This window comes from Punica granatum, chromosome 2 (assembly GCF_007655135.1).
Source record: "Punica granatum isolate Tunisia-2019 chromosome 2, ASM765513v2, whole genome shotgun sequence".
NCBI lineage: Eukaryota > Viridiplantae > Streptophyta > Magnoliopsida > Myrtales > Lythraceae > Punica > Punica granatum.
This window is the reverse complement of record NC_045128.1, coordinates 29920768-30033196: the sequence shown is the minus strand read 5'-3', so window position 1 is coordinate 30033196 and position 112429 is coordinate 29920768. Positions and strand designations below refer to the sequence as shown.

Below are 112429 nucleotides of genomic sequence, written 5' to 3'. Positions count from 1 at the left end.
TGGGTAAAAATCGCTAAATGAATAGTTGAAGGACTATTCATTTAGCGTAATGAGTACTACGAGTGTAAATATCACCGTTATTATGTTTTACACCGTTATTATGAGCGCACATTGGGGATCGACTAAAAGTATATAACGGTCAATGATTTTATAAAGCAGATTAATCTATCATAGATTAAAGGATAATTTGGTATAAACTATCATAGATTGTTGAATGTTCTAATCATTCAACATTCGGTTTACATGCCTATAAAATCATTGTAGTCAACTATAAAATCAGCTGTTTCCTCTCATTTACACAACTGTAACCGAATAGGTCTTGTAAATGGAACATTTCCCAGCGCATGGAATTCTTCTTTTGCCTCGGCGAATATATATAAATTTGAGTCCAAAAAATGGTTAGGCAGAGCCTTAAGATGCAGGTTTAAGCCAAAACACAACACTTTCATAAGCTGTTAAAGTCGAATTGTCACAATACAGAACGACTTAAAACCCACACATTTAAGGCTTTAGAATAATCATCATGTCTGTCAAGTCTTCCTCTAAAAATTGTCCTATGCAATATAACCTCACGGGGATGGTCCATGACCAATCACATCGAAATACGCCACTATCAAATGATAATTTGATGTAAACCGAATGTTGAACAAACTTTTGCATTACTCTCAAGAAATATGTGAATCAAATCTGTTTTAGTTTTAATCCAATATATGAACAGCCTACGACCTTAGATTGGGTTAAAACTAAAACAGATTGGAAAACACGAGTCAATAACCGATCTTCAAAAGGATTAGAAGAATGTACAATCCATTTTCATGTAACCCAGACGAGACACAAAATTAGCCCGCCGATGCATCTATTTACAATATCTGTATAATCAAACAGTACCAGTCTCTTGAGTTATCAAGTTCGTTGTTTTAAGTGCCAAAAAGAAGAGAATTACATGAGACATTCGAATGCGCTGCTAAAAGACTCGCTCTTCTACATATGGCTCCTGTGGAATTTGAAGCAACTGTCGTATCCCTTCATGAATCTGCAACGATGAAGAACATTAAGTTGAAGATAAAAAGATGCTTAGCTCGAAGTCTTCAATCCTACTTGATAAGATCGAACATATCAATAAACCATCTTTTCTAAATATCTTTCAATAGAAATGAAATTGACAAAATTCGAAGTTATTTAGTCATCCCGTCTGTTTTGCAAAGAAGCCATGGACCTAGAAAATTTTGACAAAAGATGTACCCGCTTGATATCGGCCTTAATCCGGACAATCCTACAAGTGCACTCTTCTATCTGTCTGCACAACAAATTTCAGTGAGGTAAGATAGATCGACCACTTGATCAAGGTAAAGTTAAGGGGAAGTGAACTTTGACCTTGCTAATAACTCTTCCCTTAGTGGTATGTAGTTCAGAGCTTCATCCCATGTGAATTCCACGTGAAACCCATAGCCGATATCGACGAAGATCCTTTGGGTGTCAGATCTGCAGATGCAGCATCAATTTCATTAAATTCTATCTAATGAGCTAAACACTATTTGTCTCCATATAACCATCAACACAACTTCGTCTCCATATAACCATCAACAAAACTGCATTATGATTAGGTCCCGTGACAGAACAGTAAATCTCATAATAAGAAACAGTTAATTTCTACTATAATTTTAAAATCATTGCCGCAACTACGCATCATGAGTAAAGGCGGTGTTATGTAATCTCATGTATCTTTATCAACCGCAGTCAAAATACATGTATTGAGAGGTCTGAAATAGGTGAAAATCAAACTAATGTTGTATACAAGATTCAACAAGATAGCCTTCAATAGTTAACGAAAATGTCCCATCGATATTATTGATGCATAAACGAGTAACATGATTAAGCAATAGGCAGGGAGAGAGGGAGAAAGAGAGGACTTACACCTCAGCCTGCATGTACACTTCAGACCCAATGTTGACCATTGTCCTTAGATTAGTTATGCTGTTCTTTTGTAGATTTTCTATGTTCTTTCGCAGATCTGAGCTATAAGTAGATGTAGTCAAGTAAACATCGAGAATTTAAAGAGTTTAAAAAGAAAACTACAATACAGAGACAGACTCATTCCTAAAGAAAATTAATCACGCTCAAATATCATCATCAGCCAATTTTCATATAGGGAAAATCATATTGTCAAAAAAGAGAAACATAAGTGTTTGGTTTCAGTAGAGTAACGGAGAGACGCATAACTCCAAAGAATGCTTGCAAAAGACAGGATACAAAATCTTCTGCTGTTCAAAGAGCTTGTTCCTGCAAAACATAGATCAAAAAAATATTATTGAACAATTATTTAATATGAAATTCTGTCTACAATTCATGTTTCAATTCAATAAGTTCATCGAAGTGCTCCGGGAAATAAATAAGGTGCTATGTCTTGAACCATAACCAAGACAAATCTATAACTAATTGACTTGAAGGAAAGCAAAGTGGAAATCAGCCACCATCTAAGTAATTCATACTGAGTGAGCTTCCAGAAAATCCAAACTTCTACAAAGACAAAAGTTCATGACTTATCATAGAGAAAATGCTAAATCCCAAAGCCAGTCACCGGAAAATATCAGAATATGTAAAGCAAACAAAAGGACTCTATACCGCATCCGAGACATTTGCATGAGATATACAATCCATCATGCCCTTGAGACGAGAAGCACATATTATCAGCAAGAGCTAAGACAATCAATGCCCACCAAGAATCTTTTAAGTTGTATAAACTAGTAAACAACTCAACTTAGACGACAAGGGACCTTAAAACCTACCCTAAAACCAATAATAATAAGCAACAGGACCGAGCAGTCACGAGCTACAACAGAAGACATACCGCTCGACAGTGGCACGAACCAGAGAAGGTTTCATCTTACAATCGATAAACTCCTCACACTTCCGTACTTCTTCCGACGGATACCTGTCCATGGACACCCCTGCAACACGGTGATAGTTACTTCACAGTCAGAACCTCCCACAAAAATAAGAGACATTTGATCGACAGAGAGTGAGTCCAATCTTACCCTTTATCAGCAACTAGTAGAAGAACCAACCGGCAAGCCCGTAACAGGACGAATCCACGTGGTAGTGACGACAATGGAGAAGAGAAATTGGAGCTCGAATATGAAGCAGCAGAAATGTGAGTATGTTTCTGGAGAGACAGTGAGAGATGGAAACTTGACTGACCACGTCATATTTAATGGACTGGGCTTTCTAATGGGCTGGGCTTTTGGAAATGTTTGAGAGAGGCCAAGCAGGAAGAAAACTGACCGGTTCACAAATCCCATCCGGTTTAGGTCCGGATTTCGAAGAATTTTTGGTCCGGAAACATTCGTGTGTTGGGATACCTCAGCTCGGCCAAAGATAAACTATTTGCAAGTGGTCAAAGTAGATCAGTGCAAAGAACACGCCGATCACCCGAACTCAACTGATTGGGCATTAGAGAATAAAATCAAGGATTAATTATTCAAAAAAAGGTTAATTATCCAGAAAAGCACGATTTGCATTTTCTTCTAAATCTAGTACAACCTTTAGAAAATAGCACGAAAATGCACTACTTTTACATTTTTTCCTAAATATAACACTACCTTTTTGAGAGTAACACAAAATGCATATTTGCTATTCAAACATGTTTGATACGCATAGTACATTCAAAAAACTACGATATTTCTTGTAGGTTAGGTTGGCAACTTGCTCATCAATATGCACATTTCCTGTAGTTTTTAAACCCCCTATTCTTTGCAACATTTGACACAATTTGAAAAGGGCTCTCCCATCCATTCGAAGTTGTTACGTGCAATTGACATCGTCAACATGCACTAACCTCCTAATATAATCTCTACTGAAAAAGAAGTTGAATTGATATGATGCAATAGACGACCTGGAGCTATGATAATTAGCAATTTCTAGGATAAGGCTAATCAAACATTTATAACTATTGCACACAAGTGTCCACCAGCTTCACACATGAATAGATGATGATTAGTTGAAGCACAACATAAATAGAAGTAGAAACAACTCCATTGACTGCCTAAAACGAATATTCAGAACTGACCCAAAAGTGAAATCCAATAAAAAAAAAATTTTGGATGAAATCCAGCAAGCTCATCATATATACCAAATCGAAATACCAAGCCACATGAAGCTCAAATCAGTACAAGAAAAACCATTCATCCAAAATCCAAACAACATATACTACCAAGGCATACAAGCCAAACCACATAACAACGGACTCCTTATAAAAGAAACAGAAGCAACCAGCAAACAGGACAATTAACTAATGCCTTCATAGATCTCTTCACCAACTCCCAGACATTTTCAAGTAAAATTTTTGACTGCCACATGCTAGTTCAGAGTGTCCGATCAGAATAACAGTTCTTATAAGAACATCCACAGCACAAATCTGCAAAATCCAACCTCAGACTGACTTCAACAGTTCAAAAGCAACTGACTGAACTCAATTGAAACAGTCCAAACCCGACTTACGCCACAAAATCCCGACTACAGAGATGCCAAATACAGAACATGGACAAAGATTATCAACCAATCAACCGGTATTAGACATCAGACATGGCAAATACAACTGAAGAGGCGCAAATTGAAAAAAACCCCAGAACACAACAGATGCATAAACAAACAGCAGGGAAGCGGCAAAGATGGGATATAGGGCAAAGCGACGATAAAGAAAAAACCTACTAGAAAATGACATTATTCACCTGATCAGAGTTCCAAGAAGAGCTTTGAGCAACGACTCCAGGAGCTTCGAGCAAGGGATCGACTCCAGGAGCTTCGAGCAAGGCTTCGACCAAGATTAGGGTTTCTCTCCGACAGCCCGCAGAGAAAAAAAAAAAAAAAAAAAAAAGAAGACGACGTCTTGCTATGTGAGGGCGTTTTTTATTTTCTGTCTTTAATTCCAATTCTTGCATTTATCGGAATTGGAAAACTGAGCTCGAAGAGGGGATTTGTGATTCAGGGCCGTACCCGGAATAGAGGCCCGCTCCGAATGGCCATTCTTACTCAAATGGACAACCAAACGTAGCATTGAGGGTTCTGATAGAATTGGGCCGGAGTAGAATCCCGAATCAGCCCAACCAAACGGGCCTTTAGAGTCGGGGATTTAAACCAATTAAAGTCCTCGTTTGGTTTTAAAATGGAATTAGATTGAATAAATATCTATTTTGTGTGATAATGGATTAATTATGATTAGATTTGGATAATCACTTGTATTTGACCCTAATTCATGGGAAAAGGATAATGAACTCGCTAAGGGAGTTCTAGGAATTAAATATGAAGGTCGTCTTGATCTTGAGGGCTGTAGGATCATTTTTCTAGAAGTTTTGAATAATTACACGGATATTCATGTGCACTTGACCTAATAAAATTGGAAAAAATTGTAAAAAGATAAAAGTTGCAACTAAAATGAGTAGACTTGTGATAATTGACATACATTTTCTTAAGTCAGGGCCCAAGGCCCATTTTCACCTCTTAAACTTAAACCCGCTTTATAGGTTCACTCGACCCATTTATATGTGTTTGTCCCAAAAAGGCCCATTGAGGGCCCATGTTGAATGGATGGATGATGGATCATGTATGTATGAGATGGATGTGCGGGCACTCGTGCGGTGTACGTGTTTTAATTTGTAACTTCATACTTGTATATACATATATGCACTTGAATACAACCCTAATACTAGGGTTGATAAAAAAAAAAAACCGATTGCCCTGAAAGCTTGATATGACCCGACCCGAACCACCTTTAATTTTTTGTTCTTCTAGAGCACAGTTCGACCACGGGTTCAAGTTTGGAAATTACATATCTGAATACTACAATCCGAACCGAGTTTGCAAAATAATATAAAAAAAATTTACAATCTGTTATGTTTAATATTTAATATATGAGTTCAGGCCAAGTCTAGCCTAATAGCTCAGCCCAACCACGCCAATCAAACCATACCTTTGATCGTTTGTCATTCTCAGTTCTACTACAAACCCTACCTTTATTTATCTCTTCCTACCTCTGCTATGCGGTGGCGCCTCATAATCACGAAGGCCGAAGGAGACAACTGTCGATTCTTAAAGATCTTTTTCATTTCTCCACTCTCTGCACTGTTGCCTTTTAGTTTTATTCTTATGTTATTTTTTTGAGGTAACCCGAGAACCGGCCCGTGAAAAATCGTACTCATAAAGGTTGATTATTTTTTTCTAATTTCGATTTCGATTATCGGGGATGGGTTTTCTGCAATGCCCAAAATTTTACCTTGAAACCGACCCAACCTGAGTCGTGATCACCCCCACCTAAGACTCATAAGATAAACAATTTGACCATAAATAAAACAAGTGCTAAGTAGCAAAACCTAGGAGGATACCGATCTAGGGCAGTGTCCTTTCTTGTGGGCATTGACATTGTAACAAGAGTTCAGATTTCCAGTTCAAGACCGAATCAAATAAAATTCCATAGGTGGTTTGTATCTTTACATTGATAGAGACTTAGGTGACTCACTGGTCAATTCAAAACGGTGTAGTGGCAACTCCTCGAAGTCTCAAATCACAAACTAATCTAACTTCTTTTTCCCAAGTGGCTTAGCGGGCGTAAAAACCCCTATAATAAGTACTGCCTCATCTCTCTTATTATATCCTATCTCTCCTATTCGAGAAGTATACATATATACAAAGACAAAGGGACGATGCAATTATTAGCAGTTACATTTTTTAACAGAATATCGTAACTGCTCCCGCCTCTGTCATGGACGACATATATCAAGGCGGAGGGCTTGGATCTCGTAGATGGGCGTGGCCCAAGTGAGCCTAGCTTTCTGGGACCTCCCATTACCGCCTTTGGTCGTCGCAGGAGGATTGCTTAGAAGAAAGATGAAGAGAGTGATGATCGTGAGACTGAGGGTAAGAGATGATAGTCTGAGATGGAGAGATCAAACTTACTCGAGACGAGGATAGAGAGGGACCAAACAGTCAATCACGGGAGAGTGTGGAGTATGTGAATAGAGAGGGAGAGGGTCGTTGCCATAGCCACACATAAGAGGCACTAGACGTACAGGCAGAGATGGAAGAGGTAGAGATGCAGTCGTCATGGGAGAATCAGAAGAAAGAAAAATTTTAATTTCGTGATTAAAGCCGAGGAGTTTTGTTGGAATTGAAATGTAGGAACTAAAACCTTTTTCCCCTATTTCAAAATTCTCAAATCGAATAGAGTAGAAATTTTCAAGAAATCTCCGTAATCGAATTGAATCGAACCATACACAAAAGAACCAAAACTAGATTTATCGTTCGGTTCAATTTACTTGAATAATGGACACCGATATAAATAAAATTAATTAAAAATAAAGAAAATTCTCCTCTCTATTTCTTTTTTAGGGAAAATGCTACCGTTTATTGCATGGATGGTTCAAAAGATATCAATTTCCATTACATTATCATCTGACAATGTACACTAGATCGATCTAGTGGTGATAGGGTCCTCACGAACTATTCATATTTATTGGACAATGATAGAATTTTTCAAGTGACTTATGACAAGGAATAGAAAAATGATTATATCGAAAGAAAATTATTAACTTACTAACCCTGCGATGCAAGGACTTTTGATATATTTACACTAATCAAATTTGTATTAAAATATTTAATAGATGAATATTATAGTTGAAGTGTCTATTTTTTGATAAATTCATATTCCAGTAAAATTAATAAAAAATTAAAAATTGTGTGAACTTCATAAAATTAATGTATGAAAAACACAATTATGAAAAAAAATTATTTTTAATTGAGATCGAATCAATTGAAGAAGAGTCGATCAACCGACCTCTCACAGCGCTGCTCGGGAGTCAACCCGTCGTCCTTTGTATTGCCCTTCTTGCCGCTCCTTGCCTGTGCCCGCTCTCGACGCGCTCTCTCTGGTTCTCGCGTGAGATCGACCCTCAGCAACAGTCAAGGAAAAAAACCAGAGCCCCACCGCAAAAAATCCATACTTTTCCACACAAAGATGTATGCAATTCATCAATTCAATCGAATCGACAAAAAACTGAGACGTAATCCCGAGCAGGGCAACAATAAAAACTCATGGATAAGGAAGAACAAACATTCGACCCAATAGATGAGAAGGAGAAGATCAACCATAATAACACGAAATTGAAGGAAATCAAAGAGCAGAGGAATTGGATTCAAAGTTGTCACAATCGCGATTTTACCTAGAATTGGTCGAGGGTCGTAGAATCGTGAATCGTATAATCGAATCGTGAATCGTAAGATTCTACCTATAATTAAAAAAACAACATATATATATATATGTATACACCAAATCTCATGTCAGAAATAGTAGAAGTAAACATCAAATAATAAATCTTGATATTTCATACTTCGTTCATCAAAATCAGATGGTGCTTAATCTTCATAAGAGAGCGCTCCGACTATAACAGCCTCAAATGAAAATTGATATAGTATTGATATAGTACCGTGGTCACAGATCCTATAGGCGAAGGTGCTTTTCATCCCTAATTTCTTCTTGGTCTATCCTTTCTTAGAATCATCTTGGCACCTAAAAAAGTCGAAAAAATTCCAGCCTAAATCATTTTAAACCAGATGGTAATCAGAAATCGACCGAAACCCAATTCGAAACAGTTTCAGAAACTTTTCAAGTCCCTATCACTTACAGCCAGGAGACAAGTTTCAAACTTTTCATAAAATAAGAGAACCGATGAGCAATACCGTTGCACAATGAGAGAGATGAGGAAGGAGAGAGAGGGGCATATGACTTTGGGTTGAAACTAGAATCGTAGAATCGGTCCGATTTTACAATCCTGCGATTCGAATCGCGATTCAGTCACGGTTATACCTTCTTGATTCATGCCATGGAATCGGAATCGGTAGTCACCCCTTGAGTCGTAGAATCGTAAGATTCTACGATTCGAATCACGATTCTAACAACCATAATTGGATTTGACAGGAGGAGGATATGAGTCATGTCTGGAGATGCAGAAGGAAGTCCACAAGTTGTTGAAGGAAAATCCTGTTTTTCTATTTCAAAGATGAAAGAGATCAGGGCGAGTCTTTGCTTCTTCGGGCAGGCAGGTGGGTGGGATTTGGGAATATATATATATTTGGAAATTGGGAGGGCGAAGTAGTTCGATTCATTCAAGTATTTTTCCAATGTCAATGTCACTTGCAGTAAGGCCTTTTATTAATGGAAAATTCTAGCATGGGACAATAAATAATGTCCTATGGTGAGACATATATTTTTTGCATCCTTTAAGTACTAAAACTTACATTTTAACTCATAATTTTTTCAATCTTATTACAATATCATTGGGTCACATTTCAAATCAATCAAATATGTTGAATTGATGATGTGTCGCATGTAGACGCCGACATATGTCTCAATTACTACCCGACCCTTTAACTGTTCATATCACGACAAACTGGAACGGTTTTTCAAGAAAATCGGTTTAGCACAAAGTTTTTCATAATTAAATCGGCTTAGATTTAGCGGTTTGATTCGTAAACTCGATTTAAATATTTAGTTATTCTTCTAAAACAGCATCGTCGACCATGACATCCACATTGTCAGAGAATAGAAAGACGGACTTAGGTTTTCATTTGAAGAATTACAACAAAATGAAACAATACATAATCAAGTAAATCAAACGAAAGAATTTAGTCAACTTATGATTAAGTTTCATGAACGATTTATGTCCGACCATGCTCCTACGTGCTAATGATGACCATTGGTAGTTTTCTTGTTGTGCAGTCGGAGTTGGACGAACACAGCATGGTGGAACACAAACTTATGAAGCGACAACGAGATTGTAGAAAGGAAATGAGATTCTTGCAATAAGGCTCAATGTATTTTAAAGATGATGAACGCCGTCGTCGATGGCGGCTTCCCGTGAATGAACGGTTATTTATTTATTTTCCTTCAATTGTCCAAAATCAAATCTGGTAAAAAAATAACTTCCCTAATTTAACTTCTTAAAAATATGGAATGTTAGTTTTTTTTTTATGGGTATCTCTATCCAAAAATTATGGAATTAAAAAAGTAAATTAAATTTAGGAAAATAGGTAAAAAAATGAAAAACACGATTCTTTTAAATGCTATTTACCTGTAACCGTACAAAAACTCGTCGTTATCCTTTTAGTTGGATTTGTTTAAGCGAATTATAGAATTAGCCAAAGCTAATATATAAATATACGAACTTATTAATTTTTCATTAGGGTCATCTTCACTGATGCTTTTGTTTTCCTTCCTACAGAAATTTATTTTCGTAAGACTATTTATAGAACAAATGGGCTCTGAAGGACATGACAATTCGCTTGAGCCAATATAAAGAAACAAAATAAAAGTTAGTTTGGTTCCAAATTTTTTTTTATGAGATAGCCTCTTCATTGCCATATTCATCAACATTTGAGACTATAAACAGGAATAGAATATGAAGGCCACCATTAGCAAGTCTCAATCAACCAAAATCAATATTGCTCGAAGTCTTTAACAAATGAGCTTTAGCAGATATTACAATTAGCTTGTGCTAATATAAATAAACAAAATAAAAGTTAGCTATATTCCAAGTATTTGTTTCTATCAATTAGTCATCATCATTGTTGCATTCATCAACAACCGAGACTATAAATAAGAATACAATATAAAGGTCAGCCTCGGCAAGTCATTCAATTGACCAAAATCATTATTGCTTGGAGTTTTTAACAATTACTTGTCGTTATTCTTTTAGTTAGATTTGCTTAAGCGAATTATCGAATTGACTTAAGCTAATATATTAATATATGAACTTATTAGTTTTTTATCGGGGTCCTCTTTACTGATACTTTCGTTTTCCCTCCTAAAGAAATTTATATTCCTAAGACTATTTATATCACAAATGAGCTCTAGCAGACAAGACAATTAGCTTAAACCAATAATACAAAACAATTTTAGAAAGAAAAATTAGCTCAATTAATGAATAAAATATCCTTGAAAAATATCAACTTACCAGAAAAAAAAGTCAAAATATCTCTCTATATCAAGGAATAACATAAGGAAATTATCCTTGCCAAAGAGAAAAACTGATCGGAGACCGGGAAAAAAATGAGAAAGATCAACATGGCCGGCCTCTGACGAACTCTTCGAGAATACTACGGGAAGCCTTGAGCCATGCGCCATTTGACAAAGTGAAGCAAAACTTGTCAATAGAAATTGGCCATCGTAATCAAAACTAATTTCTCGTCGCAACGGTGGGAAGTTCGATAGGGGACTCCTTTCATGTTGAAATCATTGCAAAATTGATGAGGGAGTTGAAGTTTCAATTCCAATGAACAAAATTTTCAACTAGGTACTTGGAAATACAAAAACCAGTTGTTTGTGGAAACAATTTGATGATCGAAAAAGTCGAAACCTCAGTATCAATTGCTAGATGATGATCGAACGCGGTGATCGAAATTGAAAACGATTGAATGAACCAATGAAAATAGAAGAAACTAGTTAAAAAAGATAGAATGAACAAATGAAAAATTGAACAAACTGGTTGAATAAATAAGATTAAATCGAATTTACAAAAAATTAGACTATCGGTTCGGTATTAGTCCGATTAATTAGGATCGGATTTCACCCATTGCCCGATTACATTTTGTCTCGTGTGTGGACACGTGCGATGGTGTGGTTGGGTTATGTGTTGAATGAGTGAGGGACGAGTACAAATTATTGTTGGCAAAAATCGCTAAATGGATAGTTGGAGGACTACAATTTGAGGGGTAAAATATGTAAATTATGAATAGCCAATATTTCATGTTGAAATATCTAATGGATACGATTAGTGCCTGTGCACACCCGAATTTCGTCTCGTCGGGGCACGCATGCGCGCGCCTAAATGCAACGCGGCTTGGGAGTGTCCACCTTCCCGGGGACGCACGACAGACGCACGTGAGAAGGAGTTTCCACTTGCCATTTTACGACCCAAAGGTCGAGGGCCGGCAAGTTACCCAGGTCTAGGGGTACGGGGTACACCTAAGATGCTAAGGCAATGGTCTGTACGGAACCGAAAATTCCGAATTCGGGGGTTCTATTAAGTGTGGGCCTATATCCCACACGCCCTTTCGGTACTCTAGTTTGTCTAGGCTTGCCATTTTAATTTAATTACCGCTTTATTAAGTTTCGCTCATCTTATGCGTTTTGACACAGTAAATTCGAAGAAACACTCTGACCGTTCACTCTTCGACCGGGATTTTACATGAATAAATGTATAATGTAAAACCTTACATTGTTCTCTCAAATAAATAAAAGATAAACTACAATGACTAAATCCCGGTCGGTTCGCATTCGGCCATGATTTCACTCATGCTCACCGTATAGTTTGGAAAAGACCGAAAATTAAATTAAATGCGCACTCGGTGTATGGGGGTATTGGATCCCGTGATCGACGGTTATGGGCGTTGGACCTAGTGTGAATCGAGTCCTAAGGGATCAGGCTCGATCCGCATAACAATCAAGTGCAAAAGATGTAACAAGCAAGCTCAAATAAACAATCAATGGGGTTTTGTTATCGCCGAATTTACATGAATTAACTGATTATTACCCGAGGTATCTTGGCATACAAATCCTACCTTAAAACAAGCAAAAAGGGATGATGGATAGGGTATGTAGCATTCGGCATTATTTTAACGGACCCGACAGACATTATGTCGGTAGTCAAGTCCTGAATGCGTATGTTATTTTTAAATTATTCTGTATCGTGACAATATAACTTTTACAGATTAAAAGTATTTTCACCTAAAACCCAAAAAACCTAACCCTCTATTTGACTATTGCCCATGTTTGATTTAAGCCGAGTTTGTGATTAATTTGTTTTTCCATGTTTTGACCAATTCTATGCACAAACCTACGCTTTGATTACGGCAAGACAAGAACCGGTAATCATGCCCTTGAATCGGTAAATATGTGTGTGCATGAAAATCAAGATTACGCTGTACGTACCTCGGTGCTTTTGAAATTGTGAATTTTGAAAAGGGCATGACTAACAGTTCTTGAACTGTTGACGCGATTACAAATTATTAATCAATTCGTGCAATCCATTTAAAGAAATCAAGTGATTTAATTTAGCCAAATTTAACGCTCCGATTATTCCGTATGTAGAATTTTAGGTTAATTAAAAACTTGCCGAATGCTTTAGTCTACGGATTTCGAGCCGTCGAGATAGCCATTAGTTGACCGCCCGATAAACTCTAATTTCCGACATGGTCACATTGTATATAATTACAAAAATGAAATATTTAAATGGGGCACATACATTGTCGGAGGGTGATCCAAGTAGAAAAGGGCCGGATATTTTTAGAAAATGTCCAGGGGACTGAATTGAACGATTTTAAAAGAGCAGGGACTGATTTGAACATTTTGAAAAAATTGGGGACTAATTTGAAAATTCTAAAAAGTTGGGGGACTGATCTGAAAATTCTAAAAAATTGGGACTGTGTAAGAATTTACTGAAAATGTCCCAGGACTTATTTGAAATGAATTTGAAAATCGGGACTGATCTGGAAACAAAAAAAAAATGACCCCATGACTAAACTGAAACAGCTTGAAAAGTACCTTGGGAGGCTTGAAAAATTCTGGGAATTCCAGGACTGATTGGAAAATAGTAAAATGACTGGGATTGATTGAAAATAAATTTTGAAATTCGGGGCAGATCTGAAAAAGGTGAAAAAGGCCCCGGGACTAAACTGAAACAACTTGGAAAGTTATTTGGGATGCTTAAAAAAATTCTGAAAAATCCAAGGACTGATTGGAAAATAGTAAAATGACCGGGACTTGATTGAAAATAATTTTTAGAGTTCGGGGCAGATCTGAAAAAAATAAAATGCGTCCTCTGGACTGAAATGTGACAAAATGGAAAGATCGTAAAGTCGAGTTCGGGACAAATCCAATCACCCACACGACCCAAGAACACTCATTTCACATTATATCCTTCAAACAAGCAATAATATTCAGGAAAGGAGCTCTAATCATGCCACTAAGTCGAGAATTTACCTAGTTCGGGAAGTTGATGGGTGATTCTATAAATAATAAAAATAAATAAAATCGCCGGGTGGATTGGGCCGCTAGGCCGAGCTGGCTATCGGGCCTAACTGGGCTGCTGCTGGGCCGTTGCTGGGAGTGAATGTTGGGCCGCAAAGATCTGGGCCGGGCCGCTAAAGAGAACGGTTGGGCCGAACTGGGCCTGCGTCTGGATCCGCCTGTTCCGGGCCGATTTCCGGGTGAGACTGAACGGGTCAGGAGACAAATCGGGTCGGGTCGTCTCAGATAGACTGAACTGGGCCGAACGGGCTGGACCTGCGCAAACCGAAAGGGAAATGGGCCGAGCCCGTGAGAGAGGGGATGAACGGAGAAGATGAAGATGGGCGGAGGGAAGGATTCCGGCCGCCGCGGACGGCGGTTCCCGCTTCTGGGTGTCGCGGAGACGGCGAGAGAAGACGCGGGAGACGGCAGCAAGCACCGCCCGGGCTACGCCGTGCTCGGGATGGGCGTCACAGGAGTCGACACGGCCGGAATCGAGGGGAAAAGTCGCGTTTTCCGGCGAGGTTTTTCGAAATCTCCGATCTCCAAATCCGCCAAATCGAGAGCCAATTTTCTGATTTCGTTTTCTGGGTCCTGTTCCTCCCCATCCGAATTGTATTTCTGTCCATTTAATTGCAATTTCATCCCCTTTTCCGTTAAGATTTCGGCCGATTTGGCCGAAAATCGCGGAAATCGCGATATTGGGGTTCTGGGCCGGCCGGGGATCGCGGGCAGCCGGCGAGCGCTACTCGGCCCCTGCCCGAATCTCTCTTTTTTTTAAAAAAAAAAAATTAAATTAAATGCCGGTAGTCCCGGGTAGCCGGTCAACGCTGCCCGGCCTTGCCCGAGTCTTTCCTTTTTTTTCTTTTTTTTTAAAATACATATATAATTTAATTTAATTAAAATTATTTTAATTTTTAATTTTTTTTAAGAAAATGTGATAAATTGGGAAATGACAATTTTGCCCTCCCTTGGAGCCGATGGACTGAAATTAGGTGCTGACAGTGTCCCACCATAATACATTATTTAGTGTCCCATGCTAGAAGCACTCTTTATCAAAATACGAGTAGATCGAAACTTATCGAAAGCATCTCATAGCCAGATTAAGCCGACAGTTGAAGGAGGATGGATCCTATCTATGAAGTATACCTCTTGATATTATAAAAAATATGAAAAAGAAAAGGCATGCGAATGAGATTATATTCTAATTATTCCCGGATACATTAAACAAATTAAGGGCGAAAGAAGAAGAAAACGTGACAAAGAGAGCCAGGAAAATGCAAGAATATATGAGCTGCCAAATTGTCTTCTACGGGGGACAAAGATCAGGATTACCTTGAAAAAAGAAAGGAAAGGGGGGAGGGATGAAAGAAGTTCGACATAAGAAGTTTCAAGAAGATATACAGTGCCTCTTTTGAATCTAATTTCCACTATGATCACTGGGTTATTCGAAATATTACAGGCCAAATATTAATTCCAATTAATTATAAAATTTTGTGTGATCACTTTTCAAAAACGTGATGCGGAAGAAACTGATCAAATTATTTTTCTTATTGTACAAATTCATGATCACGATAAAAAAAAAAAAACCTATATCTCGATTTGCTGTGACTCTATTAGTACTCTCTAAAACTATATGGTATGATAGAATCTCGGATAAATCTCGTCGATTGAATATATTTATTTGCCCAGACAAAAACTTAGACCAAAGGAAATTTAATGATGTATTTTAAATTTACGGCTTTATTATTCCATTAATTTTCAGTCCAGCAGGTGATTTTGCTGTCCCTGCTCCTCTGATCCAGAAAGGTTCCTTCAGAGGGCACGCACACCACTAAATAAACGAAGTGCACACGATATGCAATTTCAGAGAACAAAGCCTTTATATAACCTTTAAAAGATGAAGTCCAAATTAGGGAAAGATACTTTAGTAGCGAGTATTATCTACTTTACGCTTATTTTGGCCTACGAAATAGTGGAACGAGAGGCGTCGACCTGGAATCCAAGAGTTTTGAGTTCGATTCCTCTATAACAGTGTGTGGCTAATTTTCATGTGCCTTTACTTTTTCTTTCATCATCATCTCCCTTTGGATACATGGACCTGCCCTGTAGTGGAGGAGAATTATGCACCGATCACGTTGAAGATGACATAACATCTTTGCTTGCGTAAAAGTCCCTTAGTAGGCCGCAAGATGTAATTAAAGATCAAAAGAAATATCGTGATCCACATTGTGCGAACATTCTCGGCAAATTCACGTTTATTAAACAAAAGGAAGAATTAATAATGACAATGCCATGAACAGAGTTAACAGTGACAATTGTGCAAGTTTTTCTTACACCTATCAGAACTTTTAATTTCTTTGAAACCTAGAGGTCGCTTTCATGCATGGTGAATTTGATCTTTTGCATCTGCTGAGCAGAAAAAGGAAAAGGTTAGGCTGATTATTCAGCCTTCGACGTACTTTTGCATGTTATATATGCCACCTATGATGGTGAAATATTGTTTATAAATACACTATAACTTTGTCCAGTACCTATGCCCACAGTTAAATGAATTAAGTCTCCGATTAATAATCCTTGTGGAAATTCAAGGTATCAAAGGGAGTTATGTGTCTGTACAGGCTTAGATCAGGCCGGGTTCAATTTTGAGAAAACCAAAGTGCGTCTCATGTTAGTCTGGACAAAGATAATTAAAGTACTTGCTGAATATTGCGAAATTGAATTTCATATATAATCGCAAGTTTTACTTAGCGAATCATTGAAGTCAAACGTAAAAATTGCCCCAACATAATGCGTGCCAATTTTATATATCAACACAGAGCTGAAGTAAAAAAGCAAATTCAGGAGTAACATATTGTAGTTTTAACCTCTAATTTTTTTTTCTTTTTAAGGTTATTAAACACTTGCATGCTTCATCGAAAAAAAAAAAGAAAGAAAAAAACGAACGACTGCAGAAAAGTTCAAAGAAAAAGAGTGACGGAAAAAATATTGCAAGTGTTATATGTCCATCAGTCAATTATAATACATAAAAGTCGGTATGTGCAATAAAAAACTGCCACATGAGTATTTTCTTGATGCCCTCAGTTTGTGGCTATATAATTTTTCGACTGCTTGATCATAATGATTATAATTAAATATTATTTTGAAAAATAAAACATATGCTTCTCAAGCCATGGATAAATATTAAATATTTCTTTAAAAATTTATAAAATTTTCCTGATCTCAAATAAAGCAATCTTGGAATAAAAAGGTTTTCTAAACAAGTTAAAAAGTTTACTTACAAAAGTTGAACAAATTAAATTTTACCAATTTTTTTATTTTTATTTTTTATACTTGCATGTCTACAAGAGTTTCTAGATTGATAATTTTATAGACAATCTATATATAATATATAATTGCAAAATAAAGAGGGAGGATTGATATCTTGGCTCCAATCTTCAAACTCTTATCTCCGTATAATCTGACCCCTTCACATACTCCGTGACATTAATTAAGCACTTTCATTTATTACATGACATTAATTATAATTCCCAAAAAGAAAAAAAGTAACATAACATTAATTGATCCTTAATATTAATTTATTCCATATACAATATAATTGAATTATTATCTAATGAACTATATAAACTAATATAAAATAATTAGTCAGCCTATCAAAAAATATAAAATAACTAGTCAAATAATAATCCCGCGACAACGCGCAAGTGAAGCGGTTAGTTGATGATAGTACCAATACATAAGAAAACTTAGCTATTGCCTACCCAAAAAGAAAGAAACAAAAACTTCGTTATATTCCATTATGAATGATCAACAGTGCATAGTTTCATGCACATATTTAGAAGAAAAAGATAACCTGGTCAAATCTAGTATGTAATTTGAAAGATAATAATAAGTTCTAATAAGTCTGAAGAAAGTTTAAGCACAAGACAACAGAAATGATAAATGAAGGGTATGGGACGATATCGTATCCGATAGACAGACAATAATTAGGGACCGTTCCATCAATAAGAGCTCCAGAATCGGAATCAGAATCAGAATGCTCCATTCCGATTAATTTTGTTTGGTATATGGGAATCGGTTTCCAATGCCCTTTTACAGGGGAGTTAACTTCGTTATATTAGGGAATTATCCATTCCCTGGGGAACACAAGAAATTATAGGGAGAAATGAAAACACTTTTTCGTTTAATTTTTTTTTAACAACCAAAAGTTTTTCACCACAATATTTTGCTTTTGTCGATCAATTTTCCCCCAATATTTCTTTTGCTGTGTCTTTTGGTATCTTATTTCTTTTACGATAGCATTTTCTTTACTTATCTTGTTTGGCCATATTTTCTCAACTTATTTGAATTGTCCTACAAATATCTTCAACTTATGAATAATTTAAAGTAATATTTGCTTATAATAAGTATTGATAAGTCTGGATTACTTGTTAAGAAAAGAGTATTTAATTCTTATCAAATATAGATATTTTAATAATTTCTTGAAGTATTGTATCTAATTTCCGTCCTTCTCTTACCCCATAATTCGAAATTATATAATAAATTTCCCCAATTCATAAATTATTTTCAAAATTGTGTGTACGCTATTTGGAGGTATCATTTTTCCTACTGATATTGCATCAAATATTGAAAAATAATAAGCAAGTTCTAAAAATTGATTCCCACTCTATGAGTAATAAAACAAAATTTCCGTTTTCCATTCCGTCTCATTCCAATTTTTGATTCCATTTCCATTTTCGAACCCCAAACCAGACGGGCTCTCAGTGCAGATAAGTTTGAAGACGCGTGAAGAGAAAGGGGAGAGGAAGGACAATGAAAAGGGGAAGACAAATGAAACGAACTCGAAAAATACGAGAAATATGGGAGAAAATACGATAAATGAAGGAGAATTATGGAGAGTAGAGCAAACTTCTCCATGGCAAGATATAATTTCTATGGTAATATTCATTAAAAGTTCTCTGATTCATATAATATGAAAACGTGTCAAATATGATATTGAACTTTGGAGCATTCATTCCTTGTACGAATCCAACTACCGAAAGAGTGGCTTAGCTGCAGGCAAGAGGACGACGACGGAGTTACGAGTATGTAGCTGGACCATTTTCAATTATTTGTACCACCGTGTCCGTGCGTTTGAATGCATGCGATCAATAATTGTATAAGGACCGAAAACGAGACGTGTTTGTATATATATGACTATGGATGCACATAATTTCTTGGCATCGGTCGGAACATAATCAACAAAGTATATGATATACCATTAGCAGCTGTAGGGTATTAAAGGGCACCCTAGATGGGTACTTCTGGATATTAAAATTAGGTATTAATAATTAAACGAGGGTGTAGTACAGCGGCGCATGCTTTCGCCTGTTGACCTAGAAGTCGCAGGTTCGATACTTAGTGCGACTATTTGTCCCCTTTTATTAGTTATTTAGGATTTTTCTTTCATTGTACTAGGTTTTAGGCCTCATTTATAATCGAAAAAAAGTAAATACTAATAAAAGTTTAAACCGATTTTGGTTTTAATCTTCATATAACATGAATCAGAACTCCAACTGAACTTTAATTCTATATAAAAAAAAAGTTACTTTTTAACACACTAGTAAATCTACACGTGCATTACACGTGAAAGGTTTCTGGATTAAGCCGTAAGACGTATAAATTATAAAATACTAGAAAATATATAAAAAAAAGTTAAATTTCATCCAAATATATATATATATATTTACTTTTATAATGTCATTAATAATCTTATTGGTTGGTTAAAGATACCAAATGAATAAATATGAACTACTTAATATCATTAATGTATATTGATAATTTTTACATTTAAATATAACATAATTGATAATATCAAAAATTATAAATAATTAATTCAAATTTTTTGCCAAAAATAAGTTGATTTTCCTTTAAAAAAGTTAAGGTTAATATTAAAAGTGAAGGTATAATATTTTAATAGGGCAAATTACACAAAAAAATCTAAATTTTATAAAACGTCTCAGTTTTGTGTTAAATTTTGTTTTGTAACAAAACAAATAATAAGTTATCCAAATTGTCTAAAAAATGACATCCGTTATAAATTCCGTCAATTTTGCATACGTGGACCATTAACTTCAGACATAAATCAATAAACAAATAAGATAAGTCAAATAAAAAAATTCAAATTTTCAAAAAAGTCTCAATTTCATTATAAATTTGGTTTGTAATGAAAAAAACATATGTTTTTGCTCCTAAAGTCGACCCCGGTTAGCATCTTCTATCATGGACCATTTCTGAGAAATTTTTAAAATGTGTAATTTTTAAATTACAAATTAAAATTTAAAAGAAACTGATACTTTTTTGAAATTTTAGATTATTTTTGTAAAGAAAAGAGAAGATGATAAGATGATGTGTAAATTTTGTGGGTCCCGTGAAGTCCACGTAGGCAAATAGACGGTAAATTTAACAGAATGGTAACGTGAGGTTAAATCTGAGACGATTATCAAAACATGTGGTTTTTTTGTTACAAAACAAAATTTAGGACAAAATTGAGACGTTTTACAAAACTTAGGTTTTTTTGTGTAATTTGCCCTATTTTAATATTGCACATTTCGAAACTATTATATATTTGTTGAAATTTTGAAGTAATTAATTTAAACAAAAGAAGAAAAAAATCTAAAAGAAATTGTAATAAATATTTATTTTAAGTACATTAGTAATTTAATATTCTTATTGTATTACACATATAATAAATTTTAAAATACGCAAAAATGAAACTTGAGCAATAATCAATTCATATTAAAAGCCTTAGTTGGATGCAAGATTAAAATCATGATAATCAAGAGTAAAAAGACTGAACAATTTTAAAGGAAAATGAGAGAAAAGCAAAATAACTAAAAAATATATATTCTCTAATCGCTTATAATTCTAATTCTTTGTAAAAAAAATACCTCAAAAGTAATGAATAATTATTGCTAATATTCTTTTATATATAAATCACATATAATTTTAATTTCTTCTTAATTTTCATTTGGAATAAGTACCAAAAAGATAAAAATATTTGAAACATTTTTTTTAGAAAACGTTTACTTCTCTATAAACGAGACATAATATTTGTTAATATTTAATAAGGCCTTTCCAATATTTTGAATTTTTTTTTCAAAAGTTATTAAATAATTTAAATTCTAAAAAATTAGAACAATTATATATGTGCACATAGAGAGCAAATTTATGTGATTGAAAAATGAAAGAGAAAGGCAGATTGGGCAGGTGGTAGTTCATCAAAGGGCATAACCGCCCCTGGCGAGGTTGTCGGGAGGTGGTGGTTGTCAACCAAAGGCTCCTACTACTCAATTTCATGCTTCTTATGAAAAAAATGACCAAGAGCACGAAGAAAAAAAATTAGAAACACAACGATACAAGACAGTCAAATAATATCTTCAAATATAGAGGTAAACCAATGATATCATGAACAAGAGAGTAAAATCTATGAAGAATAACAGATAAATAATTACTCAGGAATCAAACATAACGATAAAAGACAATCAAATAATATCTTTAAATATAGAGGAAAACCAATGATATCATGAACAAGAGAGTAAAATCTATGAAGAATAACAGATTAATAATTACTCGGGAATCATATGTAGATATTTTCTATTAAAGACCCATAAAATATTTATAAATTATGAGCGAATAGATATTTTATAAGAGATGACATCCTTTTGAAATATAAAAACACAACCATTGAGATATTCAAGCAACAACATCTAGAATCCTTTGAGACTTCATAATGAAACAATCAAAGTTAAAAGTTTTACAGGAAAATGGAGTTCAAATGATTTTTTATATGTTTATTTGAAAACTGAAATGTATATATAGCAGAAATAAATACAACTCTTTGAATAATCACATTCTTTTAGCAATTATATCATTTCACTAGAAAATTGTCTCAACAAATATGAAATAGGATTTGATGATTAAATTTATCTAGACTAATTTAACTATTAAATTTATCTTCTTATTAAATTATAACTTTATCTTTATTTTTCCGATCGAATCTTTATAGTTTTTATTATTATACTAAAGAAGATATAATTTTCTAATAAAGATAAAAAATTAAGTGACGTATGAATTTTATTTAGTCCTAGGGGATGCAAGAGTCTCTTGAAATGTTGTCTGAAAAGTTGTTTCTCTTGTATTTTTTGAATGTAAGGACATTTACCAAAAGATACAACGATTTCAAGAATTAATTCAGTTTAGTTAATTATGTAAAAGAGAAAATCTGTGCAATCATTATTTAATTAGGGAAAAATAGGAAGAATTGTTGAAGAAATGCCGAATTACTTTTGCCATTGAAAGTGTGAAAAGGTCCAGGAGACAGGCTATGTGAAATCGTTGGGCAATAAACATATGATACAACAAAATTTTGAAATTATAAATCGATATGAAAAAAATAAAACGTACCTGCATTAAGGATTAACTCTATTGAAATGGATGTGGAAGGAAAAAAATATCAAAAATCAGTGATACAGAAAAATAATATGAATAAAAGCTTTATGCAAGTATGCGGCGAAAAGTAACGAATCTAGAAGGGTGCAACTAAAAGTCACGAGGGTACATGAGTATTTTTGGAATAATAAAAATTGGAGAAACACGTCATACTTTTATATATAATAATATAAATATAGATTAATCTATGTAACTTACTTTATAATCATAATATCATTTTATTACAACCAAACCCAAGCTATTCAGTTTATCTCGTCTCCTCAATTTCCAATCTGTCAGTGGCAAGTGCTAAAAGTTTCTTATCATCTAGAATATTGAAGTTCGAGATAGACAAGGACCACTGAAAGTTTCTCATATGAATGATCTATTAACATATCAAGACTAACGAGAAAAACAAAGATTATCATGCAAATTCAGGCCTAATTAACCATGATAGCAAAAGAATGTTGCATTTGGTTTTAAAGTTGAGTAGAATTTTGATTTTAATTTGTTTGTAATGATTGTGTTGTTGAATTATGAGAAAAAGTATTAAAAAGTAATGAATAGTTGAGAGAATTTAACATTAAAAATTGAATTGAATGGTTAAAAAAATTAAGGAAAATAGGAAAAAAATAATAATTGTGTTGTTAAATTGGAGTTAAGTGAAGTAAAGTTAATTTTTTTTTTGTAAATGATATTTTACAGTAAATAATTGGAATATAATTTACGTTACACACAACCGTGATTCCCATGCATGAGCTAATAGAGCATATCAAATTGATTGCCACTTCGTTTGTCAAGTCAACTTATGTGAATAATGGCGCAATGTGTTTCGATCTATACTAGCCTGTAATGTCCGCGCGATGCCGCGTATCAGAAATTTCTTTTTTTACGAATTTTTGCTTTATTAAAATAGTTTGTGTAATAATTAATATAGAGTATAAATAAAAATAAGGGTAAATTACAAAAAAAAACCCAAATTTTGTAAAATGTCTCAATTTTGTCCTAAATTTTGTTTTGTAACAAAAAAAACCATAAGTTTTCTAAAATGTCTCAAAAATGACTTCCGTTATAACTTCCGTCAATTTTTGCTGTTGATGGTGGGTCCCTTTAACAGTCCACGTAGGTCACACGTAGGCTAGTGGGTCCCTTTAACAGTCCACGTAGGTCACACGTAGGCAAAAATTGACGGAATTTATAACGGATGTCATTTTTGAGACATTTTAGAAAACTTATGGTTTTTTTTGTTACAAAACAAAATTTAGGACAAAACTGAGACATTTTACAAAATTTGGGTTTTTTTTGTAATTTGCCCTAAAAATAATGATGAAACTACTTATTCGTAAAACTTACAAACTCTCGATTGATAGTAAATGATCCAAAATTTTCAAAAGAGGATATTAATTAATATTCATATGGTATGAAAACTAACATTTCTATGTGCTAATGTTAATTTAAATTCTCTACGTTTCTATTTAGAAAACCATGATCGTAATATAACAGATCTTAAGTAACCTGCTAATTGTAACTGTATGAACTTTACTTTCAGTTGGGGTTTGATATTCACTAAAAGTACCTCGTAATCAACATAACCTTTGCATTTCACGGAATTTAAAGACATTTCTAACAAGCCAAATTAAAAGAGACTATTTAAATTAGTGATAAATTAAAATAGGTTTTTTTACCAACATAGTTAGTTTTAGGTAATTTGGTATTTTGTACCCCTAAAGCGAGTTCTCAGGTGCAGGTATTTTGATTGATTTAAATCAAAAGACCAACTCGAAGACATTTCTTTCGATTGGAGAAGATTCACGATCATGAGAGTGTTCCCTTAGTGGGACAATTTCGCTAAAACCTATATTAATGAAATCTGTTAAACTTTCGAATAAGAAAAAAAGCTTGTATATATAATTTAAATAAAAAATTATAAAATTATAAAAATAACTATATTTCTACCGTAACAAATAAAAAAGGACTACTTAAACTGTTAATAATAAATTGAAATAGGCTTTTTGCCAAGATGACTTGGTTTTAGGCGATTTGGTATTAGTTATCTTGAAGAAAGTCTCGGATGAGGATAAAAAATCCACGATCGTGAGAGATTTATTCATAGTACACCGATATCGCTTAAATCTATATTAATCTAATCCGTTAACCTTTCAAATATCAAGCGATGCTCGCAAGGGTGAAAGAAAAAAAAGGCTTATCTTGATTCGGTAAATCATTAAATCTAAAAAGTAAAAATAATTAATTTTTATTTTAAAGAAAAGATAGCAGGGTGGGTCCCGCGAGTCGGTAAACCCTTCCTGCCTATAGTGGGTATGGACCCGTAATAAATTCTTTGTTAAATGGTTCACCAATCAATCAACTAGTAAATATTTTTATGGCGTCTTCCATCTGGTCGTTTTCATACCCTAACTTACGTGCTCAAGCTTGCTTCTAGGATATCTCCCTTAGAGTATGAGGGTATAGTTCATTTTAATCTACAGGAGTGTATTATATATGCAAACCAAGTTCGATGATATAAATTGTTTAGTAGGCAGATTTCGGGAAGTTCTAATTGGGTAGGAATAATAATATCTTGAATTCTCCTGTCTAGTCTAAAACTTGGAGCCTCAACCAACATTGATTAGTTTAGGTGATTCGACGTCTACTTACCTTAAATAAGATCTCAGTTTCGAGTCCTGTAAATGAAGAAAATTCACATGTGAAAAGTTTTATCCATTAGTAAGCCAACCTAGCTCGAACCGATCATCATAATTTTATTAAACAAGAAAAAGAATGAAGCACAGTGCACTGACATAATAATTCTAAGAATTACGTGGCGAAAAGGTCAAGAAGAATTTCGAGTTCATGAATTCTATATAGCGATCATGAACTATTCTTTTTTTGTATTTAAGAGGGTTTGATACGTAAAGAAAATCGACTCTTCATTGTAGCTTTTTGGGTTGCCTTGGATCCCTCTTTCAGGTTGAAATTACTCACCACCTACCTCTTCTTTCTTCCGAGGCATTCCAAGCATCTCCATTTGCAGGAGTCCCAATTCACGATTTAATGGCCTATTGCCATCATCAATGGCTCCAATTTTTTTTCTCTTTTTACTTACAGGAGAAGTCTATAAGTCTAACACAATAAAATAAAAATTCTAATAGTTAATAAAGGATATATATATAGTCTCACCTCACAAAAATCGAACCTACAATTTTTTGATTAATAAGTGAAAAAATATGCCGCTGTATCATATTATCTTTTTATCAGTGGCTCAATTGTTAGATTTGGACTGAACGTACAAAGTTATCGCAGTCAACTACTCCAATAAAGAATCGCGATGATATATAAACTCTTTAAGAGGTATATACAATCAGAATATATATATATATATATATATATACTGTTAAGTAATTTGTCATAAATATCGGAGAAAAAGTTAGATCTTCAATTTTGTAATATGGGGTCTTCTTTTTTTACCAAAAATCTGAATTAAATAAAAAATAAAAGTTATTTTTATTCTTGAAATCATTGCTACGGTATCACATAGATATATAGCCAAAAGAATTTGGAACATACATATATAGACCCAGTCACCTAGAATTAAACTACAAGCACTTTTAACAATGTAGATTTTACGTACAGTATATCAGTATAAGATATATGTTTTTTCTAGAAAAATTAAATTATTCTAAATATTTTGGAATTGCTTTATATAGCTAACAAAGTAAATTTAACACCCTTAATTATTTTAAGATATTAATCCACTTTACGATATATTTGTTCAGAAAATCCTCTATATGAACGTGCATTTGATATATTCAACTCTGTATAATACGTATATATGTGAAATATTTAAGGATTTTGAATCTTTATATATATATATACTATGGTATAATGAAATGTCTACAATGTATTTCATAGCTCGAATTAAGAAGAAACGTATCGATTATGGCATCTCCATGCTTAATTATACAAAAAAGACTTTCATATTCAATCAGAAAACTGCAAATAATTATATATATTATTCATAATATACATATATATAAACCATCATTAACTTGTTTCCAAGTTTCTAGTTTTACATGAAATTAAATTCCAAAAACTAATATATATATATATATATATATATTTTGAGATTAGTAGGAAATGGACTATATGTCTTTACTTTAAAAACATCTGCCATATTAATTAGTTCTTTTTTTTAGTTATGGTCTTAATAAGCTCCAGAAAGTATCATAATGATAAATCTGTAAGAATAGAAATTACATCTCACATTTTGTGCATAGAACGAGCAAAAAGCCATGTCATTGTTCAACTTTTTTCTTGGAAACATCGATGACAGATGTTGGTCAAAACATGCTTCTTTTCAGTAATTATCTCCTCGGTACATATCTAGAGTCGGCTGATACGATATAAATATATAATAAATGAGCAGCCATAATAGATAAATAAATATATAGATCCAATTGATAACAGCAAGAATAACAAAGCACTGTGGGCGGATAAAAATTGTTGATATTCTTTTTTGGTTAAATGCTGAATTTATAATTAACAGAGACCATGGTCAAACTCAGCAGTTCTGTCTGAATCAGCCCATCCGTATTCGAATTCGATCAATCCATTTTCAAATAAAATTCATATTCCTATCTTTTATATATTATTAATTATTTCTTTATTTCCTTTCTTTTTTGCAATAATTTGTAAAGTTTCAGACTCCGATTAGGAAGTGCAAAATGCAAATGCAACTTCTTGTACATAATTAAGCAGATGTGCGACCACTTCAATTATTTTTCTATTTGCATTTCTTTTGGACAAGATTTTCTATTAGCATTTATTAATACAACTTACAGATATGATGATGAAAAAGCAAGGAGAAGAATATTTTTATATTTTCAATTCCTTGCTTATTATTTATAATGCATACATCTTGCGCTTGCACTAATTTGGCTTTTGGCTAAAATGAAATCCACCAAGAATACAATCGTGTATTTTCATTCCCAAGGCACATTCCTCTTTTTCAACATAAATAGAAAAAAAATGGTGTATACGATGAATAGTATTGGTTAATTTTGTATTCGGGGTCATTTCAGGTTCTTAATCATCTATTAGTCATTCTCGAAAGATTGTTTTTTGGAAGCAACAAGACTAGCTATGTCAGTGCAGACATCTATGGTATCAATAATATTTTTCGGTGTGCATCCCATTGTCTAGAAGTTCATTGAGCCATGACTAATCTAATTCGAGTAAGGTCGGTCCACTAAGAAATAAAATTTTACAGGCATAAATAATTTTTTTATTTGGACACCAGAACAAAAATTATGAAGATTTTTAAGAAAATTAGCAGACAAGTCTTTCTTCTTAGTACGTTTTTCTGTTATTCAGCGGTCTTCCGGAAATGAAGTTACTTACCCTGATTTGAACATTTATGTTTTACTCTTGCAATTGGCGAGACTAACCAATTCTTATATATGAATCTTAAATAGGCTTTGGTTCGAGTAGACCGAACTAACTGCATCTGGCATATTCGATTTTCCAACATATCTATCTCGTCTTGATAGTTCGTAACTTTTGCCCTTTTCCTTCACAACTTCTTGCTTTCCTCCAATTTCCATGTGATTGCCTACTTTCTAGTGACATAGTTCTAAATCAAGGTAAAGGCATACCCCCAAATTGTACTATTGAGGGTAGGATCCAACACACCTTGTCCCTTATCAGATTTTCAACACCAAGGAAACTTCATTAGCACCTTCTTCCTTGCTTGTTTGGTTGTAGAATTTGGGGCAGCCTCTGTGTCCCTACATGTCACAATAGGGAAAAAGGAAAAAAAAATTAAAGAGAGGAGAAGAAGAAGCTAGCTATAAAGTTAACCAAAAGGAAAAACGGAATTAATTATGCATTTGATTATTGGTAGGCTTAGTTGCATAGTTAAAGATTTGAATTTTGAAAGGCGGCTGCTCTTTGAGCCCTTTATCAGTTTCAATTCCTCAATCAAAAGTTGAAGTGTAGAGAAAATATTCAATCCACCAAATCAGGGAGATTTTCTTTCTCAACCGAGATCGATTTGAACATTTATAAGATCGCAGAATCTGAATATAAATGTTATTGCTATCGAGTAACTTCACCGATTAAAAACTGACAATTTATGAAAATTCTTATGAAAGACTACCTTGAAAATAATGTGAATTCTTGTAGAGTTCTATGGAGAACTATGTTGAAAATAATACGTCCATCATCTTCCAAGAAGATCCTCATTTAGAAGATAACAGAAATTTCATTAGTTAGATCATTTTCTTGGAATTCTAGACGAAACATGAATAGTTGCCCTCCACGACAAGTAGTTATTTTTCGTAGCTCTGTATCGCGTCATTGTTGGTACATGGTGTTGTCTTCTAATAAATATTTATACCGCATTCCTAATCATAGTATGTTTATTGTGAAGAAGACTATTTAGCTTTATTCCTTCTTTGTTTTTTCAAGCCAAATTAAATTGGAGCAGCGTCACTATGTCATTATTGCATTATCGTTTATACGTCCGCAAGTGCGAAAGGACGATCGGGTAGGTAAGGACGGATGCCTTGAAAAGAGTTTCAGAATTGAATAAGAGAGGGCCCCGTTTTCTCTTTCTCTAGGAAGATGACCCAAAGCAACTTCAATTTGCAATTCCCTTTTCAATTTTCTTCTTTTCAAAATTAAGATTTGCATTTCATAAACATATTACGTGACATCTCCGGCGAGCATTGTTATCGGTCAACTCAAATCGTTTGCCACAATTGCCCGTCTGCTCTGCAACCAAAAAAACCAAAGCCCACCAACACCACCTTCCTTCTCTTTCTCTCTCTCTCTCTCCAAAATCGTTTACCACATCGTTTGAATGAATTTTTTACCATATCATTATGAAGCAGGATTATTTAAACGAAAAGTTATGTTTTAGTCGATAAAAGAAGTTGCCGTTTTAATGGCAAAATGAAAGAACATGTTTAACAAGATTGCGCCAAGTATCATCCCAAAATTGATAAGGTATTGTCATGTGTCAGATCCATAGCTCCCTATTCTTCATCTACCTCTTATCCATGAGAGATAACTTCATTAATTATAAATATTTGATGCACCAAAATATTTCAAATAAACAAGGCCATGATACATAGAATTACGTTTCAACAATTAATTTCAAATTTTCCTTTTCATCTTCATCACTTTCACTTAATGGTCGGCCTTTGTCTTCAAGAGGAAGAGCGCTATTCTGGAACTTTTAAATTCATGGCCCAATTTTCTTCTTCTCAAATCCTAGACCACCAATTTAGCTCCTCAAATTTCATAGCCCCAATCAAATAATTAAATAATGGGACAATTTTCAGCAATGATATTCTTAAAATTATATCTATACAATAATATCTCTAATAGGTCAATTTTGAAGCCATAATAGAAATTAAATAACGAGACTATTTTTGGCTAGGATGATATTGTCAAAAATTATATATACATCAATATGGTCTTAATAACACATCTCTAATCTATTAACTTTGAAATCATAAAGTAATTAAATAACAAGGCAATTTTCGACTATGATGATATTTTCAAAATTATATATATATATATATATATATATCAATATGGTGTTAACAATGCATCTCTAATCTATTAATTTTGAAATGATAATATGTTTTACAAAAGCAACTAATAATATTGATAGCTTTATTATATATGCAACGAATTATGTATTTATATCTTAGAGGCAGCTGTTGAATTTTTGGCATAAAAAAATGAAAGGCTTGTTTGGTTTGCAAATGTGATTTTAAAATCACAACTTTAACCTAATTTTACCAATAACAAAACAAAATAACTCATATAAAGTCAAAGAGTGAACCCCATTTATATCACTTTTTTTTTGCATAACAAAACAAAATAACTAATACAAAGTCAAAAAGTGAATCTCATTTATACTATTTTTTAAAATTAAAATCTAATTTTAAATTTCTATTTTGAAACCCATGAAATCTTTGATCCAAACGGAGCAGTCCTAAGTTTTTTGTCAATTTTTACTTGCACAACATAAATATATTACTTATCACTTATTAGTAGACATTTTTGGTCAAATAAGGGGATATAGTTGAGCTATAAGTTCATTTTTATTATTATTTAATGATAGTTTTTGTTATTTTGATCCTGTCAATTGTGCAAAAGTATGTTAAAAACATAATTTTATCGTAGAGTACATATTTATTCAAATTAATAGTTGAACATCGATCACTTATGTTGTCTAAATAAATGATACTGGAATTGTTACTTTCTAAAATTATATTCATTGTGCATGCATAACTTCAATTAGTATATAGTAAAATGACTAATTATAATGAAATAATATAGAAATTTCGAAATTTCCTCTTAATAAAATAATAAATCGTTTTAAGAACTTATATGTTTCATGGGAAGTAAATTACATGTAAAATCATATTTAAAAAATATAATACCTGAAAATATTAAATAATTAACATCTACACATAAATTTAAGTTTTTACTAATTAACTAACATTAGTTTGATGAAAAAATAAAAGTAATGTAGAACTTAATAATAAAAATACAAATGAAGCTTTCATAACAAAATGCATTAATAAAATTATTAAGTGAACCACAAAATGCATAAATTTATATTGTAATTCATATCATTTCTTCATGAGTAACAATCCCGCGTAATGCGGGTTTGATGGCTAGATTATTCTAATCACCAAACTTAATTAGTGTAAGTGACAAATCTATACTAATAATTAACTTAAATTTTATTATTATAACAACTCATTTGACCACATTTATTATAATAATGAACTTGCTTTAAAATTTTAACAAAAAAATTTCAAGATTACTAATTGAAATTAATTTTTAATAAGAAAATTGGGGTTTCAAAATATAATAGTCATAATAAGAACTTATATAGAGATAAATAAAAAAAGAACCGGGCAATGCACGGGTTAGAAAAGATTAATTTTTTATATAATTTACACCACCGTCTACTTTTAAAAGGACAACTTTAAATGTCATGGCGATCTAATTTATTTTATTTCTTAGTATTCAATGGTGGATGATCGATGAGTGACAATTGCCTGATACTATTGCGAAAAAGTCGCATTTTTTAGGGGCAGAGTCAAAGGAAAACATTTAAAATTAATGTGAATTGGTTCAAATGGACGCTTGTTCTATTTTTAAAAATTCACGTTGGAAGAGTTATACTTCTTATTGAGCTGACGATGCTCGACCTGGGATTTATTTAGCTTCTAGATGTTAGAGTGCACACCGAAAAAAGGAAAACATTTAAGGTGATGGCTGACGATACCATTGTTGTCGAGAGTGAAGATTAAGCTATGTGTCTTTCCTATCAGCAACTGCTAATATAGGAAAGATATTGGATGCATAGAGTTACTCATGGGTGATGGAATGCATATCATAGCTCAATCACATTGAATCTGCAAGTTCGAGCTTCGAACATGCAAGTGTTTTGCGGTATGTATAAATGGCATTAAATAGACACGTGTTGCTTACTCATCTAATACGGGTCATCCGTCGTTTTACTGGTTAAAAAAGTGAAATCTTTAAGGATTTCCGGTTAACTGTGTAATATCTTGCAAAAGTGTATACTATTTCACGATATTTATTTCACTCCAATTTCTCATTTTCTCCGACCATACGAAGTGATGGTTGCTGGTTAGCTTCTCATTCCTTCATGGACAATACTCTCGAATTTGTAACAAACACGTTATGAGTTGGCTGTCTTGTTCCACATAGAGATTTATTTATTTATTTATTATAAAGGAGGTAAAATACCTAGTATAATGATGTTCCATATAGAGATTTTACAGAGTACTGTCTTTTCTTTTCTGAGTATTAGGAGAAGTGGTCCGGACCATACTATATTCATCGAAATGTTTATAGAGTCATGTATCTCTTTTATCTTTTATGAATTAAAGTGACGTATTCGTCTTCTCTAAATGTTCATTAGATTGATCGGATGGATAAAAATTGATCCAACGGTTTTCAAAATTGACTGTATTAAACTTGCATCGAAGCACCTTGAAAAAGAGAGAGTAAAATTTGGGACCTGCACTTTGATATACGGAAATTCAATAGATGACAATTAATTTAGTTCACATCGGATTGGTTCATTAAAAAATAATGCTCTCTCAATTATGAATTTTTTTGTTTACAAAACTCAAATCCATACATCTATATATAATATATAATGCCGAGACGATAGAGAAAGGATGAATGCTATTGCTTGAATTTTTTTCGATTATAAAAGAGGCCCAAAGCCTAATACAATAAAAGATAAATCCTAAATAACTAATAAAGGGACACATATACTCCCATCAGATATTAAGTCTGCGACCTTTAGGTCAACAGGCGATAGCGTGTGTCATTACACTATGCCATCTTTTGATGTCGCTGCTTGAATTTTGTTGGATAGCCAAACCCTCGGCTCAAAGTTGAGAGACCTTTCCTTCTCATTAATTATGGAAATCATGGTCTACTTATTCAAGAAGATGAGTATCACTCTCGAATTTCTATCCACTCCAACTTTGAATTCATGCCCTTCTCATCGGTCTATTCTATTTTAGGGTTTTACTATATTCATTATTAGATAAAATTATTTAAATGTTTCATGGGCCATGAATTACATGTAAAATCAAATTTGCAAAAATAAAAATGAAAAAATTTAAATAATTAATAATTGATAAAGAATTCATAAGTTTTTTTACTAAATAATCTACATTAAAATGATAAAAGACAAAAATATTGTAGAAGAATTTACAAATAAAAATATGATGTAGGTTTCAAAATGAAATGCAATAATAAAAATATTACATGAATTTTGATAAAAATATTTTTTAAAAATTTGATTATGTTAAATATTATTAATAAAATGGATGAATGAATTTTTTAAATGAGTAAATTAATTAAGTAATGATAAACTAATTAATATTTTAAAGATATATTATAATAATAATATATATTATTTTTTATGAGGAACGACTCGCATAACACGTGGGTAAAATGACCAGTATACTTAAGAAAAGCAAGCAGGGTATCTCTTGAATAACCGACTGGCATCTAAGCGTTTTATTGCAAAAGAAAAATTCTTTATGATAAAATAGGATAAATTATTATTACTTTTTATTTTTTATAACCCATGATTTTAATATAATGAAATGAAAGTCAAGCTTGTTCGTTCACAAAATTAAACTTAACTTAACTTTTTTCTCAATTTAACAATACAATCATTACTTTTTTTTATCTTTTTCTTCAAATTTTCTCTCATATTTTTCTTATCTATTATTACAAATAATTTTTAATATTTAAATTCTCTCAACTATTCGACTTTTTTTTTTTCCTCAATTCAACAACATAATTAATACTTTCATTTTCTTTTTCAAATTCTCTCACATACTTTTCATAACTACTTTTGTTTTCATCTCCTCAAATCAAACTTAACTTCGCTACCAAATGTTATGTTAATATTTAATAAAGAGACACATGTAGTTACAGTACGAGAATCAAACTTATAATATCTTAGTTGACAGGCAAGAACGTGTCGGTATGCTATACCTTCTTTCTCAAATAAATTATTATTATCAAAGAAGGTGTAGCAGTGGCGCACGCTTTCGCCTGAAAACCAAGAAATTTCAAGTTCAATACTCATTGTTGGACTAATCGTGACTCTTTATTAGTTATTTAGAATTTCTATTTTGTTGTACTACGCACACGTGTCTTCATTATAATAGAGAAAAATTAAAGGATGGGGCTAATATACGCCTATATGGCTAGGGTTGCTCCTTTTATGGTAAATGGACAAAGTTACATTTCATCTCTCTATAATATCCCATCTTTTAGTGCCTAAGTTTATCAATTTACCATAAAAGGATTACCCTAGTCATATGGGGTGTATATTTAGCCCAACCAAAATTAAATTATTAAACCACCAAAGGTAGTGATTTAGTGACTAACAAGCTTACTTTCATATGATTTGTTAATCCCAAATTTAAATCCCTTCTAGTGCATTTATCAAAAACATTTACTAGTTATGTGCTCTTTGGTCTGGACTTTGGGACACCGACTTCTATAAACTATATAGTCTTTGGTAGTGCTACGTTAATGGGACCTTGCGCTAGTTGTTCGGTTCGTCTGATACGTTCGCGAACAGTACGGACGGTGACAATGTTTCTACTGCTGCAGTCCATAATTTTAACTAAAAAAGTTAAATTATTATAATATATATGATGATGTGATTTTGAAGCCAAAACAAGACCAAATTTCTCTTGTATATAAGTACATGTGGGGTGTGGATGAAATGCTGATACGTGCCCTCTGACTGTAACGTCTTCCTCTGCAAATCCAAAAACCCCTTCGTTTCCTTGTCACCTTTCTAGAGAGAGAGAGAGAGAGAGAGAGAGAGCGGGAGGGGAGAGAGAGTGGCCGCCATAGCTAACAGAACCCAAGCGGGGAAACCGCTCATTTGCCCTAATCCGCCTCGTCGTAACCGACCCAACAGAACCTTCAGCCATAGCCGCCTCTATCCACCTGATTTCCACACCCGCCCCGTCTGCCCATCTCTATTTATAATCTCCGCCGCATGGGGACGCCGTCGACAGCAAACCCTCGTCGCCGAATCACCCCCCATTGACGCCTGAGTACACCCCTCCCCCCGTGCCTGAGCCTGATTGTCAACCCGGTATGGGCATCGCCTCCACCCCTATCGCGGCCAACTCGCCCCTCACCAGCGTCGTCGGCGCCGGCCCCCCCGGCTGCTGCGTCTTCAGCCTCCGGTGCTGGTGCCGGTGGAGGTGCCACGACCAGCCGTCCAATAGGGTTTTGTCGTCGTGCGGGGTCTTCTTCCTGGGTTGCCTCGCGTTGTTCGGGTCGATCGGCACGCTCTACGCCTGGCTCGCCTTCAAGCCGCCGTACGTACGTGCCGGCGGTGGCGATGGCGTGGCCTCGCTCGGTTGCCGGGAGGACAGCGAGGGGTCTTGGTCGGTTGGCGTTTTCTACGGGGATTCTCCGCTCGCCCTCAAGCCCATTGAAACTGTAAAATCTCTCTCCCTCTTTCTCTCTCTAAAAAACCGTATTTTTCATGGAAGGATTGAGTAATTATGAACCCCAGTTAAGTTTTCCATCAGCCTTTTTGTCCAAAGAAGCTTTTTGACTGAAGAATGAAGTTGCATTTGAATATTTTTCTTCCTCGCCATTTTACAAAAAAAAAAGAAAGAAAAAAAAAGAGAGCATTTTTCTGCAATTTTGGCGGAAGAAGTGCATACCAGGATGCATCTTAATTCTTTTTATTTTTATTTTTATTTTCTTAAAAGCATTTTGAAGTGGAAAAAGAAGTGAGAGACATTACCCGTTACTTATCGTACAGCGTACTAGGTTCTCACGTGACATCTCCATTTCAGTGTCTGTTTGGGCACATCAACTCGAAGGGAGCCTTTTGAAGAGTTTCGTTTTTAGGGGATAATTTTTGTGCAAGTTTACTTCTTTTGTGTGGTGGCCTTTTGAGGTTCTCCCTTTTCTGAATCTCGGCTTTTGGAACTTTTTTGGGGTTCATTTTGATCTTCACAGGCACTTGTATGGGTGTTAAACTTTTCCGAATCTAAATGGGTTTTTGAATCTGTATTTTTCTTGCTTCATATGCAGCGATTAAGCTGAATTTTGCAGTTCATCCCACAGAATATCCTAAACCGGTTATATGATTTGGCATTGGACTTACAAAAGAGTATTTGGAATTTGTCTATGCAGGTGAACATGTGGAGGGATCAGACTGCGGCGTGGCCAGTGGCTAACCCAGTTGTGACCTGTGCTTCTATGTCCGATGCTGGTTTCCCCAGTAACTTTGTTGCAGATCCCTTTATTTATTTGCAGGTAAATTTATCATTTTTCCATTGTTTATTGTCATATTCTTTGAGTTGCTCTCGTTCAACTTTTCCCTTTTCATGTTTATCTCTTGGTTATGTGACTCTTACATCACATTCTAAGTTTTCATTGGTTATACTCGGATTTGGCATCTACTGTTTTCTTCTTGGATAAGTATATAGCTCGAGTCTGACCGAGGATGAAAATTGCATGCAACACCTAGCATTGGTTGGTTGAGAATTGATTATAAAAGAAAAGTGGACCATAGAGAGCATTGTCTTACGGGGGCCCATGGTTGGTAGCATGTGTGTGCGTTTTTCATGTGACCATGCATAAATCAATTGTTTATTCTTTTTCCTTAGCTTCTATTTGAGAAAGAAACTTCTCGAGGTGCAGAATATTTACTCGTACTGTGTTACTTTTTATATTGTGGTCCCTGAGGCAAGTGGCCTAAGATGCATAAAACAGAGGTTCATTGGAGACAATCTTTCACACATGTCAATGTAAAACTAGATATTCTGTTACTTTGGATCTTTGGACCCACTTGAGAGTTTACTGACCTTGAAGTCGTGAAACTAATCATGTTGCTCAAAGGCTTAATCGAACTGGACTTCTCTTTTTATATATCTGGATTTTGCTGAATATGGTTCTGTCTTCTTCTTCTTCTTTTTCTTCTTTTTCTTCTTTTTTTTGTCTTTTTTTTTAACTTCCTAATCCTTTGGTTGGTTGACTTGGCAGTATCTTTTGCTTAGTTGAAATCTTGTTTGATTGAATAACACGAGGCCTGAATTAAATTGAAATTTTACTGTGTTGGTGAAAATTTTGTTTCATGATGGATCCAGATCTGCCTTCAGATAGTTTCATATTAACCGGTGTAATAGTTAGCGAAAGAGTCATAGTAGCCACATAAAGCTATTTAAGATGGATTGAGTGTCAGCTGCGGGGATGATTTAACTTTGCCTAGAGAATATTATTTTGTTGAGAGGGATGACAGAGGAATTCAATGAAACCGCAATCGAGAATGATGGTGATGAAACAAATTAGAATAGTAAGATTGTGAGAAATGGACCCTGTCTTTGGATCATCTATTACCAGGAAAGGAGGAGCTACTTCTCTTATGTTTTTAACCCATGAGAGCATCAAGGAAAATGTGGTCTGGTGTTAGTGCTACATTATGGAAAAAGATTGTATTTTCATGTTACACTGTTAGTGGTAAGAGGACCGAGTGAGACGTCTGCATGATTAGTTATCCAATATCTGGGAAGTGTTCCTTTTTCTTTTCCTCCTCCTCTCTTTAAAACTCACTTGTTTTCAAGGGTGATTAATCTAGTTCTCTCTCTCTCTCTCTCTCTCTCTCTCTCTTTCAGGAAGATAATCTTTACCTCTTCTATGAAACCAAGAACTCCATAACAATGCAAGGTGACATTGGAGTTGCTAAGAGCACAGATAAAGGAGCAACATGGGAACCGTTGGGTATTGCATTGGATGAGGACTGGCATCTTTCGTATCCATATGTTTTTGAATACCAGGGACAAGTAAGTCAGGGCCTTCAAATTTAGCATGAGCATGTTAAACCTCTTTTCAGCTAAGTGGCTGACTCCATTTGTTTGTCCAGATATATATGATGCCTGAAAGCAGTGGGAAGGGAGACCTTAGAATCTACAGTGCCGTCAACTTCCCCTTGCAATGGAAACTGGAAAAGATAATCATGAAGAAGCCCCTTGTTGATGCATTCATAATAAACCACAATGGAATGTACTGGCTTTTCGGGTCAGACCACACTGGTTTTGGTGCGAGGAAAAACGGCCAATTAGAAATCTGGTATAGCAACTCTCCGCTCGGTCCTTGGATACCTCACAAGCGGAACCCTATTTACAATACCGAAAAGAGTGTTGGAGCTCGTAATGGAGGCAGGCCCTTTGTCTACAATGGAGACCTCTATCGCGTGGGCCAGGACTCTGGGGAAACATATGGACGGAGAGTTCGGGTCTTCAAGGTGGAGATGCTCACTAAGAATGAATACAGAGAAGTTGAGGTCTCTTTGGGCATAGAAGAGCCCGCAAAGGGTAGGAACGCTTGGAACGGGGCTCGTTACCACCACCTCGATGCTCAGCAGCTCCCTTCAGGCGAGTGGATCGCAGTAATGGACGGTGACCGGGTTCCCTCGGGAGATTCTGTTCTTAGGTTCATCTTTGGTGTTGCTTCTGTCATGGGAGTTGCTGCAATTATTATCTTAATGGGCGCTATTGTTGGGGCTGTGAAGTGCATTATTCCTTTGAACTGGTGCAGTTATGGTCTGGGCAAAAAAGGAAATTACAATAGTAGTGCCTTGTGGGCGTGGGAGCGTGATGGTGCTCTCTCCTCCAAGGTTTGGTGGCTCTGCACCCGATTGAACCGGGCCCCATCACTTCTCCGAGGCTGGGTGAGGACTAATACCTGCATGGGTAAATTCATCCTCGCCGTAATTTTCTCAGTTGGGGCAGTTTTAATGTGCAATGGTGTTAAATATATCTATGGAGGCAATGGGGCCCAGGAAGCTTACCCATTGAAAGGCCAGCACTCCCAGTTCACGCTTTTGACCATGACCTACGACGCTCGTCTCTGGAACTTGAAGATGTACGTGAAGCACTACTCGAGGTGCTCCTCCGTGAAGGAGATTGTAGTGGTGTGGAACAAGGGGATTCCGCCAAAGCTGACTGATTTTGACTCTGCGGTTCCAGTAAGGATTCGTGTTGAGGGTAAGAACTCACTGAACAACCGGTTTAAGGTGGACTCTTTGATTACGACCCGGGCGGTTCTGGAACTGGATGACGATATAATGATGACGTGCGACGATGTGGAGAGAGGGTTCAACGTGTGGCGTCAGCACCCTGATCGGATTGTCGGCTTCTACCCACGATTGGTTGCAGGCAGCCCGCTCAAGTACCGGGCAGAGAAGTTTGCGCGGGCCCACGGGGGTTACAATATGATCCTCACTGGGGCCGCCTTTATGGACTTAAGACTAGCTTTCCAGAGGTACTGGAGTGCCGAGGCGAAGGCAGGGAGGGAGCTTGTGGATGAGTTTTTCAACTGCGAGGATGTCCTGCTGAACTATCTATATGCTAATGCGAGCTCCTCCCTGAGGACTGTAGAGTACGTGAGGCCCGCGTGGGCGATTGACACGTCCAAGTTCTCAGGGGCTGCTATAAGCCGTAACACACAAGTGCATTACGGGATAAGGAGCAAGTGCCTCGTGAGGTTCTCGGAGATGTATGGGGGCCTGGGAGGACGGAAGTGGGAGTTCAACGGTAGGAAAGACGGGTGGGATTTATAGGCTTTTTAACCGAGGACAGTAGTGATCGGGAAGATTAAAAGGCATACTCTTCTTCTTGATTTAGGTACATTCTTCTTATTCTGCTGATCATAAGCTTGTTCATACTTCTTTGATGGTTTGTGGATTAGAGCATAGGTTGGGTGGATTTTTACTTTGTGTTTTCTATGAATTTTTGAGGGGGCTTAGTTTAGTTTCGCAGAAAGTGCACAGCTTAGTTGGGTTGATGATGTACATTGGTAAACGCCACAGGCAGATTTTTCCCTTCTGGTAAATGTTCCATATGCGAAATTGTGTGTGTTTGTTGGGTCACCTCTTGTCTTGTTATTATCTTTGGGATTTTTTGTAACGAACACGGGAATAGCCCTTAAATCTGAAATCCGGGGAATAGCTCCTGAATCCGAAGTCGATCGGATTTACGCAGAAAGAGACTGGTATTCGCGAGTATCTAATCTTTTAGGATTTCCATTATGAATTCAGGATTTTCTCTACTAGCCAAGTTGTGTCGATGTAGTTGTCGGTCTAGCCTTGTTTTCATGTCCACGTGCATGTGTGCATGCACACGACCATATGCATGGGAAATGACTAGGCAAATTACTTCGTCCCAATCAACGTTGTTATCCCCAATACATTTTGGGCCCACTTGAGATACGGCAATTTTTATTTGGTTGCATCCATTTTGATTCGATTGTTAGGTTTATCAATAGGGGATGGGGACCACAACCATACGTTGCTTGTGATAATAACGTTTTTCGTTTAGGTTGGGCAGATTTTTTTTTAATTTTTTTATTTTTTATGAGCCTGTGGCTTTTAACTTGGGGTGAACCAAATGGACTCTGCCATTACGGTCTTCCTTTTGCCCATTTTTTTTTTCTTGTAATTTCAATTTTTTAGGAACCGGGAAACGTTCGATCTTCCTTGAGTACTATGCAGACGCTTGGATCGAACTGGTAAAGGGGCGGCTCAAGCCTGCTTTTCTGTGCTTGGATATTCCTAAGTTGCTGTGGACCCAACACCCTCTAGTCGATTACCCATACATCTCCCACGAGTACGAATAAAACAACTGAAAGTACTTCATTCAGTCTCTAGACATAGACGCTTGAATAGAAGAGTTTCATGCGAGTTCTGAGCTTGGCCAAGAGGAGTTCAAGCCAGGTTATGTGCAAGTTCTGTGCTTGACACCCAGTTGTCTATGACTCAAGTTCTACGGGTTTGAGTGGAACAACAAAATTTATAAAATGCACTAAGTAGAGTGTTGACTTACTTCAGCATAACTCTGGCGACATCTCATCTTAATTGAATTGATATTTCGAACAAAATCTTCAGACACAATCAGACTACCATAGCAACCGGTATCTCGCGAATGAAAGACAAACAAAGATCCTTCTTCTTCTACTCTTCAATTCTAGCCTAATGATGCGAAGGGGACCAAGGGCGAAAAGCCACAGAGCTGGAAACCCCACACGTTCACTTCTCAATCAGCTAAACAAACACACAGAGATCCATGGATCGTATTCGTGTTGCTGCTTGAATCATAGCAGTAAGAACGTCATTCCTAGGAGGGTTCTTTGAAAGCGAGAGGTTCGTACCATTGAGGCCCAAACCCGGCAGCTTTCCTTGCTTCCTCATTGAACGGTGGCTTCAGGGGACCTCTGAAGAATGCCCTCACTATGGCATGAAACCTCTTTATGACTTCTTCTTCTTCTTCACACTCCTCCGTTGTATCACCAGGTCCACCCGCTTCACTTTCCCGAGAGCCTGCATCTTTTCTACCAATGGATCTTGAGCAGAGGAACTTGAACCACTTCACTCCAGCAGCACAGTGTGTGATCTCCTCTGGGTAGACCACGCTCTCCAACAGATCCGCCGTCTTATCATCCCCTCCATTTCGGAACCGAGATATCGTGGTGGGGAGCACATCGAGCCCTCTTGCCTGTTTTCAGGTGAAATACATTATTATGATGCAGTCATACACGCGAAGAACAAGAGGAGAAAAGGTTATCACTTGGAAGGAATAGATTACTCTACATTCAAAGCAGAGGAGTTTAAGAAAAAGGGAGGACATGCGATTGCAAAGGACAACCGACCTCATGGACACAATGCTCGATAGCAAGGCGTGCTAGGAGGTCCCCGTACGTGGCGGTAGCAGAATCCCAGAGCCCATCGTGAGCTGGCAATGCTCCATAGAAAGATCCGAGCTCCTGCAAACGGGCCAAGAGGAGGGTAAAGTGCCTTCCTTCATCTTGGGCCACCTTCACGAAGTCAGTGAAGAACTCTCTCGGCATCGACTCTTGCTTACCAAATCTGGCGATTATATCCTTCAAGAGACAACAGAAACGGAATGATGAGAAGAGTAAAAGCATAATTAACCAAATCCGCAATGCATACAACCATTTTGAACATTGTTTGAACACTGAAATCATCCTCTCAGGAGACCTGCAAATCCGTTACCACCGGTACATCCACAAGTTTTTATGTCATCAAATGAACAAGCAGAAATGTGAACTGAGTATCGACTGCGAGTAATCATTAGACACTTGTATGAAGTCTCCGAACATTTAACATCGAACTGAAACAAGGGAATTGACGCAGTGCGAATAACGGTTTCTCAAGCCTAAATCCGAATTTAATGATTATGAGGATTTTTCGGGCCAAATCCATATCAAACAGCCCAAGCCCAAAGAAGCATAGTTCGGATATATCAAAGAAATATTCTCGTCACGTGGAAAGAGAAGATGAGATGTCTCAATGTATAGATTAAAAATATTATTATCTTAATTAGGTAGTATATTTAATTTAGATAGAAATATATTTAGAATTAGATATTACTTGCATTTTAATTTAAGTCAAGAGTCATAGTTTTCTATTGTGAAACAATTACTTATTTTGTTTTAGGAAGTTAGTCTAGATTCTAATTGTCTATTTTAATTTATCCTTAGTTGTCGTAGGCCTATATATATGCAGTCCATCTCATTGTAGCAGAAGGCCAAAACTTTATATCTCAGGAAGAACTATTGATTAATAATATTTGAGTTTGCGATAACCCTTTATTTTCAGCATATTGTTAGGGTTTAAACATGTTTTACTCCCTTCGAGCCTAAATTCGGATCTAAGTTTGAGAAACTGTTATCTGCGCTGTGTCAAGAATGTTAGAAGAGACAGGAGAATACCCAAGAAAGGTCGATGGCCCAGCTCTCGGTGTGGGCGAGGCTATGGACGATGGCCTGCCGGCTCTGCAAGCTCCCGGCCTTGCCGAGCTTCGGCATGAGGCTCGGGGACACCAGCTTAACCTGCGCAAATTTGCAAGCATCTTGCTGAGGCAATTCAACAGGTTAGCGTTCAATCAGGAAGATACACTTGCATAAGCTCTTACATTGGTGAGGCGGGCGGGGCGGTCGGGCACGGGGAGGTCTACGGAGGGATCGTAAGGGCGGGCGATGCGGCCTTGGAGCCACCGGGTGGCGACGGAGTCCCCCAGTCGGGCCTTCTCGTACGGGTCGGGCGTGTTCAGGACTTGCAGAGCAGCTTCCACTAGGGTCTCCGTTCCAGCCTGCTCCTGCTCCATTTCTCAATTTGCCCAGCAGCGGTAGCGAAAATGGCGAGTTAATTAATCGGGGTAATATCTGCGGCCCCACCTCGCCCTCCATAACTTGGGCTCATGGTGCGCCGGGAGCACGGATTCAAGCCTCTCCCTCACGGCTTCCTCCTCTCCTTCCCTCCGACAATACTCACCGTTTCAGATACATCGCTATACAAATTAGTCCCTAAAAAATTTTGGTTAGATAAATCAGTTTTCCCTTACGAAATGTTAGAACACATTAATCCTTCCATTCCCTTTCACAAATCGTCCCGACAAAAAATTGCTGACATGGCCCGTTAAGTGATGGCCCGGAACATTAAGTTCGACTTTGCCAATTTTCCCTCCCAAAATCTCAAATCCCTAATATGATTTTCCCCCCAAATTCTGAAATCCCCAATCCCCAATCCGATTTCCCCCCGAATTCTAAAAACCCTAATCCGAATTCCTCCAAATTTCCACATCTTCTGACCCTTCTCGATCAATTGAAACCACGATTCTCTTCAAATCCCTAACCCTAACCGTAATCTCTCATCTCGAATGTGAATCTCCTCATGATCATTCCAACCCGTTTAATAATCAGTGTTTGGGGTTCGATCACGAGAAGGTGTAGCGAGATAGTCGAACGGTAGGTTTAAAAGGCATAAGCTTTGCATCGTAAATGGATACCGGGTCTAAGCAACTGACTGTAAGTTGATATGGTATTCTTGAAATAATCCTCCTCATGCTCCAAGTGCTTTGCAGCGCACATTAATGTTTTACTATAAGTAATCTAACTTGAATTCATATTTTGATTTGCAGTTTCCTTGAAGCTATATGATTTGGATGGTACTGGATTCATCGAGCACCAAGAGGCAAAGCTGGCAGTTCTCACAAATGCTTAAATATGGCTGCATACAATTTTAAGTTTTCCATTTCTGCACCCATCTTATTATGCCATTTTTTGGAGGTCAAGCAAATGCTGATTGCCCTTCTTTGTGAGTCTGAGATGAAATTGGTCTGAGATAATACTCGATAAGGTGAGTCATCCAAGGTTTGATCATGTGGGACTTTTTTTTTTTTTTTTTTAAAAGCAATAGTTCACCCGTGATTTTGTTTATTACCCTAGTTGTTGAGGTCTATTTCCAACTGGTTGCCTGAGTTCCGAATATATGCTTGCAGACTTTCGTGGATGCTGACGTGAATCGGGACGGAAAGATAGACCGGTCTGAATGGCAGCAGACCTTTGTTTCTAGAAACCCGTCACTGGTAAAAATCAACCCCTACTTGAGGTGATGACTGAATATTCTATTCATGCTCAACCAGATTATTCTGGTTTTATTTTTCCCGGTAAAAAGGTACCAAGGAGTAGCATCTGATATCGCTGACTTTTTCTGGATTGCAGGGATATAACAATTACTTTCCCAAGTTTTGCTCATCATCATCAATCCACTAGAAGTAACCACAACTAAGGTCATTCCTCTTCCACAAAGGATATTCAAGAAATCGCTTATCATAACTTTGCTCTTTAGTTGGTGTTTGTATCGAAAGTCTCCTTCTACGTCCACATAGATTTATTGACTCTCCAACTGAGGAAGCACTGTATCTTTTCTCCACCATCGATAATATTCTATGGAGATGTTGCTTCCCTCCACGATGGCTTCCTTCGCCTCCCATTGTCCTACTTCTCACAGATTGATGATGGGTATGGATCGAAAGAAGAATAGAGATGGGTTATTGTTTTTATCTTTCATTTTCGATTGGAGTTAATGGAGCGGATGGAGAATGAGATGGGATGGGAGGAGAACAATGGAGAGGATTTGGATTTTAGGGTTCCTGATTTCATTTTGGAGATTGAGGAAAGCAGAAGGAGGTGAGGTAGGTGTCTTCTTTATTCAGCTATTTCGGAAAAAGAATGCCCATGTGGAGCTCAACATTCCATGTCACAGGATAACGGGTCATATCAGTATTTTCTGTGAGGGATCAATTGCGATTGCCAACAGAAGGACTAAAATGTCTAAACGTTGCACAGCCGTGTTCAATTTGTGTAACAAATATCTTCCAGGGACTAAGTTTCAAAAAGTACATCTTTCAGGGACCAAATTGTGAGTTTTGTCCCTTCCCTCGTACCTTCTTCACTTCGGCTCTCAAAAGAAGAGACCAGAGAGAGAGAGAGAGAGAGAAGAGGTTCCGCCATTGGCGTTGAGAAGCTCAATGAGTCAACTCGCGACTCAGCGGCCCGAGTCGGCTCACCACCGCCTCTATGACCTCGCCAAGACTGCCCTCATCAAGATCTTTGTCCACCCCTACGCCACGGTAACTCCCTTTCCCTTCTATTAGATGATCAGCGGATAACGCGAATGGTTCGTTCGACAACCCGCTCAAGCGTTGCTTTCTGGGTTCGATTAAGGTCTGTGAGCTCTACTGTGGAGGAGGGCTCGAGGCGGAGAGATGGGAAGAAGCTCAAATCGGCCACTACATCGGGATTGGTATGGTACCCGTTTCTCATTGCTCGTATGTTCTGTGTATCACCTGGAAATACTTTTTTTTTTTGGTCGGAAATTCTATTGAAAATTTTGCTCTGAGGACAACCTTGGACATGGGCGTCTCTGAGCCCTGATGGTTCCCCAGCATGTTGCTTTGGAAACATGTCGTGCAACCCTCATGTGTGGGCTTTGAGTTTGGCAGATGAATCTTCTTCCGGGATAAGTGAGAGAAGAGAAGCTTGGGAGAGTCTTAGGAAAGTTTACACGACCGATTTTTTCGAGCTCGACCCTTGCACGGTGAGCTTTCATTTTTCGCTGCACACAATTAAGAGAGCATTTAGTGTATGGTATGTTCTGTTCATCTGTGATATCATCCATGATGGTGCTTTTGCCTTCTCAGGATGATATAGGACAGCATTTGCAGGAGAAGATGAATCAGGCCGATTTGGTTTCCTGCTTACAGCATTTGCAGGTCCCTTTGGCTTTGTCAATTTGAATGTTCGTGTTTCTTTCAATCATGCGGTTTAGTCTCTCTAGTTGCAGCTAAAAAACAAAGGTGTTTTTTTATTGGCATTTCTCTTTTGCAGTTATGTTTTGAGACAGAGGAGAAGGCGAGGAAGCTTTTGCATAATGTTTCTTCTTTGCTGAAACCTGGGGGTTATTTTTTTGGTATTACTCCTGACTCATCTACCATATGGTATGAAACTCTGGTTATCGAAGAGTGCCTTGTTTGCGCTCTTCCCTTTGATTTGTTTGTTGCAAATTTTTTGTTTTTCAAGTTAAAAAGTTTTTCCTTTCACCCCTGTGCTCGGTATTCTTTCCCACTGTTTTCCATAATTTTTTTATTGACACTAAACTTCCAAAGCATATAATTGAGACCGAGCTACTCATTCTATAAGGTTCATAGGCAAGTCATTTTCTTTCAATGAGTTGCGGAGTGGTCCTTCGCTTTCTCTATTTCTCGTAGTCTCATTTAGAGGTCAATCTTTCATGGCTTTAGTTGAGGCTTTGCAGATGAAGTAATAGTAATGGCATTAGTAATAACGACTATTTATTATGACATTGACTTGCCAAATTGCGAGTAAAGAATCCCTTTTGTCTTTTTTAAACGAATTAGGGCAAAGTATCAGAAGAATGTAGAAGCATACCATAACAGAAGTGGCAGTATGAAACCTGGGATTGTTCCCAACTGCATTCGATCAGAGAGCTACGTGATCACCTTTGAAGTCGAAGAAGAGAAGTATGTTGTAAGCTCCGATATGTCAGTACTTTTTACCTAGAAGATATTCAAACTAATTGAGCAATTAAATTCTCGATCGTCTTCAGGTTCCCACTGTTTGGTAAAAGATACCAGCTTAAATTTGCTGGTGATACCTCTGCAGAAACCCATTGTTTGGTTCATTTCCCAAGCTTGATCAGGTAAAGGAAATTGGTTTTTATGCACTCTACATTCTGAATTAGTGGATTTATCAAATACTTGTAAATATGACAAGACTTTATTAGTCCGCCTCATCTGGGAGCATGCTATCTCTGCATCTGAATGAATTTGCATCAACTTCGGGATATATTTTTGTGCAGTAGAAATTTTCTCACTGTTGATTTTTAGTGATATGGTGGATTCTGGTTAAAAATTGTTAGTCCATTAAGATGTTGTAGCATCAAGTATGCTCAAGTACTTGTTTGTGTAGTCTGATGGACCGTAATAACAGGTTGGCTCGGGAAGCTGGTCTTGAATATGTGGAGATTCAGAATTTAACGGAGTTTTTCGATGATAATAGGTATGCTGCCAGTTACATTTTTAGAGAATGACAGTTCTTTGGTTAGTTTTGTTAATACAGAAGTAGCTGCTCGCAGTATAAATTGATGGAAGCTCACAGAATAAATTGATGCATATCTTATTATGTTCATAATCAGCCATGCTTTCGTCTATGATTTGTTAATCAAGCTGAAACAATTGTTTCTTCTTGTGCTGCCAAAAGAGCACAATTTGCAGGAATGCTAATGAACTCAGGTCTGAACCTGGTGGATCCCCGAGGGAGACTACTTCCTCGCTCATTTGATATATTAGGTGTGTCTCTGTTCTCTTCCTTGCAAATGCTAATTATGGGCCAAGCGATAATTTTCTTCTGGCCCTAATGATCAAAATTGTTTTTAAGGGAAAAATGTGCTTAATTTTTTGAAATTGTTCATAATTCTGCAGGTCTATACACGACATTTATTTTTCAAAAGCCAAACCCCGATGCTGCCCCTCCACTCATGACCCCAGTATTGCCGGAAGTGACTTACATTAATGATGAGGCGAGTACCCTATTCTAAACGCATATGAGAGCAAATTTTTTGTTTTTTATATCCCATGCGCTATCAAATGAAAATGAATTTGCGGTTCTTCTGTTGTCCCCGTTCTTCTAAGTGGAAAGAAAACTTATGAGTGAGGTAGTTGATAGGTTTTCTTCTAAAAATGATGAAGTCTTTCCCATTTTCGTTGATTTCTTCCAAGTACCATTTTCGTTTGAATTAGTTGTGACGGGTATATGGTTTTCAATCTTCGTCCGATCTGATTAGAAATTGGTAGATCACAGAGAGTTGGTCAGCTTTTTTGTGTTCTCTAAGCAGAGTAGTGGGATATTTGTTCTTCTTTGTCATTCTTTCCTCCTAGTCTTCTGAAGATGAGTGAATGAAGTTCTCAACCTTATTTATGAAATTTGGGATTGTGTTTGGATTCTCATGATGGATTTGTCCTGATCCTGGACTCATACCCAGTAAGTATGCTTACGACAATTCCGGGCATCATCTGCTTCTTTTTATTTCAGGCCGATTGGTTTGACTGGAGGGAGGAAGAAGCAACCGCCCCAGCAGAGCCGCTCGGTGGGCTTGGGAAAATAACTGAACAGAAAGGAATACTTGGCCCAGGACCTCCTGAGTTACGATTCCCAGAGGCTCTTTAACCTCGTGAAATTGAAGGACAAAGTTATGTCCACTGGATTCTGCACCGCAGCTGTGGATTGTATATAAACTTTGTTCTCTCTCCCTCTCTCTCTCTGCGCCCGCCCCCGATAGTCTGTAACTTGGAGTATGTTTTGGTTCGTTTCAATGGATACCAACCTTTTTATTTTTGTCCTCCCTGCTTGTTCTTATTCCCAAGCACCACATACTTCGTTATGGTACAGTTTCCCGAAAAATAACCTGAATCAATTATGTATGTATCTTCACCTAATGTTGGCCTGGGAAGAAAAGGGAGAGAGTCGCAAACTGATCTTTACTTCCATCTGTGTCTGTACCTCCCAAGGATTGTGGAAGACGTGAATTTGAAGCAATTCCGATCTCATGGACTGCACAAGCGCTCAAATGGAACATACTCGAGAATTAGGCCCGATTAGCACTAGTAGTCCACACGTGCCATCCCAAAAAAGTAGTTAAAACCACAGTAAATGCGAAACAGGTAGATCATGAAGAGTTTACACGGTTATTTCCTAATCTTCAAGCTCGAGAATCTTCACAACAGATGCATCCACGACTTTCTGGCATACAACAACACGGTCATGCGCCTTTATGATTCCCGATGCCTTGCCATGGTCGAGAGCAACCTTGAGAATAGACTCGTTTGTCGTGCTTGTCGATTCAGCCTGCAGAGTGCAGCAGTTAGAGTACTGCAACTTCAAGAGAGGAAAAAAAATCATCGCTGCTCTGGAGAGGAATGAGTACGAGATGCAAAATTGTCCCCATGAACTGGACTTCCCATTCATTACTTTGCTGTAGTATCCTTGTACCGAAAAACGATTATTCTTCACTCTATCATGTAAGGTAAATATAGGCTAACCCCCTAGCTTTCATGCTGTCATAATGAAATGTAACCGGGAGTAGGAATCTGCTCAAGGCTATCCCTAGCGTCCAGGCTGCTCTGAATCAAAATGAAACGTAACTGGGAGTAGGTATCTGCCCTGGTGTTGGGCGTATGGGTCATGGCTTTGTTTCGAAGGGAAAAAGAAACTACGAGCAGTGAGAACCCCAAGACAGGAGACAGGAGAGGATAAAACCTACAATAATAGGAGATGTGTAAGTTGAGGAAAAAAGAGTACTTACTGGGTGGCGGGGATCAGCAAGCATGGGAAAAAGACCCCGAACAATGAGAGATTGCCTTGCCTGGAATGATTAAAAGCAGAGTAATTAGCCGTCCAGTTTCTTGGGATCGATAATTTAAATGACCTCATATACCGTATGCTTGACTGAAAATTGGAAAAGGTTATGCTATTTTCATTATCAGCAGCCGGATCCTGTAACATTCCAGTTTCATTCAGATAATGCAATCTTCTTAGCAAAATTATTCATCAATCTTGGTTCTAAAGGCCCTAGTAGAAAAGGAATGAAAGGCTGGAGCATCTTGACATCATTTTACAGCCTCTCTTTTGTCACAGTAAGTCATATTAGACTAAAGAAACCAATCCAAAAAGTTTCTGAATGGACTCACTGACAGCTTCTTTCATGAAGAAAACTACTGGGGACGTACCACTCTATTTGGTCTTTATTTGAAAATTGAAGTCTCACAATATCGCATAAAACCATACAGTAAAACTGAAAGAAGTTGCTTACCTCAAATGCACCACTAAAAGTCCACTTAAGTTGATTTGTCTGGAGACGAGGAATGACAACAGATATCACAGGCATTGTAGGCCTGTACTTGGCAATCAATCTACATGAACACATAGGAATAAAATGTTTAGAACTAGAATGAGGCAATCGGATTGCAATTGCATGGAAAAAGCTAGTCAATGATCATCTATTAGCAGAGAAGATCTGAAATAGTGAGCCAATCTCTGTCAGGACAACCAGTAGAAAACTAACCTCGCAGCTCTTCCCGAAGAAGTGAAGCATATTATAACCGAAGCTTTCACCTTGATGGCTGCTCGGACCTACATCATTAGGAGGAACACATAACATATATCAGATGTAAGCTCTCTTTCAACCGGCCATTCATCAGATGGTGACAGACAAGATGAAAAATACATTGGGACTTAGCTCAAAGAAAAATTGAAGTTGATAACAAGGGAATACCGCGGAGGAAGCAATTGATTCCAAATGGGACATCGGCTCCCCTACATATCTTACAGTCTTCTTGAAGTAAAGATCATGATTAAAAACTTTCTCTGCCTGCAGAAATGCAATAGACCAAAATAATGTGAAGCATGAATTTTGAGCAAATTGACTAAAAATATTTCAATTTAAAAATCATTTCTGCAGTTCTAAGGTCCCAGATATTTTTCTACCAGAAATAAAGGTCTTTGTTTGGTCTACACATTTAAAATAGGGGAAGGAAAACTTACTTCAGCACAAATCTTTCCAACAATCGAAATTGTCTCAACAGGATACAATCCACGCAGAGTTTCTGCGCCAAGAAGAATTGCATCGCTACCTGAAGCAGTGAAGCACAGGCTAAAGCTGTTCGTCATGAATGACAATCAAAAAGTTGAACAGTCCGGTAATTTTCAGGAAAAGAACATACATGGCAGAGAAAAATCTGAGGACAAAAAACATTCAATCACTCACTAGAACAGAGTGACACTCTCATTCAAAACTGCTATAATTTTGCGATTATCAGATCTTATCTAAAATGCCAACTTTGTTAAATGATAGAATGTTTCAAGATTTTGGGAGTGTCATAGCTATATGCTCTAAGAGGTTAACCTTGATAGATGATAACATCATTTATTATTTTATCTCTAACAAAATGCATGAAACTTACCATCCAAAACTGCATTGGCAACATCAGTTGCTTCAGCACGAGTTGGTCTAAGGTTATCAGTCATGCTATCCACGACACGAGTGACAATTACAGGCTTTCCAGCCATGTTGCACTTGTAAACAGCAGCCTTTTGAAAAAGAAATACCTGGAAGATCCATAATAGATACTCTCAGAAAATTCTTTAATACTTCACCAATATCGGTTATGAAACTTTAAGTTCTGAACAATGTGAAAATACTATATTGCTTGTCTGAAATGCTAATCCTATATACTTTGATTTGTCCACACATTTTCAATCAGATCTCGAATTCACATTTAAAAGAGCAAAGCATGTCTCATGGTGAAAGTGTAGGACCTTCTCTGGTGGGAGATCAACTCCCAAATTTCCACGGGATATTATGACGCCATCTGCTTCTCGTAGGATCTCATCAAAGTGATTTAACCCCTGAAATTTACGAGGCAATAAATAAAGTGCAATTAGCACTCCAATATTCTTACATATCATAGGACTGTAGAGCCGCATCAATGGAATCACCTCAAAATTCTCAATCTTCGCAAAAATCTGAGTCTGACTGAGCTCACCCCATTTGGATAGAAATTGACGTGCCTGCACATTAGAAAGGTAACTGCTAGTTAGGAAGGGTAACAAACAACCACCTTTCACTGTATCATGATGTTAGTGGGAACATTATCATAGGAAAAACCATAAGTCCAAACACAATAGACAGTACACCAGAAAACGTTATTTACTTATCCCAAAACAATTATTCAAGTAAAGGGTTCTCTAGAAAAATGCAATGCCATTTATGAAAAAGAAAACGTCTGTATTGGGAGATTATTTCTTGCCTGGCGAATGTCTTCTGCATGTCGTGTATGTGACAGTGAGAGGAAATCTATATTGTTCCGGACCCCCCATGTGCTTATGACCTGGAATACCCAGTCATAATCAGTAATTTTTCTACAAAGCATGGTAATGTTTAGGATGTAGATATAATAAAAGATGCATGCTTTCAGTTTGCTCCATATCCATACAGGCTACTTTGATTGGGAGGTATACCGAGTAAATGCAGAGCACCACAGCTCAAACATTGTCTAAAAGGGAAAATCTACAATAAGTAATCCAGTCAGATACAACAGAACATATTTAACGAGCATTTTCCATGTCAATCACAAGGCTATTATCCAGGAAATGCCAGACATAGGTTATATCTAAATCTAGCCATTAATGCAGATGATATGTCTGAAACGACTTCGCCAGAAGCTGGCCATTTGTTTCAACTAAAAAAAGAAAAAATGACCTCCTTATCTTTGTCGGTTAGTGTTGGCAAATCAATCCGAATTTGGGAGACATGAAGAACATATAGTGATGCTGCTAGTGTAGCAGAGGTCTTTACGAGACAAACCACGTCTTCCCCAATCACATCCGTTACCTGAGTTCAGAAAATCATTTAAGTCATCATATAGGTATATAAAATTTATAAGTCGGAATTCCTGTAAAATATTATTTTCACATTAGAAGCATTCTTCAACATGTATAACCGAGCACACAGCGCTCCTGAAAAATTCAAAGCATCTATTGCCACGCCGGGAAATGAAATAAGGCCAGTAAAACACCTAATCAAGTCAATATGTGTCGTTTATATCCAACAGGTAACTGGTTCTTTTAGAACATGATTAGTAATAATTTACGGGATCCATCTTACCTCCAGCCACACGGAAGTAGTTTCATTTCCTGTGAACAAATACTGACCAATGAATACGGTGTCGCCCTTTTTAACTGCCTGAGATAATGGAGAAACTATTTCAGCACAGCTTGTGCAGAACCTTGTAGCTAAGGAGGAAAATAAAGCTTAGACCTCATTAAGCATGCAACTCTTATATAGGAAGTCAGGTCCTCCATATTAACATCCTTTGAAGCTTTGAACGGACCAGTATTTCAGCTGTTACACAAATAGCTAAAACTTTCGAAGGAATGCATTATAAACACATAGATTGCAAACCTTTGACAGTCCACTGAAATTTATTGGCAACGAATTTGAAGTGGCCTCCTTGCTTTGATCAGGAGTTAGGACGAGGGAGGAATCTGCCTGAAGAGTAATGGGGTGCTGAGTTTTATTTACTACTTGCAATTCTGGGCCCACAGTATCAAGCATAACCTGCAACGGAGATGACAAATAAGACTGCAAAATTTGAAGGTAAAAATGGAAGATATTATGACCATTCACTTTGTCTCTATCCAGCCCCATTAAAACATCACAGATAGGTCAACCAAAAGAATCACATCCATTTTTTTTTTTGGCGAATTAGTGGCCCGAAGCCCAATTGCGTTAAAAAGAATCAGAACCATTGGACAATCCATGCCAGGCAATCATGTTCAACAAAGACTAACATGGATCCTGCCAATAATGGTCTTGAATAAAGGGAGATGAGCTTACTGCACAGAGCTTCTTTGTGCTCTTGACAGCCATCTTCAAATTTTCCAATGTTTCTTGATGAAAGTCAGCATCGCCCCAGGAGAAATCAAATCTTGCCACTGTTTGCAAGAATACCAACCAGTCAAGCCATAAAAGAAAACCTTATAAAGTTATTTCTAAGATCAATTTAAGACTCTATTCAGACAAAGAAAGATTCTTGGAAGCTGTCCTGCGATCGGGCAAAATAAACCATAACAATATATCACGAGTCAAGGAGTTGGTCTTCTTTTTTTCCTTTTTCTTTTTTTTTTGGACAAATAAGTCGAGGAGTTGTTCATATAATCAAAAGTCAAGTGGGATGAGGACATATGATACCTGACATTCCAGCATTCAAGCAACTGCAGATCACATTGACCGACTGTGATTTTGAACCAAGCGTCCCAACAATCTTTGTCATTGCCGGAAAGAAAGTCTGGAAATTTATTCAACGAAAGAACAACGCAATTAGCAGCAAAAAAAACTATAACTTTTAAAAACAGTCCGCAGTTGATGCTCCATCTTAATAATACTTAAGATTAATCCGAAATACTCAAAAACCATAGAACATAAAGCCAAGAAAAGATTAAAAAAAAAAAGTGACACCAATACATTTCTCTCCACGGCAGCTTCCTGTAAGCTGCCGACTGAGAAATTCCACTAAAATGAAGAAGACTGATGGCAAGATTTGAAAGAGCAAATTCAGAAGTTAGCCGAAAACGGATCATTCAGATTACACTTTATGCTAATATGCTTCACCTATCATAGCAAGGAGAATCATCAGCTTTTAATTGCTCATCCATCAAAGTATAATCCAAAAATATCAACTCCAGGATGAGCCAACAACTCAACACATCGAAGTACGATCCCAGCCTTCTTTCCAGGAAAATGAAAATCATCCACCAAAAAAAAAAATTCTCCCACGCTCCAAGAACATTTCACCGATCCGGCCGATTCGAGACCAAGAAGAAAGAAGAGCAAACAACGATCACGAATCCGCGATGCCGGTGCTGCAGCTTCTTCTTCACTAAGAAAGAAACAGAGGACGCAGCAGACAGCTCAACAATCGGCAGCATCCGGTCATCGCAACAAGCTAGATTGAGCTTCGCCGGAGCTCGGGAACAACAAGGAACGATCTCAAGACGCAGCTCAAAAACGAGCAACAGTGAAAGCATCAGAACTGGAAGTGCTTGCTCACCGGCTTCGACGGCTCGAGGATCGAAGCCATCCGTATCGGCTCCTCGAGGAGCAGGTGATTCGAATTCATTTCCGGAAAGCTCGACGGAGATGGAGAACTACTCCGATGAAGGAACTCGTGATGATGAAGAAGAAAGCAAGTCCGTGTCCGAGTGGGTGAGTCTTCGTTCGTAAGTTCGTTCTGAGTTGACGCATAGAACGCGCGAGTTATAAGTGTTGCAGCGAGGGAGCGAGTGGCGTCGTTTTCCAGTTTACTATTATCTTCTTTTTCTGTGGAAAAGTTTATTATTATTTTTTTATGCCTATGATTATACTTTTTTAAAAAAAAATTTATCATATATATTTGAAGTTATCAAAAGTATTTCATGATTTGCATTTTTTTTTACAAATGTATCCCGTCAGTATATCTTCCGTCAACATTTTACGATCTTGTCACTGTGACCCTTTATATAGGATAAATTTGAAAAAAATATTAAAATCATGTAATAGATTTGAAAAAAATACTAAAATTATAAGATAGATTTAGAGTTTATTTATATTTCATTAACGAAAAATATAACGTCGAAATAAATTTGAAAAAAATATAAATCATGATATATTTTTAATAATTTTAAAAGTATTGGAGTAAAATTTCATTTTTTGGGTAGGAAGTTTATTATATTATTTTATTGTAATTATTTTCTGCGGGCAGATATTGTTGGCGATTGTGTCTCTCTCTCACGGGTACTGTTTTAAGGAAATATTGTTCAGTCCCCAAAGTTTGGTACATTTTAAGTATCACTCCCTTGCTTCCTATAGTGAGAGGTTTACTACCCAAACTACATGCTTAGAAGAACAAAACGTGCTTTTCGAGCATAGATCTTTCAAAACTTAAAACTATGACATAATTTAAAAAAAAGGGGGAAAAAAAGCACAATTGTTGAATATCTGAGTAACTGGATTTGGTTCGAGTGGACTCTTATAAATTGTAAAAGAAGGTGACGTACGACTAATGGTATCTCATTTCTCGTTTCATAATAAACATTCATATTCTTAGTTTAGTTTCCATAAGAAAGTTGCGAGGACAAGAAAGTTTTGAGCAAGGGGCATCGTTGGTCTCATGAGTGACCCATTTTCTCAATTTACGGTGAGTGATGGTTGACTTGACCTTTGAACACCTAAATGATATGAACTCATTTATTTTTCATTTTATTCGAATCTTTAATTGTTCGTAAACCGCCTCTAAGCTTTCACGAATTCATTCCAGTCTTTCGATTGGGGAAGTGAACTAATCTTTCCCAAGGTTTTATTGGGCGAAATTTCAATGGGGCTACAAATTTTTGCGTCAAGTTCATCTTGAGAATTGGGAGGGTGCCATTGAAATTTTTGGCCACCACTTTCTAGTACAAATATTTTGTTGGATATTGGTTGCTCGGCTGGTCGTCGGGAATAAAATAAAGAGGATAAAGAAGTTCGACGTTTCACACCGTCACACGCGCCAATCGCCGTACGAGACACCGGTTTCCTAGGACGAATAATGTGGGCAGTGGGCACTGCCCAATCATTGACGGGCCACGTTCTTCACAATCCGTTAACGGGAGGAAGTAATTATAAAATTTCATATTTAACCCATGTAATTTTTGGCCCTTTTTGGTCTCCGTAATTCGAAAAATACGGGTCTGTTTCAAGGCATTAGCCCACAGGATATGGAAATTATATATGGAGAAATTTATAATAATTAACTCGTGACAAATTACGTATGGTTGGGCTGGGAAAAGCCCGAAATTGGGGTTTATGCTTTGGTTTATTCTTTTTTAGGATTGTTTGATTTGATTTGATTTGATAAAATGCAAAGTTCAAAAGCAAGAAAAGCGATTCGTATCCTGCCTACTGAAATGTGACCCCAAAGTCTATCGATGGGACCCGCCATAAATTTTATTTAATTAGCCTCAACTTGCAAAGGTAATGGCAAGTGGAAATTTAACTTATTAGCCCAATTTATCTTAAATAAGGAATTAATTAGAGCATAAATTAATTAGTCCAAGTAATCTTTAGTTCTTATAAGAAACTAATGTTAAGAAGCACGTCTTGGAATTATGAAATAACCACATATTGTGATCCAATGATCAAACTAAATAAATTTTTTTTTTCTTGTGCACCAAAACAACATTATATTAGTTATTTTCTTGCGCACCAAAACAAAATTATTTTCTATTTACTGGGGATTATGAATTATTTACTTGCTTAGCTCGTTTGTCAAATGTCATCGAATCAATCAATTCAGTATTCTTCAGATGGACTTTCACGCTTTCTTATACCGGGGACCAAAGCCAACATGAAACAACTTCCACGCACCGACAATTTCAGTCTTCAACATGAACAACTTCTTGATCCACTTTACTAATAAAACATACACTTGTTGTCATCATTTTTAAAGTTTGCTGAATCTTGAGCTTTCATCTTATGTGATTTTTAAATAACACATTTTTTCAAGTATAATAGAGACTCGAAGTCCATATAGAAAATTGGAGAAAAAATAAAGCTGCACAAGAATCCCACTAATTTAGATAAGTAAAAAATTATGTATAGGAGATAAATAAAAAGTTTTCTATTTTTTCTTAAGAGTTGTAAAAAATCATAGGGCAGAAGTCGAACTGTAAGATATTGTATGGGGCATTTATATTTTTAAGGAACAAAATTTTAAAATTTAATAAGTTTATTGAGAAAAGGTCAATTTGTGTCCTGAACCTTACTCTTTCGTGATTTTAGTTCTAAATCTATTTTGGGCGGATTTTAGTTCTAAATCTATTTTGGGCTAATTTCAGCCCTCAAGTTTCCTTGGTTGGTTCACCATTGATCCTTTTATTATTTTTAATTTAATAAAAAATACTGATGTGACATTTTATTTAAATAAACATTAACTTTCATTCACCCAAAAATTTTTCAAGAATATTAAAATACTTAATTTTTTCGAAAAGAAGGAAATGACAGATCAAGAATGAGGGAAGCCTCGCCGGCATCGACCCTTCCCCCTCCAAAGTCACCAGCGAATATATACGGCATTGACAACCTCAGAGGTGGAGCAATTGCCACCACTGAGACTGAGGTTCCCTGGTCCCTTAATATTAGGGGAGAAGAGGGTCTTGCTGACAGCCACTTCTCCCCCTTTGAGGTCGCCGGCGAATGTAGATGCCACTGACGACCTCGGAAGGAGAGGTGTGACCGTGGCGAGACCCCCTCTAGCCCCCACCCCCCCATTTCCCTTATTTTTATAAAACTAAAAATTTCATTTATTTTCACTTTAACTTTTCCAAAATACTTATAATAAATTAATTATAATTAATGTACACAATTAGGTTAAGATTTTACGTGTAATTCTACCCAGTAAAGACTCAATTTAGTCCTTTTTTTTTTCCTCCCACTAACCCACTATATTCGATCCCAATCTATGTCCTCTTTTCTTTGTTTGTTTTGATAAAGAAACGGGCGAGGCCTAATTGTCCTCTTTCCTATGGCTGCGGATGACCTTTATTATTTGCCTTTTGAAGCTGCATATCAAACAATAAATTTAAAAAATTTATACTGCTTAAAAGTCTCTTGAACTTTAGCGAGTCGATTTTAGACTCTAATTAAAAGAACAATTTATTTTGTAAATGAAAAAAAAAAACTTTATTCTTCACAAAACTTTATTTAGTTTTACAATAAAATTAATTTTACTTTACTCCACTCCACTTTATTTTTCTTTCACTTTATCAATATAATAATTACTTTTTTTATCTTTTTTTCAATTTAATAATAAATTATCTTCATACCTTTTCTTATTTGTTATTATAATTAATTTTTTAATATTAAATTCTTTCAATTAGCCATTACTTTTTTTGTCATTTTTTTCAATTTTATAATAAATATCTCACATACTTTTTCTGAATCATTAGTACATCCAATCCAATATTTTAATAATAATTTCCATCAACTATTTTATCTCCATTTTATAAAGTAGAGTAGAGTATATCACTATTCCGAATTTAAACGCCCACTTATTTTCTTTCACTTTGTTTTCTTTTATTATTTTAATTGAAATTCAATTACTTAATTTTAGTCACTTCTGGCGTAGCCACATCTACATATCTGACTATAAAACTGCAAATCTCGGTGAAAATTGTAGGTACTGCGTCAAACTCTCTCTCACCTAATTACGCAATTAGCCGTTAAAGGCTAATGAAGAAATGGTAGACATGATTTCTAGGAAGGAGGTTTGCTATAACTACTAATTCACATATCAGCAAACAGGCGATAAACCTTGGCATCGAGTACAATCTGCCTAACCGATGCGACACCTCCGACGACCACCAAAACCAACGATGCCACTATGATCAAAGTGTTCACCCAGAAGATTAGGCTCCGTCTCGGGGGCATGATGGCGACATTGTAGAGCACCATTGGCAGTATGAAGTCCAAGGGAATGCACCCGAATGCGCCGAATAGTGCCAGGATGTCCCCAAAGAAGGGCAGCATCGCGGCAAACAGCGTGGCCAAAACCACTGACAGGGATCGGAAGAATAGCCTCGGGATGACATTCCGGGCTGAGAATTGTCCCATCTTAGGGTCGGCGAAGGTCTTCTCGAACACCTCATTTGTTGGTTGTAAGTACACCTGTAGAGAGGCGAATACCGATCACGAAAGGCTTTATTTTGTGGAAATACCTTAAGAAATATAACTATCCGTGGAGAAAGTCTCGCAGTGGGAAGATTTTATGGAAACGTCGACCCTTCTTATAGTCTCCCGCAATAGTAGTACATAATCAAGAAGGACATGTACATGTCTCTATGGAACGCTGAACGCCTAAGGCTGAGCTCATATGCATTGCATTCATTCGCTCGATGTTGGATCCGCCTGAGGTCATTTGCATAACTCCCTGATCTTTTTCATTTCCCGAAGCATGCCAAGTAGTATGTCGTAGGGAAAGACTGTAGTCGCTAAGCTAACGGAGAGCATATGCAATTCTAATCCCATCCTAGGAATGGGTAAATTTCCGGAAGAGCTTCCGTGAACATCATCAAGCAAAATGCCCTGGAATTGCTATAATGCGTATACAGTGAGGACACTTACGACCGTGACGGCCGATAGCTGGAGAATGGCAAAGATGTTGGTCATGAGGAGGAACCAAGTGGGCATCAATGGCTTGTTGAGGCCACCCATGAAGTTGCTCAGGAATGAGCTCTGGGCTTGATTCCCAAATGCCCAGTACCCTGAGATCCCCACACCGAAGTAAGTCGCTGCTATCACCGAGTAACACAAGCTCAGCCCCTTGAACATCTTCCCTTTCACTGGAGGAGCCAGTGTCGCCTGAAAAATCATGCCCCAGAAAGAGAAATAGTCGTCAGTCGATATCCGTTGATCGGCCTGTGATGAGCTGTATCTGAGTTAGGTCCAGCAAGGGAAACCTGTATTTCAGGAATAATTCCACAGGCGTAGGTAGTGGCGATAATTGAAATTCCATTGAACGCTCCAAGGATCTGATCTTCTCTGCTCCCGCGTAAGGAGTAGTCTTTAGCTGGCGCATTCTTCGAATTTCCTGCGTCAACAATACCGATACTTAATTTATTGTTATGTATGTGGAAAAATTAAGCTGCAGAACAATTACTGGTGTCTATGGAAGAATTGGATTTGCTTACCGACATCAATGGAGCCAGCGGTGGTGCAGGCGCTGTAGGCAAGACAGAGGAGAAGAGAGACGAGGTTGATGTGTCTGAGGGAGTGGAAGGACGGGAGTTGTGCCAAAACCAGAGTCAGTGCCCCGAACATCACTATGAATTGGTAGAGATGCATCGTCCCAGTTGGCCTCGAGAGCAAATATATATACTGCGAAACAATTTAAAGAATTAGAAAGAGATGATCTATGACATATTTTCGACATTGGAAAATCGCCTGAAACTGTTCATCCGCATTATATGATGTGATATTGATTAAAGCCCCGTTTGAATTGTTAAAGTAATTTTAGAATCATGATTTTGATTTTAACTCAACACACTACACAACAAAAATACACATTTTCCAAGTCAAATTTATAATACTATCTCATTTGTCTTTTTCCACAATCAAAATCAAAATCAAAATCAAAATCATGATTTTAAAATCACACTAACAATTCAAACGCAGCATAAATATCAAGTCCTTTTGTTAGAAGGCCAGAAGGGTCGACTGATGTCTTCTCCTGTTTATGCGAAATCGACAAACCGACATGGAAGTGCGCTGAAACTCGCGGGTGCATTTGCTCGAGAGAGACCATAAAATATCGGGTTTCTGAATAATTAAGAATTTAAGAAGGCTAATCCTAATTTTTGAGAAAATTAAAGGAGAGTGACCTTGAGGCTCTGTCCTCCAAGGAGAATGCCGCCAACAACTGCACCGTAGCATATTGCAAACTGAAGTGGCCCCACAAAGTATTTCCCCCAAGCAGGCCCTGTATGTAAATAATTTTCAGTAAAACTTGTAGTGACCGCAGAGGACACGCTCTCGTCTAATCTAGAAAGTAACAGGTTTCATGTTCGATTTTTAACTGTGGAACTATCTATTCTCCTATATTCAGATTTCTGTTTCTATTTCCTTGTACGTATTAGGCTCAGGAACTCCTTTATAACTGAGAAAAATTGATAATCACTGTCTAGTCTTGCTAATGGTCAGCGTTGAAGTACTAGTACGGCAGGAAATTAGAATCTCAAGGCCAAGCCTCTCTAAATAACATGTTCGGACACAGATGCTCACCTAGGATGTCCCGGGCCATGTCACGGAACCGGAGCTGGCGCTGGCCCTTCTGAGCCTGTTGCTCGAGGACTAGGGAGAGGAGGTTGTACGAGTAGAAAGTGACCGCCCCTACGAGGGCCAGCCAAATGATTCCTGCAGTCCAGCCCAGGAGGCTCATCGCGAAGGGAATGCTCAGCAGCACCGGTGACACTATTGACGTTGCCAGGTGGTACCCGCAGTGCGACCATGACCCTGTAATTATGCACAGAAGATCAAACCAAGGCGCAGCATCAAACTAGAGATCACAAATGCGTACTTGGTCCAATCATATCCTCGACAAACATACGTATGTATAATCCCAAGGAGAACAAGTATCGGATCGGAACCTTGAGACTTGAGGACGAAGAGTGCTCCGGCGTCCAGCTCCTGAGGGAGGGCGGTGCCTTCTGATTTGTAACTGTCTCCATTAGCTTTGGAGACCTCCATTTCCATGGAGCTCGGAATCACCGTCGTTCCCATCTCCTCCTCTGCCTCCCTCTCTGCAAGATGGTCAACTTCTTTGACCTGCCGTTAGAAAGAGAAGGAGAAGAAGTGATCAAACATCATGGTAATATGTGCGTGTGTGTGTATATATATATATATATATATGTTATATATACTCAAGTCAGATTCTTGGGATAATTTAGCCGGCAGCTGCTGCTATACATTTCGATAACTAATATAGTCATAGCTTCCTTTTCGGCTGCTACATTCCAATCTTCCATGCAGCACGGGGCCCCACTACACATTAATAAAGCATGCATTATTAGCATATTATGGATTCTTCCAATTTGCACCCCCTTAACTTTGCTTTCTGTCCTAAAATCAATATTGTCACTCCTTTAAAATTTGATTCTGACTCTTGAAAACTTACGATTTTAAGTTTTTAATTTTTATGGTGAGTTAACTCGCCTTAGAAACTTATATACATATGATAGCCTTGAATAGAAATGCTAGTTTGTTCAATAAAATCAGTGAAAATTTGAATTTACAGAGTCAAAAATTAATTAAATTAATTTATTATTACTTTTATCCTAATTTAAGGAAAATTGATAATTGGTTTAGCTCTTAAGCTTTAAAAATGAAGAATTAATTTGCAATTTCTTCTAACCTCAGTTTATCTATAAAACATCGTCATTTGGAAACTAAAATAATTAAAAAGAATGTTTGGTTTGTTTCATAAGATATTAATAATAATGTATGTTGATCCTCAATTTTATCTGAAAAAAGTTATCATTCATAGTATATATAAAATTACTTTAGAAACTTTATATTCATTTTTTTTATAGAAAGTTAAGATTTTATGATTCGATACTACATTTTAATTTTGTTGATCCTCCACCATTTTTGCATAGAAATTCTATATTAACAGCCTTGTCTAAAATTAATGAGAAGGTCAGCTTCTTTATAGTGTTGCTAACCCAACATCGGGCCCGGAAATTAAATTAATCTTCCGCGATACACCTTTCCATCCAAGCTACAAACAACATTCAACTGCCGTCTTTTTTTTTTGATAACCCGGGGTGTCTAGGTTTCGCCTGATTAATTCTCGGGGCTCTGTGAACTCCCGGCAGCGTACAGAGCAGGTAATCACGCCAAAAGCGCTCCAGTGGCCCCAAAGGGATTTGAACCCGAAATCGGTTGCAAGTTTAGGCGCACCTTAACCATTAGACCAAACCCCTTGAGGTTCATTCAACTGCCGTCTTGACAGTGAGGATATGGCTCCTTATATGTCAAGACAAGCAATGTGAATGAGTGAACGCATGGATCGCCTGATCTATGGACCGTTGCTTAAATATTAATAGACCTGCTCAAAGGAAAAGCTCTATCCTCTATGGATATAAAATATATACAAGCTATATGCATATATTTCAGTAGAGCAATCATATAATACCAAAAGCATCTGCTAGCATTCTACTTACGATGACTAATACCTACGGGAACTCAACATGACCAAGAAGCAGCGCAAGCACGAAGCTATTATGGTAAGCACACCTGGATGTGTAGGGGTATAAAATGTTAAAAGTATCCACTGTACTAGCGTGAGACCGTTGATTAAACTTTTAACATGTTTCGATTTTGGCTATATTTAGTAAGAGAGTAAAATAAGGACAGCTCTTTTGAAATTAACTTAATACAAATAACAAATAATAATTTCTTAATCTGTATCTTTCTATCATATGATTAAATGTAACTTTTTGATCATGCGGCATAGTGCGGGCTCAATTGCTTAGTAATACGTTAAAACTATCCACGGTAGACTTCTAGCTATAAATAAGGAGTTAAGCTTAAGCCTTACAACTTGAGAATTTTCCAGTTTTGGAAAATTTTCCTGGCTTTCTCGAGTCCGTAGTGACTTAAGCATAGAAAAGTCGAATCTTTTTATCATAACCCCTAACTTGACTTCTCTATGTAGTTTTAGGTCCTCAAGGCGTTCTGTCTTTTGGATTTATTAGAAACTGTTGCCAACTTGCCAGTCCCTACACTCTGAAACATTCAATAGCAAATCGATCGAGGAGGAGAAAAAGCGCAAATTTAAGGGGCAAAATGAAATTTCCCCATAATAAAAAGTAAAGGAATAATTCAATATGATATTGTGAGTTAGATCAGCTGCCTCAATGGTCGTTGACTTGTATTTTGGCTTTACTCTCCAAAAGTCTCCAATTCAGAGCCACATATATATATATATATATATACATATATATGTATATCATTTCCATGCCTAATCCATGAGATATTTGGTTACCTTTCAAAATATGTCGCACTCCTAGTCACTTCTAGATGGTCGGCATCTCTTTTAGACAAAAGCAATTTATTGATTTCAATCCTCCTTGATTATTTCAGTCTAATTAGTCCCAGCCATCGTGCATTCACAAGAAACACAACACTTTATTTCGATATACTACTGAAAAAGATTCGGCATGTATAACATCCTTGTGAGTTCTCATATACCAAATTATTAAGTTTTACGCCTTTTTTTTTCCCTTCTATATGTTGCTAATATATGTATAATACTAGTTGTTTATCCATGTTATAACACGTTTTTTGTTAGAATGGTTATTTTTAAGAGATTTTAAAATTTTGTCATCATATATTTTTAGTTGAAACAATTCAAATATTAGTGCATAGAATAAAAAATTAAAAATAATTCAAAGTGAATTATAATACAAAATATGGATGAACAAAATGATATTACTTAGAAAACATATTGCATTTTCTTAAATATCGAACGCTAAAAAAATTTAATAGATATTTTTCATGTATTTTGCAACAAAAAAAATGCAAATCATCTATTATCATAAATTATTTTTGTAAATTCATACTTTTAAAAAATTTTAAATAGATTTATCTGTTACTATTTCAAAAGTAATCAACATTTGAATATACTTATTGCATATCAATACATTTTTGCTTTTGTTACTAATAACATAGAAATGCTTTTCTATAAATATGTAACTTTTAGTAATTAGATTTTTTTTTCTAAATCAATTTTGAGAAATTTTGTTTTCTTTTTCAAAATCAAGAATGTGCTTACATAATTAAATTATTAAGTATTTAATAATTTATATGTATTTACTAATTTAATCCTAATTATACATACATTTCCAACAGTGCCACTATTTATTATATCGTGTTCAATTTTATATATACATATAGATATTAGATGACCTTTTTAATCTTATGATATTATCACTTTTACTTTATGAGCTTATTTATTATTTTATAGTCAAGTTTATATAGATATATAGATATGGATATTGTCGAAGTCAAATTCAATGGCAGGGAATTGAAATTATATAAAAAAAAAACACTCTCAAGTTGTTTCTAACTCAAGTTGTTTATAGGCAGAAATATCACTGTAATAAAGTAGTTTATTAACAACTAAATAATTAATTTTAGTTGTTAAAAAGTTATTTTTAACAACTAAAATAATTATATATATTTAATTGTCAAGTTTGTAGTTATGGAGCTGTGACAACTGATGTGCAACTAATTTATTTCAGTTGTAGTAGATTTTTAACGACTACGTTTTGCTCTTTGACAAGTGAAATGTTTTTAAGAGTTTATTTGATTTTGTGTATAAATTGTGGAATGATCAAATATACATATTCCATTTTGTGTGTGTGTGTGTGTATATATGATGATGATGATGAAAAGTCAAGGTCTTATATCTGACTACGAATCGATTTACAATCAATAGATAGGACCATTTGATGCAATTTGGTTTCTTTCGTTAGTTTAATTATATATTATGTATTTCAGGATGTGATTAATTTTGACTAAAGCATTTTGAATTCTTCTCCATATCCCACCGTAGATTCTTTTCCATCTTAAAATATAAATTCATTTCGATGATGGTATATATGCTGTCTCTCTGGGTATAGTATCTAGAAAATAATGCGCTCACTTGCAAGTGGAAGCCTCCATGAAGAACAAAACAGGTCAACATTCAGAAACAAATATGTATCAACTGTTGTCCTATGACAAAGTTCTGACCTAATAATAACAAGAGCAACAGCGACAACAACAACAATATTACAAATGTTGAAATTGAAATGATAGATTGTGTATTGTTGCGTGATTTTATTTGTTGTTGCGTGATTTTATTTTTTGAGCTATATGTTGAAATTGAATCGACTTTATCGCACACTAAAAGTAAAAATCCGTATTGTATAGTATAATTATCTTAGACAAAACTTATAGCAATTGGGATCCCCGAAATGGGGGGTCGGGGGAGCCCCGCTGGCCGTTGATCCCCCAATCGTGGTCGCCGCAATTGGGGGTGGCCGCCGGGTAACAACCCCCACCCCCTCCCATCCCCTCTCTCTCTCTCTCTCTCTCTCTCTCTCTCTCTCTCTCTCTCTCTCTTTAATTTTGCATTTTTCATTTTATTCCATTTTAAATCCCTCAAGTTCTTTTATGTAAATTTTTCTCTGAAAATGTCGTAACATTACCATTTAATCTAATTTTAATCGGGAAAGTAACGATATGATGTGCGGTGAAAAATAAAAAAATTTCGTGATATGTCGTGAAATTTTTTGAAAATATGATGCATCGTGAAATTATTTCAAAAATCGTGATGTATGGTGTAATTTACCCTATAATAAATAAATAAATAATTATTTCAAGAATTAAAATAAATAAAAAATAAAAGTGAAATTACATTATTACTATTGCTATTTCTATTATTGGATTTTTTTAAATGAAATATTTATAAAAGTTAACAAAATATTTCATGGGATATTCTAACGATATTAGTCAACATGTTCATATGAATGAGATTAATGGTCGTGTTTACTAAGATTGGAACTTAGTGTCATTTGAGAAAAAATTTAACAGAGAAGAGTGTAATCAATTATAATATATAAAAGCTGAAGTGCGAGACGTGAGCCTCCATTGTCTAACCATTAGCTCTCTAAATTTTCTCAATTTTTTTCAATGATTTTAGGAAAATTATGGTGCTCAATTATTATTTTGAAAAGTGTGAGTAATTTTTAATATTACAAGAAGATATACGTGATGTTAACTCTATCTATACTTTATATTTTTAGGATATCAAAAAGATTTTAACACATTTTTTGAGTAGCATATAACTCGATATATGCACGCCGGAAATATCCTCATGCATGCATGCACCTATAAATATATATGCATCGGCTTCTCCCCATTCACTCCCATGAGAGGCCCTTCTCCCTATTCGCTCTTCCTTCTTCCTCTTCTTATCCCTCTCTCTCTCTCTCTCTCTCTCTCTCTCTCTCTCTCTCTCTCTCTCTATGTTGTCCATGGCAAGTCGGCAAATGGGAGTTAGGTAAATGTAACTTTGATCATGTTTACTTTTTTCTCTTTTTCAACCCATCAAGTGTTGAATGTCTTTGTTTTACTGTGAAAGACCTAAGTGAGGGCCGGCTCGTTTGTTTTCAAGGTTAAAATCACAAAAACTTTAACTTTAACTTTAACTCAACCTACTACACAACAAAAATACACATTTCCCAAGTCAACTTTAACTTTAACTCAACACACTATACAACATTTGTCCTTTTCCACAATCAAAATCAAAGTTACTTTAACTCTGAAACCAAACGCCTCATTCAAGTCTTAGATGAGTTTTATCGTGGCTAAACCTAGAGAAATGTACCGGCTGCCACCGAGAATGATGACCTTGAGCAAGGTCTGCTGGCGCATTGACATTGCGATTGGAATGCTGGGCAGAGGCAGTGATTATGAATGGTTTGGAGCAAGTCGAGTTGGAGATCAAAAAGCTGAGAATTTTGATGATGCTCAGCGGGAGTAGGAGTTTGACGGTGATGGCAACATGATGGATGAAGAAATCTCAGTCAGGACTAAATATGTCGTTGAGTGGAGAAAGTAGTTTGCTTGTTGGAAAGATTAATCGATGATAAATATATAAACATGAATATAGATATATAGATTGAGATATATTGTGTTGTGGGTAAACGCCAACATCTGTATCTCCCCTACTCTCTTTTTCTAATAATAACACTACATATATGTTTGCTGCACCAATTTCCAAATGTAATGTTATATTCTATAAACTCTCTTTTTCGTTTTTGATTATTACTTACATGCTCAATGGCCATAAGAACTTAAAAATTTCCGCAGGCCACCAAGTAGAGAGCCCTGAATTTTATTATATACATAATTTTTAAGACTTACTAGTGGAAAATCGCTTGCGCTGCACGTGAGCCATGAGGGCGTCGTACGAGAGGTTCCTAAAACCTAAATTATAAAATTTAGACATCTCTAACACTCCTACATGTAAATTAAATTAGGAATATAAGAAGGTTAAAGTTCTAAAGTTTGATATCTTAGATTACAGGCATATATATAACAAAAAATCAGCCATAATTTATAGTGCTCAAAGGAAGAGATACCTGTGTTTGCTATTACTAAATTAGGTCAGCTATAGTCCTACAGTCTTGCTTTCAATTTTATTTTTCTTCACTTTTTTCAATAGATACTTCTGTTGATTTTGAAAATCATGCAGTAAACGTAATTGAAAGGGGAATCCATTTGATATTTTTGTCAAATGAGCTGAGCTGATAAGGAACTTTCATCAAAATATTATACCAAACGGAAGCACGAGATTCAAAATCATGAAAAATTTAAATTTCTCATGCACCCTAAAAAGAAAAATAAACTTCTCAAATGTGGGAAATAGAAATGAAAGTTTGGGGGAGGCTCCATACAATAATGCTCACCTAGTTTTATAAATGCGGGAAAGAGAAATTAAAGTTTGATATAATTGATGTTGCCAAAAAGAAAAAGATGGGACACGATTTTGACGGAAGAGCTCTAAATATTGAAGTGATTGGAAAATCAGAAAACTACGAAACAAACAAAAAATCGACATAGTCAATCTTCACGTAATCGATACAGTGGGGTTAAAAAAAAAGTACAAGTGGGGTTGGTGCAATCAAAGAGACAATGTTTTTGACCGAATTGAACTTTTCAATGGAACCAAGGTTGATTGCCTGTTTGGTCTAGATATTGGCATTTAGATTCGGATGAACCATTCCATTTTCCGTAATGGTCAGCGGATGAGCACGGTTACTTACACAAGCACGTACTTGAAAAAAAAAAAGAAAAAAAAGAGGGAAAAATACAAAAATCCTCATTGTGATTTGAGTTTGAGACAAATTTGATCATGTGATTTTTCTAGAGATAAAAAATGCACCGTGATTTATTTCGTGAGACGTAATGGATTTCACTGTTCATTTTTCGTCACTTTTGATCCTCAAACTTTTTTTACCATTATTACCCTAAAACTTTCAATTTTTTTGCAATTTGATCCTAAAATTCGGAAAAAGGGGAGAAAGGGCTTGAGCCGCCGGTCGGCGACCCCAACCCCACCCTCGAGGTTATCGACACCCATAGAGGATACCGGAAATCTTGAGGGTGGTCAGGGTCACCGATATGGCCTAGCCCTTGAATCACTGGGATCTCGAGTTCGAGAACCCAGTCGATTCGGGGGCGAGGGCAGTCAATCTGCGGCCCTGACCCCACCTCCATGGTTGCTAGCATCTTCTGTGGGTGCATGCGACCTCGGTAGTGGGGTGGGGGTCGCCGATCAATGGCCCCGGCCTCGGCCCTTTCCCCCCTTAGGACCAAATTGAAAAAAAAATTGAAAGTTTGAGGATCAAAAGGGAGGAAAAAATTAACGGTGAGGTTTATTATGTCTCACGAAGTGAATCACATGGTGTTATTTTTCTCTAAAAAAATCACATGATCTAATTTGTCTCAAACTTAAACCACAAAGGGATTTTTGTAGTTAAAAAATAACAATTAATGACCAATATAAGAGGGAAAATGGCCAGCTTGAAAGACAATTTGAGTGACTAAAATATAGCTTGATACTGAGTTCAAGAAGAATGCATGAGCATATACCTGAAAAAGCAAAGTAGGAGAATTCATTTAGGAAGGTGTAGATATTTTGATCCCACCATGAGGAACCGGTTCAACTCGACCCAATACGAATTCGGGATTCCGACTCCTCTTGCAGATTGAATGCGGAGATTGACCGACATTCGAATTGACCGTTACAAGAGATTTAATCTCTTATGTCATTGTGGTATGACCATTAATCGGGGATTAATGAAGATGGACTGGGAGCACATACAGTGATGTATATGTGAGCTGCGTATGTACAAGTGTATGGGATATACTCGTAAGAACACATGCACATGTGCGTGCATGTGGCAGTGCCCGAGAGAGAGTTAAAGTCTTGTGCGTGTATGCTCCCATTAGAGATCGAGTGGGTGGATTCTTGTACTGTTAATCGTGTTGGTTCCCGCTTGACTACGTAGTGGGAATCCATCACCGGTGCCGTTTGTTTGTCGTTCTAGCAAGACGCTCGGTACTTGATCAACTCCACGTGATGTCTCTTGGGACCGACTCCAAGTTTCACTCGAGGTAATTTGGATCTTTATTCGGGTTAATTATATCGGGTAATGACAAGTGGGTCATGTTTCCCAACAGAATGTAACAATACTTTCTTTTATTGGAGCACGTTAACACTTGGCCAATCCTTCAATTTGTAGCGAGTCAATACATAGGTTCCCGAAAAATTTTGATCGTCAAATTTGTAGCGAGCCAACACATAGATTCCTGGAAAAACTTTTTCCACCAATTTTGTCCGCTAAAGTTATAACGGACTTCCTTTTCTTGCCATAAAAAAAAAGGAAGTAAACTGCAGATAAGGGTTGAGTTCCAAGAAGAACTTGACAGAAAAGTATTGTTCACGGAATATGGATTTGAGCACACACATAATTGAGGCCATACAGTGAATGCATTGGTGGCATTACTCTTCCCTCGGTGACACACTGCGGGTGAGGAACATCTTGTTCTTCCATTGCGCATGGCGGTGAGTTGATTCCCATAAAGAAGGTCAGCTGGTAGGTGAAGGCCATAAACCAGAGAAACGAATGTATAGGAGAATAGAGAAATGAAATGGTGAAAGGTGAATGGCGAGGATGAGCGAGGGAAGAGGGGCAGCCCGAAGAGGCGTAGGTGGGCTTCCATTGATGTGAAATACTTGAAGCAGTAGTCGGTGGAGGCTTATATATGTTTATGTGTGTGTATGGAGGCGGAAAAATGGACGAGCGCATTGCGGTGAAAGGCATCGGGTCCTTCGAGAAATAAGATAACTGCCCCTTTTTGGCGCAGGGGTTAAAAACATAGGGGTGGCGGTTTGAATGGGCAGAAATGGAGTTTGGTTGTTTTTTTTCGAAATGGTACGATCGAAATGGACTATTTAAATTGCTATTACTTTTAATTTTTTTACCGAGGAGTCACAATAAGGAGCTTGACGTGTGAAAATACAGGAATGAAGTATTATTTTTCTTATAGGGTAATCGATTGAAGAAAAAACTATAAAAGATTCTTCAAGCATATGAATTTTGGGAAAGCACAAATTAGTTATTTGCATAACATAAACTATTAAATTCAAAGTTAAAACGCAAAAAGGCAATATATATTAGGCGAGGAAGTTAATAAGTAATACCAAATATTTTTCTTTGTGAGAGAGATATTGCTCTCGTAATTCCGGGAGATAGTAATATCAAATTCTTTCTTTAATTGGTAATAGTAAGTTGGGAAAATGTAACACAATAAACATAAATCTTTTTCCATATTTCTGGAATGCATTTTTTTCTTCCCAATAGACACCAGTAGGAACGGTCATGTTTTATTATAATTAAAAGGTATTAGTGTAAAGCATGTCTACATACATTGAAAGGGCTTAACGGAGTTTATGAGATATCACAATACATCAAATGGACAAAATAAGAATTATGATCATTGTCTAAATGCATTGAAGGGTAAAATGGAAATTATGAAAAATCGAAAAACATAAGTATGAGCTTCACACTTTTATATATGTAACGTATTTATATAGTAACTTTGTTTGAATGAATTGCATGACGATAGAACTTGTAATGCATTTACTATGCTTTCAATCACTTATTAACTTGCAAATAAATCTATCTATATATAATATATAATGACTGAAACATTTCGCTAAGTTCCACCATGTGTCACTTAAACATTATCCTATACTTGACACATGGCATTCGGGGCTCTCATATCCTTGACGTATTGCTCCACAAGGTTTTGCCATGTGTCAGCCATGTGACATGTAAGACTTATCATATTCTCGACACATTGGCATATTACCAAATTACAATTAAACTCTAGATATATTGACATATTAAAATTACAAATAAATTACTAAAAGATGATTTTATAAAATATATAAATTAATAATATTATATAAAGGATTATATACAATTGTGGAAAATTATTTTTTTGACACATCGATATATTAATATATCAAAAAATTACATTATGAAATATAATAAATTACTAATATTTAAAAATAATATGTAACTAATAAAATTTACAAATAAATTACATATTAAACTCTTGATACATTGAAATAATAATGTGTAGGTATAAAAAATAAAAAATTACCAATATTTAAAAACTAGTATATAATTTTTGAAATTTACAAATGAATTATTAATTAAACTTGACACATTGACATTTTAATGTGTAAGATAATAAAATACATAAAGTAAATGGTCAAATAATCTAAAACTCTTCCATAAAATTAATATGTAGAATTTTATTGCATTGAGTAAAACGCATGAAAACTGGTAAATGATACTTATTCAATGCCTACTAAATTATTTAATTAAATGGTTGTGAAAATTTTTCTTTATTTATAATGGCTGGAACACTTTGTTAGGTTTTGACATGTAGCACTCAAGCCTTATCCTATGCTTGACACATGACATTTGAGACTCTCATATCCTTGACATATTACTTTACCAAGTTATGTCATTTATCAGCCTCTGCCATGTGTCAACTACGTGGCATCCGAGACTTCTCATATTTCCAACACATTAGCATATTAACAAATTACAATTGAACTCTTGATACATCGACATATGAAAATTACAAATAAATTACTAAAATATTATTTTATAGAAAATAATAAATTACTAATATTATAGAAAATATTATATACAATTGTGAAAATAATAAATTACCAATTGACGTGTTTTAATGTACCAAAAAATAATATTGCATATCTAAATATAAAGCACCAAACTATTAAAACCTTCCGTCCATTCATTGGTGAAAGCAAATTCTCTCTTCCCCTGTTGCACTTCTTATAACTAATGTCTCAGATCAAATTTTGTTGGGATTTCACCAAAAAATGATTTCTTTTGAGGTAGATTATAAGAATTTAATCTCGGTGAATTTCCAATATTCGAGTGCGAATGATCTATATTTACCTTGCTCGGGATAATGGATCGGTACATGCACTTACGTTGGCCAATTTTACATCGGCTTTGAATGTTGTGGGAGAAAAGAAAAGGGGAAGAAAAAGAAGTGTTACTGTGTTTCTTATTTTTCTATACGCCTTCTCTTACCATTCATTGCTTTCCTTTCTATGTTGCAACAAATATTTCTCTTCAACAAAATCTCATTAACATTTTTCACAATTTTTTAAAATTAGAAATGCAATTAGCTTACTAAGATTATTTTAAAAACTAATATCATTCTATTAAGGGTATATTGCACCATATAGCCTAACGTTGACAAATATTCTTAGATTTATCCCAATGTCGATTTTTTGCCCGAGGTATCCCAACGTTGTTAATTTGATGTCACCATCTAACCCCGGGGAATAGTTGGTGAAACAAAAATAGCAACGTTGGGATACCTCAGGTAAAAAAACAACGTTGAGATAGATTTAAGAATATCTGTCAACGTTAGACTATATGGTGCAATAAATCCTTCTATTAATCGGTCATTGTTAAGAAACTTTTATGTTAAATATTCTTTAAGTAAGGTACCTAAAACACAATTATGCTATGTGGGTATTTTATAATCAAAGAACAAAATATGTAAATACATTCCTATACATTTTGTTGTGCATAAAATATAACTCATATTTAGACGTCACTTGATCCTCTATTAGCATTAGGAAAATAAATTTTCTATGAGCATTTACTTTTATCTTTTCTCTTTCAATAAAAAAAAGATAAAGATTGCGAAAATCATGCATACCTTTTGAAATTTGTAACAAATTAGTTTTTTGCTTCACTGTTACTATAATTTAATAAATCATTTTTATGCATGAAGGGAAAAAACCAAAGACTTTAAAAAATTAATCGTAAAAACATAATTATGATTCAAGCTAGAAACATTCTAATTATACATTTCTTATCCGATTTTAGCGTAGTTTAGTTTATCATTAATGCCCTCTATATTCAAGTACAAGAAATTTATTCTGTAAAATGTATATTTAGAAAGATTATATTGTTGATATTAGTATTAGAATATACCTTTTTAAAATATAAAAATCTCGCCTAGAGCTTTAATTAATTGTCATTTACAACTAACTTTTCTTAATAAATGATTTATTACTTTTACATGGCACTCTTATAATTTTGTCAGTACACCAATGAATTACACACTACTATAAGTATTATTAAGTTTTAGTGAATAAATGAAAATACCATTTAACTTATGCACAAAATATATAATTTTGAGAAGTCATTTTGAAATTCATATCCAAAACCTGAAAATTCATTAACTAAGAAGATTTTGAAAAAAAGAAGAAGTAAAATTCCTCGTGCAACGAGCGGGTATGAGAACTAGTTCTTCATAATGTTTTGAATCCTGAGGATACAAGAGGCAAGGGATGTTCATGCATAACATATGGGGTTTTATTGGAATAAATTCATCCGGTCATTTATAATAGCTGTTGTATATATTTTTCAATTATTTTATTTTAACGCAGCTATGATATATAATTATTGGATTAAAAAAATTGAAAATAGATGCTTTCTTAAAATATAATAAACTTCTTTGATTCGTTAAATAAGTATTATATAATTTCTTGAAAAATAAAGAGTTTTCATGATAAATGATAAATGATATGATTCATAATTCATGCAACCGCACAATACGTGGGCGTGTACCTAGTTACTCTCGATTTTAATGAAATGGTCCAGGTCTAAGAGGCTTACCTAGTTTCCTGCCAACTTAATGCCCAATTTCGTCCCCATTTTAGCTCTTGAAAATAAAAGAGCAAAGTTATACATGTATCCTATGAATTTGTCTCAAGTCTATACAAGTGATGGTTATGAAAACAAAATTTCTTTGCTATCAGAAGGGCTTTGTTTCTAACCAGTGCGTGCAAAAGTGTGCACAATTTAACACTTAATTTTAAATTGAAACAACTGTATACTGAAATTCTTTCGTAATATTCAAATCTAAACACCTTTCAAAAAAAAAAATAATAATGACTAAGCGATATATTCTCATATAAAGATTAATTTAATTGAATCGAGTAAGTAATGTGATGACCAAACAGCACTCGTGTCAAAAAGGCCGACTTTCGGGAGAATTTAAAGATTGGACCGAGTGCCAGTGCCATGCCATGACCATGAAGCTGTACTTGGAATCTCCATGGAGCCCAAGCGCCACCGGCCCTCACCATCCCTCAAACAGGCTTTGCTAATTGACAGAAAAGCCCTTGCTTTTTGGCAAAAATCTCGAAACTGCCACTACCTCCTCCCGCTCAAACTAACCTAACCGCCGACTCTTTGGCTCAGCGGAGGTATCTCTCCTTCATCTCCTCTCTCTCTCTCTCGCGCTCTCGCTGCCTCTGCAAATGGCGAAGGGAGACGACGTGATTGCGAGGAAGAAGAACAAGGCGAACCGGAAGAAGCTCGAGAAGCAGGGCTCATCGAATGTCTCGGCGCGTATTGCCTCCATCATCGCCGCCAAGAAGCGCCGGAAGGCCGGCAATCGCCGTATTTGCCAGGTAAACGCTAAGCCCTCTTTGGAATTCCTAATCGCAAATGACTGGATGTCGAGGTAGTTTTTACCCGATCTTCTATCAGTTTCAAATCCGTCACGCCTTCAGTGCATGATTAGCACCGAGAAATGGATCAATTCGTGTCAGTGGCCTGTTCGCTTGCCTGATTTCTGGGTTAAGAAATGTATATTGTGCTTAGTGTCAGGTCTTTGTAGCTTTAGTTTTGTTGAATTGGTGTAATTGTTGCAGGGAATGTGTTTCAGTCTTCCTACTCCTGACGATCCCTTCAATGATCGTCAAGGCAAAAAGGATCCTTTAGTCAAGGATACCAAGAAGAAGGTACGCTCTCAAGCAGTTAAAGCAGTCCACGAGAAGGGTTCGGCTTCGGGCAAAGGAACTGCCGGAAATAGCGACGCGAAAGCTGCTAACTTTGGAAACGGCATGGGGAACTCTAGACCTTCGAAGAATGAGCGGGTGAAGGGAACTGAATCAGTTAGTAATGTGGGCAAGGATCGTTTTGTTGACTCTGGTAAGACCAAGCAAAATGGTGCCTTGGAAAACTCGGGTTACCCGTCTAAATTCCTCATTCTGTGCTTGAAAACGATCCAAGATTCATTGTGTCACTGTGATGCTGAAAATGGTGAAAAGATCAGCCCCTTCTTTGTTAATGCTTGGGGGGTCGAGTTCTGGAAACTTTATGCGACCGGGATGGACATCTTGGAAACAAGTGGAACTGCTTCCTCTGTGGAGCAAATTGCATGGATAGTCTCCACTGCCGCTGATTCCATTGCAAGAAGGGAGAAAGAGGGTCTATCCTTCTCCAGCCCTTCTCTTTTATATCTGGTCCCGACAAGGGAGAAAGCTTCTGAGGTTTGTTTTCTTTGCCCAGATGTTGCAGCATTGCTTTTCCTGTATGAGTTACTTTTGCATTTAATATGATTTACTGCTTAAAATTTGGTGTGCTATCATGAGTCTAGTACCTTGGATGTGAAATGTCCTCATTCAAGAAACTTTTTATTGTTCTGTACATGTATTGTTTGATGCTCTTAAGAATGAGTTGCTTCTCTACTTTTTAATTTCTTGCTTCGGAAGAGACTATTGATCATGACTTTAGATTCTGCACTCCATACAGTTCTATTACAATGTCACCAGAAGACGCCTAATTTTGAAAGCCCTGTCTGCTGTATGTACTTTATCCCTCCTGAGAGAAAATCTGGCAAATATGTTGAAAGCTGTTTCTTTTTGGATACATGGTCAGGTACGAAATATCTGCAAGCCCTTGAAGGCTCTTGGAATACATACTGTGAGCATACATGCTGGTGCGGCTTTAGATCATCAAATAGACGGGTAACATTATTACTTTCACTTATCCAAAAACATCAGTACTTTCTTTGCGCTGAAAGTATAACATGGAACCTGTTTCTGTTTCTAAGGCTGCAAAGTCAGTGGTGCTGGCATGTAGCATGTTAGGAATGATACCGATGATTTATATGATGAAATTTGACTTGCCAAATACGTCTGTTCCTGTTGCAAGTGGCTCCTGATTTTAGCACCATAGCAGTGTGAAGGCCAACAATTTTAGATGAAGATGCATCCATTATTGATGAACTGCTTCCCTCATTTATATTTATAGCATTAAAATTTACACATCCATTTAAGTTTGCATTCCCCATGGGTTTTCTGCTTCATTATTAGTACATCATGGCATATCATGTGCCGTGCATCTTCTTCTTTGAAATAAGATCTGTTTAACTTCTAACTGGTCAGTTCTTTCATGGCAATGGCATGAAGTACTATATTTATTTAAGGAGTACATCATTTCTTTCTTTCTAATAAGAGATTTGTCTCCAACAGCTTAAAAAGCTGCGAACCTGAGTTTCTGGTATCCATACCTGAAAGACTTCTGGAGCTAATTTCACTGAAGGCTGTTGATATTTCTGGGATCTCCTTGCTGGTAATATTCCTTATACCAGGAGAAAGAGCAGTTTTCTTTTGGATTCATGGGACTGCTTCTTTAACCTTTATGCATTAGATCTTGCAATTAGCTGATGAATTCACAAATGGGTTCAAGTTAGATTCACCTTAGAATTCACTTCAATAATTTTTAATTTGCTAATTGCTCCTAATTCATATTCAGTGATCTTTATGAATTTATAGGCTTTGCTGTTAACATCAGATTGGATGTTTTTATAGTTACTTGGATTTGTATTTCATCGTTTGATATTGTCTTGATTCGTATTCTCTTTTAGTGTCTATCTTGTCAGTACCCTGACAATTCTCTTATTTCATGCATGAATAGGTTATTGATGGAAGTCTTGTTGAAGGCAGATCTCAGGATATGATAACATCTATAAAGAAGTTCATTTCTGGAGATCATCGTACAATTCTATTCAGTAACAGTGATTCTGGCATTCTGAAGTTTGATAATATTTTGAAGGGGCCGATTCAAAAACTATCTCTCGATGATTCAATCGCCAGTCTAAATACGTGCATCAAAAGGTTGAAAACATGTAAGTTACACCAACTCGGTTTTATGGAGAGAACTTCTCTGGTTTACTGTCGTATTATGTCCTAATGCTATTCCAGTAGTTTTCTTTTTTAGTTGTTTGGGGCAATTCTTTTTTCTGCTTTCTGGTGAGATTGCAGGCTAATATTATCTACACAAAAAAGGCAAAAAAAAAGGCTTCTAATGGGAAAGAAAAAAAGCGTAGGAAGTTGGAACTATGAGGAGAGGATGCACACAGTCTGTCAATCGAATTCTAATATAGTTGAAAATGGTGATTGGATTCCATGTCCATATGCAAATATAGTTGCATTTGGTCTAGTAGGCTTTATGAAATGATATTAGGTATGACCAAAAAGAAAGAAAAGGAATGATAATAGATTCTTATCCTAGATATTGACCCGGCACCTTCTGTAATGGCTGGCGTAAAGGCAACAAGACATGAATGGACTGCAATAAATACAAATTAGGGAGACAGCTGATAAACGTCACTATAGAGGAATCTAACAATTGAGCTCTTTCGCTAATCCTTCAGCCTTTTTTGACCATAGAGGCTTGCATCTTATCAATTGAACTCTTGCTGCAACTTTTTCATATAGTTTCTTGATTTTGAACTTCAAAGGATGGTGTGATTCTTTTATCAAACAATTTGCGCAGGAACATACCCTTGGATTTTCTTGCATCACAGAATTCATGATATATTCGTCATTTCTCCCTTAAATCACAGCGGTAAAGGAGAACTCATGATCGACGTGGAGCGTATCATGGAAGAGTATGAGGTTGTCACGCTGCCCAACTTTGTCCCCTCAATAGAAGTTCAGATACCGCTTCTCACGAGGATGGCTCATTTTTCAGTGGAAGGAGCGTTGCGGAGTTTTATTACAAATAGAAAAAGCACAGTTTGCGGTGTCCTTAATTGGAATGTTCTGAATAGTATGGACAGGTTGTGGCCAAAACCATGAGACAACTTTTCTTTTTAGCTCTCCCGAAGGGAAGAATGAGAGTGTTAGTTCATCATTTTTCAGCCCATTTTCGGTTTCTCATTCTTTCTTGTGTTCTTCCATTTTGCTTTCGCCAAAGATGATGAAATGATAAGGGATAAATGATCTATGCATTATAACATTATATTCCTTTTTCCTATCTGTCGAGGGAATAATATTTTTCTGCTTCCTTAAATCTTCTATCGAGAAATCGGCTGATCTGTTCGGAGAGCTACATTCTGCGATTCTATGACTATATGAGCAATCTGTAATGAGGTCGAGCTTCAATAAATTGATGGACCTCATTGAATCATTTCTTGCAGCATCATAAAATGTGGTATTGTTTTTTCCAAAACATGGAAATATGTAGGAGGAGTTTCAAGTCGAGCAATCGATGTTACTGCTGAATGTTGGAACAAATAGGTTCATTTGGCACTGCCTAGACAAGGGAGAAATGCCTCGTAGAGATCAATAAAAGTGTAAAGTTTAGTACGAGTGATACGAATTCTACTTGAGTGTTCTATTCAAGAAAGTGTGGTGTTATTATCTCATCAGGGTCCAACCTAATACTGCAGAAACCGTTCGTGGAATATTCCAGACATAGCCCGCTATTCTTCGACCAAGTAAGGGATAAAACCTCTCATGATGATAGAGTGACGACGGATGCTAGATGTGCAAAAAAAATGAAACCTTGTGTCTTCTCGGTCTGAATTTGAACGTTGCACTAGGTTTGTAAATCGACCTAAATTCCTGATGCTTCATTTTGTGCAGTTAGCCCCTAATTGCATGAGTGCACAACCTCTCCAGTCTCCAGTGCCAGTGGCATAAGCATATGTCATTCAAACGTTATCAGTAGAACGAGGTTCGTCAATATAGTCATCGAAGTGATTCTTGGATTAGTTTCAGTTGGTACTCTAAACTAGTCTCAATCGAGAGATGTGATTTCTCTTCAACGGGTTCGAACTTAAACAGGTATAACATAGTTTTCAGGACCTCATTTCAGTGAAGTTCGAGTAGACGACGAAGTAATGTGACCCCCTTGAAGATGGAGGAGCCTTGATTCTAATCCATATTGAATGGATTACATTGACATAATCCTACCTCGCAATCATATGTTGGGAGAAAGAAATTGATAAAAATTCTACAGATAAAAAAATAATTATAGCATATATTATTCTCATTGAATACTCATTTATTTGTTCATCAAAATCTTACAGCTAATTCTATATCGCATGGTGGGGTGTAATCACCAAAGAATTTCTTCTATGCATGGTCCCAATAAAGAGCTCCGCACCTAACAATGTCATTTTGATTAATGCTAATCATGATTAGCATTAATCGTTTTGCATTAATCAACTGTTACGTAGTAATTGTTCCTTTGAAATTCTTTTGTACTCAATAATCTTTCCTTTGAACTTAATAGTTGAGAATCGATCGGACAAAATCCAAGTTCACTGTGACTCTGAACTTTTGGACTATTTCATTTAGGTTCCTCTCTTTTAATTTAATCTAATTAATTTACTCAAACTTCAAAAGAGTAAACAGTTTAGCCCCTTGATGATGAAGGGTTCTAAGTTAAGACAGTGGTGGCATGGTTTCTCTGGAGATCTTGATTTCTCAATGAATTCGATAGGTGAATTAGCTGACAAATAGCTAATGGGTTTTATTTGATTGCTAAAATTATGAGATTAAATTTAGTAATCAACACGATATCTATATATACGAATCAAAGTTCCCGAACTGATTGTGCCTATCTGAAGGCACTGCACGAAAGTAATTTCTCCTTTTTTATATGTTATTTCATATACATTTATATGAGGAAATTCATTGGATCTAACAATCTACTTGGCCAAACTCACATTTTCAATTTTCCCTATATTTCCCTTCAAATCAGAAATTAGTACATCGAAAACTTCAAGGGTAGAAATCGAACTCAGAAACTCAAATTTCGAGACCGGATACAATCTAAACCCGATTTCCCTATTTCACCTCTTACCTAGAGTAGGATCAATTACTAGAAGCAGCATTGCAGCCAAAAAAAAAAAAACAGCATGATTTTAGCATCATTTTCATGTATGGTGGGGATCAATATTCTTCCTTAATACATCCCTACATTGGCATGGCTTTTCCTCCTTTGAACAAAATTCTGACATCTCAGCTATCCTGCAAGCAGCCTCTCACCTGCCTACACAGTTGAGCCGTTTCATCACCCTCCACAGTGTAACTCTGCATCATCCAGCACATTCCTATATGTATTCATTATATAACAACAATATTCATGCATGCTATGATAACAGTACAGATATTCGTCCGTTCTTGCTACACCCGAGTATCGAAGAAGATACATATCGAAAACTTGCATTATGCTGACCACTTTCTTGCGTGGCTGAACTAGATGCGATAGAAACATCCCGAATTGATGACAATGTTGCGTGTGGGGGCTTCAAACAAAGAGCTTAATGAAAGGTTATGAGCCACATTAAACTGGCTAATATTGATGTATGTGTAATATCAATGAATATTTCTGTTAAATTATATATTCAGCAAATTTCAACAAGATTTCACCACTAAGTCAAAAGGGCTTCAGTGTTAGTAATGAAGCTTATCTCTTTCAATTACTGAATAAATCTAAGCCTCAAATTGTTATTCGGAAACCCTCGCTACCATCATCTCTTTTTTGGCCTAATATATATATATATATATATAAATAAAAGAATAGACTCTCCATATTTACTTTGAACGAACAACTTTCAAAAGCAAATAATCTTTTATGATTTGTTAAGTGAGGAATATCATCTTGTTGAATTTTTCCCTATTGAAAGGATTGGCATTTTCCTAATAGTGATGGCACATTCAAACTCTATGAATCTTTTGATGGTTAAACAGACTCTTAATGAAGGCAGCCCTTTAATGGATCACATCCCAATCACATAGTTTTGGATGCTGAAATTTGGAAAATCAAAGCTGTGGGAATGATTGGTGTCGGTCGGCAGAAAGCACGCTACAGGGACAATTTTCCCACTGGAATATAAGTTAGAAAATGTCAATTTTCTTTTGTGGGATAAGATAGATAAAAATATCATTCTAGATTTTTTACTTGATTTTTGCATAAATATCATCCTTCGCGCAAGACCATTTTAACCTTTTCAATATCATTCTACCTAATTTTACTATGTTCCCGAAGAACCATCGCATTAGACACTTATCTAAACGGGTAAATTTTTGCTCCGACGTAATTTGTTGAGTTGGTTTTTCACTCATGGAATGTGTCTAGATAAGAAACGGGATAATTGAAATTGCTTTGCACTACGACATACGACTAATGTTTTGGGGATTGAATGTGCAGGAATAACAATGTTTTAGCTCATACTCTTAAAATTTTCACCGGGCTTAGACGTGGTTGGCTCCATATTTAACTAAAAAACTCAAGTTGATAAAATGGTTAGTCCAATAATCTTTATATACTTAAGCTGCGTTTTGTGGGTGGGATATGGATTAGGATTTTTGAAATCCTTAATCCAGGTTTGGTGATCAGAGCATAAGGATAGGGATTTGGCCAAATATAATTTTGAAGATACTAATCCCACTGAGGAGGTGGATTCACCCTAGATTAGGATAATTTTTTTACACATAATGACGGAAATGTCCACACTCTTGCATCTAATTTACGATATTTGCCAATGAGCATAGAGAAGGGAGGACCCATCGCCTCGCCAGCCATAGTCACAACAATCATGGTCGTTGGCCACTCCAGAGGTCATTGACGATTCTGATGGGGGCATTGGTGGCAGGGATCGAGTCTCGAGTCATCACTGCTCCCTCTCCCTCCTCTCCCTCGCTCTTTGAGGAGAGAAGATAGGGCACAATTTTAAGGCAATGGTTACCCGACACCGGCTACCACCGATCAGTCGAGCCACAGGGTGGTGGTCGCCAGCATTGGGCAACCATTGCACTGTCCTTTCCTACTAAACTCTGTTCGATTTTTTTTTAATCTAAAATTATTTTAAGTTAAAAATATTCTAAGAGATATTAAAGTGTTGGCTGCATTTAAGTTTTTCTTTTAAAATTTCAATTCCAAGATATGGAATGAGCCACACACTTATGATGTATTAAATATTTTTGGGACTTTAAATCCCACCCATCCTCTCTATAAATCCTATTTGATTCGCATGACCATCTATAACCTTAGGAATTTCTTATCGATTTTTTAATATGGGATTAATAACTATCAACACATGCTTGGTACCAAAAAACACAACTAAAGCCGAACATGTGCTTGCATATGCCCAAAAAACTAACACGACGACAATCGACCCAATCTTAAGTTCGATTGTCCCGTGCAAGTAGCTAGTGCTCATTAGCTGTTGCGAGGGAGCTTCCGGTTGAAGCGATCTGGTAGCATAGGACATCTACGGGGATAGTTAATTAGGGATTCAAATCTCACAGTACAATTTTAGTAACTTCCTGTTTGTTTGATCAGTGAAATATCTATTCTTGTCCATGGATTTTTGATAACCATGGTCTCCCCTCTGCCTAAAAATAGACTGAAAATGATTGTAGATCTAAGCTTTGTGTTAGTTATATATTACTTTAATGTTGACCAGACAGGGACTCTCAAACCAATTAAGGAAAAGGAATCCATAAAACAAATTCTGGGGCATCTTCCACCTATAGGTGTTTAGAGCATATTATTAAACACGTTATTAGGGGATCAGCGTACTTTTGTGGGCATGATTAAGCAAGATATATAATGACATCTTTCCATCGGATTAATTAGCTAATACTTTAGATGCTCATGAATTAGTTTGATCAACTTACGAATTAGTAAGAATTTTTATATGAAAAAATTGGTAGATCGATGACAAAAATTTTGGTTCCAGCTATCCCAATTGATGATTTTAATATATATATATATATATATATATATTATGGGTGTGCGGATGATAGGGTCAAATCGACTGATTCGATGCTTCTATCCTCCTCAAACGATGACTAAATTCGATTAAGGAAAAGTGTACGATTTGGGACTTATGAGGGGTGATTAAGTTCTTAATGTATAAGCCATATCAGGTGCTGAGAATATATATAGAATCATCTTGAATATTCCATTAAAACCATCTTTAAAAATTTTCTGGACTTACCCAAAATTTGAAAGCTCTCGTTTACATTATAGTCCTTTTTCCGGTGGAATATATAATAGTCCTTTTTCTAGAAAGCAATCCTCAACCAGGATTTGAAAATTGAAACCATTCCATGTGAACATAAAGTAGAAGCTTTGCTTCAAAGGTTTTTTTTTTCCTTTCTTAGGTGGTTTACTCCTAATGTGTCCCTCCCTTGGCTGTTCATCTATTCAAGATTTTTTTTGTTTTTTGTTTTTTTTTTGTCTAGTGTTGCATCATTTATGTAGTAAACATATTTTGAATCTTATGCATAATACTAAAGATTGTAAAAATAACTTTACCCGTATTATATATGGGTTCGAAACTCACTGAAAGCACTTTGTGATCAGGGCAAGCTGACGCTCAAACTATGAGTAATCTTAGTTAATAAACTGAAAATATCTCCCGATTTAATCAAAAAGGTATTCTCAAGATAAAACTTATCAGAGTGTAGTACTTTTACCATTTATTTATTTACTTTTTTTAATCAAGAAATATTCATTTCATTCAGCTATATAGAGAGAGTACCTAGTAAGAACCAGTAACCGGGAAGAAACGGAAACCCCATAAGGCACAAGAAAAACCAGCTACAAAAAGCCGCTCCGTCATAATACAAAGCTCCTATAATGTACAGCACAAAGCATGGCGATGGCTGTGAGTTACGGTCACAAGAGTTGATGCCTCCAACATGAGCGATAATAGGACTCCCGGTGCAGCCGCTAGAGTTAATGCACATCGAGTTTACAAGCCATGCCTGCCAAGGAGGGCTTCTTTGGCGAGCAAGGACCGCGACCTATTCTACACGGCAGGAGACGATCGACTCCCTAATCCCCTCAATCCTAAAAAAGAATTCATAGCCAACACCATTCTTATAACATGGGTGGCGAGAGAGAGAGAGAGAGAGATAGATAGTAGACACCCACTCCTAATGCAGAACTGACAGAATGAACCTAATATCTTCAAATCTCATTCACACAAATTCGATCGGGGACTGGCCTCGAGCATTGTTCTCGAGGAGAAGTCGACAGAGCACCACCGTAGAAGGAACGAGGCAAAAAGAAAGATGCTAAAGAGATGGTAAAATGGGTCACTGGATGTGCCTGGGACGAGTTGGAAGCGCCAATGAAAGGCGGGCTTGTAAGATTTTGAGCCGACTAAAATCTTTTAAATTAATCAATGTTAGGTACGTTGTGATTTATCACGCGGGAAATTAATTAAACGGCGGTAAATATATGCACACGGCGTGTTGAATCTGCGGTTTATTTATTTATTACTCGACAGCTCCGACTTTTGGAGGAAGAGAGAAACGAGAATTCTCAAGAGCTCGTTGCTGTTATGTTTAGTAGTTCCACTTAAATGATGCATCCATGTTCTCTGCTTCTGCTTTTACATGTAGTGTGTGGAATTTGATCTTATTCATGCCCGTACTCGAGTAAGAGGAAAGCTTCTGACACGTACACTGAATTAGACAGTAGATATACACACATACATGTACTTACCAGTTTTTATTGCTTCATTTAAGAAAACAATCAACTATGATTCGACATCCGAACATGTGTTGCAGAAAAACTGCTGAACTATTCTGTTACAAACACCGAAAATCGTAGTTTTGTTGATCCGAAACGAATAGCACAACATAGCAGAGCAAGTTCATGAATCCGGCTGTTCCGTTAGTGTTTATTACAAGGTTTCAATTGCTGCGGATAAACAGTTCCATTGTTATACCCAACGTAGATAAATAAAACTGCACCAGAAGGGCTACAACTGCAGCAAGTCGCTGAATTTTCTGCAATCTCCATTTTGTGAGATCATCTTGCATATTCTTATCCGATGGGTCGGAAACATTTATACATGCGTGAAAAGAGCTACGAACAAACAGTCATGGAATTACCGATACTTTTACGGAGTCAACAGCATAAGAAAAGTCTGGATAACCCTTGCTCGCGATAAATACGCTGCAAGAAAGGATCAATAAGATCGATACAATCAGAGGCATGTACTTGTGTGTAGTCAAAATTCCTTCGTACTTTATCGTTCTCTTTCAATGGTCCCATGAAATTATAGATATAGTCTCATGCATTGTTGTATCCTCTACCATCAATCCGTCAAGTTCTTCTGGTTCGGTCTCTCCCACCGTGCAATGGAGTAAGACTACTATCCGAAAATAAGATTGAGATGGGGAACCCTTCTCATTGTTCGCCGAGTCCGAGCTTGACTAGACGATGTGCAATCGATTATTTCTTGTAGTGTCATACAGAGTGTCCTCAATGAGTATTTTTTTGGATCAATTCGACGGGTCCCAATAGTAACTTTTCTTCCGCCAGAATAGAATTAGAGCAGAGGGAGGAGGCTTTAGCTAGCATCTGACAGCAATCTCCCCTGTTTTCGGATCCCAAGTCTCTGTCCCTTTAACTCCATCTTAATCCTTCTTCTTCTTCTTCCCTTCCTCCTCCTCAACTATATAAATCCCCCCTCAACACTCCTCAGAACAGCAGACCCGCCACTCGGAAAGACGCCATTTTCAGTGATAATCAGAGGATTAGAGCTCCACCCCCACCCCCCCCCCCCCCCCCCCCCCCCCCTCTCTCTCTTTCTCTCTCTGAGCAAAAGGGTCCACTCCATTGATTGGAACTCGAAGCTACACTACCAAAGCTTCTCACTTTGCGTCCTTTCTGTCTTGTTTTGATCATGCAGAAACAGAGCGTACACAGCATTCTTCAACCAAACCCCCTCTGACACCTCTGCCATCTCTCCAGCCTCCCCCATCCGTCATCCTCAAGCAACCCGAAATCCAACCGCACCCCATCAACGATCCTTGCCCTTTTAGCAAAACCCAACAGCTACAGCACAAATTCGAAACTCCGCCCTCTCTTTCTCTCCCTTTTACTGTGTATAACATATATATATATATTGCTCTGTATTTTCTTGCACTCCTCGTACCTTTAGAGTTCACTCAGTTCTCTGTTTCGATGGACGGCGGGGGAATGTCGGTGATGGTGTGGGAGCAGGCGCGGGGGCCGGTGATAGTGCCAGCACTAAGGGTGGCGGTGGGGGTGTGCTTGGTGATGTCAGTGATGCTGTTCCTGGACCGGGTTTACATGGGGATAGTGATAGCCATTATAAGGTTGTTCGGGCGCAGGCCGGACAAGCGGTACAAGTGGGAGTCCATGTCCATGGGTGATGACGTCGAGTCCGGCTCCTTGGCCTATGCCATGGTCCTCGTCCAAATCCCCATGTACAATGAGAAGGAGGTACGAACGAAGCGCTGAAAAGCGTAGACTACTCTTTCTCGATAATCATGTCGGTTTTTAAAGGTCAAGCCCCGACATCTTCCTCCCAATGAATCTTTACTGAAAAATGAATTATACTTGCAAGCTGGCTAAATCGACTGGTTCTTTCTAAGAATAGGCCGACTCGTGCCATTTTACATCAACATGTCCGACTTTTTGAAACTTATTGGTTTTGCAAGTGACCTATTATCGAACCGGCTGGTTCAGTTGTTTTCTCGGGAAAATCAGTTGTTACTAACTGCATGCCTATATATATATATATATATTTCCCTTATGTACACGTAAATTCATATCCATACTTTCGAACGGTTTTAACACCTCGGAGCTATTTGGGCTCGTTACATATTTTATTGATAAAAGAATTACAGGGGGATCAAATGAAAGATCATTTTTCAGGCCAAAAATTGAGAAAGCAAAGCTAACTACAATATGTACAGTCAGAGACTCAAAATAGTATTTTCTTTGCATTTTGGCCAGTGAAACACAATACATCAATTGATACTTAAAAAAAAAAATCATTTTCGTTCTTGTTATTTCTTGATATCTGGTTGGCCTCTTTCTGTTGCGGCTGAATCTAGAATCGGCTTAGTTGTTGCTATGATGTCCAAATCGATCCGAAAACCATTGTACAAGTTTGGTGTAGAATTTGCATAGTTTCCGCTTTTCTTGCTTTCAGACTTTCAGCTGAGCTATTATTTGAATTTCCCTCCACATTTGAAAAGTTCTGCAGGGTGTGCCATCATTTGATCTTCTCAATATTGCTTCTTTTTTTTTCGGGGTGAAATGGGTGCCGAAGTACCGAACAATATTGCTATTTTAGTGCTTCACAGTTTATTTACTATAGATAAGCTGCTTTGCTTCACTTAAAATGGCATAAATTTCCTTATTCAAATGTTAATAATATGCGAAAGGCAAAAGTTAGCCATTCATTAACATCTATTTCTAGGTAAAGTTTATTCTGGAAGCCTCTTCCTCAGGCGTAATATAGTTCAATTTTCCTTTTGTAATTTGATTCAAACTAGAATTAAGAAAAATGAGCGAGATGACAAACGTGTAAGAATTTATTTTTCTTAATTTTTCATATATATATATATATATATAAACAATATAGATAGTTATAAGATAATATTTATATTCACAAGAGTAAACAATTTTTTTAAAAAAGAATGACTATATATGCAGAAATCGTGGGCCGACAAAATCCTCGACAGGATTTGCTTTTCTTCCAAGTCAATCATAGGGGAAACTGTCGGATGGTAAAAACAATAAAGATAAATTGAAATGTGAAAATCATGAAATGGTGCAGGTCTATCAGCTGTCAATTGGAGCTGCATGTGGGCTTTCATGGCCCTCTGATAGGATCATCATTCAAGTCCTTGATGACTCCACGGACCCCGCTATTAAGGTTCTAATTTTCACTCTTCAATTAATTAATGCCCATGTCATAAGTTTATTTGTTTTTCGGCCAATTCATCCCGAACCGATCCAACGAAAGATGGTCCAGCCAGTGTATACTAATATATGCATTGCAGGACTTGGTGGAATTGGAGTGCCAGAGATGGGCGAGCAAAGGCATAAACATAAGGTATGAGATTCGAAGCAACAGGAACGGCTACAAGGCCGGGGCTCTCAAGGAAGGCATGAAGCACAGCTATGTCAAGCACTGTGACTTTGTTGCCATCTTTGACGCTGATTTCCAGCCCGAGCCCGATTTTCTCTGGCGCACCATCCCCTTCCTGGTTCACAACCCCGATATCGCCCTCGTCCAGGCTCGCTGGAAGTTTGGTAATTACTGTCACATTGAATCTTACATACATATATACATATATATATATATATATATCAGATTATATTAGAAGTTTATGAATGTAAAACAAAAGTAGAGAAAGTGACAATAAAGGAATACGAAAAGTCCCACATACATCAAACTCGAGAACTTTTAATTCTTAGTAGGTGACTTTTGAGCCACTAAACTTATCATTCGTACGTACATGTAATCTATCGACTGCGTGTATGAGCTTTAGCAAGTTACGTGGAGATTAGTCCTACTAAACTTGGGGATTATACCCGGTCAAATGCATGGAGTACATTTCCAATCATTGTTGAGTAGTGGGTCGGTCATCCCACAAACTATATAAGTAATAAATTGAAATTTTAACCGAACTTAACACTTAGGAAATGATAAATTTTTTCATTGCGTTGGTAAAATTATAATCGAAATACAGTAAGTCTAGTGCATTGAGAGGACCATTGCCAACAAAAATAAAAATAAAAAATAAAATTGAGAAGACCGGGATACACGAGGCACTGGCTGCCCCAGAAAACGAATGAGACGCTGAAGTTAGTTCATTTAATGGCTCTTTTCGGTACCAATATTATATGCCAATCATCATAGTTAAATCTCATGGGCAATGATCATATATAAATTTGCAGTGAATGCCGATGAGTGCTTAATGACAAGAATGCAAGAGATGTCATTGGATTACCACTTCACTGTGGAACAGGAAGTGGGCTCCGCAACCTATGCCTTCTTTGGGTTCAATGGTACATACACGCATCATCATATATAATTCCCTTTTGATAGAATTACCGTATTTTCGGGTGCCAAAAAAGAAAGTATATATATACATTCCGTGTTGTGCGATGTTAAAGGAACTGCTGGTGTGTGGAGGATTTCGGCCCTGAATGAGGCCGGGGGATGGAAGGATCGGACCACTGTAGAGGACATGGATCTGGCTGTTCGAGCGAGTCTCAAAGGTTGGAAATTTGTCTACGTTGGCAACCTCAAGGTATTCCGGTTTCTATAACCATAAACTTGGATTGGTTATGTGATTTTTGAAGATGAGAAATGATTGCTAAATGCTGGTCCAACTATCTTGTATTGCAAGCAAGAATTTAGCTCTATATTATTGCCTCTTTGTACACACGAGAAAGTGTGCCACGGATGGACCCATAATGTATCATCAAGTTTTCAAGGCATCACATGGGAAAAAGTTCATGTACAACGAAAATTCATTAGAAATAAATCCAACTTATTATGCTCGGTGTTAATTGGCCGAAACACCGATATCCTCCTCCATTATGTCAACATGATTTATTCGCTCATAAATACCTAATGGAGCTCGCATAAATGCGCAGGTGAAAAACGAACTGCCCAGTACTTTCAAAGCATACCGCTATCAGCAACATCGGTGGTCCTGCGGTCCAGCCAATCTATTCAAGAAAATGGCAGTGGAAATATTCCGGAACAAGGTAAATAATATTGAATCTCAGTTTACTAATTTTGTGTTAATTAATGAACCTAGATAGCTAACCACGATATTGTTGAACTTTCTTTATTTTGCCAGAAAGTGTCACTGTGGAAGAAGATGTATGTGATCTACAGCTTCTTCTTCGTGAGGAAGATAGTGGCCCACATCGTGACATTTATGTTCTACTGTATGGTGATGCCTGCGACTGTGTTGGTCCCTGAAGTCCATGTCCCCAAGTGGGGAGCTGTTTATGTTCCTTCCACCATCACTCTCCTCAATGCTGTTGGGACTCCAAGGTCCATTCCATTAATTTACCCTTTTCTTAATCATAAAATTTAATCTACTTAACCACGAATTTGTAGCTCAACTCGAAATTGTACTTTTAATGGACGGACTTTACTATATAGAAGTTCAGAACCCACTGAAAATATCTCGTGATCATGATTAAGTTGATGTCTGAGCAGAATTAATTTTAACCAATATGTTGAAGACATGTGTGATCTCACCAAATACAATCCAATATTGCAGGTCATTCCACTTGCTGATTTTCTGGATCCTTTTTGAGAACGTCATGTCGCTCCACCGGATGAAGGCGACATTCATCGGACTGTTAGAGGCAGGGAGGGTGAATGAGTGGGTTGTCACCGAGAAGTTAGGAGATGCTCTTAAAACCAAGTTAGGCAACAAGGCTCCCAAGAAACCTCGTATCCGGATCGGCGAAAGGTACGTGTTCCCTTTATATAAAATCGCGAACCTAGAAATTATTATGGGACTCTCTCAAAACTCATTGGAGGACGACTAATATGACTAACTGTGTCTTCTCATCATACAGAATCCACATGCTAGAGCTTTGTGTGGGCGCATACCTCTTCTTATGCGGATGCTACGATTTCGAACATGGCAGGAACGGCTACTTCATCTATCTATTCCTCCAATCGTTTGCCTTCTTCATTGCTGGGATCGGATACATTGGAACTTTTGTCCCCAACTCTTAATAATTAATTCGAAGAACTATACATATTATTTTTGTTTATCTGCAATTTCAATTTTTTGTTCCTTTTTTTTTAATATATATTGTTTTAAGGTCACAAGAAGGCATATAACCCGCGAAGCATATTGAAAGGGAGACTCGTAATTATGATAATTTCTAGTTGTTGAAGGCATTACTATAGATCTATAGTAGTTTGTTGTGTACCAATACAAGGGAATGTTTTTGTACCATGGGGCGTGGACGACAACGTTGATCTGCCCCCTGCAGAATTCGCACAGCACGGTAGAAATTCCCCCATACAGTAGTGCTTTTGTTTGTGAAAGACTTCATGGATAAATCTCAGGGAAAATGAATGTCTCTGTTCGGATTGAGACTTATTATTCATAAGTTGTATTTACTGTTAATGTGATGCAAGTGGAGTGAGCTTGCCCGAGTTTTGGCATGCTCAAGCTTTGCTCTAGATTTCAAGCTCTCCTGCTAGGGGTGCAATCGAACTGAGCCGGACTAAGTTTTGGCATATCCTGGCAGGCTTGGCTTGGGACATATGTTTCGTACTCAATATCACGTAGCTAGCCTGATGGTTCGAAGTGAATTCATTGGTGGCCCATAAATGGCTCTCACTACAAGAAATGGCAGAATTATGGACAAAATGATATCCATCAGAAAATGCGCCAAATCCGACTTTAATTGGCAATTCTAGCAGTCGATCTCAGTATATTTGTGTGAAATAGCACATAACCGGCAAAGCTCACAGGAGCGCTTAACATTGGCTTCCCAATGGAAGTCACAAGTGGAATTTTTCTTGCAAATTTTATCAACTATGTTGCTGCGAAGACTGAGGCGGATCTGGTTGGCGAGTGTCGGTAGGGTTGGTACTTGGTGGCATTCCTGCTTTGTTTATGATGGCAAGAGCTCTTGTACTCTCAGAGATTCAAATTCCATAATCAAAAGCGGCCAACACGATGCGGCGAAAAGAACAACGGCAGAGCATCATGGGCACCCTAAAAGTGGAACTAGAGTTCCTAGGTCTGATCTACGCGAGCTATTTCCTGAATAGAGTTGAATAAATATCCTTGGAAGCACATATTTCTACCCAAATAAAGGCCTCAGCTTGTTATCTGCATCCTCATTCCGATATTCCAGCAGCTCACAGGCATCAATGCCGTCATCTTCTATGCACCGGTTCTCTTTAAGAGCTCTGGTTTTGGAAGTGATGCTTCCCTCATGTCCACGATCATTAATGAAGGTGTTAAAGGCTTAGCTACGTTTCTTTCCATTATCTCGGTCGATCGATTCGGGAGGAGGGTTTTGTTCCTTGTAGAGGGGGAGTGGTAATTTTTTTTGCCAGGTAAATACTTTTTTGTACTTCTTTTCCGTGATGAAGAAAATCAGCAATGTTTTAAAGATAGCTTTAATTTTTCTCCAAGTCAATACAAGGGTCACTCAGGTTCCTTGTGGTTCCTTTCTTGTTTCACAGATTGGTGTTGGGGGGCATTTTAGGCTTGAATTTCGGGCTCATGGGCAAAGGATCTTTGTCGAAGACTGAGGCGCGCCGAATACTGACATTGATTTGCGGGGATGTGGCGGATTTTGCTTGGTCTTGGGATGTGCTGGGTATGGCTAGTTCCGAGTGAAATCAGCCCTCTGGAGGCCCCAACAACTGCACAAGCCATCTCCGCGTCATTCCACATGTTCGTCACATTTATATTAACAGTAATGACCGTCTTCACATTACTGCTCGTGCCGGAGACAAAGAATGTCCCTCTCGAGGGGATGAGTATGGTTTTGAAAGTGCATTGGTAATGGGGCCATTACATCCCGGATGAAGTGATTTTCTTGGAATCCGAGAGCGTGTATTACATCAAGTCATTTCTGGTAACATCCCGACTTTTCTAGTGCTTGTATAACTACATTTTCGCATTTTAACAGTTTTCATTAGATTTAGCTATTGATTAATGATATGATTTTTAATTTTAAGAAGATAAGTATTAAGCTTGACTTTCCATGTGTCATCATCCATTTTATTGTTATTAGCTCATCCAATTTTAAAGTGCCACTTATCCATCTCGATCCATTTCCACCACCTTACTCTTCCCTTTAAATGGCCTCGCGAACTCTTCTTTGTCATTTAAATTTTAACATCCAAAACCATTACATTACAGAGAGAGAGAGGCGAGAGAATATTGAGGGAAAAATATGAGCAAAATTCTAGAAATTAGAAAATATTCGGTTTTTGATGTTTGAGGTTCGAGGGACTTGTCAAGGTGAGTAATATATTCTTAAACTAGTGTTTTTATTATCATTACGTCGGTATTTTTAGAACTACATTATCATGGCCATGTCAGTGTCACAGATCATGCATGTATTTTTATATAATCGATTATGATATTTGGAAATGAGAAGTGAGGTATTGAGTTGTGTAAATGAGATTGATAGGAGTCGGCAAGTCCTGTGGCGCCCTAAGCCAATCGTAGGCCGAGCAGTAGGAAAGGGCTGCTTGGAGCAGAGAGACTGCCAGTGTGGAGCCGTCCCTGAAGGTCTCGACGATATTTTTATAATATTATTGAACCCGTGCTATGATCCACTTAGTTTAAGTTGTGGTTATTCACTGAGCGTCAAGCTCACTCCCAAAATATATTCTCTCAATTGTTTTACACGTCAAAATAGCGATGGATTCATGGAATGTTATCGGGATTTTTACTCGTCCCATCGAATTTATAATTTTTTTAAATATCCTTTATATGTAAGGAAATTCATGTGTAATTATCGAATTTTATCGTATAATTTTTTTTTTCGGATTTTACATTTCTTTTTCCACACTATCTAGAATCTAGATCGTAGTCTCATATGACAAATTGTATCAGCCATTTCCAAACCTTCAGAGAGAAATATGATATCACCAGATAGCAAATGAGAGGAAATATGTACCCAACTGAGAAAGGGATGTAATGTAGTAACGCATACCCTTGTTTAAATTCGATTTTCGATAGTGGGGCTTCTCATGCACCTTAATTATTTAGCTTTTCTGTCCATTTCTTTAGGTCCATGTGCCTTCCTTTGCATCTGTTTAGGTTCCGTTTACTTTTGGTTCAGCAATTAGATTCATTTTTAGTATTGTAACCCATCCCTAGATTCAGGCTCCAGCCAAGAAAATGCGAAGAAGTAAAAATTCATGATTTGCTAAATATAGGAAACAGTTAAGCCCAAATTCCCAACTCGGATTCTAAATTAATTATTACTAAATAACATTTTTGACGAACTGTCAAATTTAGCATACCTGGGATTTGTTATTACAAAACTCTTCCTCCTGAAACAGGAAAGAAAAGGATAAGTTGTTGCCTGTTCAATGTACGAGGTCGAGGTTTGAAACTAAAACAAGATGGTAGTTACTGCTCAAACCCGGCAACATGAAGAACATCTGCCTCTCTATGTCATTGTAACGTGCATGGTCGCGGCCACAGGCGGACTCCTCTTCGGTTACGACATTGGTATCTCAGGTCAGTTCCTCCAATCCTAGGGTGAATTTGTTTCTCTGAGCACCATTTTCTTATGGAAAACAATTTTCTGGTTCTAGGACCTGCCCTGCATATGGTTCAATGAGTGTTTGAAAATTTCTCAGAATCGAATGAGTTGTATTCTTTTTCCCCATAATTGTATCGTGTGGGTTAAGTATTTTGATTGACCAGATCATAGCTCAAGAGCTTGTGACTCGGGTTGTGGAGCTTGTGAATGCAACCCTTGGTTCCCTATCATACTTGGTCAGTTCAGGTTCGACCTGGCTCGAGTTAATCTTGAGATTGGCCTGGCCCTCGACTCGTGACTTATAGTTTGCTTCGAGATTGTCCTGGCCAAGCCTGGACCCTTTACACGATACTATAGAAAGTCCAGAACAACTTACATTTGTAAATTGGGTTTTAGAATTTCTTGTACTGCAAGCTTCCTGAGTTGAGTATGATTCTCAGTTCAAGCGGGAATGTGCATTGGATTAAGCGCGAGTTACTTGCCATGCTTGACTCCGATTTTGGGGATTAGATGCCAAATGACCAATTTTTAAACAAATGACCGTCCTTTTGATAAGGGAAAGAAAATGCAGGTGGAATAACGACCATGGATGATTTCTTGAAGAAGTTCTTTCCAGCGACACACGAGAAAACAAAAGGTGGGTCACCAATTCTTGAAGATGAGTATTGCAAGTACAACAATCACTTACTCACCCTGTTCACATCTTCCCTCTACCTGGCGGCGCTTATATCTTCCATCTTCGCATCTACAATCACAAGGAAGTATGGCAGGAAAGCGTCCATGTTTGTGGGAGGCTCTCTCTTTCTCACAGGGGCACTCCTTGGTAGCATCGCAAATAAGGTTTCATGGGTCATAGTAGGCCGTTTGTTTCTCGGTTTTGGTGTTGGATTTTGTAATCAGGTAAATGAGTGTCCATGCAACTATATATATCTGTATATACATGTATACTTCACCTATCTTCGGATTTTAATGTTAGTTTTTTCTTCTCCTGCGTTGATACAATCAATGCATATATGCTTGTAACAGTCAGTTCCGGTATATTTGTGCGAAATGGCACCGGCAAAGCATAGAGGAGCACTTAACATCTACTTCCAAATGGCAGTTACAATTGGGATTCTTGCTGCGAATTTCATCAACTTTGTTGCTGCGAGGATTCCGGGCGGATTTGGTTGGCGAGTCTCGATAGGATTAGTGGCATTTCCTGCTATGGTTATGATGGTTGGAGCTCTTGCACTATCAGACACTCCAATTTCCCTAATCGAGAGAGGCCACCATGATGCTGCGAAGAGGACACTGCAGAAGATCCGTGGAACCATAAATGTGGAACATGAATTCCAAGATCTGATTTATGCGAGCTATTTCTCGAACAAAGTCGAATATCCTTGGAAGAACATACTCCTACCAAGATACAGGCCTCAGCTCGTCATCTGCATCCTCATTCCGATATTCCAGCAGCTTACCGGCATCAACAATATCATCTTTTACTCGCCAGTTCTCTTTAAGACCATGGGTTTCGGAAGCGATGCTTCCCTTATTTCCGCAACCATTACCGGAGGTGTCTTTGTCGTAGCTACAGTTCTTTCCATCATCTCCGTAGATCGATTTGGGAGGAGGGTTTTGTTCCTTGTAGGTGGATTGTTGATGATGATTTGCCAGGTAATTAATACATCTTTTGTTCTTGTTTTCCACGGCGAAGAAAGCCGACGTGGTTTCATTCATTGCTCAATATTCTCCCAGCCAATACAAGTGTTAATTAGCTGCATGCGTTGTGGTTTCTTTCTTGTTTCGCAGATTGGTGTAGGGGCCATTATAGGCCTCAGTTTCGGAGTGACAGGTGAAGGATCTTTGTCAAAGGCTGAGGCAAACATAATGTTGGCTTTGATTTGTGGATACGTGATGGCTTTCGGCTGGTCTTGGGCTCCGCTGGGATGGCTAGTCCCAAGTGAAATCAGCCCTGTGGAGGCCCGACCAACGGCACAGGCCATAACCGTGGCATTCAACATGCTCTTCACATTCATCATTGCACAATCCTTTCTCTCCTCGTTGTGCTTCATGAAGTTTGCCATCTTCTTCTTCTTTGCCTTCTTACTAGCAATTATGATCGTGTTCATGTACCTGTTTGTGCCAGAAACAAGGAACGTCCCTCTCGAGGGGATGAGCATGGTCCTGAAATTGCATTGGTTCTGGGGCAAGTACATCCCAGATGAAGTGATTTTGTGGGACTACGAGAGTAGATTGCTTCGACAAGTAGAGCAAAGTAATTAGGATACTGGATGAAACACCTCCAGAGGTGGAGCTTGTTTTGCTCTAATGGTCTGCGCCTTCAGTGAAGTGGCCTTATTCACGAGGTTTGGCAGGCAGAAATATTGTGTACATACACCATTTGTTTTGTAAATTGCATAATTCCTTCGAGCATGCACAGAATCAAAAGTATAGGCCGGACTTCTACGTGTTTTGTTCTGGGTTCCTGTCTAATGTAGCTCAACATCTTTTTACACATTGTAAAGTTGTTCAATTCATGGAACGTCTGTAAGTGAAACATAGATATAATTAACGACGGGTTTGCTTGTATAGAAATTTCGTTGTTGAATGGAAGAGTTTCCAAGATCTTGGTAGATAGTTCCTTCTGATCACATGATCACCGTCGCATATTCGTTTTCCATATTGGAGATAAGTATTCACTATCTATATATTGAAATTGCTAACGATCCAGAATTCCAGATTACATCACCATTGTAGACCAGCAGAAGGGGAATATGATATAACAGGGAACAGAAAGAAGGAAATGTAGCCAACGCACGAGGTATTCTTCTTTTTCGGGATTCCGTTAGTCCCGGACTTTACATGTATAAGAAGTGTGTGGTAGTACAAAATATGGCGGCGCACGGACCAGATTTGTTGAACGTGTTAGTGTACACATTCCAATTCTATAAACCAATTTTTGGAGACACCTGAACACTCTTACCTGGGGTCCCGATTGACAACTCCCGTTACCCCAAGAGCAAAACTATTTGGCGAATCACAGTCGCTCATCATTTTAGGGCTGGATTCAAGGTGTTCAGCAATCTGTATCCAACGCTGGATAAGCAATATCTCACAGGATTTCAACAGGCTATTATTGGGAGATACGGTAATTGATTTAACAGGAATATAACGAAGATTTCGGGCAATTGAGTTACCATTAGTTGGGTATGTGCTGAAGATTTTTGGATTTAATCTTGTGTTGAGTTTTTGTGCTTAATTGCATGTTTTCTTTGATGAATTGAGAAATAAGTGGACAACGATGGTCCAGCTGAGTAGTTTATGATCTGTGCTACTAGTTGCTCCTACTTGCTATTCTCTCCGAACACCTGGGGCTTGTTATTATGCCCGAATACTTTTGGCTTGCTCTGTTTCTCCAGGCAGTGATAATGGTGGAGTTCATGTTGAGGCCTTGTTACTTTGCTTCAATTCTGAGTTCTTGGAATTTCGAAAATCCAGAAAATTTTTATGACAGCTTTAAAAGGGACAAGGATTAGAAGATTTTCCTACCCGTGTCAGCATGCGAATCACAGTTTTTCTGAAAAGTGCTTCTTATTGGATTTGTTGTTTACAGTCCTTGATAATATTTCGTTGATACTATATAGTCCAATCGATAAAACGACTTCTCATTGCAATTAGAAAATTTTTTCCAATGGATTTGGTTTGCATATTTTTGGAAAAATTCCCCTACCCATCTTTCTTTCACTGCATATGCTTGTCTCGAATTAATTTGGGTTTTTTTGTGTGGGGAGTGAGTTCCTCCAGATTATAATCCTTTCTTGGAAAACTATTCCTCGTGTGATGTCCTGATTGCAGTCACTTTGAAATCGTTTTGTAAACTGTTATTTAATGGCTCAATGAAATCAAATTAGTTGACTCTCAAACCTCATGGAAATTCGTATTTGAAATTTTAAGGTCATAGTGACGGGTGAAGTGGAGACTTTGGTTAGAAGAGTCATTTTGCTGCCTTCAAATATCATTTAGTGGAAATATATAAGCATATACATATTTATACTTGATAATGGGTTTTTAATGAAGATTAAGTGAGTGTTAAAAATGATTATTGATATTTTAGTTATGAATTTTGTGAGACCGGTCAACCAAACATGCATATACATACATATAACATATACACACACGTGCCTATGGAATATACATGCATATCATATAATAAAATGTTGTGGCTGCAGAAATTAGGAAAAAAAAAGAAAGAAAAGAAAGAAAAGGGGTGGAAAAAGGGCCCGCGTGGCCTTCACTCTTGTTCCTTCCAATTCCACCGCCATTGAATTTTCCTTTCCTTTTGTTTTGTTTCTTTTCGTTACTTTGTATTGCTGCTGCCCTGTTTTTCTGCTGGGAAGAATCGAAAGAAACAGAGAGCATCAGAGAGAGAGAAGTAAGGTATATAGCTAGAGGAGAATCAAAGGAAACGGTAGAGGAAGGAGACTAAGTTGAAGTTCTTGATTTGTAAGTTGGTTTTTCATCTCCTAAACATTATTATTCACTAGGTTAGCTGATCACTAAGCCATCATTTGCCCCATCTCAGCTCAATTTTGGTTTTGGTAGTTTGATAGATTAGGTGGGTTGTTGTTGCGAATTCATAGTTTATGGTTTAAACATGCTTACTAATAAGATTTACATGAAATTTTCGACTTAGTCTTGGCCTAGTTAGGCTCTCTTCACTCTATTTTTACTGATTCATAGTTAGGTTTGAGGATTGGGTTCTTGTGATTAAGATCTCGATCTTTGGAAGTTCGATGAGTGATGAAGAAGCTAATGTTTTGTGATTGTTAAAACTAATTTTCAGCCATATCTTTTGTATTTTTGGTTAATTATTAACTAATCATGGGAAGACTGATGGTCTTGAGCTTTAGTGTTAAATTGTTTAATTTTGCAACTTCATTTGGGTTGGTGACTGGATTGGGAGATATACATATACATGCATATGTATATATATATATATATATATATGAAGTTTTTCTTTCAATTGGGTAGGTTTCATTGCACTTAACATTTGATGGCTTATGTGAGATATGAGTGAAAATCTATTCAAATAATTAGTTAATAAGTTGAATTGATAGCTCGATTTTGGGTGTTAGGACCTAAACCTTGTAGAAGCATTTGGTTTTCCTTTGCTACTAGCTGGTGTTTGAGTATTCTATGGTTAGTTTTATTAAGTTAAAATTTGAAGTTTTGAAGTAATTAAGAACATCTTGTATTTGTTGCTTGAGAATCACTAACTGGATGAATTATTGAATCGAAGAATTTGATGAAATGAATTAGTTTTAGGTTTCGGGAAGGACGGCTAGCTGGGAGGGAAATTGAGGATGTTGAGGAGTAAGTAAGGCAGCTGAAGCATAATAATTGTTGTTACATTGCTGGTGTTGAGTGCTAAGTGGTTGTTGTTATTATTGATGAGTATATATTTTGGTCTTTTGATCTTTTAAGCTTAATTTCGATTGTCAAGGATTTATGGACAGATTAAGATTGAGATGCATAAGTATATATACGCATATTACTTCTTGATTTTCTAACTGTGTTTATAATTTATAGGAGCTGAGGAGACCGAAAATATACACCCGGAAGGCTCGACTCGTTGAGTTATCGTTTTGGGGGGGTCTTGGTGAGTATTTTTATTCCACTATAGAATGAAACTAAATCTTAAACTAATTATATAAATGCTTGCTTGATTGAAATAAGTTGAATGAGGATAGTATCCGGATTTCAAGGAGTTATTATAAATGAATTCGGTTGATTGCGATGTAGTGAAATTATTGTTTATAGCCATGGGACCGTTGATCCGGCGGGATATAAAAATGGACGCCTAGACCGCTGATCCGGCGGGATATAAAAAAGGACCCCTAGACTGCTGGTCCGGCGGGATAAAAAAGGGACGCCTAGACTCCTACTGCCGGAGGATAATAGGCAGTCCCCGCTTATAAGAAATGAAATGAGGAGTTTGTGGCTATGGGTGCGGGGTCACGGTACCGTGTAACTCTGTCGCAAGGATTGCGACCCTATGGCTACTATTGCTTGGTGCTTAGGATGATTGTTTGAATTAGGTGATATTGAATTGGTCGATAAGTGAAAGGTTTCAGGCTGGAAATTTTATACATATACCACTAACAGTTTTAAAATATATGATATTACTATAACGGTTTTGTGAATGCATAAATAAGTCTGATACTTCATTCTATTGTGGAATTTAATACTCACTGAAATGCAACTCATCCCCTGCATATATTTTTCCAGATGAGCTAGGAGCCAGACTAACCGCACATGATATCTTTTTGGACAACGGGGATCAGTGCGGAGGATCTTTTTGCAGTAGGGCCCACTCCTAGTATAAGTAGTAAGTTCTTGTAGAATGTTATGATTAAGTTACGACCTGAAACTTTTGTTTAGTTGGGTTAGTGATGTGGTTGAGAAAATATATATATATATATATATATATATATGCTCTTGAGATGTATATGTTTATTAGAACCTGCTGAATTGGTCATTTATTTTTGGAAGATGTGGAAAGCAGGTTTCATATAGATGGTTTATGTGATATTGGATATTGAGGGAATATAGAGGAAACTCTGCTGAATTTTCGGGTCGTGACAAATTTGCTCATTTTACTGTTTAAAATGTTATTGAGATTAACTGGTTTTGTGTGGGAATATTCTTATATTTTTGAATTAATTGTGAGGACGTCAAATGGTGAATTGAGTAATAGGAAAGGTCGAGTACTAACTTGCATCGTTCCATGAAGCATTATTCTGTAGATTTATCTAATATAAAATTATAAAGATACTTTCATTACTTTTAGGGCTAGATAAGCATAATAGAGACAAGTATTGGATTGTTTTTTAATGAAAATTTTTCTAAGTCATATTGAAATGGAGAACTAGCTTGCATTATAATCTATAATTTTTAGGGGAATAAACGTACTGTCAAAGAGCATGATTAGTTACTTGGTGGTATGATATATGCTTATAAATTGGTTTTTTGTTAAATTTAATATCTGTCAGGGATAGAGTATATCAAAGCTATGTATCTCGAAGACTTCAACTTGGTGATTTATTTTTTGGAGTTATCGATGAATACCTTATTTCATTGTGAAATGATATATATTTATGCATATGTATATATAAATATATAATACGTTAAATGAATGGTAATGTTGGTGGGATTAATAGGATTGATTATAATAAGAGAATTTGACAGATGTTTTCTGTTTGTATTGTAGTTTTCTGTTTGAGGTTATGTGATTATTATAATTATTGCAAGAGCTTTAGCTGGTAATAATTGTATGGAGTGTATGAATTGATTTACGCGAATATAGGATAAGTGATGGATTCTGACGTCATTTATGAGACATGAACTGTATGGATGTTATTATTATAGGAAATATTTGGGAATAAGAATTTGTTGTGGGTATATGATGTGAGATGGTATGGTTGCAGTTGATTGTGCTTGTGATTGTTGTTTGACTATAGCCATAGGACCGCTGGACTCGACGGAATATAAATAGGGGCCTGATCGGCCGCTAGACCCGGCGGAATATAAATATGGACCAGATCGCCACTGGACCCGGCGGAATATAAATAGGGACATGATCGGCCGCTGGACCCGGTGTAATATAAATATGGGCCAGATCGGCCGCTGGACCCGGCGAAATAGAAAAAGGGGCCCGATCGGCCGTTGGACCCGGCGGAATAGAAAAAGGGCCTCGATCGACTGCTCGACCGACAGAATATAAATTGAGATCAACTCTTACCGCCATAGGTTAATAGGCGGCCCCCGCTTATGAGACATAGATATTGGGAGTTGAGGATGATATGAATGAGATGTGCAGGGTCACGATACCGTCATAACTCTATTGCGAGGAAATACAACCCTATGGTTATATTGGTTGGTTGTATTGTATATTGTTTGTTTGGTATGTTGGTTGGAGATGTGATCATTGTTGAGGTTGCTAGAGATGCGATGATTGTTAAGATTGTCTGAAGATGTTCTGTGAAAGCTATATTGTTACTAGAGTTTGATCCGTCAGGTGATTGTGTTGTGAGTTTTATGGAATGTTAATGAATGGATATTTGATATTTATGTGATATTGGATTTTAAAGAAATGATTGGAAGAGTTGTGTGTATGTTAATGGAACTTAAATTTAGTTACTATATTAGATATAATTATTATTATGGTTTGTATTTATATATATATACGGTGTATGTGTGCGGTGAGCTGATAATTGGATTGGATGCGACTATATTATTTATTTGAATATTTAGTTGTTTGTAATTAAATATTTATTTAATAATAAGTCATTTTGCTTTGGAATATAGTACTCACTAAGATGCAGCTCACACCCTGCATATATTTTTCCAGATGAGCTTCTAGCTGCGCGGAACAATTACTTTTTGATATCCGGGATCAGCTTGGAGAATTAGGTAGGGACCTTAGTTATTTGATAGATATTCTTTTCGTATACAATAGATTTGAAAATGTTACGACCTGAAAATTTTGTTTAGTTGTATTACAGATGTGGGTGTGAAAAAGTAATCTCTTGAGAAATATATATACATATTACAATTTGCTGGATTGGTTATATATTCTGGGAATTTATGGAAAGCGAGTTTTTTTATTTATGTGAATAGTTTATGTGATAATGGATATCAAGGGAGATATAGGGAAAATTCTATTGAAATTTCGGGTCGTGACAATTATTGACCAGCATGTTGATTGCGTTAGAGACCCAGTGCCTGCAAGTGAATTGTAATTCCCAATTTGAACAGTGCAGGCAGATCAGCTCCTACCTGGACTTCCCCCAAAATTTGATAATGTACCTTGGAATATTTCCGTAATGTACCCCTTTTATTAGCAAAGTGCAGATTAGGAGAATCCCTGTCTTTGAATGCAAGTCACTTTCCAGCAAATTCAACAGAGATTTTGACCATAATTGAAGTGATCAGCGGCCAATTGCCCAAAAATAGGAAATTCCTAATCCTAACTTCAATATATTTCTCCATGGAATCATTGATTCCTCACAGCTATCAGGGGTGTGTGTGTGTGTTCTCTTCTTCCATTTCGAAGAGGGAATGGTGGTTGTAATGTGGGTAAGTTGAATCAATTGTTAACCGGGAGTCGGAAGTGTAGCCATCCTGAGCTGCAGGAAAGATGGGTCTTGCTTCTCGACCTCCACCACCCGAATATGAAGGAGGGTTCACTCTCTATCTCGCCTTCACATCTTTCATTGCTGCAGTGGCCGGTCTCCTCTTCGGCTACGATATGGGTATTTCAGGTCAATCCTCGTACCTATGAGCCTCCCGACCCGATATCTCCTCTATGATATGTTCAAGAAACTGTTCCTGAACCCATCAGGATATACTCGCTAGAAGATCGAACTTTCTCAGGCGATTCAGAGCTAATCTATAACTAGAGCTCAGGATTTGAAATTACTTGAAAAAGGGAGTTTAATTAGTCATCAGGATTCATATAAAAGTGAAAGATTCAAAAGAAAAATGGAAAGCCCATTAAACCTTTTTTTCTCCCAATTGCTAAATTTGCAGGTGGGTTGTCGACCATGCGCTCGTTCTTGCAGGAGTTCTTCCCCAACATCTATGAGAAAACAAAACACAGGCCACTGTTTCGTGCAGACGCGTACTGCCAGTACAACAATCACATGCTTACCCTGTTCACCTCTTCCCTCTACCTTGCTGCATTGGTGTCTTCCTTCTTCGCTTCCACAATTTCCAGAAAACATGGCAGAAGAGTTTCCATATTCCTATCGGGCCTCTTCTTCCTCTTTGGGGCGGCCCTCGGTGGCTATGCCACTAATGTCACGATGCTAATATTCGGTCGCCTGTCGCTTGGTTTTGGAGTTGGGTTCGGTAATCAGGTATGATAATTTAACAATGTTGTATCTGGATAATTTTGTTTTTCCCGTTTGAATTTCCGGTTAGGGTTAGGGTTAGGGTTTGCATGTAATTTGGTTCAAAATATGTACTTGTATCTCTTGATTTTGGTACTAGGTTAATTAGTGAAATCATATACCTAAAATATGTCAATTTTGACTCAATGAATATATTTACTTACATATTGTCAACAAATCAAGTACTGTAAACATGTCATTGTTTAGTCCACCGCAATAGCTTTTTTTCAGGTTCATATATATGCATGTGGCTAATTGTTATTCTGCGCGTACTTTTACAGGCAGTTCCAGTATACTTGTCGGAAATGGCTCCAGCAAAGCTCAGAGGATCGCTTAACTTGAGCTTCCATGTGGCGACTGCCATTGGCATTTTCATAGCAAATATCGTCAACTTTATTGCTCCTTTTGTCGACAAAACTGAGGGATGGCGATTCTCCATAGGTCTGGTAGCTGTGCCTGCGGTATTTCTAACCCTTGGAGCTCTTATTCTGCCAGATACTCCCAGTTCTCTTATAGAAAGAGGCCATCCCGATGCAGCAAAAAAAGTACTACAAAGGATCCGCGGTATGGTCAATGTGGAACGTGAGTACAATGATTTGATAAACGCGTGCTATTTCTCAAATAAAATCGAGTACCCTTGGAAGCACATGTTCACGAGGAGATATAGGCCTCAGCTTATCATGTGCACTCTCATTCCGCTCTTCTCACAGTTTACCGGAATCATCGTTGTCCTGTTCTACCTACCAATCCTGTTCAAGACTTTGGGTTTTGGTGATCAGGCGGCAATCGTTTCGGCATCACTAATTGCAATTGTCCTGCTCTTGACAACCTTTGTCTCTGTTGCATTGGTCGATAAATGTGGAAGGAAAGCTTTGTTCATTGAAGGGGGAATTCAAATGCTCATTTGCCAGGTACTTAGGTTAATTGATAATGTCTCTCCAATCTAAAGAAAATGTTAATTTAGAACCAGCTTTGTGTGAAATTATATCAACAATTGTACATAATTGTCTTCATTCGTCCCCAAAAGTTTCTCGATTCTTTCTACTTCAAACTCTTCTTTTCTTAAAAAGGATAAAACGTCTTTGATTCTATATTTCAGATGAGCACAATATGATCTTTGTTTTACAAAAGCTAATTAGCTAGCTGCTCAGATTGGTGTAGGATTCATTATTGCGAAGAAGTTTGGGGTCAAGGGGGAAGGATTTTTGACAAGGGACGATGCGAGTATGTTGTTGCTCTTGATCTCCTTATATTTTGCGGCTTTCTCGTGGTCATGGGGTCCCTTAGGGTTTCTAGTGCCTACTGAGATCTGTCCTCTGGAGCTCCGGTCGGCCGGCCAGGCGATCAGTGTGTCCATCGGCATGCTATTCACATTTATTCTTGCTCAGGTCTTTGTGTCCATGCTGTGCTACATGAAGTTCGGTCTCTTCTTTTTCTTCGCCACCTTCCTGGTAGCAATGACACTCTTTATATACTTGTTCGTGCCGGAGACCAAGAACGTTCCTCTTGAGGAGATGAGCTGGGTTCTGAAGGTACATTGGTTTTGGGGGGACTACATCCCTGACGAAGTGATCTTCGAGGACCCCGAAGGTTCATACGCGAACTGGTTGGACAACAGAGTAAAGTGATCCGAGTTGGGGATGGAAGATGTAAAAGATGAAATTCTGTCTCACCTTGATCGTGAAGGCGGCTCCGGGCCTTCTTTTGGCAGGTTTCAGCAAGGAGAGCCCTCATGTGGGTATACAAGAGTTCTTCATGAGAAATCTTGAGATGCGCTTTAACCTGGATAAGGAGGCGAATCGAGCATGTCAGGGCCCATTCTTCTGTTGTGGAGCCTAAGCCATTTCTGCCATCAGTTTACTGCAGTGAAATTGGTCGAGGCATCGGAGTAGGTATGTGGAGATCGTCCCTAGTCTAGTAATTACAAGATGATTGTACATGTTGCAGGGTCTAAACGATTACAAATAGAGTAGAAAACTTCATGTGCCATAACGTAAAAAGAGCTAAGCTGTTGATGCTCGATATTTGACACATATCTATATGCATGCATCGCTAAATTTCCTATTGATTTAATTCCTGAGGCGTTTAAATTTTTTTGCCAATGCCTACCAACATTGAGATCATAGAGTGAAAATCATGGATTCATGGGATAGGGTCTATATCCAGTGTGAGTTACAAGCAACTAGGGACCAAATTAACAATGATTTTCGGACAAGATTCAGTTGATATTTCTTTCATTAAGTTTCAATATGAGACCCATCTAGCGGTTATATTAATATATCATATGCTTGAGATGAGGGAAGGAATGCTGAAACTCATCCAGAGTCCATCAGATGGGTCTCTTCTCCCCTGGGATGGAGGAAAACTTAACACTGATGGCTCGGTCGGTCGGTCGGTCTCATACAGACATGGCGTGTAGACAAGGCGTCATGAGTAATGAGAGATGAGATTGGGAATTGAATCCGAGGCTTTTTACAATACCTAAGCATCATGAGTGGCCAAATTTCGGAACTGTAGGCTGTTCGGGACGGCCTTGTACTGGCTTGTGGCCTCAACTTTCAATCCCTTTTCATAGAATTTGGATGCCAAAGTGGTTGTTCAGCTGATCAAATGACTCGACGATTGATGCATTACTACCTTCGCTATTTATGATTAGCAGGAGGATTATCCAGGGCTTTCTAATTATCCGGGGTGATACATAGTCATCGTGAACTCGATTATCTGGTTTCTTCTTTTTTCTTTTTCTTTTTAATTTTCAATTTGTTTTGAATATTCAGAAACTGTAAAGGGTCAGGAAAAAGTGAAAAGAAAATAAAATATGGGGCTGATATGTGAATATCACACCAAAAATATCAAATTTTTAGCACTTATTTCTCCAAACAATATTGACTTAATCATTTGAGCACTTATTCTAGTAACTGCTTAAAATTTGATTGCTAAAATTTTAAATCCAAACAAACACCACTTGTAGCTTTTTTTTAGGCCATAACGTTTTCCTAGTTAACTTTTATTAAAGAGATTTGCATTTGGGGTCCAAAGGTCGAAGGATAGGAAGAATTTGGAGGTGTTCGAAGAAGTTACCTCCTCCTTCCTCTCCGGTTGACCTCGGACTTCCAATGACGTGTGGGCGGCCATGCCTTCACCAACGGCGACATAGCACCCTCATGACCAGGACATAGCCACGAGAGGGAGAGTCGTGAGAAGGGGGAGGCCGTGCCGGAACCTCGATCTCCCCGATAGCTTCCCCTTGAAACTCACTTCTTAAATGTAACAGTTGATTTTGGTTCATAATTTTCAGGTCTTTCTAACATGACATTGAGTCACCGTAATACATTTGATACTTTCAGTTCAAGCATTTAGTATTTCAGTTTAAGTGTTTAGCAATTTTTAATAATCGTGATCAGTATAAGTGTTTTTTACTTCTACTTCCAAATTATATATTTAGTATTACGGTTGAAGTGTTTAGTATTTTGTATCATTCATCAAAAATAGTAAAAATACTAAATACTTGAACTGGAGTACTAAGGGCTTGTTTGGTTTGTGGATACAATTTTAAAATCACAATTTTAACCTAATTCTACTAATAACAAAACAAAATAACTCATACAAAGTCAAAGAGTAGGCTCTATTTATACCACTTTTTTTCACAACAAAACAAAACAAAATAATTCATACAAAGTCAAACGGAAGGCTCCATTTATACCACTATTTTTCAAAATCAAAATCTGATTTTAAAATCCTACTATGAAACCAAACGCAGCATAAATATTTAAACTAAAGTATCAAATGTGTCATTATAACTCGATGTCATGTTAAAATTTCCCATAACTTTATTATTTTTTGTCATTCTCTTTTGCTGAAACCTATCGAACTTTTTCGATTTGGTCATTTTTAACCATTCAGTCCATTTTCCCTGTGCAAAATGCTGATGCCGTATCTTATTTAAACTAAAACATAGTTGAAAAAAATTTACAATAACAAATTGAAGAGATCACAATTCACGGATTGGAAGGGACAGCGGAAAGGACCGTTGAGGGTCTTGCTTGCGGCCATGATCGCCTCGACACCAAGATCTCTCGATTCTCAGGAAGCTGGGGAAGATGTCTCGCCGACGGCCTTCATTTCCACTCTAAGGTCTCACATTGGGAAGTAACGAGGATATATTCATTACGAGTAAGAGTACATGATAAAATGTCCAAAAAAACGAAATTATAAGATCGAAAACAAATGAAGGGATCCTCCTGTCAACTAAATAAGATAGGAAGGTGAATTATTAAAACTATAGTTAATATATGTGAAAATCAAAACACGTATTATTCTAATAAAAATAAAATTATAGTATGTATCGCAGCCAGAGGTGAGTCGGTTATTGGATTTCGGATCGGGTCTGATCTGAGTAGGACCTGTCATTCCTCTCCCTCCCCGCCGGCATTGCTTTCTCCCTCCTCCTCCCCAAAATCGGAGCTTTCCGTCTTTCCACCCTCCTCCAGAGACACGCCGGTGCCCTTCAAGCTTCTGCTCCGTTTCTCCTCAGCTCAGGGTCTCGGTTAGCTCCCCCAACCCCCTCTCTCTCTCTCTCTATCTCTCTATCTCTCTCCCTCCCTTCCTTCGTCTCCTTGCTCCGGCGAGCTCAGATTCATCTGGAGAGCCCACTTATTTACCCGGAGTGGATTAATTTCGTCTGCGAAAAACGAAACTTTGGCATCAATTTCCGGAATCCCTTTTTCTCTCTGTTGCTTATTCGCTTATCTCTTCTATTGAATTGTGTTTGCGGGGAAGCTATTCTGTTGAGCTAAGCCCTGAAGCCACCTGCACTTTGTTGCTTGCAGGGCATTATTGACTTCCAATTAGCAAAGAGATGCTTTCCGGTATCAAGTTCGTTCCCCGTGATCAGATAAAGGTGAGGAGGACTCTATGTTAATGGATTCGTTTACTGAATATTAGTGTCTATAGGAATGCTGAGGCTGAATGGTTTGCTGTTCCGCGTCAGGGGCAAGGTCAAGGCTTGGATTCTGTGGAAAAATCTGGTAGTGGTAGAAAGGAAAAGCGGGGAAAGGCGAAGAGTGCCCGGTACAGTAGCTCAGACGATGACGGTGATGATAAGCTCGAGAAGATAGAGAAAGGGTCTAGAAAGAAGAAGTGGTACTCTTCCGAGGAGCCCTCATCGAGTGATAGTGAGAGTAGTGATGGAAAAGACACAAGAAAGCGTAGGAAGAAGAAGAAGAAGAGTAGTAGTAGGAGAAGTAGAAGCAGTAGGAAAAGCTATTCATCTGAGGACTCTTCTGATCCTGAAGATTCTGGTGGTGGTAGGCGTTCTAGTAGGAAAGAAAAGCACCGAAAGAAAGTTAGCAGTAGAAGGAGAAAGGAAAGTGGTTCGGATGATGATGTTTCCGAAGATGCGTTTGATGACCAGAAAATTGTTAGAAAGGAGATGGGATTAGAGTGGATGCTTAGACATGATGACAGGACAGAGAGAAGGCGTGCGGTGAGCACTGATGACGCAACCCCTGAACCTCCAAAGGAAGAAGAGGTATTGCAGAATTTTGTTGTAAAGCTTACATTGCTTGGTTTGTCCTTTGATTCAATCATCTGAATTTCGTATTATTGGAATTCGCTTACAACCTTTCATTTGAATATTTGGTTAGCTAGTTAATATGACATTTCAAGTTGCAGTTTGTTGATTCTTATTTGAAGCTACCACTGTTATAAGTCTTACTAGAAAATAACAGGCTCGAATACTTGTTTTACCAATGGTTACTCGGTGATTATGGTAGACGGCTCACAGGTACGTTTTGGAGCTCCAAAATCTAGTGATCCCATAGGTAGTGAGGTGAACCTGTCAATACAAAGAAAAGAAGATACTGATGCAGTACCTTTTCGCCCTTTGGATCCCATAGAATAGATAGGAACTGAAGAACTCTAACAGGCCCAGTTCTCTTTGTTTTAACTCAGGGGAAAAAAATGTCGGCAGGGTATTTAGTTTGCTAGACATGATATTTCTGCTTTGTTGTTAATTAGTAACGGTGTTGGGTTTATCTTTTGTCTTGTGATGAATAGATTTGAATGCCTTGATGCCACTGTAATGAACTATCTCTGGTTTTAGTTCTTTAAAAGAGAGGACTGAAAATAAAATGCTATGGGCTGAAGCTCACAACAGAATAATATTGCTTTGGTTCTGCTTCAACTTTAAATCTGCAACACATTTAACTTGGACTGGCTTTCTCTAATTTGAATACTGATATAAAGTGCAGGTATTCCATCATGACCATTTCTTTGTTGGCATTTTTGGTTTTTCAAGTATTCAATTTTTTATTTAGTTATATACTATTTTATGATCCATGGACTACATTGAGACATTCCTGCCTTCCTATGTGATTGCAATTTGTGGTTTTGTTTGCTCTGATGTGCAGACACTTGTGTGTTAAATATGTTCCATTGTTGTTTACTCAGGTGAAGAAGGTTAATCCAAGGGAATTAAATCCTTACCTTAGGGACAATGGAAGTGGTTATCCTGAAGAAGGCGCAGACAAACCTTCCGGAG

At 37.0% G+C, this 112429-nt stretch overlaps 11 protein-coding genes and 1 long non-coding RNA gene across 20 annotated transcripts in view; 8 read left to right on the top strand and 4 right to left on the bottom strand.

The window, feature by feature from the left end:
* Positions 1-790: 790 nt before the first annotated feature.
* LOC116196115 (protein UXT homolog) lies at positions 791-4886 on the bottom strand. 5 transcript variants are annotated; one of them, XM_031525675.1, is made up of 9 exons: positions 4728-4883; positions 3283-3380; positions 3036-3163; positions 2849-2948; positions 2251-2280; positions 1915-2016; positions 1375-1482; positions 1243-1297; positions 791-1033 (listed from the first exon to the last, which is right to left on the bottom strand). In XM_031525675.1, the coding sequence occupies exons 4-9, from the start codon at positions 2938-2940 to the stop codon at positions 965-967; spliced, it is 456 nt and encodes a 151-aa protein (XP_031381535.1). In that variant the 5' UTR covers positions 2941-2948; positions 3036-3163; positions 3283-3380; positions 4728-4883; the 3' UTR covers positions 791-964. The 5 variants fall into 5 exon arrangements, with proteins under 5 accessions (XP_031381535.1, XP_031381534.1, XP_031381533.1 ...); XM_031525674.1 differs by having other exon boundaries at positions 3283-3439; positions 4728-4880; XM_031525673.1 differs by having other exon boundaries at positions 3036-3439; positions 4728-4886.
* A 29948-nt stretch (positions 4887-34834) lies between these two features.
* On the top strand, positions 34835-40025 carry LOC116197774 (glucosamine inositolphosphorylceramide transferase 1). The gene is made up of 4 exons (XM_031528015.1): positions 34835-35581; positions 36290-36412; positions 37771-37938; positions 38019-40025. Exons 1-4 carry the CDS (start codon positions 35231-35233, stop codon positions 39714-39716), a joined length of 2340 nt encoding a protein of 779 aa, XP_031383875.1. The 5' UTR covers positions 34835-35230; the 3' UTR covers positions 39717-40025.
* Positions 40026-40973: 948 nt separating this feature from the next.
* Positions 40974-43416, bottom strand: LOC116197777 (uncharacterized protein HI_0077). Its single transcript, XM_031528021.1, has 4 exons — positions 43087-43416; positions 42884-43003; positions 41801-42031; positions 40974-41646 (listed from the first exon to the last, which is right to left on the bottom strand). The coding sequence occupies exons 1-4, from the start codon at positions 43276-43278 to the stop codon at positions 41269-41271; spliced, it is 921 nt and encodes a 306-aa protein (XP_031383881.1). The 5' UTR covers positions 43279-43416; the 3' UTR covers positions 40974-41268.
* Positions 43417-43556: 140 nt separating this feature from the next.
* On the top strand, positions 43557-48873 carry LOC116197776 (mRNA cap guanine-N7 methyltransferase 2). Of its 4 annotated transcripts, none has more exons than XM_031528020.1 (15): positions 43557-43978; positions 44092-44309; positions 44452-44538; positions 44675-44742; positions 45365-45585; positions 45680-45758; positions 45958-46052; positions 46156-46227; positions 46343-46452; positions 46873-46995; positions 47082-47174; positions 47465-47533; positions 47735-47823; positions 47956-48053; positions 48566-48873. In XM_031528020.1, the coding sequence occupies exons 5-15, from the start codon at positions 45484-45486 to the stop codon at positions 48698-48700; spliced, it is 1065 nt and encodes a 354-aa protein (XP_031383880.1). In that variant the 5' UTR covers positions 43557-43978; positions 44092-44309; positions 44452-44538; positions 44675-44742; positions 45365-45483; the 3' UTR covers positions 48701-48873. The 4 variants fall into 4 exon arrangements, with proteins under 4 accessions (XP_031383880.1, XP_031383878.1, XP_031383879.1 ...); XM_031528018.1 differs by having other exon boundaries at positions 44452-44561; XM_031528019.1 differs by having other exon boundaries at positions 44675-45585.
* Positions 48874-48994: 121 nt separating this feature from the next.
* LOC116197775 (pyruvate kinase 1, cytosolic-like) lies at positions 48995-55331 on the bottom strand. Its single transcript, XM_031528016.1, has 16 exons — positions 55141-55331; positions 54282-54378; positions 53928-54025; positions 53493-53648; positions 53196-53273; positions 52791-52922; positions 52339-52419; positions 52028-52099; positions 51848-51937; positions 51493-51637; positions 51074-51162; positions 50805-50900; positions 50595-50662; positions 50343-50442; positions 49836-49895; positions 48995-49378 (listed from the first exon to the last, which is right to left on the bottom strand). The coding sequence occupies exons 1-16, from the start codon at positions 55207-55209 to the stop codon at positions 49226-49228; spliced, it is 1584 nt and encodes a 527-aa protein (XP_031383876.1). The 5' UTR covers positions 55210-55331; the 3' UTR covers positions 48995-49225.
* A 3872-nt stretch (positions 55332-59203) lies between these two features.
* On the bottom strand, positions 59204-62531 carry LOC116194670 (GABA transporter 1-like). The gene is made up of 7 exons (XM_031523538.1): positions 62249-62531; positions 61884-62114; positions 61484-61581; positions 60794-60980; positions 60563-60693; positions 60228-60464; positions 59204-59771 (listed from the first exon to the last, which is right to left on the bottom strand). Exons 1-7 carry the CDS (start codon positions 62379-62381, stop codon positions 59391-59393), a joined length of 1398 nt encoding a protein of 465 aa, XP_031379398.1. The 5' UTR covers positions 62382-62531; the 3' UTR covers positions 59204-59390.
* Positions 62532-76016: 13485 nt separating this feature from the next.
* Positions 76017-79900, top strand: LOC116197996 (probable ATP-dependent RNA helicase ddx5). Of its 2 annotated transcripts, none has more exons than XM_031528291.1 (6): positions 76017-76263; positions 76507-77127; positions 77516-77604; positions 78112-78211; positions 78557-78767; positions 79418-79900. In XM_031528291.1, coding segments are annotated over exons 1-6 (1176 nt in total). In that variant the 5' UTR covers positions 76017-76110; the 3' UTR covers positions 79420-79900. The 2 variants fall into 2 exon arrangements, with proteins under 2 accessions (XP_031384151.1, XP_031384150.1); XM_031528290.1 differs by having other exon boundaries at positions 76019-76263; positions 79488-79900.
* Positions 79901-87402: 7502 nt separating this feature from the next.
* LOC116194496 (glucomannan 4-beta-mannosyltransferase 9-like) lies at positions 87403-92611 on the top strand. The gene is made up of 9 exons (XM_031523306.1): positions 87403-88150; positions 89496-89594; positions 89722-89974; positions 90623-90733; positions 90842-90978; positions 91328-91441; positions 91537-91736; positions 91969-92163; positions 92273-92611. The coding sequence occupies exons 1-9, from the start codon at positions 87869-87871 to the stop codon at positions 92433-92435; spliced, it is 1554 nt and encodes a 517-aa protein (XP_031379166.1). The 5' UTR covers positions 87403-87868; the 3' UTR covers positions 92436-92611.
* A 3177-nt stretch (positions 92612-95788) lies between these two features.
* On the top strand, positions 95789-98499 carry LOC116197216 (sugar transport protein 4-like). The gene is made up of 4 exons (XM_031527287.1): positions 95789-95928; positions 96525-96853; positions 96980-97609; positions 97745-98499. The coding sequence occupies exons 1-4, from the start codon at positions 95811-95813 to the stop codon at positions 98216-98218; spliced, it is 1551 nt and encodes a 516-aa protein (XP_031383147.1). The 5' UTR covers positions 95789-95810; the 3' UTR covers positions 98219-98499.
* A 1718-nt stretch (positions 98500-100217) lies between these two features.
* Positions 100218-102417, top strand: LOC116197263. The gene is made up of 3 exons (XR_004155010.1): positions 100218-100438; positions 101525-101594; positions 102224-102417. It is a non-coding gene; the product is annotated as an uncharacterized LOC116197263 (long non-coding RNA).
* Positions 102418-105034: 2617 nt separating this feature from the next.
* On the top strand, positions 105035-107694 carry LOC116197727 (sugar transport protein 10-like). Its single transcript, XM_031527957.1, has 4 exons — positions 105035-105258; positions 105527-105855; positions 106170-106799; positions 107040-107694. The coding sequence occupies exons 1-4, from the start codon at positions 105135-105137 to the stop codon at positions 107514-107516; spliced, it is 1560 nt and encodes a 519-aa protein (XP_031383817.1). The 5' UTR covers positions 105035-105134; the 3' UTR covers positions 107517-107694.
* A 2552-nt stretch (positions 107695-110246) lies between these two features.
* The window catches only part of LOC116196709 (CWF19-like protein 2), a 5479-nt gene continuing 3296 nt past the window's right edge, over positions 110247-112429 (top strand). The window contains exons 1-4 of the mRNA XM_031526569.1: positions 110247-110434; positions 110718-110788; positions 110879-111418; positions 112339-112429. The exon at positions 112339-112429 is cut by the window's right edge and continues 107 nt beyond it. Coding sequence (XP_031382429.1) covers positions 110747-110788; positions 110879-111418; positions 112339-112429 — 673 coding nt within the window. The 5' untranslated portion in view covers positions 110247-110434; positions 110718-110746. The remainder of the gene's footprint in view (positions 110435-110717; positions 110789-110878; positions 111419-112338) is intronic.

Excerpts from the sequence above, each read along its gene's own strand:
- LOC116197776 (XM_031528020.1), top strand. The coding sequence starts at position 45,484 with ATGAGTCAACTCGCGACTCAGCGGCCCGAGTCGGCTCACCACCGCCTC. Across the intron at positions 45,586-45,679 it reads TTGTCCACCCCTACGCCACG|GTCTGTGAGCTCTACTGTGG; the intron begins GTAACTCCCTTT and ends GGTTCGATTAAG. Across the intron at positions 46,228-46,342 it reads CCTGCTTACAGCATTTGCAG|TTATGTTTTGAGACAGAGGA; the intron begins GTCCCTTTGGCT and ends TCTCTTTTGCAG.
- LOC116194496 (XM_031523306.1), top strand. The coding sequence starts at position 87,869 with ATGGACGGCGGGGGAATGTCGGTGATGGTGTGGGAGCAGGCGCGGGGG. Across the intron at positions 90,734-90,841 it reads TGCCTTCTTTGGGTTCAATG|GAACTGCTGGTGTGTGGAGG; the intron begins GTACATACACGC and ends GCGATGTTAAAG. Across the intron at positions 91,442-91,536 it reads TGGAAATATTCCGGAACAAG|AAAGTGTCACTGTGGAAGAA; the intron begins GTAAATAATATT and ends TTATTTTGCCAG.
- LOC116197216 (XM_031527287.1), top strand. The coding sequence starts at position 95,811 with ATGGTAGTTACTGCTCAAACCCGGCAACATGAAGAACATCTGCCTCTC. Across the intron at positions 95,929-96,524 it reads TTACGACATTGGTATCTCAG|GTGGAATAACGACCATGGAT; the intron begins GTCAGTTCCTCC and ends AAGAAAATGCAG. Across the intron at positions 97,610-97,744 it reads TGTTGATGATGATTTGCCAG|ATTGGTGTAGGGGCCATTAT; the intron begins GTAATTAATACA and ends CTTGTTTCGCAG.
- LOC116197774 (XM_031528015.1), top strand. The coding sequence starts at position 35,231 with ATGGGCATCGCCTCCACCCCTATCGCGGCCAACTCGCCCCTCACCAGC. Across the intron at positions 35,582-36,289 it reads CCCTCAAGCCCATTGAAACT|GTGAACATGTGGAGGGATCA; the intron begins GTAAAATCTCTC and ends TTGTCTATGCAG. Across the intron at positions 36,413-37,770 it reads ATCCCTTTATTTATTTGCAG|GAAGATAATCTTTACCTCTT; the intron begins GTAAATTTATCA and ends TCTCTCTTTCAG.
- LOC116197777 (XM_031528021.1), bottom strand. The coding sequence starts at position 43,278 with ATGGAGCAGGAGCAGGCTGGAACGGAGACCCTAGTGGAAGCTGCTCTG. Across the intron at positions 43,004-43,086 it reads GCCCCGCCCGCCTCACCAAT|GTTAAGCTGGTGTCCCCGAG; the intron begins GTAAGAGCTTAT and ends AAATTTGCGCAG. Across the intron at positions 41,647-41,800 it reads TCGAGCATTGTGTCCATGAG|GCAAGAGGGCTCGATGTGCT; the intron begins GTCGGTTGTCCT and ends ACCTGAAAACAG.
- LOC116194670 (XM_031523538.1), bottom strand. The coding sequence starts at position 62,381 with ATGGGAACGACGGTGATTCCGAGCTCCATGGAAATGGAGGTCTCCAAA. Across the intron at positions 60,694-60,793 it reads CGCTGGCTCCATTGATGTCG|GAAATTCGAAGAATGCGCCA; the intron begins GTAAGCAAATCC and ends TTGTTGACGCAG. Across the intron at positions 60,465-60,562 it reads GAATTATTCCTGAAATACAG|GCGACACTGGCTCCTCCAGT; the intron begins GTTTCCCTTGCT and ends ATGATTTTTCAG.
- LOC116197775 (XM_031528016.1), bottom strand. The coding sequence starts at position 55,209 with ATGAATTCGAATCACCTGCTCCTCGAGGAGCCGATACGGATGGCTTCG. Across the intron at positions 51,938-52,027 it reads CGAAGATTGAGAATTTTGAG|GGGTTAAATCACTTTGATGA; the intron begins GTGATTCCATTG and ends CGTAAATTTCAG. Across the intron at positions 50,663-50,804 it reads AATCAATTGCTTCCTCCGCG|GTCCGAGCAGCCATCAAGGT; the intron begins GTATTCCCTTGT and ends CTAATGATGTAG.
- LOC116197996 (XM_031528290.1), top strand. The coding sequence starts at position 76,111 with ATGGCGAAGGGAGACGACGTGATTGCGAGGAAGAAGAACAAGGCGAAC. Across the intron at positions 77,605-78,111 it reads TTAGATCATCAAATAGACGG|CTTAAAAAGCTGCGAACCTG; the intron begins GTAACATTATTA and ends TGTCTCCAACAG. Across the intron at positions 78,212-78,556 it reads TTTCTGGGATCTCCTTGCTG|GTTATTGATGGAAGTCTTGT; the intron begins GTAATATTCCTT and ends ATGCATGAATAG.
- LOC116196115 (XM_031525673.1), bottom strand. The coding sequence starts at position 2,940 with ATGGACAGGTATCCGTCGGAAGAAGTACGGAAGTGTGAGGAGTTTATC. Across the intron at positions 1,483-1,914 it reads GTGTACATGCAGGCTGAGGT|ATCTGACACCCAAAGGATCT; the intron begins GTAAGTCCTCTC and ends CTGCATCTGCAG. Across the intron at positions 1,034-1,242 it reads TTAAGGCCGATATCAAGCGG|ATTCATGAAGGGATACGACA; the intron begins GTACATCTTTTG and ends TCATCGTTGCAG.
- LOC116197727 (XM_031527957.1), top strand. The coding sequence starts at position 105,135 with ATGGGTCTTGCTTCTCGACCTCCACCACCCGAATATGAAGGAGGGTTC. Across the intron at positions 105,259-105,526 it reads CTACGATATGGGTATTTCAG|GTGGGTTGTCGACCATGCGC; the intron begins GTCAATCCTCGT and ends CTAAATTTGCAG. Across the intron at positions 106,800-107,039 it reads TTCAAATGCTCATTTGCCAG|ATTGGTGTAGGATTCATTAT; the intron begins GTACTTAGGTTA and ends CTAGCTGCTCAG.